Source organism: Chlamydotis macqueenii, chromosome Z (assembly GCF_036417535.1).
Source record: "Chlamydotis macqueenii isolate bChlMac1 chromosome Z, bChlMac1.mat, whole genome shotgun sequence".
Classification (NCBI taxonomy): Eukaryota; Metazoa; Chordata; class Aves; order Otidiformes; family Otididae; genus Chlamydotis; species Chlamydotis macqueenii.
In genome coordinates this window covers 23,594,560-23,710,892 of record NC_141593.1, presented here as the reverse complement: position 1 = coordinate 23,710,892, position 116,333 = coordinate 23,594,560, and the positions used below count along the sequence as shown (strand labels likewise).

Genomic DNA, 116,333 nt, shown 5'->3' with positions numbered 1-116,333 from the left:
CTGAGGCCAGGCTGGCTCAGATTTTTTAGTGTAATTTTTAACTTCTGGTGATAATGGCATGTGCTCTTAATTTTGGGTTGTGGCAGAACATGTAGAACAAGTAGGAAATGTGTTCTGAAATAAGTTAGTACTTCGATCATCACTGACTTTTCTTATGAAAGAAGAGGTCGTATTTGTAGCTGAGGTCTGTTTGTAATGCTCTCATTGCACCCTCGGCAGTGTGACGCTGGTGTGGGTGCCTTCACATGTTCTGCTCTGTGGGACAAACTTCTGTTTAAGACTACTTGCTACCATCAGCTGGTGCCTACTTTGGCATTGGCTTCAGTAGATAAGTAGCTGCTTTTTTATTACTCTTACGGGTATTTAATGCATGCATCAGAACCACAAATTAGTGAAATATATCTGTAGGCACTTGGAAGGCAGTGGTGTGCTACTCAGAATAAGGCCTGAATGTTTGTACAACACATAAAAGATGGCAGATGGGTAGAACCATCATTTATTTTTTTTTCATGTTCATTACATGTCAGATGTAAAGGAAAAGTACATTGTAAATAAATATTCACTGGGCCACAGTCCTTCTCGAACTCGTAGAAATAAAACACCACCTCTTTCTCACAGAAACCATTGGTATATGTAGGGTTTATTTCTGTTACACCACTTAATACTCTGCAGAGGGGATGGGGAGAAGGGAGAGAAGTAAAAATGGAAAGTGAGTTTGTCACATCTCTGAACTTTTCCTTTTCTCAGCAGTTTTTACTGCCACTTCCCATCATACGGAGATGCCCATTTTACAGGCTTTATCTTTCTTGCTGTAGAAGGGAGCTTACATGAATCTTGGACTTCTGCAATATCTGATTCGCCAGACCACCAGCGTGTCACCACCATCACCAAAGCCCTGAGCTTTATGCTTGTGTCACAATCACTTATCTAGGTCTAGTGCTATAGTGTTTCGTCACTGTGTTTTTACCTTTTAGGAGGGAGGGATGTAGCTAACCTAAAGATAAAATAGCCTCTGTAAACTTTATAGATACCACGTCAGGCATTTAACCATTATGAATGTCACTTTGCTGACACAAACTGCGCTACACCAGAAAACAATTCCAGAGGTTTTACCAGCATCCCCACATAAACTGCCTTGCTCACAGAACTGCTGCAAGTTTCTAACTCTTCATCCTGCAGAATTGCAGACCTGACTCGTTCGCAGTGAGGTCTTCCTGCCCTTTCCCCCTTTGCACTGAGACTCTCTTTCTCTAAACTTTATGCAAATCTTCACCAGTCACGCTGACCGTCCAGACTTTCATCAGCTCAAAGACAGCACATTTTCCTTGAAAATTTGCCTCAACAGCAAGGGCTGGTGGATAAAACCAGGCAGAGATTCTTATCTGTGCTGTTACAGCTCCTGCCTCTCTGCGTTAGTGCTGGGGTTCACTCTCTCCTCATTAATCAACCAAAACTCTGGGGGAAAAAAACCAAAAATTACATTTAAGATCACTCCCTGTATCTACTGCCTTATTTCTTTGTTCCTGCGATATTTGTGTGCGGTCTGTCAGGTGTTTGTAAGAGATGCTCGTGTGACAGACAAATCACCTGTATCACCTTCTTTTCGGTCTTTTCACCATGGAATACAGTAGACTGGAGTTCTCCGAGACGTCTCACTATGCCCCATATTGCTTATATAAGGCCAAGCATGTTCATGGTCTTTCAAACAAAATTAACTCTTTACTTCATTCTTTTATCTTAAACAACTCCTCTAATTTGCATCACACTCCCTCTATATATTACTGTTTAAAAGTAACAGAAATAAGAAAAAATGAAGAACCATGCAATTCATACGAAGCATTTATATTAACTATACTTTTTCTTCCTCAGTACTTTATTTTAATCTCACTAAATTTCAGTAGGAATGTAACTGAGCTCTTAGCATACAAAATCATCAATGCATGCTCAAACTGCCATGCATGTTAACTGCACAATTTAAACAACACAATAGATGTTTTATGAATCAACTTCATATGAAGCATCACAAAGTGATGGCCTTTTTTCCCCCCACACTCACTTGCTGTGAGTAAAATGACTGTTGAAGTGAACAGAGTCCTGCAAAAACAATTCAACAGAGAAGCTTCTGCACACTGCTCTTGGTTTCTAATGACAAGTTTAAAAAAACGGAGCCTTGAATTGGCATTAAAATTAATAATACAAAAAAAAAAAAAATCACACATCCTGTCCTTTTGTTGCTGGAGCACATATACCTGTGTCATTCCTGTAGTAGTTTCCTCAATGTTTTACTGATGGAAGGTCACAGCCTCTCCAAGTGATCCACTGCAGCGCCTACCAATTGAAGGTTTCCTCTTAATACCAAACTAAGCTGAAACATGAGGTCATTACTTCTTCTCCTGCCCACTACCACTGTATGAACAAATTATTTCCACTTGCTCTGCAACAGCATTTTATGTGTCCCATCATCCCCCATCCCACCCCACCTTGCTCTGTCACTCAGCTTTAAATTAAACCATGCTTGGTGGATTAGCCTGGCAGCCTTTGCGAAGTCTGGCCATTCATGGGCCATTCCTCCAGTGCCTGTGGCCAGCAGACGGCATCAAGAAAAGCTGCACACTAGTGAGTGACATTTGGAGCATGTCTACTCTCATTTAATCCATTCTGGGAAAAGAAGGGAAGAGTGCAGGACTCATCCTCAGTCAAAGGTAGCATTCGTTAATCGTGCTTGACTAATAGAGCACATCTCTCTGTTCAGGAGATTACGTTTGTAACTTTTTTTTTTAAAAAAAAAAAAAAAGCAAGGGGAGGCGGGTACTCAGGCTGTGTCTTCTGGGAGAACATGAGCAGCAGGTTGCCTATCAGGACATGCTTTACTTAGATTTGTATACAAAACTAACACATATCACAGCTAAACACATTTAAATACTCAAAGGCAGTTACAGCTCCAAGTCAATGCTATGTCTCATTCCACAGAAGAAAACTCCTTCAAGTCTTTAGCTTTTAATCTCAATGTCAAATAAGAAACTTTAAACAGATGCTCAGTGTTCCAACCAGCATTTGTCACGACTGGAATAAATTTGGGTTCTGCTCCCAGCCATCAGCTGCCCAACAGATCTGAAGTCTTCCTGCCTTTTGAGGCCCAGACACATGAATTTGCTGAAGTCTTTAGTGGATGCTCATTTTCAGGGATGCTTTTGAATAAGAAAGTATTTGGTACTGTCCGTACCTGCCTGCTTATGCGACTGAATGCAAAACTTACCTCCTGCTCCCTTTGGAGCTCACCCAGTGGAAGGAGCCTAGCTGTTTCCCAAGAGGACACTAAGGTGTTCTCCATTAGCCCATCAACATGTCAGTGCAATAGCAAGTCATGGGATTTCCTTAAAGAAATTTTCTGATATACTGAAGTACTGTAAATTATAATTTGTTCACTTGTATCTGTCAAGACCTTCCAATGAAGGCCTGATCCCTTGATACACCACTGTCACCAGCTAACTACTTTCCAAGCAGCTATGGCCCAGCTTTTATCCAATATAAGACACACAGCTATGCTTGTGTGGGTCATAGAGGTCAGCTTACAACTTCCTCAAGTAGTGGCTCCCTTTTCTGGTGCAGCACGTTGAAAGAGACTTAAAATGTCACAGTGAATTCCACAGCCGCGTAGTAGCTACTCCCTAGCCCTAAAACCAGCCTCAATGGTTGGTTATTCTGTTTGCATTTCTCCCATAAGCAAACCCTCCTCTCTGCCCGGGTTACAGAGATGACTGCATGTTTGGACGTACCCCGAGCTCCTGGTGTCACTGCTTGCTTAGCCACAGGGCTGACTTCTGCTGCACTCTGTGAGGCCTTAATTCCTTCTGGATTTTATTTTTAGATACATATGTCCTTGTTACAGCTTCATTTCTGCAATTTGGCCAAAGTGTCACCTTTGAACCTACAGCACATTTTGCTACCTGCCAAGTCCAGGATGTAAGTCTTGTAGCTAGATTTCCCAGTCTGACTTGGGCACATTGCAGCTGCTGCAGATTGATATGCCCTCATCTTTGTACTAGTTCTCGCAGGGAAGTTTCCAAATGTTACTTTAATTCTTTTGCAAAAGATCTGTCTCCTCTCCTAGCTGATGACAGAAATCCTCTGGCTGATGGGAATTTTTTGCTCGCTGGTATACAATCCTGTTTCAGCAGGAAAATCAGCTTAGTTTCTTCTGAAAACAGCCTGCCAATCCTGACACATTACTGTCTTTCGACTTGAGGAGTTAACATGCCTTACAGGAATTTTCTTTTCTGCAATGCAGTCATAATCAATAAAGAGTGATACAATCTCCTGTCTTCTGAAAATTCTTGCATTGCTCACAATTTAGGCAGCTTTGATTCAAAATACTTCCTTGTAGCAGGCTTCAGTAGGGCTTGTTTAGAATATCCTCGATGCTTCTTCATTGCCTCTTCTCTTGGCTTCTTTGGCTGGCCAACTCCTTTGTTGAGGCTGAGATGTTAATGCACAAAAGACAGCACCCCATACTATCCTTTTTGTGGTTTTTTTTTTTTTTTTTTTAATCTGTGTTGCTGATGTGTCTGTCCAGTGAGTAGGACACTGGATGTTTATGTATCTCATTCCATAAGCAATTTAGGACTTTCTTACATTTATTGTAAACATGTGCTTGGCTGCTCCACATTATGGAGGAGAAAAGAATATAGACAGAAAAAAAAGAAAAATACAAGAAATATAGGATAACACAATTTTGACTTGTAGGTTCAAATGAAAACAGTTGCAATCCCAAATAAAGCTTTCATAATTTCCTTTTTTTCAAAGAGGTGGGGGAAAGGTGCTTATATCAAACCAGCACATTACTTTGCCTCTTTCAGATCTGCAGAATGAAATTTCCCGTTTTCTCCCCCTGCAAAAAAAAAAAATCTTCAAATGTGCAGAATGCTCTAGAGCAAAAAGGCTCGACTGGGAGGCTACAGTCCAAAGCAGCAGCCTCTGAACAAAGGAAAACAAACCCTCTGGGGTTGCTTCTGGGACAGAGAGCAAGTGCAGGCACCTTTGGGCTACCTTACACACACAGCTGGCAGGGCGCAGCAGTGAAGCTGAGCAGTAGAGATGCTCAGACTAGTTACTACTTCCTCAGCTACACATTACTATCCTGGCTCCTCTCACTAAATGAAAGTAGAAGAGAAAGCAATGCCTTTCACTATTAGGTTTCTGGTTCCCATTGCCGCAGATTCTGAGAAACACCACTGCTGAAATTATAAAAATAACAGTATATGCAGATGCACAGAAAGCAGATTTAATTTACATTAATTTTACATTTTCATCCACAGGTAAGAGCTGTGATGTCTCTCTTGCAGTACAAGATCATTTTGCTTCCCATTTCTTTTCTTTTGTTTAGAGAAAATTCCTTTCATCACTTAAGAAAATACAGTCCAGACTCAGAGAATTTCAAAGGTCTTGTTCTCTTTCTGAAAAATCTCAAGTTTGCAAGTATCTGCATGACTGTATTTAACTCAACAGGGGGAAATCCATACACGCAGATTGTACTTAAACGTACCCTGCCAGTGTAGCTCTTGCTCTCCCCGTAGCGCCTGGATGCATGTATTGTATGTGAAGGTCCTGAGCTCTGCCTCTTTGATCCACTGGGACAAAATTATTCCAAGAACTATCACAGTCACAGAAATGCCAATTCTCTTCCAAGAAAACTTCTAGGTTGCTATTCTCAATCTAGCAAAACCAAAAGCAGCCAACACACTGCTGGATCCATGCAGTGAGATGAGAGCAGATGAAAATCCCCAGAGCAGGGATGGACAAGGTCTGAAATCACTTCAAAGTCAAGAGAAAAGAAAGAAAAAAACCCAAACCCTGCTCAGAACATTGTTACACAAACACCACAGGTGATAGGAACTGACAGCACGAAAAAACAGGGGGTGTCATCAGTCACTACTGATGACTAATACCAATACCAAACCTCAAGAGTTGTGCCAATAAAAGACCAAAAGGACACAGGGTTTGCAGACTGCCAGGACTTCAGGTGTGTTTATGAAACACACACCTAATGCAATCAGAGCAGAGTTTTGAGTTAAGCCAGGTGTGCTCAATGTCAGCATGATGTGAAAACCTAAGGAAAGCAAGATCCTTTCTAATGAACTTTCTGTCGCTGCCACGCAGTTCAGGTGATCTGACCTCTGCTATGCAAAGCATTCTCGCCTATTTGACAGCTGCCAGCCCCATGTAAGGGAATCTTATTGATAACTCTGCATTCCTTCCCCCTCTGCCCCAAATCTAAAACATCTTTGATGGTTACTCCTCCTTCTCATGCTTGTGTCTGAAAATGACACAAACTGCCAGATGTACTGTAAATGAGGGAGCAACGAGGGAGAAAGTATAAATTATGCTTGTGTTTCTTTGGTCCTAGGATGAGCTGCCAGGAGTGCAGAGGCAGTACTGGCAGCTACAGGTCCCTGAGAGGTTGCGGCAGGCAAGCTACAAGACCCCGTACGTTGTGAAAACCCACTTCTATCTATTGTTATCTAGACATATCGCAGGTATTGTGATGTAAGCAGTTGCACCTGCTTTCTGGCTACATTGCACGACCAGAACAGTGGACATGAGCTGAATTGACTCCAGGATCTAACAGAAAACTCTGTTCATTGTTCCCAAACATTTAACATAATGGGGAAAATTAATCCTACTTGTCTGAAGTAAGTGGAGTGAAACAAGGAACTAATGCTACTAAGCAAAACCAGAGATTTAAAAAAAAAACCTGTTATTTTGTGATATGTTCTCTGCTTAGCACCATTCAGAGGTAGTGCACATATGCAGCATTACTAAGAAAATGTAAACAAGACAATTTGAACCTTGCTTTACAGAGTCAGGTCCATTTCCTGAAAAAAATCAGTGTACAGCTGTGCACTTAGCTGGCATGTACAGTTACTGAGACTGAACTATGTGCGTTTGGATGGAGCTTCTTGATGGTCTTCTTTTTTACATTGTTTTTCGACACCCAGACCTAATCTCTAATCAGATTTATCTTTGGCCTCAAGATCTACAATTTCTGCAGTCAACCAAATTAAGTGCTTTTACTGACATCCCCAGTTCTGCAGAGAATTAAGGTCTGCAACAGTTTTCCACTCCCCTCTCCATGTGGTATTTCTGAAAAAGGTTTTGATTTTGACTTTTTGAATGTGGTGTTCACAGAGCGCTGTTCAGTAGCCACTTCAGTACAGAATATAAAAGATAATAGAACAAACTGAGGTTTAGCCTCTTATTGAAGGTAAACCTGAAGTTAATCCCCAACTGGTAGAAAAATGAGCAGAAATCAGGAACCTTTCACAACTGACAACTGAAAAGACATATCCCAAAATATTAATCTTTAATTGACACATTGTTCATTCTTGTAGGGTTTTCTTTAAAGGAATTATCCTGGGAATGCCACCAACAGCATTAAACAGTACTTCTTTATGTTACACCTAGTTTAGCCCTTTATTTATTTATATTTTACCTGAAAATGTATTTTCTTAGAGACCTTATAACAGCACTTCTGCTTTATCAGTTCATTTTCTTCTCCTCTTTCCTGCATATATTAGCCAGGAAAAGGAATTCCCAGTCTGCAACAGACAGATTAATTCACACGTTTTACTTTGTCCACATAGAAAAATGCAATTTCTGGATCACTGAGGCATATGGATTATGAACAAGACACTCCAAAAACTAACTATCCAGACGGGGATATACTTACAAAAATTGTTCATGTCAAAGTCAGGATTTCACAACTTAACACACTAATGCAAAATCCAGTAGCACCTGAAAGATTAAGGTAGCTGCTGCTATCACTTGCACATACTTGAAAAAGATTTAAGAAAAAATTAAAGCGTAAAAGTACATTCTTCAGAGAACAGCAAGTGTATTTCAAAATAAAAACCAGTATTTTTAATTTTTTCTCTTTTTTTTTTGTTGTTTTTGTTGTTTTGTTCGTTATTTCTGTTAGGTTTTTTTGGTAATTCTTTTTGCTTGTTTTTTTTTTTTTTCCACAAGACTGTAGTTGCCATATAGCAAGTTATACGCGATGTGACTGCTCTCCCCTCCAGTGCAAGTTCATGGCCATGTTTTCAGGCTATAGTACTCAACTCTATTTTCTGGTATACATAGTCCCATAGTTTCATCAAAGACAGATAAAAACGTCTAATACCTGCCTCTGGGGAAGTAATGTTTCAAACACGGGCAAACTTTTGTCTTACAACAGAAGTGGAGAGGCTACAGTAGGAACAGCCACCAGTATGAACTTTAGGTCACAATTTCTAAACACTCACCTACTGTACATAAACATTAAAAATGGTTTTAGCAATAGGATTTTATTTATATGTGCACGTATGTCCACCTTATCCCACATTTATGTTTGGCAACTCTTTGGGAATTCAAAGGTGCAGCCCTCAGTAATTGTGTTATTTAAAAAAAAAGAAGCATATCTACTCTATGAGAAAAGAAATTCTCAAATATCAATTTCCAATTTTAAATTTAATTTCAATAGGAAAATATTAAAAATGTGCACATCTAAATTTTTCCATGTTCTGTATATACATATGTGTGGTGTGTATGTATACATAGAAATACTCATGTACCACACATATTCACAAAATTTAAGTGGAAATATTTCTGTCCACTATTTTCCCACATGTAAATGACATCATATCTTTAAAAATGTCAATAATAATATCATTAAAAATAATATTACATTTATTCCATCATCAACTTTCTGTGTTTTTATTCTTTCTTCATCCTTATTATGTCCACTGAGCAAAAATAGGCCAAATTCTCCTTGCACTTCCACAGATGATGTGCCAACTGAATGTTGCTGACATGACATCAAGGACACATCTGGTTTATAGCAGCTCAAGTGACAGGAGAACCAGGCCCAAACATCCCCAGGTAAATTAAAAACGAGTATCTGCTCATCTGGACCTGATGAAGATATACACACCACCGTCTAAAATCCACTGAATGAAAAACATGTAGCTCACCACAAAGTTTTCAACCAGTAGCACGCTGAACCAAGCTCCCCCCACCCCTTTAATAAATAATGTAAATGAGAAAATACCTAAAATACGGAGAAAACTTAGACATTGTGTACATTACATACCGTATCATACAAGACGATTTAGCATTCGATCTAAACCATTTTCCTGACTACTCAAGGGAGACCTGACAAATCACTGGTAAAGGAAGAAAACTTATTTTAGAAATAAAGTATTTCTAACATAAATTAGAAATGTATTTCTAATATAAATTAGAACCTGTGTGTATTATATGGTATATACACACAGTACACACATGAAAACAAACTTATCTTTTCTAGTTTTGAATAGCAGTCTCTAAGTGGAGAAAATTGTGTTGTACAAATTTAATAAGCAGCTAGATTTCATGTTTAACATTCAAATTAATTTGGGGAGCAAACAAAGGTCCATGCGTCTTTCAACTCTGAAGTCTGACACTCACTCATACATTTTAAAAAAGCCCTCTTCAACATTACAAGCAATTTATGGCAAGAATGTACTTTGATGCAAGACACATGACACTTGGCTTACCTTTCAAAGAGGTGTTTTTTTTTTTTAAATAAATCTGTTATATAAAGAAATGTGTGTTTGCCAAAAGTCTGTTAAAATTACATCAAAACAACTTTAAAACCTGCTGACTGAGGATAATTGAATTCAATTTCCTGTTTTTAAACATTTAGTTAACAGTTCAGAATATTGCCTGGTGTAGTTTCAATAAAGATGTGATATGAAGACCCATAAAAGAGTAAACATGTCTCCATTTCAATTTGCTATGACAACAAAACTTCTATAAACAGCTTTCTTGGCTGGATAAGTTCAGTGTACACGTTATCCCTTGCAATAGTTCTATGCCCTTAATGCAATCTGTAATAAAACCATGCTCCCCATAAGCCATTATTCACAAAACCTGAAATTCATGTAACATTCTGAGAAAGTCTCCTGCAGAACAGGTTAACAGTTAATTGAACATACATATTTGATATATGTATCTAGGCCAGAAAACAAACGACTGGCTACTCCTTGTTATCTGTGCATGTCAATTTTTACATTTAAAATTCTCAGGGTTTTTTGCCTTTTTGTTTTCCTGGGCAACTCACCTTCCATCATTGGTTGGCTTCAAAATATAGTGAAGTGGAAGATAGTATCTCACTGTAATTACATGGAATTCATATGAAAAAGTAAACCTTACATTGGACAATATTGTAGAACACCAGAGTAAGCTCCATAAAGAAATACGGTATCTTCCAGTCTATATATATATATATATATATATAAAACAAAAAAAAAAAAAACAACCAATCAAACAAACAAAAAAACCCCAAAAGGAAAAACTTTATACAAGCAGTTATAGTAACTTTTTTTCAATTAAAGATGCAACTCTCTCTCACTCCTGGCAAGAATAAATTGGTAACGGCACTGCTTTTCCACAGTGCAAAGTATCCTGAGAAATTATTAAGAACAAAATACAGGGCTGTCATCACTCAGTTCTTGCACAAAACACAGTAATTAAATATCTTAAATAAATAAAACAGCAGATAACCTATATTGTTTGTATCACAAAAAGGGGATGTGACCTGGGACACTGCTAATTCTTCCATCACTGATAATTAGAAAAGGATTGCATTCAATTACTGTTAATATCTTTCAAGTTATCTATGGCCAATAATGTACAAGGAGGTAATTTGTAATTCAAGTTTTTTTTTGTTTGTTGTTTTTTTCTTCCAACTAGCTACAAGCTGAGTTCTAAATTTTACATTGAAATATGACTCAAATTTAAAACAAGCCCTCTCAGAGGAGCATTTTCTAATTTTGTGCAACTTTGATGCAGAGCCCAACACAGTCCTATGAAGAGAGACAGTGCATCTTTAAGCTGATTGGCACTGAAATCCCATTTTCTTTAGCTGCATTCTATTAGCTTGGCCAAGTTATCACGTAACTCTGTTAGTTCAAATATTTTTCCATCAAGAATTTCTAAAAGTGTCTTCAAGTTATTGCGAAAAGCTTCTTGCTCATTCTGACTTTTCTCCAGACGTTGCTCTAGATCAGACAGCTGGCCTTCCAGGTCTTTGTTTCGAATTTCTACTTCCTTCAGAGAAAATACATAACATGTTAATGTGACGTTTGCAAACAGAAAGCAGTCTAACCTCCTGCCGGTATTCATGCGCTATTTTTGTTGACTGGTTTTTAAAACAATTTGTGACCTTTTACAGCTTTCACTTAGGCAAAAACAGAACCCAAATTGTTATTACGATTGTGTACGTACTACCACTTTCTCCATTTTCCCAGTAATTCACCTGAAGGGCAGAAATTTTTTGAAAGGGATAAAATTTAGTCAGTGAACAACACATGTGATACACTTCTTCCGGTAAGTTATTGCTTCTATCATTCAGAAATGTGCCACCTACTGAAAACAGCTTCTCAAAGGTTTACTTAAGTTCAAGTATTCCCCGATTTAGACTACATTAATTGCTCAAGGACATAGCCCCCATTAAACGGTCTTATACAGAAACTCATCCAGAATACTACTCGGTACTACTCAGTCCCACATTATAGGCCTTTTCACCCTGAAAATTAAGACAGAAACATAAACTAGCAAGATTGATGTCAAGGTGGCATTGATTGTAACAAATTTAAACCAGCAAGTGCACCCACCTGCAAACCCCATGGTAGTGCAGCTGCAGGAGCAGGGAAAAGTGTTCGAGACATCAGTGCCGTACGGGCAAGCCGTTTCCACACAGTGGGCGGGAACAGCAAAGCGGTGGCATGTTACACACAGCTGAGGGGATATGACCCTGAGCAAGCTCAGCTGGCATTCACCAGGATGAGAAGCCCCTGGTCCCAGCCCACTGGGAGCCCTCACAGCTCTGCCTTGCACCTGGCAGGGGAGGGGGTCACGGCTACTCAGCTTTGTGCAAGCGGGGTGCCCCCTCTCCTATCAAATTACTAATACAGCAGTCACGTGGGCCTGGAACAGCACATTGTTATTTGTCCCATTCGCTGGACATCTTGTAAATTCATGCTAAATTTTGTACTTTCAGTTATGAACAGCACTTTCAAAGGCAGCACAGGGACAGTGTATTTAGTACACCACACACTCAGTGCAGGTACTCTCTGGAAAAGTGCATACTGAATTCGTATTTACATGTATTAACATTTTTTTTCAACACCACTTCCCTCTACAGCGGCTTTGTGTCACACAGCTTTAACATGCCTGCTCTGAGTTTTTACAACAACTAGTTCCACACAGCCATAAGGAGAATGATTTGGCAGCAGCTACTGCTCCCAGCACAGGCGACTCCTCTTTTTGCCCTCCCACTCTCCATTGTTTTTGTTATGATTCTTCTGTCTCCCTCAAAGCTAACAAACATACTCATGTTTACATTGGAGAGATCTCAGCTAAACATAAGAAACAGCCTGACCCATACGGAGCATGTTTTTGTGCAGTCAAGAGTAACAGGTATAAAATGGCAGCCTTGTGTCAAGGCCCAAGACACATTGCCGCAGCCCTGGCCAGAGGAGGGATGGGGTGATTTGTCCCGTGCTAAGTTGCATCTCCCAGCCTCCACAGTGGGGGAAAGCTGTGGGAACCCTGCAGCGGTGCCGGGGGAGAAGGCAGAGCCTTGGGAAACTGATCCCCTCATAACTGTGACCGCTTGTGTAGCCAAGAGTTACACCCAAGCTGAACTGGAATAACTGCCTTACTTCTTTTTTGTAAGTGGACAAATTAAAAATTACGGCGTTTCAGGCACTGGTCTTGAACAGCACAGCTGAGAGCAGGAATTACCCCTTGCTGCCAGGACCAAGACAAGAATTAGTTTGATGTGGTTAACAGTGAACAACGTAGTTGTCAAAGCACTAAAGGAAGCTAACTGAAAAGATTATTTGTAGAAACACTGTAAATGAAAATACATACACGCTTATGTAGTGATAGCTATCCCACAGCTCCTGTAAATGAACCAGCTAACTGATTATAACCCAGCCATACCCTCTCCTTCATCGGGCCTGCTCCTGTCCTCCAAACCAAGCACTGACAAGCACAACCGGGTGTAGTGACTGCAAGGGTTCAAGATCCTCTGAGGCCAAGTGACTGCAGGACAGGACAGAAAGTGAAATTCAAGGTCCTCTCAACTCTGCAGGAATGAAGCATTCCTTTCTTTAGCTCACATAAAACTGATTGCTGTTTTTTTCCACGTTTGCTCATATGTCCTGCTTCTCCTGTCACTGCTGCTCTTCTACTCACCAAACATGTGTGCTCTAGGAAATATCCTTGCCACTGCTCTTACCCCAGAGATAATGAATTTCTGTAAGTAGGCAAGCCAGGGATGAAAGGGACCACTTTGGAACAAGTCCATAAATACATATATGGGTTTATTTTGTGATATGTGGGCCTGAAGAGCATCTCATTTGCCTGGATCTAGCACTGAAGATCATCTTTCAGGCCCTTGTCAGATGCTCTTAAACTGAGGAGTTGTTCTGCTGTGAGCTGGGAGCACCACTAAAAGCTTTATCTTAGATGTAGGAACTTCCATCCATATTTAGCAAAAGGCTAAATCTCTGTTGCTAGTCCTTGCTCTATATCTCTTCAAACAAGGAGAGCTCCCTTCTTTTGTTTGAATTGCCAGCTCGCGTATTTTATTTAAATTCCATTCTTGACATCTCTTTCCTAATCCATATACCTTTAGCTTGCCAAACATTTCCTCAGATATACTTTCTCCCACTCTTCCTCCTGTTTTATTTTCCCTAACTTATACTTAACATATTTAATGATGTATGGGAAGTAGAACAACTGAAATACACTGGTACATATTGCTTTTAATTTCTGGAAGATACTTCTTCCCAAATTTTAGATTTGATCCTTACACATACTTACCCTAGATTAGTATTAAAGACTGTTGCAACATTATTGCATTTATGTTAATACAGTATTATTGCATTTATGTCCAGCCCATGTGCAGTTTCCTCTTTCAAATCAGTCTACCTCAAAACTGTTGCTTCTTGATTGGAAGAAGTGGAGAGGTGTCCATGTAATGTAATCTATTCCTTTACTTGTGTCATTTCACTTTATTTGCAGTTAATCTTGTCTAACAATAAACTGACTCTTCTGATACATTTAGGCCTTTTACAGGATGTATTTTACACTGTTTTTTCAAGCTCTTCTTACAGTGGACACAATAATTTCTTATATACTGTTTTCTTTCAGAAAAGAAATAAATTAGTAACAAATTATGTTTGTTGTTTGCAATGCAATAATATTTTGTGGAATTCAGTGCAAAGATCCAAATAAAATATTCAAACCACACACAACAGCTGTATTTAGGAATTAGCCATAGTAATAAAGATATCCTGACTTACTGTGAGAGTCACACTGATCATGACTCATTGACAAGTTTCACTACATCGCTAATGAAATTATTAAGTAACAAGGGCCCCAATACTTACCCTTCACAGCGGTAACATGCTGCTCTCCACTGGAATTTGCCTATGATGGATTTCTAACTCATTCCCTGATACGAGTATGTCAAAAATGCAATACATCTTTGAAATATTCATTTCTTTGTATAGCATTTTTCATACAGGCTATACTCCAAAATATTTTAGAGTTACATAATTCACTTGCAAGCACAGGAGGGGAAAAATAAAGCAGAAGGAAAAAGACTGAGATGAACAGATACAGACCCTGGAGACAATCAACCTGAAAACAGATGATGAGTCAACTAAGTGAACAGATGTGAGATGGTTAATCTGGAGCTACAGAAGAAAACACCATTTCACTGACGTCACAGATGTAGGATGAAGTGGCTCAGAGAAGGCTAGTGTAACGAAAGCAGGATGATTATAGCAAAGCAAAGTACTCAAGATCTTTTAGATGGGCTGCATCAGGTCAGTAATAAGCTTTAAGCTTAAGAAAGGCAACTTTTAACTCAGATCCTAAGAGAGCTTTGAAGATACTTGGACAGAACCACAAAGAACTATTTTCAGAAACTGATCACCTACAATGTGAGGTATGGACTTACATACACAATATATCCGTTTGGTTACTAAAGATATAAATATACCAAAAGGAAGCTACTGACTTTTCATAAAGTACAAATTTAAATAAAAACTTAGCATTTTCTAATCTTTCATCTCATTCGTGTCTCATAATTCTGCTTGCTAAGGATAGCTTATTCCTGGCTCATTATTACTTTTCATATGATCATACACTGAAATTATTGCATATGCTACTGCTAGAAAAATTTCCAACTTTCATTATAATCTGCCTTTTGAGTTTCTCAGATAAGCTCCTTTTCAGATGAGAACTCCCATTTTTAGCCCAAAGCCAGCAACGATTTTGGAAATAGTGGGACATGCAAGTTCAGGTATGTTCAAAACAATCTTTAAAGATTGTTCAAAGTAATAACATACTTTTTCCAAATAATTTAACTTAAGAATGGGGGAAAATGAATAAACTAATTTTGTTCTTACGTAGTTTATTCTGTAGGTTAAAATGAGATTCACCTAAGCTCCAATTCATGTAATGCATTTCAAAGAATACCTGATTAATGGTTTTTAAGCTGTGGCTAGCCTGATGGGCTTGCCTTCAGCATGAACTTGTGTGCTGAGCCACAGAAGAGTGAGGGTCACCTTTCAGCATGCTGGATTTGGAACTATTTAATGACTGAGTTTCCAGTCCTATCAAAACTCTGAAGTTTGAATTCAGAGTTTAAGCCAGCTAAGCTTTGGGTCAGCCTCATTCAGAAGGCAGGTTTCACAAGGGAGGTGGGTATGTGCTTGCTGGTCAGCCCAGCGACAGAAGGACAGGATGTAGTAAGAGAGGATATACTAAGGGCACACTGACTCTGGTAGGCTGTGATACCTGGCTTTACATGTAATAAAGAAACAACCCAGAAAACCCAATAAAAACACAATGATTCTAAAGAATTCCAAGAAAACGTCGAAGAGTGTTTTTAAAGTCTGTACTACACAAGAAGTACACACTACTTGCTAGTACACTACGCATGCTTTAACCTTTACTTTCTCAGGGCACCTTTAAAAGCTGAATACAAACTCCTCCCAACCTGAGGATACACAGCCTGACAGTTTTAGTGGCACACAAGACCTATGGGAAGACACTACAGTGAAAATGAGACCAGAACTGCTCAGGACATGTATCGATGCAGGACATCTGCTAGCCTGACAGTACTGTATGAACTTGTAAATGAAATTTGGATCTGTTCCCTAGGGTAAAACCAGCAACTTAGAGCAGGTAGAAATTCTGATACAAATTCCTAGAGATCATCCCAACCCACCACTTCACAATGCAGTCTAACTTACATATTTATGTGGCACCTTCAGTGAATAAAGCACAAGTTGCTGATGCGAACTGTGCACTTGATGATAATTTTTCCCTTCTCTCTAAATTAAGATGATGCATTGTAGCTCACCTGTAACTTCTGGGTCAGAGAATCCCTCTGTGCCTGGAGCTCTCTGGCATTGTCGATTTCTTGTTTCAATCCTTCTATTTCCTAAGGGAGAAGAAATAACCTTGCTAGCAACATGCTACCTGACTTGGCCTCAGTGCAGCTAAGCTGGCTACCGCTTCCTCTCCTGAGCAAGCCATTGGAATGATACCAAAACTGGCAGTTGGCTGCTGCCCATCACAGCACATGAAGTTAAAGCCTTGCTCTCAATACTCCTGGTCACAATCCCAAAACAGCAATTCCATTGCAAATAAACAACAATACAGATAAGCATTTTCTTTCATAAAAGTCCAAGTTTTCCTCTCCCACACAAAAGAGTCAAAGTATTTTTTTTTTTCCTGGAATATTAAGGGTCCTTGCAATTAGGAAAACAATTGTATACTTTAGATTCTGTTATAATCTATCCCTCTCCATTCTTTGAAGAGAAAAATTCAAATTTCATATGTGAGCCATTTATTATGCCACCAGCAGCAGGGCTGAGCATAAAAAAAATGCCTATTTTGACAATATATTTCTGTAAAATGAGTCTAAAATAACTAATGTCTTTAATTTAGCAAGAAGAAAGTAATAAGGTGTAAAAATAACAAATATAGATAAAATAATGAACAGAAGAGAAACATTTTCTTAGCGTACTTTCAGGAGACAAGAACAGAAAGAGTTAATGAAACTAAAAGGTATCAACCTTAAAACTATTAAGTACTTTTCTGCAGAAGGGCATATTCACCTCCCACAACTCATTTCGGAAAGAGCTCTTTACAACCAACAGCTCAGCATAATTCAGAAGTGAATGGGCACCAAATGGGAAACATCACCAAGGTGAGGCTAATCTCTTAAGAGGAAATTTGGAAAAAGCTTTGTTGCATGTTGGGAGGGTATTCTGTAACTACTGTGCCTCTCCTGCATCCTCCTTGGAAACATCTAACAAATGCCCAGCTGGAGGCAAGGCCCCGCAAGACACACTGCCCTATCAGACACGCACACCAGCGCCCACTATGTCTGTCACGGAGGGCTGAAGGGATTGGGTCTTACACGAGGTGATCTGCAAAGGGGTGATCTCGATCATTCCGTGGCACAAATCTGGTCTCCTCTAGGACCCATGCCAGTGCAGGTGTTACTCCAATTCCTTTTATGTTCTTGCTGCTGGTCCAGCCCAGGGCAGCTGGCACAATAAATATCATCAAGTTTCAGGCTGGGAGATTGGCATGTGTTTAAGGAAAGGGTTGATCTTAGGGATCATAAAAGTCAGCTATATTAACATAGCCTGAAAAACAGACTGGCTTGAAAAAGGCATTGATCTATTACGTGTTCCAGACTCTATTCTCCAGAACAAGGAAAGCTTCCCTTCTTAGTGAATTTGGACTGCATCAGTGTGATGACTGCTCTGTGGAAATCACTTATGACTTACTTTTGCAAACAGAAATGCCTGGCAAAGGCAAACAAGAAAACGTTGATACCATTTTTTGTTGTTCAGATACCCAGCTCTATATTGGACTGATGTAATTACACACAGGGAAAAAAATCAGTAATTTCAAAGAAGCTGAAAAAGATTTTACTTCATAACATCTATAGGAAATAATACAGTATTTATCAGCCCCCATGAACTTAATATTGAAAGCCTTTAGAAATGACATAACAGTAAATCCAAGAATAAATGTTAGCAAATACCTCTTCTTTTTTCTTCAGTGTTGACTCTAACTCCTGTATTGTCTGGTTTAATTCTGTTTTATGTGTGTGGACTGCATTGGCTTGACTGCTCACACACTCAAGCTCAGTCACCTGTTGAAATAAGTAGGAGCAACACAGACAGAATTAATTTCAACACACTGAAAGTACTATTACTTCTTTGCATTAATAGCTGCATTTGAAATATCCCCTTAGCTCTGGGTGACTTAAAACGGTGAAGGTGTTCTTATGAAGTTAGCATAAAGTTTCTTAACAAATCATTTAACATAAAATGGTTGCTATGACTTCTTGAAAGCCATGAATTTAATATGTTGCAGGCTGAAAAGAACATTAATTAAAAGTTATGCTTAGCAATTATTGAAAACTCTATGAAAGAAGCTGAATTACCATTTCAGGAACAGTAATGGCTAGACGATGAAGCACAGATCTGTCTGTGTAACTAACCTGTCCATCTGACACTTTTTAATGTTGCACCATCTTAATCAACTAAGCTACAATGCTCACACACCTCCTCGCAAGCCAATTAACATTTCACAGCCTCAACTTCTGACTTGGCATCAACAGCGTAATAGCAGACACTCAGCCACCAAGGTACAGTTGCCAACTTCTTACTTCCACTAGTTTTCGAATCTTATCTTTCAATCACAAAGCCAACAGCTAATGGCACAATTTGGATTTCACAGTTCCTCATTATTAGCAGACAGCAAACACTCTCCATCTGCCCTTGGATACGTTAAGAGACCTGGCAGTAGTATGCCCTTTTTATTTTATTTTTTTTAATCAAAGATATATTAATATCCTGCTATTCACAGAAGAACAGTTGTCATGAAGTAACTTCTGCACTGAAGAAATAAAATCCATACAGCTACAGTCTAAGCAGAACAGTCTTTGTTCATGTACCTCTCAAATTACAGATTAATATATTAGAGAACTGTCACACTGTATGTCTGTGTGCACTAAAACCTTTTTGTTTAATAACAAACTGTTAAAATATTAAAAATGCTATTTAAACCCTAATAACTCTTTTTTTTTTTTTTTCCAGAAGATATGTGGCTCTCAATCTTGGTATACAGTCTTCAACAGAGCTGCACCATGTACGTATAGTAACTAAAACACCTGGCCCAAAAACTCCTTTGAACAAAGTGCTGCTCAATTCTTCAATGAAATTCTTCAATGCCCTTTACCTTTCTTGGAGAAGTAGCCGTTAGACAGAGGGCAGGCATTCTCCAGGACAATTTTATTTCTTAGATAAATGAACACTCGAGGAATCGAGATTGGTGCCCTCTAGCACCAATGTAGTCTAGCTAAGTGAAGCAACTGTGATGTCAGTAATTTCAGACTCTCAACTATTTGTAGGCTCAAAAGGTAGATTTCTGCGTGCAGAGAGAAGTCAAAGGAAAGCCAAGATGACATATAAGAAAATTAAAACAAAATCCCTAACAACTTCTCCTTTCTGACTCACAGGGGATGAACTTCCTCTCAGTAACAGCCATGACGAGTCTAGTTCCTTCTACTGGAAAATTGAGATTACACATCATTTTTGCATATCATAGTTTAGCCCTGCTCAAGACCAAACTATGCAGTCTCTCGCTCACTCCCCCCACCCTCCAAGGGAACAGGGAGAGATAATACAACAGAAAAAGGCTCAAGGTTTGAGATAAGGACAGGGAGAGATCCTTAAAGTTAACGTTAAGGGCAGATTCGACTGGAGAAAAACTATTTATTTATTATTAAAACAAAAGCAGAATAATAAGAAAGAGAACAAAGTAACTTCCTCCCACCCCTCCCTCCTTCTGGGCTTAACATTATCTCTACCACCGTCCCCGCCCCGAGCAGCACAGGGAGGGAAGAGGGAATGGGGGTTTCGGTCAGTTCATCACACGTTGCTTTATACTGCTCCTTCCTCCTCGGGGGAAGAACTCCTCACATTCCTCCCCTGCTCCATCATGGGGTCCTCCCCAGGCTGCAGGGGGATCTCTGCTCCTCCGTGGGCCTCCATGGGCTGCAGGGGCACAGCCGGCCTCACCATGGGCTGCACCACGGGCTGCAGGGGAATTCTGGCCAGGAGTCGCATTACTCCTCCCCCTCCTTCTTCACTGACCTTGGCGTCTGCAGCCGTTCCTCTCACAAGAAATTCTTCACAACTGGCTCAGGCAGACGCCTCTCAGGTTCTCTTCACATCTCATCTCCTCCCCACTTCTTGCAGCCGGGCTGGGCCGAGTCAGGCCCAGCCGGCCCCCCAGCAGGAGGCCAGAGGGTGATGCCTGCTTCAGCTTTGTCACATCTTCCCTTTTCTCTTTTTTTTTTTTCTGTTTTTCCCCTTCTCAAATACATTATCACAGAGGCATTATCAGGGAACATCCTGCCACCAACTGGCTCAGCCCTGGCCAGCAGCGGGTCCACCCTAGGCCTGGCCGAGTCCACTGGACAAAGAGGAAACAACTTCTACCAGTTTCCTACAGAAGCTGCCACCATAGCCCCCCCTCACTAAATAAAACCAACACAGCACATCAGGTTTATAAATGGAGAGAACTGAGATTACAGCAAATTCTTGAGAGGGGTAAGGGGAATAAAGGATAAGGATATAGCTTCCTAACGCGACACACCCCACACACCACCCCAAAGAATGACCTTATTTGCTGGAATTGTCCCAGAAGAAATATCAGTGCTCATGGCAAAAGGTAATAGCAGTTTGCTCAGTGTTATATGCCATTGAGCATTACAACTGAAGTATTAAATAATTTTCTCAATTTGCTTCAATTACACAAAAATATATCTATTTAGATTCCTTGTGACTGCTACCAATTGCACATGTTAAAGTATTTACCACTACAGTTACACAAACAGAAAAAGGCAGAATTGGAACACATCAACTAAGATAAACCTATGCCTAGAAAATGTCTGTACTGACATCTAGATACAGCAAGAATCACAGAGGCACAGGCTGGGAGGGGACCCTGGTGGTCATCTGGTCGAGGCCCTCAGCTCAAAACATGGCCAATTTTGAAGTCACATTTGGTTGCTCAGGGTCTTGCCCAGTCAACAACCCTTCACTATCTAGCAGAGCTGCCACAGTTTCATGCAGGTTCCTGTATTTCTGACATTGAGCGTGTACGCAGAGCTCTAGCTGGTTCCTAATTTTTGCTGGAACTGTCAAACTCACTCACCTTGTCCACCTTCATCCCTTCTGATATTTAACTTCTTAAACATTTCCAAGCTTTTCTGCTGAACTGAGTCTTGAATTGGAGGTGGAAGCCCCTGTGAACCAAGGGCTAAGGTTGTTAGGGGAACCAAGGGTCAGGCCCTCTCCCACCCATTGTGCTGCAACTTTGTATGGGAACCTCCAAGAAGGTAAATCTCTTTTAAAGCTGTCATGCTGAGCAACACCCACTGGCTCTTACCAAGCACTGGCACAGTGAATACTCATTTACACAAAGAGCCTGAACTGGAGAGAGAGAAGAAAACTTGGTCCTCAAACCGCCTCTGTCCTGGCACCTAGTGCCTTGGAAGGAGGTGTGCAGAGATGTCTCATTCTGTGACTATGGAAGCACTTGGACCCCCATTGTTCTCTACATGGTTTCCTCTGGGCTGGTAGACACAGCGAGGATGCTTGTGTTGGTGCAGGCCTGGAATCCAAGGAGGCTGGTGGATTGAACTGCGGTGGATAAAATGTTACTGCTCTTGGCTGTATGTGTTGCAGCTGGACAAAAACACCTCCTGCAACAGCCCACCAGCCACAGGGCTCATGTAAACGCTCCCCAGTATGCTCTGGTCCATACTAACTCAAGACACGTATTGAAATTGCTTAAGCAAGCACAGCTACTTTTCCTTGAGCAAAGCAAGCAGAGCTCTCACAAACCTTCTTGCCAACAGAGGCAAGTGCCGTCAGCAGGGCAATTAATTACCAACACTAAAGGGGCTGTGATGTCTCACTCTGGTCCAGCTTTACTCTAGGCAAACATCCAATTCTTACTACTTATGCAAGAAAAGAATGCCTTGTTCAACTGTTTTGTTTACTGTTTGTTGAAAAATCAGTAAGTTGGAAAAAAAGAACAAATTACATTTTAAAAAAGGGTTTACTTTAACCACAGTCTTATTTAAATGCCCATTCCTACGGAGATCTGAAAAGACATCAAATATCTTCATGAAATTATCCTTTTGAATGTACCTATAAAAAAAAAATCATATTGTGACTCTTTAAAAAAAAAATCTGTAGAGTAAGACGGGCTGGAAAATGACGCATTACACAGAATATGCAATTGCAAACAGAAGTAACAAAAGATAAAGCTGCAGGCAAAAATCTGAACACCATTTAGTTGCTCTATTTCCTTGTTTCAAATTGAATTCATTTTTCTCATGACCAGTGGTCCAAAAATCATTAAAAATAATTGTTTATGCATTATGCACAGAATGGGGACATAAAAGGAAACTAAAATGCTGCAGTCCAGCCCTCCCATGTGCTATTTTCAGGGACATCTCCTTCAGTGTTTCATGTTTAAGAGCAAGGCTCAATCAATCATTCAAGCCTTTGCACAACATTGAGCAATGTACCTGTGATTAAGCCTTGTTTCCAGTAGAGGATTCAGACTGAAAGAACAGTCTTGGAACAATAACTGATTAAACAAGATTATTCCACTGTGCTATCGTAAGACTGCACCGACTGCATATCTGAAAAAAGTAAATACTGTGGCTTCGTATTTAAGACTAAAAAAGAAAAAAAAAAGTATAGTTTTTAGCCTCTGCTTCTTTATTTTGCATTTATCATCCAGGTAAGGATAGCACACAGCGAAAAAAAATTCTGAAAGGGCTTTTTAGTGGCTATTTAATAAGCTAACTCTTGGCTGTCATTATACTTAACTGCATACTTCCATGAGAAATAGATCAGCTGAAATAAGACAACAAGGCAATTTGTTCTAGTAGAGCCTAGACCTTCTCAGCAAAGGCCATTCTAGAGCTTTCTGGAAATTCTGATCTAGAGTCAACAGCCTATAAATAGAGGAGGATGCCAGGCAGAAGTTTTCATTATAGCAGACAGCACACGCTAGGACAACTGGAGGAGTGAGGCTTTGGGCCCCATAACACAAAAAGGATGTGAGCTTAAGGCAGTGACTGCCTAAAGCTTTGGAAGACTGAAGAATCTCTCAAAGAAAGCAAACCAAATCAAACCACAAAAAAAAAAAAAACCAAAAAACAAAAAACAAGGGAGGAGACTGCATCAAATCCCAACACAGACAACTACTTTACAAGTAAAGACTTCAGTTATACGGAGGCAAAGTAGTGGGAATGACAGAAATATTTTGAGTGGTCACCCTCCCCAGGCAATTATTGATTGAATGAATCTGTGCTACACTTGCTGCAGGTTGATTCAATTTTTCAAACCACTTTCTTCAGATAAATTTGTACACTTCTGATCTCAGACAACAACAGTTTTTATTCAGCATCTTAAATTCAGTATCAATAGATCATTAAATTCCTTCTAAACTTCACACAGAAATTACTTCAGCTGCTACAGAAATGCGAAGAAAAGACAGATTAGAATATATTTTCGGTGTAGCTGTACTCTATTTGAAATACCTAGCACTATTAACTTGTTGTTTCCTAAAGGTATTTTTATCCCTTCTATTTATTGTGGAATGCAATATCCAAGGTCTACTAGCCCAGCCACAGTGCAGAAAAGGTAGGGTGCTCACCTGCAAGAGTGAATTTAAGTATTAATTACATATTTTTAGCTGCTTACACCCCTAAATGGATCGTAACTGACTGTGATAATATTATTCCATCAATTATTCAATATGAGCCTCCTACAAGGAAGAAAGAGCCCTTTGCTTTCCAGAAGAAAAAGAGAAATTATGTTGCCCGGCTCAGAAAAACTAGGAATAACTGCACAAAGTTTCACATATTTTATGCACAATAAGTTTCGCAGTTCTTCATGGTGTACAGTAAGATGCAAGAGCATGCAAACAAGCCAATCATAAAAATAGTTCCAGTATAGCTTTCAAGAATAAAAAACTCTAGAAAGATCTTTGGTGCTAAGAAATGTGAAAACGCAGAAAACAAGGAAAATTGCTTTTCAAGGCTGCTGCTGAAAGAACAAAAAGCACACCGTAGTATGATTCATATACATCACTTCTGACAGGAAATTAATTATTGTAGTTTTCCAAGATTTACCCATAGACGAAATGATAACCTGGGGGCAAGGGGAAGTTTTGTGCATTACCAACAATCTATTATTTTTTTCAGAAGAGAAAACAATTAAAGATTTTGCTGAAAAGGACACATTTTTCTCTGTAGGCACTGATGCCTCAAGCCATGGAAATATCAAAATGTTTTCCACAGTTACTCATTTCTACACAGATGAAAGAGGGACAATCGATCATCTGCTTGATTTTTGTGAAGAAAGTAATGAAACTGCAGTAGGAATATTTGAAAATATAAGAAGTTTACTAAAATTGATGCTCTGAGCTTCAGACATGCGTTATTATTTGCAACTGATAATGTTAATACTAACTTCAGGGGATGTTCCTTTCTCTGTAGTCTAATTAGCAAATACTTTTCCCAGCTATCTGGCCAGCTCGTGAAATACATGCAACAGCAAACACAGTACAGATATGTCATCCTTTAATCCTCATTCTCCCATGGAGTTTTGGAATTGTAGGATATATATCATTCTACGAAGCTTTGACTACATAAAGATTTTGTGGCATGCCTCCCCGAAGTATGCTTTTTGTAAGTTGCAGATAAACAGATCTTAATGGTTTTCTTAGGTTTTTTAGAAAGACAAGGATGGGATGACGGATCAACCCTTCAGTGAAAACTTTTTTTTTCCTTCCCCAGAGTGACAGTAGTTTGGTTGGTTGTGTTTTTTGTTGGGTTTTTTTAAAATTATAATCTTACATATGACACATGCAGTGAAAGTGAATTCCCAGGGAAAAAAAAAAACAAACAAACAACCCATAATTAAATAGTCTTGGGTCCTAAATGCAAATCTGCTCTAAGAACAAATAAAGGCAAACAGAAAAAGACTGTGCCTTCAGTTCACCGTACATTAAAAAAAAAAAAAAAAACCTCACGTTTGATTTCAGGAAACAAAACTACTGTAACCTGATTCACCTGCTCTGTCTGAAAAGAGACGATCTTTTTAGTAAATTGTATTTATTAATCAAGAGTTGAATCTTGCTAAAAGCTAGATGTGGATCACGTGCATTAGGAATCACACACAGAAAGGCAGCTGAGAGTACATGCTGGATTTCAGAAATACTGCCCTGGGAAATGCTTTGGTAGTCTAATATCAAGACTGACAAAACATACAACTTAAAAAATAACATGGAACTTTTGATAGCTGAAATGGATATTGGAGGAGCAAAGATGAACATCTGAGAAAAAATTACATATCCCTTGAAATAAAATGCTTATCTTTTTATTTTAGTATCCCCTAATGCCATGCAAAGGAGGTGGTCAGTATCTGCAATGGTTTCTCAAGGACTTTCAAAATACTACCCTGGATTTCTTTTTATTAGAAACTAGTTCCTGCAAGAAGGATAATCGATCTTATGCAGATAATTATAGCCTGCTTAGAAACCTAAACTCTTTTTTAAGGCAAGACGGCAATTTCAAAAATAAAACCAAGCTGCTATATTCCCATATGTCTTCCAGACCTTACTGTGTCATAGAAAACCCTAATACTCCCAAGAACATATCTCTTGAACACTTGGTCAATATTTATCATTATGACCTCACTTGGGCAAGAGATGCCCCTTTTTTTTTTTTTGCCTTTTCAGGAGTTTCTAGTGCAACAAGAGCTTGCTTGTGATTCCAGATGAAAGGACTGCATATGTGAATACAGGGACCTGTCCATTTTTTGTGCACTCAGAATTCATCCACATGCACACACACTTCTTCCAGATAAATGCACAAAAACTAAAAAAATTATAATCCCTCTGCTTTGATGAAATTGCCAAGCTACCCATATCTACCCTGCAAAATGATCATCTATTTTCATTATAAACAAATGATACCAAGCTGCTATCTAGCCACATGCTAATTATACTATCTTAAAAAGGAAGTTATACTTGGATAATTTTTTTCTTCAATCAGTTAAACCACATTTAAATATAATGTAAGTTTTGATTGTTCATTGGGGGTAGGAGGGACATAGTTTTAAAGGGAAGATGACAAGAGATAGGCATCACATAAAAAAAGTGCATTGCCAATAAATTTTTGGATCAAAATTCCATTCATAAATTTCTTGTTACCACACTTCCTGTCACCTTCTTTCATATTTCCACTTTTAGATAATATCCTTCCTCGGCCACATAAAACCAAGCAGTTATTCATGGTAGTCCCATAGTGTTGCTAGAAAGAGTTCTCAGCAAGTATGAAGCCCACAATATGGGCTCTGATTCAGCAAGCAACTTTCACATTTGCATGCTCAAAACTGAGTTTTAGTTATTCAATTATTAATATGGGTGGTGGAAACATGGAGGTGACTGCTAAGGGGCCTGCAAAGATTTTCTATAGATAATCTGAGCAGATGGCTTACATAGCATTCTGTCCTACATACATACATATACATTACATAGTATACATACACACATACTTCTTGTGGACTTTAATATCTGCTTTTATAGATTCTGCTTTCTTTAAGTAGTACAGAGATAGCCAATAAAATGGTTTTATTTCTGTATTCTCACAGGTTTTTTTAATGTCCACTTTAAATTTTATTTTAACAGTAGTGAAGTCAGGGTCCATTATTTGGCAGGTAGGTTTGATGATTACATAAGATGCCCTCATACTTATTTCATTCATTGAATGAAAGAACTACAACAGAATAGGCTAATTTTATCCTATTTCCTAGGAAATCCTGGTGAAATAATAAGCTAGAATTCAAGAGTTTACCTCTCTATTCTTTTAGGAATACCCAAGAGCTTGATCATTTCCCTTGATCTCTTTTTATCTAGGTTTCTTTTTCGGCAGATGAATGATCTTCAAGAATGGCAGCTCTTATTATTATGCACTGGTGTTATTACTCTGTGCTATTGCCCAGTCATAGGATGATTTACTTTAGCAGTTAGCATGCTAGAAAAAAAAATCATCATTTTCATTTTTTCACATGACAAAGGCAGAACTTTGGGTTACTTTCCATAATTCATATGACCATTCAATCCTTTCCTTTTTTTGGTATCAGGATTAATGTTAGTACCAATGCTATTGTATTTGTCTGAAGTAGCTCACTTCAGGGTTTTTCTTTCTGTTAGTGAGCTGTTCTAAACTCATGAATCCCTTTTGACTTCAAAAAGCTATGCAAGGTGTGTAGGACTGCTCCCCAGTCCCGTTGGAGGGAAATCCTTGTTGTTAAGTTGCTTCTGAGCAGATTAGAGAAGGCTGAGAGCTCCAAGTTAAGCTTTTGACTGGCATCACATCTTCCCAGAATTATTATCTCTGTATTTCAGAGGGAAAAATCCATACACTCATTTAGCAAACTTCTGAAAAATATAATGTCTGATAAAATATCACACAATATTTCTGACTTAAGCTCATAATATATCATAAGAGAGCACAAAATTTTAATTTATTGAGAACTTTGCACTCAGCCACACTGAATCTGTGTTCTCTTTTGTCTCAGCTCTAGGCATTATTAATACACAGAACAAATGGAAGTAGGAAGATAAAGGCCTCAGAGAAAGAAGATAAATGTAGGTTAATATGAAAAACAGAACTGATAGAGGAGTAAATCTTATACTTAATCAGAAATGGCAAAAAATATATGGAATTAATTTTTAAAAATGCAATCAAAATGAAAGAAAGGGGGATTTTAGCTTCTTTTCTGCATTTCAAAAAGTGTAAACGATGTGATACACAGAAAAACTATTTCAGTCAAATTTGAAAACAATTATAGAATAAAATCCCTAATTGCATATAATGATCTTGAATCTATGTTCAGTTTTCTTTAGGTGTAAGGATGAGAGGAAGCTGTTTGTCTTTGTTGTATATGGAAAATACAACTGAGTTTCTTTGACTTAGAAATTTGATGTCAAGTTTCTGTGGACTTAAATGGAAGAGGGACTAAAGTGTAATGCTATGGAGAAGCTCCTGAAACAGATGTGATGCAGCTGGTATGAAATAAAGAGTGAAAGCTGGCAAACATGTCCCAAGTGTCACAGGTTAGGTAATTCTTCCTGCAACAAAACCCTTTGCAGGCAAGGAACTTCTACAAAGGAAATAATTTCCCAACAGAGGAACCCAGTGTGCTTTAAAGTAATCACTAATTTCTGTCTCACAGACTAACCTAAAGCCCCAACAATAAACTTTTTTTTTTTTTCCCTTGGAAATGAGCTAATACAGTCACCAGCACTTCCACCTCAAGGATCCTGGCTGTTTGCCTTGACTTACCCTCTTATGAAGACGTTCTGCTTCCTCCTGATACGCAGCAAGTTGTTGTTTCCATTGTTTTACATTGGCAGTGGATTCCAGTAGGGCTGCTGTGAGCTTAGCGTTATTACCCTTGAGCGTGGCCAGTTCTGCCTCCCAATGCTTACTGATTGTCGAACTGCACAGACAGAAGAAGAATAGTCAGAGCCCCAAAATATCTTCCTTTTTTTTTTTTCTTAAAATGTCTTACTTTTTTTTTTCAAAATATCCAGGAAAAAAAGGTATTATGCAAAAATCCTACGACTGAATGTCCAAATCAGAATCCAAATGCCCAAATCATCAAAACTATAAATTCAGAAAATATCATTATTGATATGCAGAGATATCATTATTTGAAAACAACCTCTACCCTCCCAGTTCAACAGGGAGTTCAAAGGGTCTTTTTTAATAAAATGTTAAGGATGATGAAATCCACACCAGCTTCTCAAAACCAACAGCATGTAATTCTAGAATATGTATATGATTAGTCACTATTTTAATATATATGTATGGAGTGCAACTGCTTTTTTAATCTACTACTTTATGAAATACATTGTAGAAAAATATTTGCCAACTTGATTATGGACAGCTAATGTACTGTTTTGGAACTACAGCTTAGTTGTCTTAATGCAAGCCTTCTATCCCTGAAACATACTTTCTTTATTAAACATCGTATTTAATTTGAACTTGCAAAGTCAAAGATTTTTAATTTCTACACCACATTACTATTAATATGCCCTTCCTCAGTAACATCAGCAAAGAAACTAATTATCAAAGAGCACAGAGATATTGCTTTATTCAAAAGAGGATCCCAATGTTGGGGTTTACTGAAGTAGTCTGTGGAGGAATAATCCTTGCCTACAATTTAGTTATTCTCTGAGCAAACACAGGACTTTAATTTTCACAGGTAATTAGTTTGCCATCATCCACAGACCCTATCTTTGCACTCAGTATGCAAGGGAAAAACATCTCAGACACACAGGTAAATGTACAAGTATGCAGACAGCTCATTAACATTTACTTGTATAATGCTAACCGCCTATGAGGTGCATGTCTACATGGAAAAGACATACAGAAAATAACTAATTTTGTCTAATTAGTTTACTGTTAAAAGCATAATTGAAAACCAAAGATCTGTAACTCTAGACAAAATGATTTTGTATACAGGATTGTGATGTTTTATGAGGAATTATTATAATACATTTATTATAATAAACATATTTTAGTATGCCTAATTTAATTATAAATTATTACTATTTTGCATGTAAGTTCGTAAGTTTTTTTGAACTTTGTATATATGAACCATGAAACAGTCGGCCACCATTTTGTCTATCGAGTTTCTTTTTTCTATGATATCATGCATATGCACAGCCCATGTCACCAAAACGTATTTCAAAAACATAATCACTCCTACAAATGCTCCTTAGGCATTCAAAATCAACCAGCCACCAAGGAACAGTCATTACCAATTCAGATCACACCTACTGTTTCACTAAAACATGATGTCTGATTCTTCCAGCGTTTCCTTACAAATATGGTGCTTTGTCCCCTTGAATAGGAATACAAGTTCCTTCGGAACAGGAATACAGGTTCTTCCAAGTTGCACTAGCATTTCATGATCTGTTCAACTAAATAGAAGTTCACCACTGGAAATTTTAAATCTTAAATGACTAAACTAAAACAATGATAATCCCATTTCATCAGGGAACACTGACTCACATATTAAAGAAGATGAGAACAGATTTCTGTAACAATGTCTACTCTTCTGTTTCTCTAATCAGATTTACTTTTCACTTATAGAGGCACAGCAGATCCACAACTTCTGTAAAAAACATTATAAAAAATGTAGTTTATTATCATACCCATAACTCCTCTGTGGTGTTCTGACCCAGCAAACAAATATCCATTCCAGCCATTTCATGCAAGTGAGTAGTTCCACTTAGTAGTCCTGCTATGGCAGGACCAGTAGCAAATTGTGTGTGTGTGACGCTTATACGTGTTTACAAAATGTGCCTTACTACTCATCTTTGCCCACAGAAGAGATAAACACACAGGATTTTATATTGATGTAACACAGCAGATCAAAAGTTTGTATCTGGGACAGTAACAAGATGAGAACTGTTTGATCACTTAGTACCCTAATTTATTAAGCAAACAGGCAAGTGAATGGATTTTTTTCAGTGTAATAATGTGTATACCCACAATGACACAAGGTAAACTTCTAAGCCATGAAGATCCCAGAAGACAGACTCTGAGGCAGTACTGAGTAGTAATTCAAGGGGGATTCATGGTGTGTTTCACCTTCACATTTGCCTAGTGCCCTTACTACTCTGCCAAGAAAACTGTCAGGAACTCTTAAGTTATTGCTTGTATACTGGAATGCCAGCATTAAATATAAAGCATATATTTTCTATTACTACAATGGCTATGCTGGTTGAAAAGCTAGAAGGTTTCTCTGGAGTTGGTTCTTTTGAATTGCTTGTTTTCAATAGGAATGCACCAATATTATTTCTCAGTCGTACTTTTATCCCTAAGAGAAGAGATCTATGTAGGGGCATGAATATGTCTATCGTAATGTAGATACTATTTGTTTGTAGCATGTACTCTTCTTTTCTACATATAATTTCTACTGTATCTTCTACAGATTGTATTACGGCTCCAAAAAATGGAAACACATTACTTAAATTAGCCTAGTTTTGTGTCTTGTAATACATAATGGATTCTAACTATTTAGGCTAATTCTGTTTCTTCTTAGAAAACTATGACTTAAATACAACCACGTTATGCATATCATACCAGGAAACACAGAAACAAAGATGTGACTTTTTTGTTTCATAAAATAGTAATTTGATTAAAAGAGCCCATAACCAATCCTGGCAGTGCTGACTTACTTTTCTCAAATACTTTCTGACAAACTAAAAATAAATAAATAATGCCTTGTGGGTTATTTTGGGTAAACCTGGATTTATTTGGATTTAGATTAATGATTTTAGCAGCAGATAAAAGCACACCTAGCGCAGGCTGTTCTTAACCCAGACTAAGAGTATCTGCATTGATGCCTTTAACTGCAGAGCTACATTAGTTCCAATTTATCAGCACCGTCAGAGGAAACGCTGAGAAACATATCGTTCAGACACAATGAGAATTCTCCCTCAGAAGAGAAGAGAGGGAACACGCAGATGCAGAAGCTGGACACGTGTGGAAAATACAAAGGGGCTCCCAGTAACTGCTAGAGCCCATGGCCAGGATGCTGATGATGGACCAGCTGCACTACAGTCCCTCAGGATAGGTACAGGAAGGTTGCACATACTCTTTCTCTCTAAAATCTTTTACTTAATTCCCGTTTGATAGACTTTTTGCTAAAAGGAATTGATTTTGCCCTCAATGCATTAGATTCTGTTATAGGAAATACACACACAGCTGTGTCAGGTTGCCTTAACAGTTGTAAATATCTAAATCAAACCCAAACCATTCCTCATGTATTCTGAGGTTATTTGCTCTAGGAAGCACATGAACTACAAATACTTACTCAGTGATCAAAGTGATCCAAACTGCAGTGCAACTTCTACCAGAACACCTTTCAGTTTCGCGCTGTGGTGTAACAAGAAAAACTGTATGTGTACACTGGGGGACACAGCCATACTCATTTGCAGTCCTGTAGTGCAGGAATCAAATTTGCATACATGTTTTTTTTTTTTTCTGAAAGCCATCCATCCCTTTGCTGGCAGCGTCACAATTTTAATAGTCATTTCTTCGGACCTGTCAGAATTAACATCACTGACTGCCCGGCACACTCAACATTTCAAGATGGTCCTTCAAGAAAAGAGACATCCTTAACACTCCTGCTTGCTGCCTGTTTCTCAATGTGAAAAGCTCCACCAAGCTTTAAAAAATAACATAACAAAGAATAAAGCCTGTCATTTCCCTTGTGAAACTTCTGAACATCTGAAAATAAAAGAGCAAGCTGTTTTGCATACATCACTACATTAGTTCTAAATACCAGAGGAAGGATGGGCCTCTAATGGATAATAGCAAAATACGAGTTTTATTGGCTCAACTGGTTATGCTATAGAAAAAAGTGCTTTCACAACAGAGGTTTAGATCTGATGGCACAGAAAATTATCTTTACCATTATAACTGTTTTCAAGATCATAAGCACTTGTTAGCGAGCAAAAGGTGAAAACTCTCCCAGATCTCTGATCCTTGGTGCCAGCCATGGTACTTGGTACATGTGTAACATCAGACACGTCCACAGTCAGAACATCGCATGGTACTCCACCATCAAGGCAAAGGATTCAGATATTTAAAGGAGTCAGATATTTAACATCTATGGGATCCAGTAATTCCATCACTATGACAAAACACTCCTAAAGCAACTGCTGATCGGTATCATATGGCCTAACTGTGACACCCATTGAAAATTAAAGTAGGAGTCAATGATCTTCCATACTTTTAGGCATTCTGACCAATTAATATCAGGTCGATCTCCTTTCTCATTGGGGATTAGTTACAACCCCAGTAAGTCACTGAGGAACAGCTTGCTATCTGTCCATCTGTGACCTGAATAGAGTGCCAGAGGCTATAAATGCATGATTATCTTTCTCTGCAAAGTAGGTCACTTAAGGAAAATTAATCCGAAAAGCTCCAGTCACCACATTTAGCCAGTTGGAGAAGGCTTAGGAAGCCAGGAGGGGGGGAGCACACGTTAATGAGCTGCATTCAAAATGAAGTTATTTTGAGAGATGCCTTCACGAAACAAAGAAACAAAAGCAGTTCAAATCAAGAGGTTTTCTGCTTTTTGAATCAGTATTGCTTATTCATTGTTTGCTGAGTTGTATGCAGTACCAACACTATGAAAAATGGTTTAATTTTGCTTCAGATTTATAGTAATAAAATGTGTGCAGAATTCTGCTTTGTTAATATTTTATGGGTTTTAATATTGGATTCATTGCATAAAATGAATTAATTTAAAATTTTGATTTCTTACTATAGCGTAGTCATGGTTTCAAAGAACTACAGTTACTCAAGAGCATGTGAATTCTTTTCTTCAGGTGTCACTGTGATATGCACTGCAGCTGTACGGTGAACAGTGCTGTCTTGGGACAGCAGAAATGAGGAGGAATTCAGCTGCATAGGGAACTGAGTACTTTCACTACAAAAGTTGTCATCTTGTATAGCAACTAAATCCATAAGACTTGACAAATATGAACAGAGCAGAGTCCCTGTAGCTGCTGCACAGATTATAAATAGTGCCATGCACTGGAAACAGCCTGAGATTCTGGTGGAGTGAGCACAGTCGATCAGTGGAAAAGTTATGTCAACCAGCTGGTAACAACACATTAGCTGTGCTGGCAGCAAGGGGTGATCCTTTCTGACAGCCTTGCTGGTGAGCCTTATGGAGCAGCTCTTCATGCTTAAGGGAAGCCAAGGGGGATTGTGAATGATTTGGTTCAGCTACAGTAGTATCTGAGAGCTCTAGTGAGCTCAAATATTGTAGCTTCTTCTCTTTGGAAGTGTAAGACAAGTGCTTGGGTTTCTGTAAAACTCCCTGGTGCATTTGGGAAGGAATTCTGCGCAGTTATTTCATAAAGACCATATGAAATAAGCTTCAGATAATGCTGAGGTCCCAGGCTGGCAAGATGAGATGTCTGCAACGGACTACACTTGCTATCGCCTACATTGGAATGATGTGACTGTGCTATTAGATAGAGATGATGACTCTGCTGCCACAGAGGATGAGTGCAGCACCCCTCAAGGTATTCCTGAAAGCTCACAAGAATCCTCCTCTCATGCATGCAGAGAATGAGAGTTAAGCTCCTCACTTCATGTCCTGATTTAGAAGAAATTTTAAATAGGCATTTTGGGAATTTCACCCCTTTTCAGAGATTTCAAAGGGCGTCTTCTGTGGCCATCTATTAAATGGGTAAAACTACTTCACGACAGAAAGGATTTATACACAATGATTTTAGAGTTTGTCCTGCTACAAGTCCAAAGTACCATAACCCCTAGGTAATGAAACAAATTTCTCCCTCTCTCTTGAACATTTAAAGCAAAAACAGAAACAGAAAGGAGTTTCACCATTTATTCAATTTTATCTAATCAGGAATCCTATAATGAGTGGGAAGCTGAAGAAAGAGCAGTTGATCAGGTCACCATTCCAGGAAGAGGCAAGAAAGAAAAGTTTTGAGTTGTTCCGCCATTTTAATCTTCATACAAAGCTGTTTGCTTTTTCCAGGCCCAGCAGATTTAGCCACTCAAAAGACTCCAAACTTATGTGCATGAGGGGCACAGTCATCTATAGTATAGTTAAATACTTAAAGACAACCAAATGAGGGAAAGCTACAAGAAGAATGATGGCTTTTGTAAGAAGAAAATTTAAGAAATGAAGGAAAATTGCCTCTTTACAGCTACTGCTTATTGTCTTATCTGTAGTTGTGATAAACTGAAGACATGCAAAAGGAAGTACCATTTGACAAACTGGAATTTATTAAAAAAGGGTAAATCTTGTCAAAGTTACAATCAAGAGATAATTACCAGGAAATTGCTTTCAGTTAAATATTTTGAGTGAGGCCAATGAAAACCTAATTAATATTCAAAGAGATCCTTATCCTTAATTAGAGTATTCAAAAGAATTTTTAGCAAAGGAGGATAGCTCCCCTGGGGAGAGAAGTACGAACATTAACAGAGCATGAAAGATCTGTTCTTCCCTTTGGGATAAGGAATATCTACATGATCTCAATGGAGTTACATCAGCACAAAACCAGGAAAACACAGTTGTGAATCAGCTCTTCAGATTAGTGTAATGCGCACATCTTAAATGACAAATTCAATCATAGCAAAAAGGATGGAGGCTCTTTAAGGACATCATACTTAAAGGGACGTGACTAATAACAAAGCCACACACACCTACTGGAATGGGAGAGAGGCAGCTCAATGGCTGAAATCAGCAGGTGAGAGCATGACTTATTCTGAGTCTATCGTTCTCTACAATCATTGAAGTTTTATCCCACTTCAGGATATACTGATTTGTTTTGTACACCACTTTGCTCAACTCAGAGCTACAAAATGCTCGAACTCTCAATTTCTATGTTGGTATAGAAGACAGAAATGTAGAAGTTTTTTTCCGGCAAATCTGCACAGAGGTGTGCTTATGAAGCTATTACAGATTTCTCTTTCAATATGTTTCATATATGATCTTTCACTTACAACTAGACTTTCAGTTTGACCATGCTCTCAGATTCTGAATCATCCAAAGTTCCCATGCAGCCCATGGAGAGAGGAGGAGTTGCCTTTCCAGTTCTGTTACAGGCAATCCTGTTCTTAGGCATCCCTTGTGCTTTGCTTTATTAGCTCACTGGGCAAGGGTCAAAATCTTTGCAGACCTGATGGGTGACGATGACCAAAGAGGTTAAGCAATAGTACAGACTCTTTCCACTATATAACAGACCATAGGATATAGCCAATGCAATGCAAAATGGTGGCTATATCCTATCTAGATCCACCACCTAAAATAATATTTTGTATTTTGTAATACAGTCTTTATTCATCACAGGGCCCATAGAAACCATCACAACACCAATCACTTTTCAGTATGGAAGTTTATCACTGAGGAATAGACTGGCTACTAAATTTTTTTTTAAGGAAGCAAAATTCCACAGAAATATTCTGTAAGGTAACCCAGTATGGTATTCCTGCAAAGGCAAGAAAGCCAGAGAAAAAAATGCCCAAGTATGGTGGTGTTCACTGCTTACTGAAACACTAAGAGTCAACAACTACAGAAGAGCTCTTGAAAGGCACTGCATGGGATGCAGAAGATTGGGTATTAAGACAAAATTAATGCTTCAGCTATGATCCTAACCAGTCAGGGACTTAGATCCCCATTTCAAGTTAAAGCTGGGGACAAAGAGAAGAGTCACTCTTCTCCACAAGAAAACAAAGAAGTTCCCAGGATTCTTGTGTTGTCTGCTAGTGTTCGCTGGATGTGTTTACATAGGTGACATTCAAACATTGTTTCTCATTAAAATGACACTGTTAAGAACAGCTTTATGCATCTCTTGTACACTGTGTCACAATACAAAAGATCTGTATTTGACATCACAGTAGCACTAAGAAAATCCCTGATTTCTCTGAGGAGGCTCAACTTTAACTTTATGATTTTAAAAAGATCTCATATTTGTCTTAGTCATTTAATTTTATACAGTAAAGAGACACCAGGTTATCTCTTCATGAAGGCCATAGAGCATTATCCAAAATTAGTAACTGTCTTATAACTTTTAGCCCGTTGCAAAAGCAAGCATAGTTAATTAATTTCTAGCTTTTTTTGCACTAAATATTACAACCTTGTAAACCTAACATTTATCACAAACTCTGAAAAATTAAAAAAGATTTGCCCTTGCTCCCTTACTGAAATTGCTTATCAGTATCACTGCAAGTATTTTATTTTCACGCCTGTGAGACCTTGCAGACCTAAAATTTTATCACATACCCTGAAAAAGTAAAAAAAGATCTGCCCTTGTTCCTTTACTGAAATTGCTCATTGGTATCACTGGAAGTGGTTTATTCTCATGCCTGTAATGTGTCTTGTATTGTTGACAACTGATACCCAGAAAGTTTTTTTAGTGCATTAAACTCTATGCATAATTCCTTGCTGTTGCTATGGTGCTGACTACTTAAAATATTCCAACAAAACTACATTTTCAAAAGCAACCTAAGTTATTTAGGAACTTACATCCCATTTTCTAAAATGACTAGGCATTTAGATGCAAAGAAAGTCAAATTAACTTGGGCTCCTATGGAGCTTAATCATTTTATGAAAGGAGTTAGATGATGTGGTTATTGGCAAGTCAGCTACCAGGACACGGTGACCCTGACACTAAAATGATCTGAATTACAACCACTTTCACTCTGGAACTCATTTCTACACACAGTAATTTAAAGCAGTTTAACTGTAAATTCACACTTTGAATTAGTATGGATTAATCTTTCTGAGGCCCCTGGCTAGACAAAACCCTATGTTTTTTTCAAAAAATCCTACCCATAATAACAATTTCTGTGTGCATTGAACCAACGTGCACTCTGTCAGCAAGGTAACAGAAGAGAGTATTTGACTGCCCTACACTTCTCTCACCTGGGTTCTCATTTATTGAGTGCTTTTTAAGAGTTTTACTGACCTGTGCTCTCAATTACACTTTGGTGAGTTTGAGAAACTTCCCTAGCATCACCACAAAATTCTGCGGTAGCAGGGGCAAGGAACAACTCTTTTCACAGACCTCCGCCACTAAGTAAGACAAGGCCAAAAAGCCCCGAGCTTCTGAAAGCCGTATGGACTGAGGAGTTTGCACTCTCTGCAAACTGCCTTGGTCCGTGTCAGCTGGCCAGACAAATCCCAGGCACACTTTGCACGTAGTCAGGTACAGCGCCCTTCTATCTTTACAGTCTTCCAAGGCTTTACGTGATGTGCAACCCTTTCACGCCCACCTGAAACACTTCTGGGCATGCAATGCACATCCATGCTTTTGTGCAAGGAGAATACGACTCCGGTGGCTGGCAAAGCAGCCCTCAAATCATTGCAGATATTTGGAACTGGAAAAAAGACTCCAGATAAAAGAGTAACTGTGTCTTACAGCCGCAAGGACACTGCATGGCTGCAGAAGAGATCCAGTGTCATTGCTGTAATACGTGGAAATGGCTCAGCCCATAGCCCCCAGCACCCAGACCCATTTTATTCAGCCATATACAAGCGGCCCATGAGGCTGTTGCAGCTACAGGGTGATTCTACGGAGCTCGGCAGAGATTCTCAGCTTTGCAACAACAGAGTGAAGGCAGTAAGAGCAACTGCAGGCACAGCAGTGAGGTGGCTAAAGGGACCTCTCCCAACCCTGTAAATCTGACATACACCACACGCAAGGAGTGGGGATCCTCAGCACAAGCCTCTACCTGCATTTTTAGATACTGAGGTACTGTCACAGCTTTAACTAGACTGTGTTGTGCCTCTGCTGAAGTCAGCAGTGGTTATGAGTGGCTGAATATGAAAGATTTGCAAGTGCCTATTTTTGATCTTAGTTGAATCTTGCATGATACCACAGAATAGCTCAGCCTCCAAGACCCCTTCATGCTGGTTCCAGTCATACTTTCATAGCAAACACTGAACTCAACAGAACAACCATTACAGCTGCAGGACTTCACAACTCTACTACCAGTTACAGAAAGAAATTCTACAGAATGACCTACAGAAATATTTCTATGTGGTTAGGGAGTTGCATAAAGATTCTGAATTACAACTATTTGGCCTCCATCCAGCTACTGCATTAAGTTATTTTATAATATAAAATAATAACTACTGGTGCAATTAATTTTTGCATTACAATTGCCAGCTTGCTTATCCCAGCAAGTACAACGACATACATTAATTGCACAGTTAGTGTAAGAGACGAACTGTCAGTTTACATCCTGACAACAAAATAATTTTATCCCACTAACGGAGGAGAAGCTATGTGAGAGTATGGCAAATTTAATTGTTTGATTTATCTCCTGTGATAGCCATACAATTACTTAAAGGTAATGTAACTACTTAAGGGTCTATGTATAAAGCCCAACCTAAACCATTTATGGAGCTATCAGAAGTACTCTGAAGAATAAGGAGTATGTCACATGAACGATATGATCACAGTAAAACATTTATTGACAGTATAGGTTTGAACAAAACAATTTGCAAGTGAGTTGCAACCCTTAATAGTGCATACTGCAACTCATGGTTTTTTCCCACTCCAATTTTGTAAGAGAACGGAAGTACTAAATTTGCCCTGTTTAAGAGAAACCTGAATACAATAAAAGACTAAATTTCTTGCACTATGTTGATCCTAGAGTCAAATTTACTAAAAAGAGATGAAATGGATGAAAAAAAAAAGATTAAATATAATATATGGGAAGTCACTGATACTGGCACTTTTTCTGTGAACTACAGGTTAACACTCAGAAGAAGCAGTCCCTATGTAAGTTTCTCTCTCTCTTCTATTGCAAAAAAATCTCAGTTTTTAAGGAAAAAACCTAACATGGCTCTTTCCTTATTTCACTGGTAGCTGCTAGTCCTTATTTACTCAGTCTAGACCTGTGGGATTTAAGTGATCTTAGGTTTTCTTCAGCTTCTCTTCAGAATAACGTGTAAGTCAGATAATTTGGCTCAAAACTCAGCTGGAAGCTAAAAAAAAATAATAATTCATAGACCCATTCTTCCCAATTCAACATTTAATTGATTCACAGTTTCCAAGAAGAATAAAATACTTGGCTCCGCACTTCTCTCCCTGCCCTATCTTACTTAAACACAACAGGGATGCCAAGACTATGAAGTTGCTCATGACTTTTGCTAGTTGTGAAGACAGTTAGTTCACAGATAGCAGAAGAGATGTGAGCTCCCATCCTTTCACAACGCTATGTGCCAATGTGCCATGGCACTGTTTTCAGCACATTTGTTTTCTAATACTGTGAGATCTATTTCACTTTCCCTGATAAGGCACCTAGCCAAGGAAAAGGGTAGGGCAAACAGAATGACATGAAGATGTTTAAAAGCCAGCTTTTCCTCCCACTGTACTGAACATAAGCCCAGCACAAATAATTCCTAAAGTGCTAAAGTAGAATTAACTAAGAATACTAAAATCTCTAGAGAGTGTAGAAAGAAGATGCTACACAATCAGTGTTGTCCTGTAATCACATTAGTTTTAAATTTCAGAGTATTTCCTAAACAAAGTGAAGAGGTAAATCACAGTCATACACAGTGATCAGTTAGATCACTTCGGGCATGTAGGAAACTATTGTAGCTATGCTCTTAGAAATCCGGCCAACTTAATCTGAATGTATTCCCTACATGAAAAAGCATTTGGGTTCAAACAATGAACCCATGTCTTATTCTCTATCTATTTTCACTATAGTGAGGGGGGAAAAAAAAAAGCTTTTTTCTTCCTTTGGCAAACAACAGAGTTGGATTAACTTTCTACAATTCAGTCAATTCAGTTTTAGGGTTTTGGTTTGCTTTGTTTTTTTTTTTTTTTTGTCTGAGCCATGTTGTTTAAATAAAATGATTTTTAAATTTCCTGCATGGTTGCAGTCTCCCAGAAGAATAGTTTCCACTATTCTAACCTTAATTTTGAAACCAAGCCCTTTGTATTTCATGACAGGAAGACAGAACGTCATTACACCACAGTGCTGCAGAGTAAAATCTGCCAAGGCAACAACCCTACAATTGAAGGTCATCACAACAAATGGACCACACGTAATGTTTTATTATTAGGTACTTGAGAAAAGAGAGTCCTAGACATCCTGGACATTTTATTTCAGCACTTTCACCCAGCTCCACCTCCCTTCATTGGCCAAATGGCTTAAGAGCCGACCCAAAAAAGTCCTCTTATATTCTAGTTCATTGCTGATTTATGCCAATCCAATTCATTATAGACAAAACTTGATGGCTGTTGGGTGTCACTGTGGAATACTTTGCTGATGCTTATGAATTGCCAGTTGTCCACATCTTGCCAAAGTGCTATTCAGTAACTTAAATTCATCTCAGCAGAGCCCCCTGTTATATGATCAAAACACCGATCAACAGAAACCACTTTCTGCCTGTACTACAAAATGTCACTGGCATCTAAAACGATATTAAAGGGACTCAAAAGATGTAATTCTTTAGGTATAGAAAGCTTTCCTAAAGCACAAAGCTGACAGAAAATGACAGGAAATGTTGATCTCTATTTAGCTGTATTCCCCATTTTATTTTTCAAGATAACTTACCTTAAAAAGAGAATATATTGAGTACTTCATATTTTTGACACACAAAACATTCCACTTCTGTGTTTATGTGTGCCAGTCCCTAACCTCTACCTGTGCCTGCAGGAAGCAGGTCGATGCTATCGAAGCTCCACTACAAGGGGTCTGCCTACTACAATGTGATAGGAAGTAATCAACATGATGTTGAACCATCATGTTCAATATTAAAACTTGTTCAAGTGGAGCCTGAATACCGTTTGCACATTCAGATACTTTGGAAATTGCTTACTGCAAAGCAACTTTTACTTGACCTATGAGCTTTTTTTAGAGGACTTACGCTATCTAGACAAGAACTGTGACCTGGAGAGTAAGGAGAGTGAATGAAACAGCCCATCAGGAAGCCATAGCAGGGTGACAGCAATGCCAGGGAACATGACACTGTTTTGTGTCCATGGAAAACAAGAAGCACAACTCTGCATCATAATGTCAGCAGGAGGTACAAATTAAGGCTGGACATAGTAAAGAGGGCTTAGTGGATGAAACCCATCTTCCCCAGGGTTAGATGTTTAAAAGTGAAGAACTTTAACTACTAACTAACTACTAACTACTTAACTTCTCTTAAGTATGCTGAGATGGCACTTCATCTGACTGCTCTTAGGTGCCTATATAGGAGGAAATGCATCAGGTGCTACGGAAGACCCTCAGGGATAATTTTTTGACCTCAGTGTCACATAAATGTGTCGGAACTTGCTGGTTCTCCCCCAGGGGACCCAGGCCACAGTACTCTCCAAAGGAATTACTACCTTAACTAGATTTACCTGTAAAGCCTGCCTCTAAATAAATGAGAAATCTTTAGTAATCTTGATTCATCTGACAAAACAGACACACTCCAAAGACTATCATATTAGTAAAACAGCACTGATCTTTTGGACTAGTCTTGAAACCAAGCTTTTTACTTCACGTGAAAACTAAAAGCTCCTGGTTCTTGGTCCTGCATGTCTTGCAGGGATGCAAAATGACCCCTCAAACAATAGACAGCTACATAGCTTATGAATTTCAGTCAGCTCTATTCCAGATAAACTCTAGAAAAAAAGTAAACTTGATGAAAGCTATTTTTTATATCAGGGATTCATTTAAACATGAAAGAATTAAGCTAGTACTCATGCTATGTATTTTTAATATAGAAAGTTTTCTAAACTGCTTTTCTCTGCCTTCTCAAACTTTAGTTTTTAAATATGCATTCAATCAAGAAGTGAGCAGAGGTAATCCATTTGGCTGAATCATATCAATAAATACTTAAGACCAGCAAGTGACTTCAAGTTCACCATTATTTCTTCACACCATGCAGACAACTGCACGTTAGCTCTGAACTGAAGAAGTCAACAGACACAGCACGGTTAGTTCCTAAGGCACATGTACTTGAGAGTGAAAAATATTCCAGGAGACAGAAGCGTTCACATACCTCTATCTAATCTTCCTTTCTGTGTGACTGCTGGAGGAGCCTGTACCAGCTGCTCGAGGTACAGCTTTTAATTACAGTTGCTAATTCTGAAGCTTTAACTATGGCATCAGAGAGGCAGTGAAGCAGTAGGAGCTACAGCTACCTCCTAAACTCAGGCTCCATCTCTGCTTCCTTTGAACTTTTAACTCAAGCAGAATTTGGCACAGCAGCACATCCATCTCACATCATCAAGAGGAAACAAATCCATAACTTAAAACATTTGTTGCCAGGTATCATTGGCTCTGACATTTATGGTCAGTCACCTAGGAGAAAGTTATCTATTGATTGAAAATAAGCCAATTTTTAAGTCTATATGGGTTTCATTAACACCATCTAAGCACTTTATAAATGGCAAAACCCATGGATCCAAGGATCCATGTAGTCCATTTTAGGTGAATCCACAATCAGTAATTCACCAAGATTGAAAGTGGAAACACTCTGTGACAGATATAATGTAAATTCCCCTACCCCATATCTAATAGTATCCTTATAAATGACAAGATGAATAAAATGAATGACAAGATCTTAAGTTCAAACATCTGCAGAAGATGGTGCTAGCCAGACTGACTTCTGTTTCCAGACTGCACCTCTTCTCCAAGGAGAAGGGGCAGTTAAAAAGGGAGTAATACAGAAAAGACTAAAAGGAATATAAAAATCCATAAAGTAATTTGATCATTAACGTGAGGTGTTAAAGGATGATGGTACCTTTATTTATATTCAGCTTAGAAGTTCAACACTGTTTCAAGAATAGTAATTTTTTAGTCATTAACATGTCATTATAGTTGTATGTTTATCATCAGGCCTTCCAGATGGCAGTGAAACCATCACCAGATAACATATATAAGATTTCAGAAGTAGGTATCTATCTATAGATATGGGCAGCTTCTCATATCAGACGTCCCTGTATCTCATGATCCCCCACTACACCTGAACTAACACAGAAGGCAGAGTAACTTGGTATCAGTAAGAGAAGGACTAAACTGGTATCAATGAGATGCATTCAATTGAGCTTCACCTTCACTGAAATGTACTCAGTTGAAGACTTTTCTTTCTCCCCTTTTAAAAAATACTTCCCTCAAGTATTCCACTGGGTTTGGCCCTGCTGCCCAAGAAACTTGATGTATATCACTTCTCTTACAATAAAGCAGACAGATGAAGTACAGCAACACAAATCTTTCAGAAAAGCAGAGGAGTAGGCAAAATAGACATTCTGCCTGGTGCAGGGTAGAGGGGCCAAGGTACTTGGAGACATAAAGAGCCTACTTTTGAGAAGAGCCATGAACTGAAAGGTTTGCACGTTTTGTGGTTGGTTTTTTTTTCTGGAGTTTTTGTTTGGTTTTTTTTTTTTTTTTTTGTTTGTTTGTTTCATTTTGTTTTGTTTCAGGTGGCCTAATATTAGCTCCTGTATTTTCAGCTGAGCAGGAAAATAATTCCTGATACAGAATCATAGAATGGTTTGGGTTGGAAGGAACCTTTAAAGATCATCTAGTCCAACCTGTCTGCCATGGGCAGGGACATCTTTCACTCAAGAGGCTGCTCAAAGCCCCATTGAATCTGATCTTGAACACTTCCAATAATGGTGCATCCACAGCTTCTTTAGGCAACATGTTCTGGTGTCTCATCACTCTCATAATAAAAAATTTGGGTGAAGATATTCAAGTACTGGAGCAACTAAACAACTGGAGATTTTCTTCATTAAAAATACACACTTCACACATATTAAAAAAAGTATGGCTTTAGGAGGCATGTTTATGTGGGCTTTATAAAAGAGTAAGGCTGTGTTTTGAGAACATATTGTTGCTATGAGTTATAACATATTTTAATATACGAAAACTGACAAAAACCTAAGTTTTCTCTTGCTTTCTGAGTTCTTTTAAAGCTGTTTTAAAGCTGCCTATGGACTTCGAACCCAAAACTGTTCAGCAACACTTTAATTTACTTCTAAGGAATATGACAGAGGCATTCTACCATGACTACAATGACAGTAAGTTACATGAGTTCATTCATGTTCTGTATATTGATTTTACAAAATAATCCAAAGTTCACAATAAGTGAAAATACACAACAATAAGTAAAATACACAACAATTAAAATAAAAGAGCGATGCAGATTGTTCTGCAGCATATTTAAAAGTGATCTGAAGGCCACAAATCTTCAATTATCTTTAATTTCCTTCCTCTAAAACTCCGTACCCTTTTTAGTAATTTCTATGTGGATGGGAATATGTACCCCAAAATTCAAGTCTAGACTATTCTGCAGTTTTATAGAACCAGTTTATAACTACGGAATCCATTTAGAGACAGAAAAGAGTAAACAAACAAGTATGGAAAAGTTTCTCTAGCATTTGTCTACCCTTATGGATGACTGCATAAGCGTTGTATTTTGTGTTGGTAAAGGTAAGTGGGCTAAGTCTTGCACTTGAAATGAAGCAGCTACACACCAGCTACAAGGAGCCTTTATCTTCTAATATATATTTTTGAGTGGCTGATGGGGCATAATTTGAAGAGGTCTCTTTGGATAGACAAAGCATGTGTGTGTGCAGATGCGTGCAAACTTGTGACTCTTACCTGCAGAACAGTCTGCCATAGGAAAGTCTTACTACAAATAGTCAAAACTCCAGGCTCTGAAGAAAGCCTCCCACCTCATCAAGAATTAATCCCAGGCTGAAGGAATGGACATGAATGCTTCATGTTATCTTGGTCATTAAATACTTTCATGCATCAACTTTCCTAACCAACAAGGAGGAGATAGTGAAGTCTGAATGATCAGGCTTTGTGAAAAATATATTTGTTCTGCAAAACATCCTCTCTGCCTTTGTTTTCACTAAAGGCTTCTCTTTTCATGAGAGAAGGGTCATGACTGCTAGGAAATTAATTTGAGACTCAGGATCAATAGCTATGTGGGATTTTTTTCCCTGGTAACTTCAGGTGTTACCGGCTTTCTGTTTCTTTAATGGGTGGCTGAAAAATGGTAAGTATGCACTGAGGATCCCTATCCAAACAAGGCATGACGTTTGTAGTTTCAAAGCATTAAGTCTTTCCATAGATTACTTTAAATAATAAGCAATTCCACAAAGTGGCTGCTTCCTCTCAAAATTTTTCATTGTGGTTTTTTTTTCTGATGGATTGTTCATTGAGACCTGCAGCATTTCTTTGGTGTCTGTTCTCTTTGATACTAATGACACTTCTCAGTTTTGAAAAGAACTGTTTGAAAAGAGACTGGTTATAGTTGGAAATGTTGACCTAATTTCAGCAAAATTTACCCAGAGAGATCTCTTGTTTATTAAAGACAACACCTTGGATTCCTTCATGGCATCCAGGGAAAGTTCAGTTTGCAGCTTATCCCTACTTACCAGTAGAAAGGTTTCCTATGATGACACTAAACAGTATCAAAAACACTGATGGAAGTAGGAGTAAAGAAAATGTGAGGTATCTTCTGTAACTATAATTTTAATTCCTCTTCTTGAAAAGATGATTGTATGTTTAGGCTTACAACTCACAAACCAGCAGATTCTAAATAATATATGTACAAACCATACCGAAAAACAAACCTCACAGACACTGCTTACAAATTGAAACAAGCATACACGCTGGTATCAAAATGTCCAATAGAAAAAGTCCATTATTCAAGTAAATTTCTAAGAAAATCTAGTCACTCCACCAGTGCCAAAAAATGACAAAAAAGTCACTGCGTGCTAAGAGTAGACTCCTAAAATGAATAACATATTTCAGAAAACTGTATTCTTGAAAATACCTAACAAAAGTAATGATTGTGAATTAGTGGACACAACCAAAAAAACCCAAAACCACTCACCCTACAGAATCTGATTTAGTGTTAAGTATCATCTATTCCAATTCACAAAGCTAACATTTACAGTTGCTGAAGTATTAACAAACGATCTTTTAATGTCGTCCATACTTTGGATAGGTTGAACACAATGGATCTATTTTATAAAAAGCAAGTTCATTCCTTAAGCAAGATAGTCGTTTTAAAAAAATTTTTACTGGGCTTTTTTTTCTTATGCACGTGAGTAAAGGGGGAAAAATTACATAGTACAATTAGTATGTTTTTGGTTTGGGGGGGGGGTTAATATAAATTGCAAAAGGATTATATTCCTCTTCTAAGAATATATGTGACAGATAAGTTTCAAGAGTGTTCAGTTGTCCCTGAGGATGGTATTTATATCATCTAATTTCAAACACCCAACTCACATAATCTGAATCACCCCTTGGAGCTCCACTAAATAAACGGCAGGAAGTAGGTAATTCACACGCTCCAAACTAGAACGTGCTTAGGTGCACAAGGGAGATGGTGAAATTACTCTCTTAAGTGTTATTTTTAGTTTTGGCTCTCATCCATTCCCCCAGCCATTAAAATTCGCTGTGTTAGTTGCAGAGCTTTTTCATTTTGAAGAACTAAGCAACACTTACACCATGACAATTCTTCCAATAGCAGATACAAGTCCTCTCCACCTCTCCTTCCATTACTAGAGATATCTTATGAAAATGTCACAGGATGAGCTGTATTGCACTGTGTTTGACATGTTACTGGTGTAAAACCATGTAATGGTTTACTATGTATTCCAAAGATACCTTAAAGAATTTTCAGAAGTTGTCACAATCGGGAAGTCAGAGGCATGGAAAAAAAATTACACGAGCACAAGGTAAGATTTTCCTTTCAAATTAATAATTTCCTAGCAAGAACTTTTATTTTGAAGGATAGCCTGCTTGAGCTAGATCCCAGCAGCTTAGGCAGAAGTGCAGGATTGCGGGAAGCACCAGGAATCGGGTCAGGGAGGGAAGGGAGAGCAATCCCTCCCTGTCTGCTTCTTCCAGAGACCACCAGGCTCTTGCCTGTGAAGCACAAGAGGCCAAAGAGCAGTACAGGTATGCCCTTCACAGCATCAAACAAATGTTGGCTGAGGTGAAGTCAAGACCTACGTCTAAGTTGCTATATTAACCAGCTCTTTGCTGACACTGACAGCAGGAACATATCACCTTTGGGTTTCTTCTCTGTATGTGCCTCAAGAAATAATAATCTTTTCTCAACAGAGTAATTGAATTTACAAGAGTTCCTTCAGTGTGCCCTAAAATGTCACAGTTCATTATAGTACTGTGCAATGTGAAGACAGTTACTGCCTTTTATGTTATAGAGAAATCTTTTTAAAAAGCCTGGCTTTATCTGTCTCCATTCTAGAAGGTTTTCAAAACCCAGCTGAACAAAGCTTAGAGCAGCCTGGCCTGATCTCATAGCTGACCTTCTTCGAGCAGGAGCTTTGATTAGAGAGCTCCTTAGCTTCCTTACAACAAGAAATTATCCTATGATCAGGTCAAACAACATTCAAATCCAGGAATTTAAAAAAAAAATAATAAAAGTAATACACACCCCCAAAATTACTTGGTAAGGAAGCTACACATAACCCTATAAAGACCATCCAAATATTAGGATTTGAGTATAAATTCAAATTACAAAACACCACAAAAATTATTAACTCAAAACCTTTCCTTAAATCCAACTTAACAGTTCAGCATGATCCACAAAGTACTTCTGTAATATTATTAAAATATTTAAGCTTGTAGAAGTGAGTAGCTTTAATACACAAAGTGAAAAATCTACTAAACAGATTTCTGCATACAACTTTTAATGAAAACTCAGTGAATGAACATCAGCTAGCAGCAAGTTTTTCATTTTTTTCTTTGTTGTACAGCATTAGCTTTACACGCAGTATTATTAAATGGTAAGCTATCTAGACAGTAACATCATTTGGAAGAAGTCCATTTCCACTAAGGCAATGAGTCAAAATTCCCTATTAAAAATGTGTTTGAATACAAAAATAGGAATTTTCAACAAACAAGCAACAATCACACACATATATATTGTCTGATCAAAACATTATGTAACAGAAATTCCAAGTTTACGTATTACAGGATAAAATGAGGTAACAGGTTGAAGTCACGGTTGACAGAAAATTGAAGACTTTCAAGATTTGTTCCAGAAGAATCCTCTTACATTTTGTTTCTGAAAGTGTGTTTTATCAGCTTCATAAGGTGCCAAAAATGGAATAAAGATTGTTATAAACAAATGTATTCTCTTCAAGGGTGCAAGAGTAAGTTCATTAAACAGTTACCAAAATGCCCCAAGCAGCAGTTGCAGAGTTCACCAGATAGATGATTCAGTTATAAGACCTGAATTATATTCTAAAGCTGAATAAGCTTAGTAGAGTATTTATTTGGGCTCATTCAGACAACCAAGAATTGCATACTATGCATCATGATGATTAAAACTTTTATTTAAAAGCCAGTCACATCAGAAGTAGTTAAAATTTTTAACAACTTTTTTCTCTCCAAACTCCATTTTATGATCAACAGTTTTCAGCTGAAAAAAAAAAAAAATCACAACTTAAAGAATGGGGAAGATATTTTTAAACAAGGAAGCTGTCTGAGGAAACTAAGATTTACTTAAGAATATAAATGCAATTTTTAAAAATCTTAATTATTTTAAATATTAGATTTAATATTAGATACAAGCTTCTCTTTGAAGAAAGCCTTCCTGGATTAGGTGTCATTCAGGAAAGTACTGATCAGTGTCATAGCCAAGATTTTTAAAAATTCTAATGCCAGGCTTAGGTTACATTTTACTTTAATTTGTTTCTGGCAATATTTACTCACGAGAGCAGTGCTCAGGCTATAGGACATTATAGAATGCGGGAGTTCCCAGGTAATATTACTTCATAATTCAACATCAACCATAATGGTTTAAAAAAAGGCAAGATGTTTAATTGGAAGAGTTTATCTTCTGTGCAAGGCTTATAACTGTTTAATATCCTTATCTCTCAAGTAGGTGACAAGTTACACTACTGGTGAACAACATTAGTACTTAGATAAATTGAAGCAACTAGACTTCTGCTCTGTGATGCTCATGGGATATGAATGGGATTGTAGACATTCTGGAGAATGTTCATTTCAAAACTTACAATTATTTACTAAAATAATAAGAAATTTGAGTTCTAATAACAAAACTCTAATGACATAAGTAATGCTAGTTTTCAGCTTTCGGGTATAAGTGGTCAGAAAGTAACTATAAATACCAATGTAGTCTACGCTTAAGCTGCTGAAGTAACAGGCCCCAGCTACTCACACTAAGATATACAAACCGCAGAGAAGGCGGCTTGCAGAAGAGAACATTATCTGTTATAATAAAATCAAACTGAACATTTTTCAGGTGTGTAGATTAAAAATGACAGGTAGTAAGATGTAGACTAAAGCATGACCTCCACACCTCTGATTTTTGACTTTGTTAACTGCTGTCAGACCCTTCCAGGTCATACAAAGACATGAAAACCCCTTACCTATATCATTGTTCTGACAACAGCACCCTTCAAATCTTTATCCCCGTCCTCTGCCGCAGAGACACCTGCACTCAGCTGAGCTGCGCAACCCTCTCGGCCTCACCAGCCACCCTGGCTGTGCAGTGACATGGCCCCACACCCTGCCCACAAAGCTCCAACACTTGCCCCATGGCTGCCTGGGTGCCTGCCATGCAGCCCGACGTGTGCTTTCGTTGTGCTCCAGCCTACACAGAGGAGCACTCCTTTTGGTTCTTCACAGGATACGGATGTACTGTCAATGCCAGAGCAGAATATAGCTTTCCCATATACTGAAGAAATGAACTTGCTATGCTAGTGCTATTTCAGTGAAGCACAGCCAGCCTCATCTCATGTCCCCTACAGCTGAACTCACTGGAGAGAAGACTACAATGCCTTTTCTTTTGAAAAGCACCTGGTGATTGATCAATACCTCCTTGAGTAAAGGCAAATATGTAAATAGCATTGCCACACACAAGACAACACTCAAATGCCCTTCCAACATCACCCTCCTCACCCAGAAGTGCTTGCTGAATTTTACCTTTGCAGAAAAGCAGAGTGCAGGAGGAAGAGGCTCAGTGATCAGCAGGAGTTACAAGGGCACACAAGGAAAGAGCTCAGTTCAGCAACTCCTCTCCGTCTCACATGGAGTGCCACCAACACACAGCATCATCAGAAGGGTAAGGAACAGGGAGGAGCACAATCCCATTCTGTACTCGACACATAAAAAGCTCAGGGAATCTCCAGTAATCTGGGTGTAGGGTTTTAAGATTTTTTTTTTGTTCTTTTAAATCAGGGCAAGCAGACTGCCCTCAGAGAGTGCCCTTTCAGCCAGCACAAGCAGCTAGGTATGTCTACCTACTTGCCCATTTACTATTTTGAAATGCCTCTATAAAAACATGCCCATTTAATCAGGACTAACACAGTCCCGGAGGCTTCACTTTCCAACTCTTTCATACATATGTTTCATTAATCTTTTTTTTCTTTATAATAAATAAATAATATTTATTTATAATAAAATCCTTATCTAGTCCAAAATACTATTTATTTCAAAGGGTTTTAAAAATTTGCATTTTCTTCAGCTAACAGCTCACTAACAAACTTGAAGCTACCATTAGCAAGATAAAACTCTGGTCTTTTGAGAATCATCATGAGAAGTGACTCTGAAAATGCAGAGTTATTGTTGGAAGACCAGTTCCAGCTAGCGGTATTTAAGAGAACAAAAAGCTAAGACCAGGCACTCACATTGCATACATGAAGTAGATAGAAAAATGCAAAGCACATAGGAGTTTTGTAATCTCTATTCTACACCATAAAAAATTACAACTGGGTAGTTTCAAAACATGTCTTGAGTCATGCTCAATGCAGAACAAAGCGTACCTACTACACTGGCATACCAGAAAACATATTTACATATGCAGAACAACAGGGGAGATCTTGCAGCTATAATTTTTTTTAAAAAACAAAAAACACTACTTGTGTGGACTTTATCACAGCTCCTTTTCACAAAAATATTGATAAAGAATTCTAACACACAAACAGTTTAAATGAACTTGTTACAGAACATTGATAGGTATGCAACATTTGTAATACTCCTTCAACATGCACAGAGCACTCTTACAAAGCACCATTTCTTCTAAAATATATAACAGATGCACTGGTGACAGTGAAAGTATAAAAATAAACACAATCATTCTGTTAAAAAAGTAGTGCAAAAGTATAATTTTCTTCTCATTTGAAAATGTGTTGGTTTTTTTTTTCAGATACGTTTAATAGTATTCTCTTACAAAAAACCAAGAAGTCCTGCACAATTCCAATTCCATCTCTGCTCATTCTGAATTGCATGATGTATCTGATGTCTTAGTGTTCCCTAACCTTTTATCAAGAGCTCTTAAACTCTATTTAAATCAAAATAGACAATGTTTAAAAAAATAAATCTAGTATTTATAGCTCTGTTCTAAATTTATTAAATGTTTGAGTTACTCTCCATCATCTCAGTACATTATATGTTGATTATGAGTGATCCATTTACAATCATTTCTAATATGCAAGATATACCAATTTTAACTCATTGTTTGTATCATTAAATAAGAAGTCCTAGCTTTCTTAAAGAACAAAGAACAGCATTCCTAGTGCAACGAATTCTAATTCTGTCTGAAGCAGAACTACTCTTCTCTTACATTTGAAAAAAGTTGAAACATATTTTCAACACTCAGAGAACTGTTCAATTAAAGGCTGGTTTAAACTTCATAATCCAGAAGAGCTGTAAGAGTCCCTTTTCTTCCAACAGCTCATCAATGAAAGGCTGACATCCAGTCCTATCAGTTGTTTACAGAATGTGTGCAAAAATAATTTAACTGGACTATTCTATGAAGCACTTCATTTTACGAAGATCTTAGACATTGAAATAATGCTTCCTGTTAAAGGGACACCTGAACTAAGCAGTGTTCAAGGGTTCACATTAAGCTGATTAAACTATTAAGTAACATTCCCCCAAGTCTTATTCTAAGATATTTTCTCATACTTTTTTTTTTTCTAAAATAAAAGATTACATTGCAAATCTGAAAGCCAGTCCAGTTTCAGGGGGAGTTTGGGTTTGGGTTCTTTTTTTTCCACACAATATGGGAGAAGGTCCCTTTAACAAGGAAGGAGACAGGTATCACTTAATCAGGATGTGGGAATGGAATCTGTACCTATGAGTAAATGGCAATGCGTTCTGGGTTGGTTCAGCCCTTGGTTCTGAGTTCTGTGTCACTTCCGGCGTCGCTCTCTCGTCATCTGTCCCGTTAATACTTTCTGGTGTTAAAGGAGACTGAATATCCCCTCCAGCTGATTCCTTAAGTAAAACAAACAACATATCAAAATTACAAACTGACCTGCTCAGGAAGGCTATGTGTGTATAAGCACTAACTTTAATTCCTAAAGCATACACAAATTTTAGGTAGTGTTCATGTTAGGCTCAGACTTACAGCAACCCTCATGGTCACATTTCATCATGTGAACTTAAATTAGAAGTATATGACCATAAGATTCATATTATCTTGTGCAAAACACAACTGACCTATTAATTACTTGCAAGTATCCAGCCTCCTGCTTATTACAGACCTGTCTCTCTTACCTGGTATTACATTCAGGCCTCAGCCAACTACACAATGGGCAACTATTGAAATCTAAGATACTTGTCTCTTACTTTATATTTTAATAAGGTGAAACAAACAATTCTGGTATTTGTTTCAAAACATAGTTTTTGTAGTGTTTATTAACCAAGGTGAACAGTGGAAGGGCATTCAGAGTTTCAGGGAAGTGGTGCATTCACAGTTTCTTTCACCTATGAGCCATCTGTAAAGAAGACTTGTTCAGCAGGGTCCTTGCAAAATGTTCGCAGGCACGTTAGCGTGGCCTAGCTCTTGCTGGTCATGGTATTATCTGGGAAGGAGAACACTCCAGCTACATCCAGGCAGGTTCAGCCACTGCTATGTAACTGGACACCTGAAAAACTTAATGGCTGCCTTTCAGCAGAAGGCCCTGGTGTGGTTTTCATCCCTGTTGATCACACCAATATGTACATTTGTCTTTTGTCCAACAAACACTACTTGCTAATTTCTAGTCACTGAAAAGTACTTCCTTTTTACACAAACAAAGTACACCCTTGTAGCCCACATCCTAAGTTAGAACATTACAGGCTTTTCAGTCCCTGTATGCGATTTAATTTTTGTATTTTCTTTCCTCTTTTTCAAGTAATGATTTTTACAGGAGATAAGCAAGTCATATAAGCCAAGTAGCTCATCTTGAGTTTAAAATGTCTTAGTAACCAAGTGTTAACATTCAACCCTAAGAAAGAAGAGTCTCAAGAATAGAGTTCAATAGATGTCATGGAGGGATGTCCACACAACAGAGGACTGGTTGAATTACAGTATTTCTGAAAAGATAAGCATCTCTTATGGCTGCACAGCCTTCCACCATCTGCATGAGGAACAGATAAAACTGCTATTTAATGTTCTTAAACTGAAGCACAAGCACAGTCTCTGGAAGGCCAGCAGCTCCTCTTCCCAGCTCTCCGACACTCTGCATAGGAAGCAGAAGAACAGCAATCTCAGGAACTGCAAAGTATCTGAAGATCATAGAAACATAGAATGGTTAGGGTTGGAAGGGACCTTCAAAGGTCATCTAGTCCAACCCCCCCTGCAAGGACCAGGGACATTCCCCACTAGATCAGGTTGCTCAGAGCCTCATGATCTTACAAGATCAAGGTTTAATTTTCAGCCTCCACTTCTAGCCTTCAACTAGTTTACAAGGATAGGCTTTTGAAAGCCCATACTGAATCTGATCCTCCATCTACTGGAAATGTTGTCCTTGACTTCGAGACTTAACTAGATGGAAAAATTCAGTTCTTTTAAAGAAAGTAAGATCTGGCTGTCATCCTCACCTTCTACACCTTCCTGGTGTCCTTTAACCAAAAATGTTGTTGTTCAATGTTTTCACTTCATTTTAAATTACATTAAGCGTTTGCAGAACAATTGTCAAAATTTTTCTTTTATTCTGCCATATTTCTGACATAGTGAGAGGTATATATCCCACTCTACAACTTGAATTAGTGGGTGATTCAAACTGTTATTTATAATATAAAGGTTTTTTTTTATTACATGAATGCAAATTGTTACCTACTTTCAGGAAGAATCTTACTATTTTATACTCAAAATTACTAAGTGTTAATACTTTAAAAGTCAAAATTAAATCTGGATTTTTACAGAACAATTTTACTGAACTGAAACTGAATTAAGTGTGAAAGGAGAGTCAAGTTAGCAAGATAATCAAGCAAATTAATTATTTTGTATAAATTATATAGTTTTGTCTATTAACCTCTTATTTGATACATATTTCCACTAACATTTCAGGAAAGCCTTTATGGACCCAAGAGTTTATTTTACTTCCTCCTCTTCCCAAACTACATTAGATAGTCTAAAAAATACATACCACATCCTACAAAATCTGGAAGGCTTGTATCTTCAAGGTAAAAATCCTACAACACTATTATTACATGCACAGAATCATAGAATCATAGAATTGTTAGGGTTAGAAGGGACCTTTAAAGGTCATCTAGTCCAACTACCCTGCAAGGAGCAGGGACATCTCCAACCAGATCAGGTTGCTCAGAGCCTCATCCAACCTGGCCCTGGATGTTTCCAGGTGGTTCTAAAATCATGAACAAACCAAACCAATTCCAGCTTGTTTTCTTACTATTATACTGTTTTCTCATTAAGTACTCCATACTCTCTCAAGCATTGCTGCATAAACTGCTCTATTTGGTTCTGTACCTGAACCTATGAAGGTTAGTTTAAAAACGAGAAAAAAAAAAAAAAAAAAGGGAGGGGATGACACAGTTTTCAGGCTTTTGCTGAACTCCAGATCAAAATGTTACTCTTTCAGTGCACAGGAAACCTTGCAACTGAAAATAGACCATAGGTGGCTTGTCACTGTAAGATCTATGAGTTTACAGCACAAGCAAAATAATTTCCTGTAGTAAAAGATGAGTCTGGAAAATAGGAGATGGCACAGCAGTGGAGTCAGTGTTTCAGTTTTATATAAACAAGATAAAAACACTGCAAAGTTTTATTACCTAAGGCTGAGTTAAAGGGACACCAGATGGCGTACCTATATGCACAGGTGGTCTCAGAAGTACCAAAACAGACACATTCTTTCTAGACCAAAGCCTCCAGATATACAAGATATAGATAAAGTGTGTATTATTACATTAATCCATCTTACGGACATGGGCCGAAAGTACAAGTTCTCTGACACAGAAACAATGCTTTCCTCTTCCTTTCAAGAAAGCACTGTGCACTTGATTGGACTTAGACATAAAAAAGCAACATCTCTCTTGTCATTTGTTGGTCCAGGTAATTTTCTCTAGATAAGTCAAAAAAATTAAAGCAAGGCCTGCTGCTAAATAGGAAGAGAATAGGTAGTACTAAAGAAACAGTAAGAATGCAGAGTTTAAAATTAGCAGCAGTATAGCTTAGGGGAAAAGGAACTCCTGCTATTAAGTAATTGCAAACTGGGCTATGTATTGTTTTCTTTCTACTGGGAGTGCTGGATGAGCAACCTGATCTAGTCGGGGATGTCCCTGCTTCTTGCAGGGGGGTTGGACTAGATGACCTTTGAAAGTCCCTTCCAACTCTAACCATTCTATGATTCTGTGATTCTACTGCGTGTTTCACACACACAAAAAGCCAGACAATATAAGCCATCCAATTAAACAGTATATCCAAAAAATACTCAACACTGAACTGCTGCTTCCTGGCCACGGAGACACTTTTCTGGTGGAAATACCAAGCCAAATAGAATCATAGAATCATAGAATGGTTAGGGTTGGAAGGGACCTTCAAAGGTCATCTAGTCCAACCCCCCTGCAAGGAGCAGGGACATCCCCGACTAGATCAGGTTCCTCAGAGCCTCATTCAACCTGGCCTTGAATGTTTCCAGGGATGGGGCATCCACCACCTCTCTGGGCAACATGTTCCAGTGTTCTACAACTCACATTGTAAAAAATGTTTTCCTAATATCTAATCTAAATCTACCCCCCTCTATTTTGAAACCATTACTCCTCGTCCTATCACAACAGGCCCTACTGAACAGCCTCTCCCCATCTTTCTTGTAGGCCCCCTTCAGGTACTGGAAGACCACTATAAGGTCTCCCTGGAGCCTCTTCTTCTCCAGGCTGAACAGCCCCAACTCTCTCAGCCTGTCTTCATAGGAAAGGTGCTCCAGCCCTCTGATCATCTTCGTGGCCCTCCTCTGGACCCTCTCCAACTGGTCCATGTCCTTCTTATAGTACCAATACTTTGCCTTGCAGCCACTTTTTGGCAGATGATCAAAAGGACAGCAAGTGCTCCTTTAAATGCTTGTAGGGTCCAGCCTTCCCTCCTCACTACCAAGCACCCATCTTCCGCCCAATCATGAATTTATTCGAATGAGCCACAGCGCCATGGAAGTGCTGCAGTTTGCCATGAAGCCATTGCTTCTCATCTGCTCCAAACTCCAAAGTTCCCGATTCAACTCCCTTCTCTCTGGGGAACTAATGAATAGCATTAAGCATGTGAAGACTATTATGTTGATGTGTCAGCACTTGCACTAACTGTATCTTTCAGAATAATATGCTAACTTATCAACACAGCAAAAAGCCAAGAGATGAAAAGCAAGGCCTGAATATTAAATTATTCCTAAGTATGCAGGAATTAAATTGCAGTTCTCAACATGCATTATGGAATCGCTCAAGGTAACACTTCTGTAACTGCCTACAGTACAAAATGTTAGGTTCCAAGTATAAAAGGAAATCTGTAAAGGAAAATTAACAATATTAATAGCTCATACAGTTTAAGAGAACACTTTAACCATGGGCAGCTGCTAGACAAAAGAATCTTGTCTCCGAGTGAGTAGTTCAAATTTATGTCTAAACTGAATAAGAAGTCACTCCATTCAACAGTGTCAGATTTAACTTCTGAGTCCAGACTATTAATCAACATGTCAAGAGAAGTAAAGTAATTGTTTTACCTATAATATTGAGTAACTAGAGGCCTGGCTGAAGCACTTCACTGTTTCTAAAGCCAAGTGTATATTACGTTGTAATACTGAAATACCTACTTCCATTATCTCAGTGTTTATTTATGGAATTTATCATAAATTCAGAGACAGCCAAGAAAACTAATAAAAAAAGACTGCCTTATTTTTCTCCTGTTCCAGTAGAGCAAGCAGTTTCCCATTAATAGCAAAAGCCAACCTAGCACTTGGGCAAAATGCCTACTGGGAAAACAACATGAGGTTGGTTCATTGTGTATAATCTTGTGGTTTCCACTGACTTTTCTTGGAAGGACACCAGATGTAGCTTTCTGGTGGTAATAAAACCATTCGTACAGCATGTTGCAAACTGCCTGCCACCCTCAATCCATCAATGATCAGGAGCATATTACAATGCAAAGCAGCCAAGAGATGCACTGATTCAATGAATGAAGACTCAGAAAAAAAAAGACTCAGTCGCATTAATTTTACTCAACCCAGGAACCCCTCCATAGTTTTAAAGCTGCTCCATCCTCCAAGAGAAGGAATTACCTTTGTCTTCACTATTGCTTAAGACAAAGCAAATAGCTACATACAGAGCCAGAAACACTGGGTGGGGTGGGGAGCAGTGGGCATAGAGGGGCATAAAAGCCTCATGCAACTTATTTTTTCAAAGCAAATTCAAAGTACTCATTTTCAAGTAAACTCTTCAATTAATTTTAGGCATGACTAATGCAAATGTGACTATATTAATTTATCCTCCTGTTAGGCCTATATTAACCCAGTCTGTGTTTTGAGATACCTTTTATAAACCCTGCTTTTACACCATGGCTAACTGTAATAAAACTCCAGAACCAGCATATGAATCTGTCATCTTCCTTCAAGACATTTCACAGGTGAATATTACACAGTAGGAAACAAGTGAAAATAATCTGCCTTTTTAACTTTGATTTTTGTTGTAATGATTCTTCTATAGAAGTCCTTTACAATGCACCACCTGAAGTTTCATAGATACAGTAAGAAAAAACACAAAAGCAAAAACACAAAAAACCTCTATATTTCTATACAGAGTTATAGACTTCTTTACACAGATCTATTTACTATAAATTTATTGATATCACTGCTTACTATGCTTACTCATAATCTGCAGAAATCTCAAAGAAAGGAATGGGAATAAAGAAAAGGCTAATTTTATTTTAAACCACGTCCCTTTCACACTTCTCTACTGTATTTTAAATCTATTCTTAGACTTCTTGACACTTCTAGCTGACTGTTGAGAGGATTCAGGGTAACTGGCAAGTACCTCTTTCATTTTTACTACAACATGTGTGTGTAAGATACAATACAGTAAGTAGCACAAATATGAAGTACTAGGCTTGAATCAGGCAATAAGACTCACTTGAGAAGGTGTACTTGTTAGTTCCATCTTTTCTTGGGATTTTTCCTTTGCCAGTCGTGCAGCTTCTTTGAATTCCTGAAATTTTTCAGCAAACTGAAAGTGCATATGTTTAAGAAGAAAGGAAAAAGAGAAAGAGTAGGCGTGAAGTAGTACATCACATGTAGAACAGAATGCTGTACTGAACATTTTACAAAGTCAAATTCTGTTAGTAGAATTTTTTAATTTTCCTCCTTATTAGATACCCATTTAAGTGAGTTACACAGTGATATACCTTTCAGTACTTTTCAAATATGATGTACACTGTTTATATATCTGGAAAATGATGATGCAACAAATTTTATCTGTTGCCAATAGTGTTAAAAAACCTCACTTCAGAGATGGCTAATAATAGTGACAAGCTGCCTTACACACCTGCTTTCAGATTCAGGTTTTACTCTCCTCTGACAACAGATTATCTGGTTCTGAAGCCTACTGTGGACACTATTAGCCTAGAGCTTTCAATGGGCTTCATTCTTTCATGATTGAAACAATACTGATTTCTTCCCAAATAACAGCATTTATAAGTTCAATAGCTAATCAGGAAAGCAGCAGTGGAAAGTTAATTTCATGATTGTTCACTGACATCAATCAAGTTAAAGAACAAATTCACTGAACACTTGCATATACTGAACATTAAATTCAAGAACTGCACACTGAACTGCCATATGAAGCGTGATTTCTATGCTACATGTACCTCTTCCAGAAAATAGCTAAAGCAGCAATTTAGAAATACATGCACCTTTAAACTTGAGAGATTAAATCAATTTATTAAGAGAAGGGCCTAGTTTCTTTGGCTAGAGATAACTTTGGCTTCATATATCTGAGCTTGACATTACACTAATTGCTGTAGTAGCCAAGCATTTGTTTTTGTTTCCTGCTGCTTTTATACAGAACATTTATCTTATTATAATCAGCTGAAGACTGAAATGATTCTGCAAAAACACTGCAAGCTTCACCAACAGCTTCTAAATCTCCCCAGCAGTAGCATACAAAGAAATCGGTTTACACTGCATTTATTTAGAAGGGATGAAGGCTACCTTTTGTATGATGGGATCTCCTCAACTATTTTCAATCAGAACTTCACTTGCTATGCAAGACCTAAAAAACCTTATTGTCTTTAAACTTGTTCTCCTGGAAAGCTATTAGTATTTGACAAAATATCATTTCTCTCTACTTGTATCCTATATTTCACCTGTCAGGTTGTTTAAAGGCGGATGTTTCCTGAATATAGATGAAGACAAAAGAAACTACCCTGAAAGTCTAATGTAGCATCAAAAAACATTTCAGAACAGATGGTAAAACTGGCAACCAGTCACCAGAACTAGATTACACTTATTTAAGATTTGTACATAGACTTCAAAATCTGATGAGTAAGCTGTTATTTCAATCAGCTTTAAGACCAGAGGACTGGTAAAGGGAAAGCCTGATGTTGAGGTTTAGAGTAAATGGCTGAAGACATATAAGGCAGTAAATACCATCTTCTGTATCACACCACAAACTGTAAAAATATATATAATAGACAGATAAATAGATAACATCCTAAGAAAGAGCCAACAAGTCTAGTGAAAATTTTTCACAAGTTTACTAGAATTCACTGAGATAGTCAGGTAATGGACAATAGCAATCTCTTGATAAAATTCCAGAATAACAAAGATGAGATCTCATGGTATAAAAGAAAGAGTTCTCTGGAGGATCAATATTTTAATGAAAAGATGAAAAATTGTGAAAAGAAAATACAAGAGGCTCTTACAAGTACCTGTGGTGGCACTTTTGCCATTTAGCATACTCCTGAGTTATATGGTATAAATCACGTCAACTAATTCCAAGGGGTAAGACAGCCATCAAACCTGAATAGGAATATTTCTTCTGTGAGGTCCTGCACATGCGTCAGAGCAATCGCAGCCACAAATAGAGGCTGGGTGGAGAATGGATTGAGAGCAGCCCTGAGGAGAAGGACTTGAAGGTATTAGTTGATGAGAAACTCCACATGAACTGGCAATGTGCGCTTGCAGCCCAAGAAGCCAGCCACATCCTGGGCTGCATCAAAAGAAACGTGGCCAGCAGGTGGAGGGAGGTCATTCTGCCCCTCTAATCTGCTCTCATAAAACCCCACCTGGAGTACGGCATCCAGCTCTGGAGCTCCCAACATAAGAAGGACATGGACCTGTTGGAGTGAGTCCAGAGAAGGGCCACGAAGATAATTAGAGGGCTGGAGCACCTCTCCTGTGAGGAAAGGCTGAGAGAGTTGGGGCTGTTTGGCCTGAAGAAGAGGAGGCTCCAGGGAGACCTTATAGGGGCCTTCCAGTACCTAAAGGGGACTCAGAAGAATGACAGGCAGAAAATTTTAGCAGGGGCCTGTTATGATAGGACAACAGGTAATGGTTTTAAAATAGAAGGAGGTAGATTCAGACTGTATATAAGGAAGAAGTTTTTTACAATAAGGGTGGTAGAATACTGGAACAAGTTGCTCAGAGAGGTAGTGGATACCCCATCCCTGGAACTCTAGGTTGGACAGGGCTCTGAGCAACCTGATCTGGTTGGAGATGTCCCTGCTCCTTGCAGGGGGGACTGGACTAGAAGACCTTTAAAGGTCCCCTCCAACCCAAACTATTCTATGATTCTAAGATTCTCATATATCAGGATACTATCAAAAGCACTGACTCATATTCTGAACAAGAAAGTAGTCTCAAATTTTTCTGAAAATCATGGGACATTCTGTTCCTCCTACTGCAGCAGCAAGAGGGACTCTGCTAGCAAATCCTGATACTGTGAAATGAATATTCTTTAACGTAGAAATCATCTTTCAGGTGTCACTAACTTCTGATGGAACAATCTTGAGGTGAATTTGTGGTCTAACATATTGAGAAAAGGTCTAATGAAGATAAACAAATGTTTAATTAATTTTCTTCTGTACTGCTTTTGTATGTGAAGTTGATTAGAGTGCCATTATTTTTTTATCAGATATCCTCACTCTGCTAATTCTCAGTCACAATAACTGTACAGAAAGAGGTTACTGCTGTTGACTTTACCCTAGTAATTAGTTTAGGAAGTCAAGGGCACATGAACCAAAATCAAACAGTCTAAAAGCCAAAATTCACTATAAGCTAAGCAGACAATGATCTGAGAATAAACAGTTTATTCTATCTACTCTGATTATTTGCTTCATTAATCTGCTGAAATCAGCCACAGACTAGACTAAGGTTTTTGTGGTTGCAGGCTGTCTTTTGCTCCCTGGAACCTGAGATATTTCATTGGGGTGCGGAGACACTACTTCAAAATAGGTTACATACAACAGGGCTGTTCACTTAAGGACTTTAATAAATCAAATACAGAAAAGACGTTCCAGAATCAATGTTAAAGGCAACTTCTAGAAGCAATCTGTTTCTGAACAAACCTATTAATACAGTTTATTTATTAGTTCTATTACTAATATTGAGTGGTATCTTGAGCCCTAAATTAGATTTCATGTCCTACAGTGCTAGGAGTACCAAAGAGTACTCTGGTAAACCTGACTATAATGCCAGTGCACAGAAGTGGGAGTTAGTAATCTGAGCAGAGAGACAAGACAAGACAAGAAAGAGCTACACAGCAGATGCAGGATTTCTAATTCAGCTTTTCTGATTCCAAGACCAACATATCTACCAACTATCCAGCAACTGAATAGACTGTAATCTGAAGAAAAGTTTCCTTTCCCCCGTCAAATATGGTTATTAATTTTAAAATAACAGAAAAAGTGTTACCTTTATGAATTTTAGTAGCAATGATGAACAATTTCAGCTCACATGAACATCAGTTTGATAATTAAGATATAATACAACAGGAACAGTTTGCTGAAAAGGTCCTGAAGATTCACCACCATCAGCTTCAGAAAATGTCTATGACTTCATATTGTTCTCAATAGATTTGTGCTCTCTTCATAAAGACAGCAATCTGAGTAACTGCTAATCAAACACGTACTTAAGAGAAAATATCTACTGTAGCTTTTCATACTATTTTTTCTATAGTAATATAAAGTCTTAAGCCTTAAGTCTTAAAACTCTTAAGACATCCATTTGAGGGCACTGAAAGAATGGAATTGAAACAATTGTAATTAAGAAAGCATTAAGTACCACATGGGGAAAGCAAGAAAAAAGTCAAGGATAGGAAGACAAAAACCTCAAAAAATTTTCACTGGAAAGGATAACCTGGTGTTTAATGTCAGCAAGCACATAGTGTGCGTGACTTTGCCTCCAAAGAAGCATTCCGTGATTAAGGAAAACAAGGTAGTCTATGAGAGAGGTAAACTAAATTAGCATTTATACTAAATCTATTGAAATACTAACAAAAGCTATTATCACATTTGTAAGCAAGTGCCTCTAGCACAGACACACCAATTTAAGTGATAAAAGTTTCCAAGTTAATTGAAGCAATGATAGGTGCACAAATGCACATGCAATATCAGTATCATTCAGAATTTCCTGTGTTTTTGTTGCTTCGTGGAAATGAAAGCTATCTGACTATGAAAAGAAGAAATCTTACAAGTATAACACTTGTCCAAATAAAGTAGATGTACTGGTTCTCATTTTAATGGTTTTCTAACAGGCCCATGCTTATCCTTGGATAGTGACAATTACTTTCTCAAAAGGGCTGGTATGATTATTCTTTTTACATAACAAGCCAACCATTATTCCTTACTTAAACATGTACTGCACATTCCTTTTATTGCTCTTGGGTTTACAGATCTCTTGTATACTTCAAAGATGAAAACTCTCTGTTTAATGTAGAGACATGTTCTTAAACTGAACTGAAATTCTGCATCTGGAGGAAAATGACACTGGCTTATACAGGTTCCTGGACTCATCCACTGGAGTAGTATGCAACAGCTATTGTAGAATGGGTACTCAGAGGAACTATAACAACACTTCAAGAAACAGGACTCTGCTTTCCTTGGAATAAAGTGTACTTCCCTCCTGCACAAGTAGACCAGAAAAAAAACCTCAAGTCTGACACAGGATTTCTTTAGTAAACATTAGTAAACATTTCAACTTTTGTATTCTAACAAGAAAATGTAGGTTTCTTTTACACTGAATATATTTCCCACTACCTTTACTTTAAGCCTGCAGATATTGAAATATCTGTAGTTTTATGTGCTACATAGTAGAGACGTGAAAGTGAATCTAGCTTAAAAGACAAAAATGCATTTGAATACTACCAACAATTTTTTTTCTAGGAGCTCTAAATACAGAAGAAACACTAAATTGTCTACTCCATTAAATTCTATAATGAAAAATGGTAACAGAAGAACAAATTTAAGAAAAGAGAAAACTAACAAATGAATAATCAGAAAGTGTTAACAACATACATTATAACAGCTTACATCTCCCTCCTTTTCACCACCAGTTAAGAGAGCATTTCAAGGTATCACACTTTATCTTGTTTTTCTTACATTACAAGGATTGATACAGAGTATTTTTTTGTAAATTATTTTTAAATAACAACAGTAGTGAGCACTGAGTCAAGATACAACAAGCAGTAATCAAGTATTCTTAAGCCACTTGACTACCTGAACAGTTGCCATTGGTCATACTTACTTTTGAAAGGTGATGTTCAGATGAAAATCCCAAGCCATAGACTGTATTCGCCCTGCTGTCTGCCCACTGGCCAAACTTCTGGGATGTTTTAGTAAATGTCATGTTGGGGGTGATAGTGCTATTTATTATTGCCTGAAAAAAATTAATAGTTGTAAAAAAGAGCGTTTGTGATTTTGATTTTTTTTTGTTTAGAGACTACTCATAACTGAAAATGTCAATATTGCAGTTAAGTATCTATGTACACTGAATGAGATGCACAGTGGGAACTAGGGAACAGTTTTCTAATTCAATCACAGTTGAAATTACAAGAGTGTGTTTTCACAAACACTCAGTTGCAAGCAGTCATTTAATAGTTAGCAAGTCTAAAAAAAAGTCCTTTAAAGCAGCTGCATAGGCTAATGAGATCAGAATAGAAGAACTAGCTAAGTCCTTTTTTGTCTCACAAGTGTATTTCTTTGTCCCCTAAGGCAATGCATCTCAAGCTCCACTATAAGCTTTACTGTTGCATTTCCCCCACCCCTGTTGCATATGTGATTCTCACTGGAAAGCAGTCAATAAAACAAGAAGCACAATTACTTCTTAAGTTTCTGTATTACAAGAATCTGTTTTTCCTTTATACACACATAGGCATGCCTAACAGTGACAAGGTCATACACCAACTATAGAAGAAGAGCTACCTTTAGAATAATTTTTCTTCTCTAGTTCTTGTTATATGCAGGACAAAAGAAGCATATCCTCCAGCATACAACTTAATGTAAACAAAAAAATGCAACTATTAAGATGATATGCTGGTTCCACTAAAAGCAACTGAAGTTTTATAACAGGTTTCAACAGTACTTCCACCACATTAAATTTTGTCTAACATATTCTAAATCTGTGATGTGGAACTGTCCAGCTGATTTAAAGTATGTCAGGATAAAGTGTCACAGTGACACCAGTGGGTTCAATTTAACTAACACCCAGAGGGTTAGTAGAGTTTATAACCAGCCAACACAAATAAGACTAGCCATAAACCCAAAGATATGTGTATTTGAAGAGAAATGCAGGCACACTTTATAATCTGTCTGGTGCTACTAAGAGTTTCAGCCACATTTGCTAAATAATTCAGAGCTCTTTTATGAATCACTAGTGCTTTGTTACACCCACGTGAAAGAGAACGTCCTTAATACCTCCCAGAAAATAGCACACACTGTTAGCAGAACAATTCAGCAAGAATCTTTCTTACATACCAGTTACTGTGCTCCAAAGGTTACTGTCAGTATGTGCCCTACTGCAATTATCTTAAAATACCGAGTTGGGAATCTTTTGAATATCAGTGCGCACGTTTCCTGCTTCTATGAAACCATAACTTCTGCCTTACGCTTGACAGGTTAAAGCCAGTGATTGCTGAAGAATCCTAGAGCAGCAACAAAATCCACAGGGTCCAAACGACCTTCTCTGTCGTAAGCAACACAAACTTTCTTTTATTCTTTGAACAGCAGGAACCATACAGACATGTAGAGAATACAGTATTTTCTCAGGATGGTGACAGTGAGAAACTTCAACACCAGAGAGACCAAGCAGTGCTCTCCGAGTCCGATATCTTCTAGAAGTAAAAATGAGTCTATACTAATTGTGTGACATAGCATACTGGGTGGATATTAAAATGAGTAGCACTTTAACAGTAGCATCCCCTGCACCCTCTGCTTTCGCTAAGATTTGAGTAGCACTGGAGCACAGCTACCATCAACATAAAGTTTTCTCTGAATTCGCCAGGGCAAGCCTGGAAAATTTACAGCTGAGAGGGCAATGAAGCCCACAGGCAGCTCCCATGCGTATGGTGATTCTCAGATGAAGTGGTGGAGGATCCCAGGAAAGTTCAGGAGAACACATTGTATCACAACATGTAGAAAGACAAGCAAAGATACTGAAGCACAGATGAGTTTAACAAAACTGGCATCTGCAGTGGCTATGGTAGCTCCACTATACTTGCATTAAATTAGAAGAGCAAATCTGGATGTAGCTAAGGATATCAAACAGGCAGTTCTCTTTGATAACCTTTGCCTCAAAATGCAAGTTTTGGCTACCATTGCAAACAACTCCTGGAAAATTCTGGAATGCCTAAAAGCTTACATTTGAACCAACAAGTCTCATCAGGTCAAGGACAGGATTTGCTGTGTGATCTCAGACACTGGAGAGCCATCTCCAGCATTAATTATCCACAAAATATCTCCTCAGATTTACATACAGGAGAAGCTGGCCAGTGAAGTCATTGTAATTCAAATATCATTCTCCTTTCTTCAGGCATAAGGTTTGGAGCCAAATAAAGCCAGCAGGCTCACACTTGCACTATGGCCTCCAAGTGACCTCACAGAAAACGGCTGCCTAAGCCACATAGCACAGAAGAGAATGTGAGACAGGGAGGTGGACTCCTTGGAGGAGAGGTGTTCTGGAGCTCTTTTTTTCTTGTATGCTTCTTATCCTCTTGAGCACTGTTAGCACATGGAAGCCCAGTTTTGAAATAAGCTGGTGAAAGCCCAGAACAGAGCTGTGCAAGTTCACTTAATGCTCAATCTCTCTTGCTGTAGAAGCTGTCAACAGTAATATGCTTGAAACTAAATATCCTGGGGACAGTGTAGAAACAAGTCTTCCTCCCAACTCAGCTCTAGCTCTGCTGTCTAGCTTTCTTAAGCCCTAGTTCCATCCATTGCTTGATTAATTTGAACTTACATCACAGATTTGAGAGTTACATACTATGTCATGGATGTAACTTCCTCAATGCAGAAGATGTCTCTAAGAAAAGAGTCTTATGACTTCCAAACAACAAGCAGGTTGAAAAGATTGGTATTTGCTACAGTAACAGTGGCATATCTGGTTGCAAATTAACCCATTAAAAAATCTTAAAGAAACCAACCAATTTTTAGCTGCGACTGCCCACTGACCATGTGGCTGGCTGCACAGGACAGAACCCAGAACAGGCTGGCTGGACCAGAATAGGGTACCTGTTTTGGCAGCAGTCTGCATTTAGGCTGGGTTACAGTGGCTGCCAAATTGCTTCCTTGCAAACAAAAAAGTAGGAAGAAAACTTTTTAAAAGATAATTGTATTGAGAATGAGTTGCTGTGATTCCCTCCTGTATTTTCCAGTAGAGAAAAATAAGGAGGCTCCATTCCCATGGCCAGTCTTAGCTGTCCAAAGATAGCAAGTTTCTCACTGGGAAGACTACATTCAGATCACAGTGATACCAAAAATAGTCCTTTCATTATATTTACCAGTTTTACAAGGAAATCTAGGCTTTCAATTATCTCTGAATTAAAAGCATTAGTGTGCTAGATCTCTCATGTGCCAAATTAATTATGCTTTTAAGAAGTCCAATGCTAGAGTATACCACAGATACAGTCAGTGTTAGCTACTTCTGGAAAATACTTGATATGAGTCCTTAATATCTTCAGCTTAAAAAAAAAAAAGAAATATTTATTTTTTAAATTAGAATCAAGCCTGTCTTGTCTATTCAAACAGGTATTGCTTTAACTGCTCTCCTCTATGCCAGATTTTACTGTAGAGTTACCAGTATAACAAGTGTCAAGTATTTCATCAGTTTTTAAGCATGTTGTTAGTATAAATGTACAAGAATATCTTAAAAACAGAACAGAGACAATCTGACAGGCAGACATTTAGCTCTTGAAGAAAACTGATTTTGTTATCTTTAGATTTTGCTGGAATAATAAAATAGCTTTCATTTTTTCCTTTCACATTAGTTCAGCTCTGAGAAAATAGGGCATATGTCTTAGCTGTTTGTTTTACTGACTGCAAACCCAAGAGCTGCAGGATATACAGCGAATATGATTTTACCTTGTGCTAAGACTGATGGCAATAATAATTAAGACACACAGTATTTTTTAACGTCTTTAAAGGAAGATCATTGAAGATCTGTGCTTAAAGGTCTTACTTAAAACCAGTATTTAGCATTAAATAGGTTATCAGTATGTGTGACTAGTTTACTTTACAACAGTCATTAAAATGTAAAGATGATTTACTGCAGTGACAATGATGGGAGGCTCGACTCAGAAATAATATATACAAGGCTCATAGAACCTAGAGACTGGAAAACCACTCTTTCCCAGAGTCTTCTCTTCTTTTAGCTGAGCAGAGATTATTAGGAGGTTTTTCCTATCTTGCACCTGTGAAAAAATTACCAGATAGTTAACTAGTACTGCAGGAACCACCTTATTTGATCTCCTTTCTTTTCTCACTGATTGCCAAAGATTGAACAGAAAAGACAGAGGGATTTTGGGAATAATCCTAGTGTCTGTCTGCAGTGTTACTGGAGAAATAATGCAGGCCTCTTTCCATCACCTAGGAGAGAGAAACACTAAACCACATTTTTCCAAGGAGCTATGAAATGACTATATAATTAATGAGAAGTGAAAGCCTTAGCAACAACTGCTTAATGTTGTCATGTCATATTGCATAAGAAATTTTATTTTTCAGGCTTTCTCTTGATTCCTAGAACCGTAGGAGAAAAAGGTTGCATAAAAGGTATTTACTCAAGAGGTCATAGAAAGTAGCCTTGAGTTCTATCAGGTTATTTGCATCAGGATCTCCCTGCCATGGGAACATGGATCCAGACGCTGCACATGACTGTAAAATATGTCCTGTACACTGAAGACCTTATGGTCCTAGAACATTTTCTGGAGTCAAGTTAGAGGGAGATGCATCATTTCTTGTGCAAAGTATTTTAAGAGGAGACTGTAGCTTCAGAAAACAACATCACATAGAATGTACTAAAAATGAGCAGAACTTGCTTCTACAGGACCTCTCTTGGCTGAATCTGGCTCACAGACCCATTGATACGGAACAAGGAAGAAAAGCCTCTCTCTCAAAATACATCAAAGACTCCATAAGCAAATTCAAGTGGGAATCTGCAATGTACAACAGCGTTCCTCAGAGGTGAATGAAGATTGTTTCTTAAAAATGTCCTTTTGTTTTCAAGAATAAAGATGTAATGATTTTCAGACAATCAATACAAAACTAAATTTTATCCAGGAATCCCACTGAAATCCACTGCCCTAAAGAAAGGGAAGGGTGTAAGACAGAAACAAGATTATCACTCAAATATAAAGTTATCTCTCCCAAACTTCCCCTACTGCAGTCTAAGTGAACATACATGTGAGTTGCCATCACTTACTGCTCAGCACCTGAGCTGCTGTAACCGAGCGGCCACATGCACGTCATTCTCTCCACCGTACAAACCACAGTGTGCAGTAAACCCCACCAGCACCAAGGTATACAATAAAACCTGGTTGGATCTATTTCCTCTGAGGGAGGGGCATGACAGCTTCAAAAACAGTATGATTTGAAGAGCAGTTTTAGCCAGTGGCAACATGTGTATTTGAGGTATTTTCAATGTAAATTTGTTTTTAACAAAAACTCCATTAAATAATCTTTATTCAGTTTCATTTCAAAACTTAAAATGGAAGAATTAAATTCCATAGTTTTTTCTCCTTTGCAAATTTATCACTTCTGTCTGACCAATCAGCGATACACGGCATTGCAAGCTCAGATATCAGTAGTGTTACTGACACTCAGCTGTATGCCGTATAGCAGAGACACTATCTGGATGCACTTCAAACTTAAGAATGCTTTACATTTATGTTTAGCCCTCTGTAGATACTATATTGTATATGTGCAGACATGTTAAAAAAGATGGGGCATTAATTAAAAGTAAAAAGAGTCTGTGGGAATTATGCTGAAAACATCCTTAAAATTCTTCCATGGGTCCCCCTGCTACTCACCTGTGCATGTTTCAGAGCAGTGCTCTGATACCTGAAACAATGGGTCTTTCTTAATCGTGACTGAGATCCTAGATCTCATTCAGACATCTTACACTTGGACGAAAACATTATTAGGATTGCAGCAACCACAGAAAAAGTAAATAAAAGTGATAGATTGCGTTATCAATATACTTTGCCAATAGTCCTATAAATGGAAAGGAAATGCTGCAGTAGACAAAAGAACAAACGAATAGATGAGCAACTGCTTGACAATTTAACTGAGCACCCACTTTGCAGAAGACGCAGCTTTGGGCAAAGGCAGAGCAACCTCAGTAGATACCAGAGCAAGGACTTTGTAAACTGTGCAGATCAGCTAAGGTGCTACCGATTACAACTGGTAGTCTTGATTTCATATAGTGTCTAGTTCCAATCCCAAGGTCTGTTTTTATAAACAGTCACACAAAAGGTATTTTAATTATTTGATGGAACTAAAAGCATTTGATAGAAGGCTGGGAAGGGAAGAAACAAAGCAAGACTTAAACTTGGGAAAATTCTGTTAGGCTTTGATATCAGTCTCAATCACTTATAGTAGTATCATACTACTTCATGATAGAAATTCTCCTTTCTCATTTAAAATAGCAATATTCTGGATATTTTTAAAAGTGTAGGGTAATATTTTTCAACTTTCATCTTTAATGTCCTCATTGCAGAGTCTTCTGATGTGCTATTTGTAGTTACTGTTTCTATACCTACTTGGGGTAGAATCTAAGGAATAGTAAAGTATTTTCTCCACATCAAATTAATTTCTTAGACAAAGTTTCTTACAATAACAGCTCAACACATTATCTTTCCTAATTTAAAAAAGAAAATAAAAAAATAAAAAAAGGAAAACACTCCCAAGGAAACCCAGACCCAAAACAACTGGGTTTTGATAAAAGCTTACAATGAAGAGCTTTATTAGGAGGGAATCCTCACATACTCTACAGCAAAAATTGGAAGATTACATAACAACGGATTTACTAAGTGATTATGGGCACTGAACAGATGTCCTTCATAATGCTGAAGCCAATGATACTGAAAGATCATTGAGTATGGAGGAGAAAACAGGTTATTGTAACCCTATTTGTATTTTTTAGTGTATCTCGTAGGAAATATCTTTCTAGCCTGCTCATAATATTAAGTAAGTAACAGGTCATCACTTAAATTCAGCAATAGATTTATCAAAGTAAATATGAATATATGGAAAATAGTATTTTCAAATAAACACTTAAAATACATAATGAAGCATTTGAAACATCTAATGAAGCAACGTTACCATTCTAACATGTCAGTAATCTGTTATTCAAAAAAGCATCTGAGAAGATACATGAAGGACATCAGACTAGAAAACAAATACAAAAATTGACGAAGTGAGTAAGTTTTATGAAAGAAAACTTACCTTTGAGCCATCCAAACTGATTATCCTGTAGACATTTCTTGTGCTGTCATAGAAGTAGGACACAGTAACAGCATGCTTGCTGGTGGGAACCCAGTTCTTCTTAGTGTTTGGGTCAATCTGGAAGACGTGAGCTCGGGTGCTGAAGATGGGTTGTTCCCTGAGTGACAGAAAGTAAAAGTCATGAATCTGATTTGTACCTAATATTGTCGCACACAAGTTATCTACCAGTTCTGCCCACAGGGATGTATACATTTCACTTAGCATGATAAATTTTTCCTAAGAACTTCTGCATGCGGTGCTGCATAGAGCAGATAAGTGCATTAATATACATATCCAAGCAAAATGCAAGCCTTCTAAGGAAAAAAATCAGCATCCAGTGGTAGAGTCAGATAAAGACAGGCATCTCCAATACAGATTCAGCCCTCTCCCATCACCTTCCCAGCCCACACCCTCCATCTATCCTTTAATCTAACCGGCATTAATGTATGTGTAACTTCATCTCATTCATTACACTACAGAACATGTATGACTTTAAACTCCCATATTCTCAAAAAACCTTTTAATACTCTGATTATTCTAATCCATTTTAGGTCATAATCTGAAACTGAACTGGCTGATCCAATGCAATTACTCTAAATCTAACATTAATTAGGGCCAGGAACATAGGTTGCAAAATCCTCACTCTTTGGAGCTTTACATCTAAGCATTTTCATAGCAACATTAAATACGTATAACATACATGGTTCAAAGTTACCTGCTTACCAAATAAAATTATAAAAGGTAAAAAAACCTAATGTACTTCAGAATTTACACCTCATTTTCCATATGATCATTACCAGGACAGGTAGCATTGCACAAAAATCTAAAAATATTTTAGTATTACTAAGACACTGGTTGTCAGTTTAAATTTAGTTACATCTTAGTGACAAATAGATTGCTGTTTTCTTCAGGGAATATTGTCACCAAATCCCAAAGATACTGGGTACCAGAACTTGAAGTTGGATTTAACTTTTTAGGTTTTTTGACTCTTTTGTTTTCTCCCATTTCCAGGAGGTGAAGGAACATATCCTTTGTCCCTGCCCTCACTTCCCTGTAAGAGGTAAGTTTTTAATACTTTTTTTTTTCCCAAAATAAAAGCAGAAGAAAAAATTATTATTTTGAGTACTCATAACCAAAGGGGCTTAATCTGGCCTCATTACAAAGGGGTACATGTGAACTCTCTGAAATATCTCTGCTGCTTGGCAGCAAGAGCAGCTGAGACCAGCTTTCAGCAGCAGAATAGTATTACTCAGCTGGGAGTTAAGCTCCTTGAAGCTCATCTGCTAGAAGATGTGGTTCTCTCCTGTGTTGAGTGTTGGAAGAAGTGACAGAAAGGATACAGAACAGGCCAAAGACAGTGAAACAGAGAGTTCCAGTAAAAGCTAAAGGAGAAGGAAGATGGGGCAGGGGGATCAATGGACATGCTAGTCCTTCATACAAATGTCACTGTACCTTCAGCACCAACTCATCTTCTTTTTCTAAATCACCAAGCTATAGGAGGTTTGGTAGCTGTTTTCCTGAACCAAATCCCTTGCGCATAAGCAAAGGTTTTGCAAAGGTGACTTTTATAGCCCTTTTGTTTAACAGAATCTTTACATTAATTCTTATCACACTTTCAAATATCTACAATTATGTCTTCCATCATACTTAAACTTTAGTTCTTGTCTTCAATATTGGATATATTTTGCATTTACCTCCCAATTAAGCATATCTGAATGTAAAGTGACACATATTACCATAACGCAACCAGTTCTTTAACTCTGGAAAGTTAAAGAGCCCATCAAAATGAAAGTCTTAGAAGCTTGCCAATTTTTCAGATTAAGATTGACACTGAAAAGAGAAGACAAACGCTCTGGCCAGATTAACTATAAAGGCGAAAGAAGAGCTGAATCCAAATTGTAGATGTGTGGTTAATGAACACACATTTGACCAGCACTGATACTCAATTCTGTCACAGTAGAGTACATGACACAACTAGGACTTTCCACATACCACAGGTTAGGATTTTAATATGTAAAAGGGAGATGAAAACTATACAAAAAGCAAGTGGGAGAGTCAGTAAAGTTCGATTGTTCAGCCCTGAGTTGCTGCTCAGCACAAAAATCTTCCATAGTCCCAGCTAAATATTCACAATTTGTTTGATGTGGTGGCCTGCGTATTCCTGCTGATTGCTCAGCTGTGTTGTTCAAAGACAAATCAGACCAATTTGCAGGGCATAGGTGTGGGTCTGGCATAGACACTACAGTTAGATCTGGAACAGCATAAATTAAGTTACTAACACTTTTTTAATAGCTTCTGATAAAACCAGAGTCTTTTCTTTCCATGTTTTAACTAAAACTACAGCTCTGCTGAATGACAAGCTGTGTCCACTCTGTGCAAAAAGCATAGCTCCCTTTGTTAAAACAGTTGGATAAACCATGATTTTGCCAGATTACTGAGGTAATTAGGATTTTTCTGACAAAGATGCTAAACTTCAGATGCCTCTAGAATTAGAACAATGTTTTGACACTTGATTATGAACATTTATAATGATTATGTATTCAAACAAACAGAAGTTATGCACCTTATGTCTACAGGACTAAATATGTTATAGAATCAGTCATTGATGTGCCACTGAAGTCCTTTGAAGTTGCTGTTCAATTAGGTCATTTTTACTGTTCCGTAGCAACATACTACAGAGCTACTTAAATTCTAGATTTGCTAAAACATTCAGAAACAAACAAAAGGGAATACATAAAACATATACAAGATTTGTACATATGCAAAACATATATAAGATTTGTAACTTCAGCTAATCAATCTTAACTCAAACTTTTTGTTCTTCCATTATCCACGCAGGACATGATGCTCTCCCAATCTGGAAATTTCAATTAATTCAGTTGAAATAATATTAGTTATAGGAGTATTAGTATTAGCTAAATAGGAAAATAGTTTCCTTTTTCCCTTGCTAAGTGTTCAGAAAATTAATATATACAAACCAAACATTTTATAATAAATTTCCATATATAAAATTTTTAAAATTTACTTTTCCCTATATAAAGTTAAGCTAGGAAGAAGAGAACAGCTTCAAATAAGAAAAAAAAAAAAAACCTTTTAAAAACCCCAGTTCCTTCTCTTCTCCTCTTCTTTCAGCTTTCTCTTGTTGCTCTTTCATTACCAGAAAGTATTTAGTATTCATTAAAGACACTAATAGGAACTAAGACAAGAAATCATCACTAATTACAAAGAGAAGTCATTCATTTTTCCAGAAATATCCTGATGCTGAACAAAAAGAAAAGAAACTAACAAGAATGCCATAGTAACACAGTTTGACTATTAGAAATGTCCACTCAGGCATGGCAGAAACATTAAGGCTAATATCATGCTGTTCTTACTTGGTTTAGACTGCAACATGACAACAGTCAAACACAGACTAAAAAGAAGTAAGTGCTAAGTCCTCCTGGACTTGAGTGGCAATGTGAAGACTAAAGAAGCATGAGAAGTACCACTTAAGCATACAGAGTCACATCAGTTTTTTTCAACGTTGATACAGAAATCCATTCATTGATATGTGATCAGCCCTAGGCTAGCCATAGAAGAAAAGTCTGTGTCCTAACAGTTGAATGAATGGTGTTTCCAACCACTCTTTACAGTTTGACATCTTAATACATCCTTTTCAAAAAAATGCAGACTACCGAATATAAGAACCGAAGGTTTCATTTTTCCATATGTTAGAGCAATTAAAGCTTTCACAAAAGAAGCTTCAATTAGTACAGAACATTAGAAAGAACTATCCTTGCTAATCTATAATTAATATTTACTTTTTTTAAAAAAAAAAAAAAAAGTATCTATTCTTTGATGAGTCTGGTACTTCCAGATCGTGCCAGCACTAGGTCTGAAGACCTCTCTCCTCTTATTTTTTTCCCCATACTATTGTTTACCATGACTCCAAAGCTATTTTCATTACCATAAAATCTACAGCTTCTCAAGGCTGGGATTCTGATGTCTTAGTTACTGTAAAAACAATAAGGCCACTGAAAAGAAGGTATGAACTTCTACAACATTAGTTGATGTCCTACTTGCCTCTCTTTACGGTGTGTTTAAAAAAAAAAATTTAAAATTACACACCACTCTCCCTTCCCATTGCATACTGGGCTAAATTGACAGGGTTTTGGCAGGGAGGATGCTGCACCGTGTGGGACAAGGTCAGGGACTGCTCTGTGCAGACATAAGAACAGATGAGGATTTGGGCTGGAGAAAAAGAGATACAGGAGATGACACCCGAGCAGGGGCTGGAGCAAAGAGCTGCCCAAGCAGGAGCAGGGGCAGGTGTAACACTGTGGAGGAATTTAGTTTAAAAAAAAAAAGCACCACCACAAGCACTGACTGCCATCTATGGTGAGGGGATGGGATGCCAAGGACTTAGAGAGGTGCCAGCAGGGAAGATGAGGTGTGCTTTCTGTGTTTATTTAACTGCTTGTCTTCATCTTCATTGGCAATAAACTAAACTGAATTAAATTTCCTGAATCAAAATAGTTTGGTTGCGCACAACATTCCCTCCCTGTCACCACAAACACAAAAATCAGACCTAAAACAACAGCCTTTTTGATTCCCAAAGTGTTCAAATACACTAGAAGTTTTAAATCTCTAAGCAGAGCTATTTTGCACAACCAGCAGGACAAAAGGGGATGAATAAGCAGGTCCAGTGCTATGAGATCCTCCTACTCAGCTCAGCTTTGACAGCTCTGAAGAATCTACCAAGTAATGAAAGGTCCATCAGAATGAACATTTACGTCAACAATTTCAGTAATTTCTATTTCCCCAATATGGATCTTAAAAACTCCAAAGTGCATTACCCAGACTTAACTGTTTTTCATGCGCATGGAATCCACATAAAAGGCTGTTTTCAAGACAAACTCAACAAAATGTGCCTTGGATGTCCTTTTCATCACACTTACAAGTTGCAAACAGAGCAAGATCCAATCCTTCAGATTTCAGTTTCAGAGGAAGATTATGCCCTGTGCATCCAAGAACAGGACAACATCTCTGTGCTCAGAACTGGAGTACAGCCACACTCCAAGTTCCCTGTCCACAGTGGAGACTGGACAAAAGGTGCGCTGCCCTCAGCCCTCCACAGCCTCAGACCCTGCCATGTGGCAGCCTCCATGCTCAGCACGCACGCTCTGTCAGTCCTAAGGACTGCAAACTCTCTCAGTAGGCATCACATGTATGTTTTTGCAGGTGGTAATTTTGTACACAGTGAATTCTGAGCCTCTGTACTATCTGTCATCCAAGGTAACTTCTCATATCAGACAACATGAATCCCCTGCATGATCTCTCAGGCATTGGCCGATTATCCTCAGATTTAGGATAGGACAAAGACCTTCTTGCTTTTTCAAAATGTCAGCATACCAAGACTACAGCTTTCTCCCAATGCCCTGCTACAGTCTTAAAAAATACTCTCCCTAGCTTGTTTTTAAAGCTGTAGCAAGCTTTTGTTACTCTAAGCACTTTGAATATATGTCCTTGAAAAGAAATGAGAAGAGTGATTAGAAGAGCAGTGATAGTCAAAACTAATTTGTCAATTATGCCATCCAAACATGGACAATGGTTTCTGAGGAGTCTGAGTCAACAAGCTCCGCAAACACAATTCAAAGCAGCAGCAAAACACAGAATTTTCCTTAGTTCTAAAAATGCTCTGAAGTCTGATAAATACTGTATATGGTAGCTTGTGGAACAGTATTGAATAACATTGGATTCTTGTTGCATGGAAACTGTTCTGAAATAAAATCTTTTTCTGGACAGAAAGTGATTGACAACTGCCATCTTGAAATAAAAATTCAAATTATAAAGTCCTTGAACAAAACATACTCAGCATACTTGTGAAATGAGTATATCTTAAGATTTTGCTTTCTATATTACATACATACAATAACAACTTTAATGTCTCAAAACAAGCTTTGAGATAGTAAAAATAGTGGAAGTTACGAGTGAGCAACCAGATTAAAATCTCTCCCATATGATCAGCAGTTTATCTAGTTTTATACTGACATTCCTAGACCCGCTTTTGCTGTTATGTTTTGAGTCTGAGTCATGTTTACTCAGTGTCAGCAAAAGCTCAGGAAGTTGTTCTGGAAAAACTTGGTAAGTTTTCTGTATTCAGTTAGAATTTAACACATACATGCACCTATTTACCTATAAAGTTCAATGGCTTACTTTATCGAATATATTCTATAGCTACATAATACTGCACACAGCAGTGCCTTCAAGCTTTTTTATAAACTGTTTTGTTCCCATTTAACAATCAGGTTTTAGTATTAGATCTTTAACCACTTCTGAGTCAGCATAGCATCAAAAATAACACCAGCAATTTTTCAGGATTTGAAGAGAGAAAAATGATCTAGAACCTTTCACTAATCCTCTAAGGTTAAGTAAAAAAACCACTTTTATCTTCGCCAGAAACATTACATACTGCACGTTGGATTTTCAAGGATCTGAAGTTCTGACCAACTGAAATGTTTCAGCTTGAAATCAGATAAAATCATAGAATTGTTAGGGTTGGAAGGGACCTTTAAAGGTCACCTGGTCCAGCCCCCCTGCAAGGAGCAGGGACATCTTCAACCAGATCAGGTTCCTCAGAGCCCTGTGCAACCTGGCCTTGAACGTTTCCAGGGATGGGGCATCCACAAGCTCTCTGGGCAACCTGTTCCAGTGTTCTACCACTCTCATTGTAAAAATTTTTTTCCTAATATCTAACCTGAATCTACCTCAGTTTTACACTGTACTCAATGGACAGAAGACACAGCTAGTGAGAAGAAAATAATTTAGTGATCTGCTCATATTTACATTGTTATGAAATTAATGTTTTGTCATGGGTGATCAGGAGACAAAGCCTTGCCCATCTGCCACAAGAAAATCACCAGGCCTGCTGGATTAACCAGCTTGGTCAGCTCCAACACTTTGATTTTCCAAGGGTAAGTTGTAGCCTATGTTTTTATTTTTATAAACGTACAATAGATATTTTGATGCCAAGTATTGCTTATTTTTCAGAAGGAAAGGTTCAAACTCCAGCCTGTAAACTCTGCCCCTTCTCCTCCACCTTTGTCCACACTACAGCATCTATGCTCCTTCATCCATAATCTGTGCTCATTAGCTGTAGTCTTACACGCGAACAAAGAAGTTTCAAAGATGGCAGAAATACAGAACATGATTTGAAGTAATTCCAATCCTATGAAATTACAGATCAGACTTTGAAAATACTGAAGAATTATTCAAACATTAGATTTTAAAAGGTTCTTAGATGTCAAATAACTTTAGAAGATAATAGCAACTCCCCCACTGAATTGATAAAACAGCTTCTAACATTAAAGAGTACATAAACAAGGGAAAGCATTGCTGGCCTCTGCTCTTAAACTGCACTGCACAATGTCAACAGACTGAGTCATAGCTGGTTTTAGTATTCATATTGTCTTAGTAGCTTTAGTCCAGTGAACGGGAAATCACAGCATGTTGTAAGATACTGTCCAAGTTGTAAAAGCTGTTTACTACTGGAAATGATTCTGTGATGGGTTTACACAAAAGTCCCTGGAAAACAGCCTACAGGAACAGACTCCAGAGCACTGGTATTACTTATAGTGAAGGTAGACAATTAGATGTCACAGAAATACCATGGTATCCATCCCAGTGGAAATGTGACAGAGAACGTCATATTAATCCAATTTTACACCTGCATCATTTTGTATCATCCTAAAGAGACAGTGTATCACAGAGTCTCACACTCTGTTCATTCAATAAGGAGCTGTTGGTGATGATGGCATTCCCTTTTCCTCTTCTTTACCAAGTTACGGGTTTTTTTTTCCTAAAGTATTGGTACATATAGTGGAATTAATAAAAACTGGTCTAAACAAAAATTCTATTTCACAGTTGGATCTCCAGCGTCTAACGAAAGGAAACTTCCACCTGAAAACATTTTAGGGTAGAACATTCCTCTGCAACAACCAGGAGTTAAGCTCTTGCTCTCTCAAAAAGCACTCTTTTCAACTCGGCTTTTTCTTTTCATAAAGTTGTCAGAAATCTATTTCCTTTGAAACGGCAATGTTCCTATAAAGACTAGTTGAAATTTGAGAGCTATTCAAGCAGAAGGGGCAACAGTTGCACTCTATTTGCATACCTTAAAACCCTGGGCTTTAAAAAAGAAAAGAAGAATTCGTAACATTTTACTACAGGCTAAGAAATACATGCAAAACATGTATGTATACAGCTAGATGTAAAGAATATAGTTTTATACAAGCTAGGCTAAATTGGACACCTATGAGCAGACAGAATCCATTAAATCAGTAATAATGGATTTTCACTATTAGAAAAACTGACTACTTACGATTATCTATATCAATGAAAAACAGTTTCTGTATGACACAAGAGGCAAGTCAGAAAAGCAGATAACTTAACGTAGGGCAGAAAACATTTCTGAAATCAATTCCTTCTGATAACACTTTGGCATATCCGCTGATGTGGTTGGCATCTTTATGAGCATGTAAACCTATAAAATAGTCCATTCAGGGAAAAAAAATCACTCTGTATGTGCAATCTCAACTAAATGTTCAGGAAGCCCATATATGAGACCTTCCAGAGGAGCAAGGGAGAGAAGAAAGGTAGAGGAGTACCCTACAAGCAGGCACTGTAAGACAACTGCAGACAGCACTTAACATTTATAGTCGTCGTGTAAAATTGCAACAGCTAGGATTACCATACGGTGGGAAACGAGGCTCTTGTTATAAACAAAACCCCAAACCCAAAAAATGTAACTATGAAGAGCAATGAGAAAATTAATTTAAACTCATTTGTTTCTGTCTGAGCTTCCCATTCAGAAGAGACTAGTCAAGGACAGTAGTTACTGGTAAACTTCAGAATAGTAAAGAGCTTCTTCCTTAACACAGATTTAAAACTATCTGTAGCACAGCACAGAGGTTACAGTCTCACAGAATTACTAACATCAACAGCATGGAAGCTGGCAGAGTTGCACAGCACAGGACATACCAGTGCCCAGGTTCCCAGCCTCCACAGAGAACAAGAAAAGCCAGGCACAATGACTTTATTGTGAGGACAGTGGTGGTAGCAGGACAGGACACTGGCAAAACCAGGCACAGGAGAATGGATTGAGTCTTAGAGCAGGACTCAAGTGACCCGGCTTTGATGCGTCTCTCAGATTGACCTTCTTGCCTCATTACAAGTCATTCATTTGACCTGACCAACTCTTCCTTGGCACCTTCTCTCTTAGAAATACACTTTTCCAAACTATTTCACTGGCACTTCTGTTCAGGCATCTTGTTGAATGTGAAACCCTACAAAACACCAGGAACAAGGGTCCCTTAAACAGATGTCCCCTAAATATTTGTCTCCAATACTCTTCTTTGTCCGGCTTGTCTTCATGGCCTTAACGTCACATTGATTTTGACATGCTCGGATCAGTGTTTTTACATACACGCACACATATATATCCACCTCAAAGGCATTACGAAGTGTGTTAATAACAAAGTTGGTCACTAATTCAGTTAGCATATTTTGAGCACACCAAGCAAACAGATCCTGCCCTCAATATCTTGCATTAGGAACAATGCCCTTGTAGCCCTCCTCAGGCCTCACCATATCACAAGGCACAGAAGATGCAAAAGCACTCAGAAGCCAACATCAGATGAGAAATAATGCCTAACATCAGGTGAGAAAGGCTTTAACATATCAACTTAAAATTCATGAGACTGATGCAATCCATTATTTCAAGTTAGTGTTAACTTCACTGCATGACAGATCTTTTCTTTTCTTTTCTTAATTTCCAGAGAAAATTTGAGATATCAGTAGAAAAGACCTAAGTGAATTCTCTAGTTGCATTACTATTTCTCAGAACACAGTGAAAATCTGAATTACAGTGTCTGCTTATTTTTTGTTCAAACAAGCAATGGATCATATCCATTCAGGTTACAGTGAAATCAAATGGGTCTTACTAGATATGCTCAATGTCCACATCAACAGCAAAACCTTATGTTTTGCTTTCTTACAAATTGAAGAAAGCAAAAACTGAAAACATACGTGCATTCTTCAGAGAAAGAACAGAACATAGCGCACAGCATTCTGCAGCAGAATTTGGCTTACTTAGACGTGAGTCACAATTACATCTGTAGCTCAGGCATTTCATCCTCCTGTCTAGGTTGTCTCTCACTAGTTGCTTGCCCTCTCCACACTGAGCCTCTGCTAGAAGTCTGCCTCCTGACTGCACAGAACAGCTTGCAGTCTAGCACTGCTGTTTTCTGGGGCTTCCAAGATGGCAAGGGCATTCCTGCTGAGCTCTAACAAGCAGAGTAAACATGCCCTCAAAGTCCTGATCAAAACAGAACATATCAAATTACATTTGCCAGGTAAGATGTAAACTCCGGTATTCGGAACAAAAGAGATGCTACCTAAAATTAAGGCTTATATTCTAGGGAAGGAAAAAAAAAACGAACAAAACTTAAATTTTTGGTGTACTGTCAGTGAACATGGAGGTGCTTGTGTTAGAGAGTAAAATAGGTACCTGAAGGATATGTAAAATGTAATGTTAATCTTTAAAAAAGGAACAGAAATAGATACACACTGGATTTGCTTTCACTTCTATAATTCTGTGGGCTTTTAAGAAATGCCTGTTTTCCAGTGCCCCGAGCTACCACATGCTGCTCAAGTTCTGCAGATAGGCAACCAGCCAAAGTGTTACAGGAAACATCCATACCAAGAATTTATCACTCACTATGAAAGTTCCTCCAATAGCTGCATGAAGGTCCAAAGCTCTATAAGGTTTTCCTTTCTTGTCCTTCCACCCAGCCTTCAAAAGCTCATTTTCATATTATGAATCAACTGAGAGCTTTGGGAGTCAGATGAGATAACAAAAACATTACTGATGACAAGTACTCAGTTTTATCTTCACGATTTTCACTTCAGTTTATTATGTTAGCCCAGGGATATAGGGATCTTCAGAATTTTTCTAGGTACCTAAGTGATTATTCCTCTAAATCATCCAAGTAAGTGGACAAAGGTATCTCTGAATTAACTTTTATCTTAAATTTGTTTTAAATTACAAGATTGGAGAAAACCAATAATCAGCTTTTAATGACTTAAGAGCAGCTATACTATGTTAGGTTGAATTTTAGGATAGATATTTATCTATAGTGAAAATACTAAGTAATCATGATAGCAAAAACTGATTCAAAGTAGTATTTTATTCCTGGATTTCGCTCTGTCCAAAAATTCTTGTCAAGGAAGTCTAGAGAAGAGGAGCTCCATCTTTATGACTAGACTATTAAGTTTAAGATGTATAGCTATTTTCCACATCTAGTTACCAAAAGTGAAACAGAAAAACAACCTAAACCTTTCTTCTTTGCTATGAAGAAAGAACCCTGGAATGACAGGCTAACAAGACACTTCTGAAAGTAGTCTAGATGTCAACACTCCTGTAACAGCCCTTACATATAATAAACTAAGCTAAGCTGCATCTGGAATAGGAAACACGCAGGCAATGGTCTAAAAATACTAATTTCCCTCCATTCTACAGCATGGAAAAGCAACTTTGCCACACCTGCAACACAAGCAGATACGAGAGGAATGAAGCGTACACAGCACAATGTAGCAAAGGAAGAACTGAGGTCACTCATACCTGTTAGGAAAAAAAGTTTAGAAAGGTCCAAAAGCAATTGATAACTGGGTTTTCCTTTAACTCCCCTAGTTCCTTGATAATCTCAGTAGAGAGGCAATTTTCCTTTGCAATCTACATCTAAAATCTCCCATGCAAACGAGTGGTGTGTCAGTCACAATACTCTTACAGAATTCCAGCAAATATTTTAAGGGAGAATATAAAGCAGCTTAAGTGTTCAGCTTGAACTTCTACCGTTACTTGGCACAGCACTTGAAACAAGTAAATTAGTTTCCTGCCCTCTGCACCATCTGTTTTCTCAAGTTTAAATAAATCAACATTTTCTAGACATGGTCCTCAGGGACAGTATCTATAGTCTTCAGAACCACTAGAAGACCTACAATTTTAAGTTAAAAAAAGGATGATAAAAGAAAGACAGAAAACCCCTATACCATCATAACAAACACAGCTCTCCAAATATAGAAGCAGAGAAGGCAAGAGCACAAAGTTGCTTTGACACCCAGAGACACTGCTTGTGAGCCAGGACTCTGTGTCCTGCTTTACAAGCAGGTCCAGCAGTGTTGTTCTTTGCAGGGGCATGGAAGATGAGGAGGAGGAGGAGGAGGAGGAGGAGGAAGACTCCAAATGTGACATGATTTTCAATCTACTGCAATCTCCAGAATGCAAGCTTATTCCCATCCAGTATGTTTTCCTTGTCATATTTCAGAGACACCCTCAAATCAGTTAATGGACTCTTTGAGATCTAAAGTTCAGTAGTTTCCTTTGCAAAACAATTTTCAGTTTGTGAGAAGGGTTGTAACAAATAACTAATTAGATCGATTGATGCTGACTAAACAAGGTGAGAATTAAGTCAAATCAGATGGGGCCACTTAGGTGCTGCTGCTGAGACACAGATGGGGAAAAACAGCATCCTGCAAGTGCATGAAGACTCTTTGATGTCAATCAAATTGTTTGGTGGGATAAGTGTCATAACACAGCAGTGGTAGAAGTACCACCCAGAGTAGCACATTCAAACAATTGACAGACTGGCACTCCTTGCTTTGTTCCGACATGAAAGCATGAGACTGTCCAAAAATCAACACCATCTGTTCTAACTTTTGGTTAGATCAATTTAGTTGCTATAATGAAATCCTTCAGCAGTACTGACAAGTGTCACTGCGCACAGCTAGTGCAGCAAGAAGGAACCAGGAACAGAGGGCTGGCACTAGGACATGCAGTCATGCAGAGCACTGAAATAGCAGAGTAGCAATCCTACATTAGCCTAAGTTTCATAAAACACAACAGAGTTCAATAAACAACGTAAATGCAGTATTTTCTAATTTGACATTCAGTGCGATTTTGTGCACTCCATCAAGTCTCATCATTGCCTATGACAAGAATTTCTGTTCTGATGGCTGAATTTCACAGATAGGAGCATCAGAGACAAAGCTGGGGCATTTCACAACAAAGACAAATGAGAACTTTGGAACCTAAAAAGGAATAGAAGGAAGACAAAATCACAGAATCAATTCATTGTGTTTCCACTGAGATGATCATCAATTATATGGTAAACAGTGACAGTTTTTAAAAACTGGTATCTTTAGCCGATGTTAACTGCTGTTTTTCCAACAATCTTTGACTCTGAGAAACAACACTCAACTAATACTAGTCATAATTTTGCTATCCTAAAGAACAGATCTCTCAGCAATTCGTTCACAACAGAAAAAACAAGGAACGCGTATCTTCCCTGTTTATTGTGAGACACACGGAATTTGTCTCCAACATATTTCTGTACCAAAATAAGGTTTTCTCACTTGGCACCACCAACTTTAGCAACCCCTCCTTGCAATGCTTCTAACCAGTTTTCTTTCACTGCCCTCCTTACTGGCTTTGAACTTCCATTTTGCTTCCTTGTAGGTCTTCATACAGAAATGATCACATCTCTTTACCACTTCTCATCCCATCAAACAAGTCCACCTCACCGTCTTCCTCATCTCCAAATCACTAATTTTGACGTGCCTTCTACATGTGAAAATGCTTTTTATTTTTGTGGGCCTAGCACTTATCATTCCTTTCATTACCAGCTTAAAACCCACAAACCCCTTATTCAACATTAAGAACTTGACAGGTAACAGTCAGTTTTGAGAGCTTTCACATTTAACCCTCAGAAATAAACACTCTGAAATAAATCAGTAGCACAACTTCTGCACATTGACCACAAATACCTCAGAGCAGAAGCCATGGTTCCACCAGCATCAGTGGAAGTATAAGAACTTATATATGGAGTGAGCAGAATGAACCGCGCTGAATAAACATGCATTTCATCACTATCACCATCAACTGATGTTCAAACAATCTGCAATTCCATCCAGACTGCCACAGGTGCATGCTAAGTTTCAAAAAGAATCACTGGTCCACATCACAAGATGAGAATTGGATTATTTCATTTGTATCAAGGAAATGAATTAGACTCCTAGAAAGGTAAACAAATTAATTTTATATTCATAAGTAACAAATCAATTTGAATCATCCCACTGAGCACTGCAGGAACTATAAAGCCTCTTTAATTCACTTCGAGCATGCCATTACCATGCCAGCAAGTCCCTCCCTTCTGATAACTTACAGCCTAGTAAACACTATTGAATTTCGGAAGCAGTGGTTCCATCTATACTGAGCTGTAACTGGAAGTGACAGATCTCCGTTTCTCTGATTGTTCACACCACAGATATGCCAAAAATGTTCTGAGGCTTCTCCTAAGGCAGGACACCCAAATACTATTCCTGAAAGGCCTCCAGAGCACTTTGCTCATCAGATCACTGAAGGCATTCCTCGGACAGCTCTAAATACTGTTTCCCTCACAACATGCCTTGCAGTGTCAGGCAATTTCTCACTGTAATGGCGAGATTCACAACAAGTACACAGGGTACAACTCGTTTTTAAAGGTACCAGTATGACAACACACTGTGTATGGAGCAAACAGTAGGCCCTGCTCAGCCTACTACAGAGGCCAGCATGGGAATAGGTACATAGGTCTGCTCAGTAAATGTCAGCCAAGGGACTGTGCCAAGTGCTATGCTGTGAGGATGGGCCCCCGCGGCTGGAGAGGAACAGCTGCACCTGGACTAGGCTGTCTCAATGAAGAGCAGCTCATAGGGAAGACAACTGTGCTGGAAACACAATGGCTGCATCAGTACTACCCTTGGGTATTGCTATTCAAATAATGTAAAGAAACATTTTTTCATTGACGCCTCATGCACTTGCTTTAACTGTACTGGTGGCGGCTGGTAAAGACAAAGTATGGTGTGTTAGTTGTACTGGAACTAAATTATGAACCACTTTGCAAAGCATACTTCAAAATATAGCTTATACTTCAGAAAGGCACCTGCAATGACTGTAGTTCTAACCCCAGAACAGCAGGTAGGAATCAGGGCTCTACCCAGATGGAAGTTATTTTACTTGTTGGGAGTGTAATTACAAGAAAAAAATCAGATCTCAGGAAACTGCTCAGCATTTTGATAAACTGAGCAACACAATGCACACCATACAGTTTGTGCAGAAGTGCTGGCTCAGATGCCTACGTGACAGAAAAGACTGGAATTTTCTTACCTATTTCACATGGAACTGGAATTGCCTACATTAGAGGCCTATACTTAATAGTTCAATAAAAATATTCAAGAAATAATTGGGTGCTACTACAGTTAGGAAGTGTCTAATCAAAGAAGAGGAACCAGTGCTTATTAAGAACTAGTTAGTTATTTCGGTATGACCCTTCTTTACGAACAGAAACTATTTTCCTTAAATGATTCCTGAATCAATTGGCAGGGTTCAATGCATTCAAAACCTGTACACTAACCAAGAACTAGGAAAGCCTCCCTCACCCTCTCTTTTGCATAAATATCAAATAGATATTAAATGTAAGAAGCCAAGCCCAAGTGTTTCTGTATCCATGAAATGAACAGCAGCAAGAAACAAGCAGGTTTATTAGCTACTTACAGAACGCCTGCATTGCAAAGTCAGTTTTAAAGGAAGTTGTACTTAAAAACATTTCACTCATGTATGCCAGATGTGGTATAGTCTTCCCAAACAGGAGCACTTAGGCACTCACATGTTTAGTTCCAAAAGAGGCTTAACTGCAGCATCAAATACAAGTCCGTGTAGCAGACTGCCATTTCCCACTCTTTAACAGATTTTGTGCTTAGAAACAGAATACATACTATGATACACAACTGCTTAACCTAGTAAATGAATGCCAGGAGTAGGTATTACTAATAGCATACTAAACTGCAAAAAATCTCAGTGTTTACAAGCAAATGAAGAGGAACAGTTCCTCAGGAAGAGGAATAGCACACATATAAAGACATGATAATTTAGTGCAAAATTTTGTACCTGTTCGTTGAAGTTTAAAATACCAGTTTTAATCATTACTTAATTGGCTCTGTGTGAAGTTTGATTATGACCACTAATTTCCCAAACCTCTGGCACACAAGCATATTAAGCATAATGGTATCTGAAACCAGAATCCTTCTTTTTTTTAATGGCCTTCATTAAAGTGTCAGGTGACATAAGCAGATCACCATGACTGTCAAGTTTCAATGAAGGAGGTCAACTGCTATTGTGCCACTCTGGTTAGAGATATTTCTATGGAATACAAGCTTCTCATAGAAAAATACTAGCTGCATTTTTCAAATGTGAAAGTCTAAAATTTCACTTTGTGATGATAACTAGCAGTGCTAACCATAAACTGTGTGTTATCATCAAGTTCTTAATAGCAGCACACATTCATGCCCTTCACTGCAAAACTGCTATTCATATGAGGCAGCGTTCAATGATCTGCTTTTCCAAAAATTAGTTAACCTACTCACAGTTTGAAATCATCATTCCATTCCTCCCAACATTTCCCCTCTACAAAGAGGAAGCTAGCAGGACTTGTACAGGGTGAAGACAAAAATCTGCATCTTAGTAACCAGGTAAATTCCACCCATACTCTTCCTGAGGGACTTCTGAAAATTATTGTCATATGCAAGCTGCAGGATCATCAAGCGAGCAATTTTTAGGGTCTAAATACACTCATTAAGATTTGTCCAGAGCCATGCAGGACATCAAATCAAACCTTTGTTCCAGGTTCCCACTAAATAAATAGCATTTTCCAAGGCTGTAGAACAGTTTTGATGGTTGGATTTTGTAAAACCACTTTGAACTTGAACATGGTGTTGACAGTTGATATTCTTCCTTGACAGAATCTTCCTGACAGGTTGTTCAACTATTCTTTTCCAAATGATTCCAGGAACACATGCAACATCCTACACATGTTGCTCTAAGTGACAACAAAGTCATCTAAATCAGCAAAGTCTTGAGCTTTACAAAAGCAATAGCCAGTGGCAGAAGTAGCAAGACAACAAGACAAGCAAGAATGTGGAACAGAAGGTAACCTTTGCAAAATCTAGACTTGAGTCCTATCTGAAAGGCTGAATTAGTGCAAGTGATTTGAGGATTACCATGTCCATCTCGAGTGCTCAAGAACAACAGTATTCTTTAAATCTAGGACTTAAGGTTGCTACTAAGGGGCAGAAGAGAGGGACTCTAAGTATATTTTCATGCTAAGTAAAATTGTTCTTTGTAAGAACAACCGGGGAAGTAGCAGATTGTCATTCTGGAGCTAAGTTCTTAGACAAAGGAAAACATTCTCAAATCCTGCTAACAGTAAAAGTAAATTGCAGACATTATAGAAAACACCCCTATAATGACTTTAATCCATCCCAGTACCTGAACTATTCTAGCTTTTGTTCCAACCTGATTTTTTAAAAAATATTATTAATGTGGACAAAAAGGAAGGATTTTTTTTTTAAAAAATATGTATCTTGTAAGAGACATATAGCTAGTGCAAAAGGACAGGTGTTCCAGTTTCAAAGTCAGTTGGCCAAATAGCTGCTTCAGACCTCAGTCACTACACGCAACGATTTGACAGCAGAGCTACACAGCATACACTATTCCATATGCTTATTTCTGTTGGCATGGAAAACCCTTCATACTCTGACACGGCCGTGCACTCCACAGTAAGTCACGTGTTGGAGAAAACGCTAATTTCTCCAGTATCACACAATACATTATTTTAGATTTTTGTACAGACAAGCCAGGGCTAGCAGACTATTGGAAATGAACAAGCACAAGAATTAGGAATTGTGAGAATACATGCCGAAGATTATTTATTTCACCAACACTTCACTGTAAAGTGTTGACCAGTTAAAGCTCATTCTTCATTTTTCAAAGCTCAAGGAAGATCTCATTATATGTCCTGTTACAAGAAAAGCTTCAAGATTAACTACGGATTCAAGACTATAGCATACTATTTACAGAATAAGCCATTAAAAAACATTTAAAAAAACTAAATTCTAAGCCCCAGTAATATTACCTATTATATTTTTTGCTATGAAAAACACTACTGAAAGGGTAAAAATGTCATTTCTCAATACACTGAGACTCACTCTAGTGTACAGTCTCAAAATACCTTTCCAGACTTGAGCTTCAAAACTGAGGAGCAAACTCAGATGGGTATAGCTCTGAGTCTAGATCTTTTTAAATGTTTCCTGCCAGACACTGCTGTAGCAAAGGCAGGTCTATCCCACCTGTAATGACACTTCCCTTGTGCCAACCCGTGTATTTGTACAGCCACGTAGTCAGCTAGGTTACAGTACTGATGTGACTCAGCGTACAAATGCAGATGACAGGAAAAAGCAGCCCCTGACTTCTGTTGTTACCCCTTTTTTGGTGGTAAGCTCAGTGAAAAGTTAATGATCAAGATACAACCACAAAGTCGAACAAAACAGAGCCTGTCATTAGCAGGTATATGGAGGAAGAAGAAAAACCTGAGAGGAACTACATATTTCAAGTTGTTCCCTCTTAATTCAAGTAAAAGCCACTAGTCAAAATGAGTGATGTGATGCTTAAGTTAGCTAACTTGGTATCTGCAGCTAAGAGGAAAAAATAAAACCAAACCAAAAAAAGACTACTAGATACTGGAAATGTCAATATAGGCTTGTATCTGGCAATCCAACATCATCTATTGCATGTTTAAATGGTGTCTCCCTAGACTAATTTTTTTCAATGATGACTGGCATTCACCACTTCTTGCCACCCGAGAAGCAGGTCTGAATGCAGTGTGTTGCCAGAAGCATATCTGTGATGCGGAAAATCAATACAGTATTCAAACACTGTTCCATTACTTTGCAGAATGGAGCAGACAACATTATCACCACTACCAGGGCTCTGTGTAGATACAACAGAGCCCAACACTGCATGGTGGAAGGCCCAGGTGGAACAAAACCACAGCTCCCTCTAGCCGCCTCTCCCCTCCAATCTCCCTGTTCTGAACACAATATTAATCTTGGTGGATCTTACACAGCCCAGCCTTGGAAAAAATAAAAAATAAAATACTTGCAACAGAACGGGGAAAATAAATCCATTATAAAAATTAGATATGAAAGTGGATTTTTCAAAGTGCAATGCTTCCACACCCATTGCACCTCACCTTTAAGACAGAATGTATCTGAAAAAGCTTTGCAAGTAGAACAGCACAAAATCCTGAACTAGAAAGTATGCTCTTGCAATTTTTTTTACTGAAGGCATTCACCTACATGGGGCTTTTAAGTACACATTTCAATTCAACATACTATCTTAAAAAAAAAAAAAGATGGACTGAGTACTCCCATTTTTGTTTTTACTTGACGTAACACAGAATACTTTATCCCTTTGTTCATTGTTACAGTTTCTTCTTACTAAGACTGTAACCACACACATGGGGAAGCCTGAGATTTTTCTCAAGCGCAGGAATGTCTCAGATAGAAAGGGCACATTGTTAAAACACAAGCACACTTAATTTCTGTGTGCATATTTATACACATATAATGATGTGAGTTCCATTCCAGACCTGGTCTCTGCCTCATTGGCTGACACCACACTTGCTCCATTGCTAAGGGCGTCTTAAACTATAACTTCTGGATGAGAAGAGACATCAGCTCTTGGTCATTACTTTAGGCCTCAACAGCCTCAGAATTAAAGATATCTAAAGGAGCAGAAGAACTAAGTTTCCAGTCTGTATGCAGTGTTTGCATTGTTTAGATGGTCACTGATCTGGAATACACTGGAAAACCATAGGCTCAGCTAAAATGATGTCCCAGACATCTGTATTAACGAGAAGTTGCTAGTAAATTAGCGTTACATCATGAGACATTGCTCCTCTCTTTGTACTACACTAACACATAGATTTGGAAAGCTGTGATTTAAACAGTAATCAGCTAACAGCTTTAAATCAAACTACAGTCTTAAGAGACAATCACAAAGAACAAATGTTTTCCAACAAAATTCCTGTAAAAGTTATATCTGAATTCTACTTATGACATTTACCAACTAGCAGGCAGAAACACTAATGTCAATTAGGTGCCATTGCCTTCTCCGATTAGAAGTGCTGGTCTGTTACAGTATTTCAAGCTACTACAATCTCTATGGCTTTAAGATTGCAAACGTCCTCAAGTATTGGCTTGACATCTGGTTATGAGTCCTGCAAAGATAATGGGGATTGTGGTACAGCAAGCACTGCTTGGGAGAGAGAAATCACAAGCACACACACACAAAGCATCTGATGTTTGGCTTGAGACACTGAGAGTAAAAATAACCTCAACACGATGAAAAGGAAGGACTGAAATATTTATTTTCACTAGGACTCTACCCAAACAGCTGGTCTACATAGCTACATAGTCTTTATAATGCATGGAAATACTGAAATAGATCCATTGCAAACTTAAAGGAATTACAAATACCTTCACTAGATCAGCACAGAAATCACGCCCTATGGCATTCAGGACACTTATTTGTGTGTTCTCAGGCCAGAAAAACTGGTTTAGATTTCTCATTCTTGTTTCATGGTCACAAAACTACTGTGACTGAAGATAATTGAAGCATGGTAGAGGTCTCCACACATTGCTGCCTGACAAAGTAGTTCATTAACCATTTCAAGCTGATTTACATATAGTCCATCTGTCTAAGTATTTATACCTTACTATTATTTTCAGATAATCAAGTTTTGTGGGGGTTATCTATGGTAAGTGATGTCGATTCGTTTTTGTTACACTCTCCATGCTGCTACAGAAGACAGCACAAACTACTCTGCTGCCATTGCTTTCACACAATAAGCATCTCGTTTTACCTCTGAGACAGCAAGATGGCCAGGAATTGCAGGAACACTGAACTACCAACAAAAAGCTGTACCTTCTGCTCTATTACATGCAACATTTCTGTGTCAGAGGAGCACAGCTGACGGAACTGTTGCTAAGATGAAGCTTTGGGAAAGCTATCATTAAGCCTTCTGAGAGGGAGAAAGAGAGGTTAAAGAACTTGAGTCAGGTCAAATTTAACCATCAACAATGCTTCTGGCTCCTAAGAGCTTTACAGTGTTCACGTCTTGTTACTCAGCTAGAAAAAGGAGTGAAAAGTTTAAGCATAAGACTGTGGTTTGGAAACACCTAAGAAACAATTCAACTGGCTGCAAACCAAAACAAATTTCCACAGCAAGATTTGTCTATTCCATATCTTCAAACAGTATAGACTTTTACATACTTGTATATTTTAAAGCTTCAAATGCGCTTTGTAGACATTATTACATCCTACAGTTTAGAATTTGCATGATTTGTCAATTCCCCTACAATTATAGTATCCTCTCTTCAAAATGGGACCCTGCATCCTGAGTGCTTTAAAGAAATGCATTTGACTAACGTCAAAATCCTAAAAAAAAGTGTAAGAGCTAGAAGTGGATCAACCAGCAACAGACATTTTCCTGACTGCCAAAAATTAAAATCCAATACTTATTTCTAGGCAACTACAATGCTAATAAGTACATCCCAAAATACTCATCTTCCACAATATTCTCCAGCCAACTCAAGAACCCTAGTATTCTAATTCTGCCATCTCAAACTGACACATATCATAACCACCTTTATGAAGATAACATACTAAATATAGTCCAACAAAAGCAAAGAGAAGCTGAAGTCTTTATAAAGACACCTTGATTAACATGACATGACAGAGACAAGCACATCTTACAGAAGGTTTTACTGTCCAATTCCTTGTCATTCAGCAAGAGTGAAGTGAAAAGCCAGTAAGATAAATTTGGATACCTGTCCACAGCACAAAAGGGCATAAAGGAAAGTAGTTATGGAGAGACTACCCGTTAATAAACGAGGAATTAATCCAAGAGATTAAGTTTAACAGGACACCAATTCCTCACTCCTACCAGAATTCACGGATGTGCAGCTTCCATACTGTGTCTAGGATGAAATGTATTCATTTCAGCCTAAGCAATGACTGCATCTCAGTCCACAAATATAAAACATCTAACTCCCCTGTCCCCAGGTAAAAGTAAAAGCACTACCAATGACACGAAAAATATGGTGACAGTTTGCAGGTTTAACACAGAATTTGCCTGGACCATGTATACGATAATCTAGGCTACCAATACACATCCTGAGTCTGTTTACCTAAGATCTACTTCTTGAGGATTTTTAATGTAATCAAACCTCTGCTCAAAGATAACTGGTTGCACAATACTGACAAATTCTGTATTTCTCAATACTGGGAATACAAGAGACACACGTTATGAACTAAGGCAGAACATACTGAGGTCATCTTATTTACACAAAACTCCATGTTTTCCTATTAAAGAATGCTATATTCTGTTTGGTCAACCCAATAGAAGGACCTGCATACATAGATGGTTATATCACCCAGCGGTGACTATTGACAAGAATTTGTCTTTATGCAAGACGGATGAGGAACTAGGAGAGAAGAGACAGACTGGCAGATAGAGAAGCAAGAGTGGACATCCTATGTGCCTGGCCTGTACAATCTCCAGAGCTTGATTCATTTACCTTCTCCTGTAAGATGAGGGACACTCAGAGACGCATGGGATAAAACACTAAGAAGAGTGTCTCCTGAACTACTGCACCCTACAGACCATTCTCTAGTTTCAAGTTTCTGAAAACAAATATTTAATAACAGCACTGGTCCAGAGACCAGTCACCCACAGCTTGGTATCCACCACACACAGAGCACACGATTCAATGCATCGAGCAGGCTGAACCACACTGGCAGAACAGTGAATTCTTCAGTATAATAACTAAGACTAAGAAAGCTCCTGCTGCTTTGGCAAGCCAATTCGTCTCCCTCTTCTCAAGTTTTCTGTATTCTGACCATTGGAATTGGTAAACTCTCCACCAGACAGGTATTACAAGCTCACTGTACAAACTTACACAGGACAGCAGTACCCATTAAATACTGGCTATAGTACACAGACCCTCGTGTAGCCAGGTGCATGGATTATCAACCACTTTGCCACTTCCTTCTAGAGTACTCAATTTTAAGACCTTAGTAGAGTATCAGAAGACCGTTTTTAGAGCCGCAGTGTTGTACACCGGAGACTAGAAAACCTTGGTCTAGAAATACTCTGAAATCCACAGCATTTAGATGCTAATACAAAATAGCTACTGAATCAAGACCTCTGCTCTGAGCACTAGGAAATGTCTGATACTGAACCATAGATCCAGAGAGCTGGTGCTGGCCCTGGCTTGGATGTGCTCGCTCAGGTTGAGAGAGTAGGGAACTTATCAGTAACACATAACCTGCATTTCTGTTTTTGTCCATCTTGTTAGAAGATGGTCTGCAAAAGAACTCTATATTGCAACACCTCAATATGTCCTACCTAAAGAGTCTTCAAAATCTTTTCCAGCAAGTGTTGTCTTCTTGATCTCAATGAACTAAAATACTATTCAAGTCCCCACACCAACAACTTCAACATTTAGGATTACTTCCTCGACAGATCTGGATTTGTACTGGTCATTAAGAAGCTACGACTCTAGTAGCTTCAGCAATACTGGAGTTGATGAAATGAGGGAATCTTCTTTTTTTTTTTTTTGTTTAAGTCAGGTTTTTGTTTTTGGAAAAGCTCAATACAATTCTGGAGAAAGAATGTTTACTTCTCTTCAATGGTTCTCTGTATTTGTAATGTGACACACATAAATGACATATCTACAAACACAATACAGGTTTTAAATAAATGAGAAGCCTTAACAGTTTTAAGAATATATCCCCAAAACATTGTAGTATCATTTAGCCTTTTGGCAGGTTTTTGAAACACATGAGTCTCTTCTCGAATATGTAGATAGCTGCAAGCTCAGGTTTATTCTGTTTGGGAGGGGTTTTTTTTGTTTTGTTTTGTTTGTTTGTTTTTTCTCTCCAATGGAAGCAAAGACAACAGGAAAATAAAAGCTAGCCTAAGAAGTCATTCCTTCCTACATCTGGTGCAGTGAACCTCAGTCACTAGAACAAGGATGTAGCTGTTATCATCCCACATGAAAGGAAGTTAATAAATAGGAGAATTCCAAGTATCCTTAATTGCTTCAGGAAAGAGACACTTTAACTTCCATATTACTCTAGGAGCTTAACATTTGAATCCGTGAATGATCAAAATGCGAAGGACATGCTTTGTAACTTTTATACTCTGAACTGTGTCCTGAAATCTCAGAAAACCAGCATTGTGTTAATGCATGAAAAGTCTGCGCTCCCCCCGCCCCCCTTCATACCAGGTTTCTGTCGCTTTTTAACATGGACGAGTTTCCATTCCATTCAGGGGCTATCAGAGAAACCCAGTAGCAAGGTTTACTTCTTCACCTCACTACACAAATGATGAAGGATACAAATGTGGCAAGTTTTCACAGATATCTATGTTGCTTTTTTATCTACTAATTTAGAAGTGATTGCATGCATTTTAGACATTTTATTCCTTCTTGTGTCCTTAAAAGCTCGAGTGGATGCCTCAATTTACTAAGGGGACCTGCTGTAAAGCAGATTTCTTTACAGCCTTCTTGACTTTACTGGGAAATTCACACGTTGTTTGATATCCTTTGAAGACTCCAGCAGAGTTAAAACGAGCCTTCGCTGCTCTGAAGTTTCACCTCGCCACACTGGGCTCAAAGCGGTCTTTTTCAGGACTGACCATCCCTTAACGACCCAGGGAGGGTCCTGACGGAGGGGATCTGTCAGCCAAGGCGGCTCTCCCAGCCACCCGATGCGGCCACGGCGGAGGCAAACGCCCCGCACGGCGCACACCGCCTCGCCTCTCCCGGACTGATGCACAGCACCCATCGCCCGGCAGCAGCATTCCTGCTCCCCGCGCACCCCCGACAGCAAAGCCACTCGCCTGCGGGCGCATTCGGCAGCGCCCGCCCCAACGAGCGGCCACAGCTCGCCAGGGTGGCCGCTCCCGCCTCTCGTCCCCCCTCACGCCCCCCTACCCGCCCCGGCACCACCCGGCCGCCCCCGCAAGATCCTTACCCCATGGCGGCCGGCGGCGCCGGGCGCCGGCGGTGCCGCGCAGGCCGCGTCCCCGGGGCGCTCCTCGCCGCGCCGGCAGCTCTGCAGCCCCGTGGCGGCGGGCCGCTGCGCTGGGCTGGCCGCGCCGCGCAGGCCCGGGGGGGGCCGCGCCGCCGGCTGGCAGCTGCCGGGCCGAGCGGGGCCGTCCGCGCCCTAGGGAGCGCCCCCCGCGGGCCGCGCTCCCATGGCCGCCGGCCCCGCCAGGCGCCCGCAGGCAGTGGCTCCGGCCCCGGGGGGAGGGAACGGCTCCGGGAGCAGATGCGTCCCCTCTTACGGGTGGGCTGGCGGGTAGGCGCTCGCCTTCTCCGCGAGGCGGCTGGCGGCGGTTGCGGCGCTTCTCGCCGGGACGTGAGCGGCCGCCGAGGGCTCTGCGCGCCTCAGAGGCGGAGCGGGATGGGGCAGGCGATGCGCGCAGGGCTCCACGCCGCCGCTCCCCCTAACACCCCCGCCGGCAGCGCGGCGGGCACCGACGCATTTTCCCAAGAAGGCAGAGCAAGCCGCGGCACCGGCGCTGGCATCGGGCTCCCGGCGTGCGGAGGCTAGCGGCGGGCTGCAGCCGCGCGTCCCCTGATCCTCCCGGCCGCCCACCCCCGGCTGCGGCGATACGGGGCGCCGCTCCTCCTTCCCGCGGTGGCGGGTCCGCTCCTCGCCGTCACGCCTTCTTCTGCGGCGAGCGGGCGCGGCGGATCGGCTACTGCCGGCGGGAGGGGCGGCTGCTGCTGCTGCTGCTGCTGCTGCCGCCGCCGCCGAGCCCGCGCTCCTCTGCGGTGGAGCCGCGGGCTCAGCCCCGCCGGTGGGACGGAGGGAGGGAGGGAGAGAGCGAGCACGGCGACAGGCGGCGCCCGGCTGCTCCGGCGCCCCCGAGCCGCTGCCTCCGCCCGCTCGTATCCCCCGCCTCACACCTCCGACACCGCCCGCCCGTCCCCTCGCGGTGGGCAGGCGCAGCCGCCGCGCGCAGCCCGCGCAGCCGTCCCCGCTCTTCCTCGGGGAAGGGAAGGGCCGGGCCGGGCCGGGCCGAGCCGAGCCCAGCCGAGCGGGGCCGGGCCCTACAGTCCCGCACACCCACCGCCACACGCGGCCAGCCTGCGCCAGCTACCACAGGCACCTGCCCGCTCTCCCTCCATCCTCCGCCCGGGGAGCTTTAAATAGTAGACGTCACCGCGCTCCCCTACGCACCGACGTCACGCACCGCTCCCGGCGCTGACGTCACCGGGGTGCGGGGGATGATGTCAGAATGGTCCACGCCGCCGGAAGCTCTTCTATAATAGGGAACGGCGGCGGGGGCGGGGGGGAGGGGGAGAAGTGAGCAGGACGCGGGGGGGATGGGTCTGGGCCCGGGCCCGCCGCGGAGCTGCCGCCTCCCTCCGCTTCCCCGGGGTGCTGGCGGCGGCCGGCCCGCCTCCTCCCGCCCCCGCCCGCTGAGGCGCCGTCTCCACGAGGGCGCCGCGGCCGCCCTGGGTGGTGCCCCCCCGCGGTGGGGCGGCGGCCTGAGCTCTGCTGCGCCCCGGAACGGCGGCGGGGGGGCGGCTGCGGCAGGTGTCTCGCCCCCTGTCCGGGCGGGGGCGGGGGCGGGGGCGGGGGGAAGGGCAGAGCTCCAAAGGCAGCGGGTCCCCTGACCGAAACACTGGCCTGCACCCCGCTGCTTTGCAAGCGCTTCGAACCCGTCAGCGGTGGTGACTACACGGGCAGGAAAAGGGGGAGCCGGTCTAAAACTGCCTCCCAAAATGCGGGTTCCAGCACGTCCATCCTAGTAGTACGGCAGAGAAACAGCCAGCACGGTGAGCTTGACAGATCCTGCTACTTTTGCCTGAGTCCTTCGAGGGTGCCACGCAAACCGACAGCGTGTGCTGCTGCTTCTAGTTCAACAGAGGAGTCCAAGCTCCAGCACCACCGCTGGGCACCCACCGCAGCTTGGGTTTAGCGAATACTTCCATTAGCTCTGCAGGTTTTCCTGAATTTATACATGTCAGGTATAACTGCTCCTAGGCAATGCCAGTGGCGCTGGGGTCGCCTGAGTGGAACACACATCCCAGCACCTTGCTACTTCCAGGACCACTTTCAATATTTTCATGGTATTTTCCTGGTAATGGAACAGTGCAGCCACCAGAGGCGCATTACAATAATGAGCGTAAGAGGGAGATATCAATAAGACGCTAGGTGTCAATCGCCACATGAAAACGGAAGAAGACCCAAATTTTACCAATGGGTGTTACGGCATTGTAAAACATGGCAAAACCAACAATGTTTCACAGCTGTTGCTTTAACAAAAGGTTGGCTGTCCTCTCGTAAGATCTCTGCTACCTGGGACCAAGCATATCCCAGGAAGAGGCTGGAATGAAGGACAGCAAAAGGATTTACCTAACAATCTGGTCTCCCAAGAGTAAGGATAGACATTTTCAAAAGTTATTTTAATTCAGGCATGCATGTGTTTTACAGACCCTTGCTTCCACATTTGGACCTATAAAAGTAATCAGCTATGGGAAGAGTGAAGATGACAAATTAAATATCAAGGCAAACCTTCTCCAAACAAAAATAAGCATAAGAAACTTAGCATGAATCATTCCTAGCAGTAGAAGTGAGGCAGACTGCCGTACTGGGGTAAAACAACACCTTTCTCAATTTCCCATTTCTCATGCACTACCTCATAACGTAAAATCAAGGCACTAAGCAACAAAAAAAAACTTTAGACTGGGTGTCAACAGCCTAAGGTTTGTTGTGGGCAATGCTGAAGACATGCACAGTTATGATGAGGCTGTGTTACTTTTCTGGACTGCCGTTGTCATTTTTTTGGTTGGGTTTCACATGCTAACTTTGAAACATACAAAGCTCTATGTGTTTTCCACTAAAAATCAAGTTTGATGTACAGGCTTCTGTCACTAAAGGCAGTCCCTGGTATTGGTGAGGGAAAGATGAAGATCCACAGTAGTTCTTTCTGCCATATGATAAGAGTGGTGAGAGTGAAAGAGACTATGATCAACAATAATTCAGACTAGGCAAGTGTAAACAACACACAGCTTACAAACACATTCTTGATGTCAAGTAGCCAGGAGCCTAGATTCATTAGATTCAAAAAGTCCCACCTGACATTTTGCGTGCGGTAACAGCAGGTCAAGAGCAAAGAAACTAAGTCTCTAAATCCACATGAGTAACTGTGTTGCATCATTTTTGTTCTTTCAGCTGAAGCTCATACACTAATGCAAAGGCTTTAGTATTCATTATGTCCAAAGTATTTTGTTTAGATATCACAGAGATGGCTCCATCTGTCTCTGCCTTTCAACTTGTTCACATATTTGGCTTGCACAAAGTATGTTTTCCCAGCATTATGGGTGTACAAAACAAGAAATCCCTGAGACTGAAGATAAAGGAAAAAATACAAAAGAAACCAAACACACACTGAGCTGTGGGGGAAAGAGTTGCATGTTCACTTGAGAGTGAGAGGTGTGGACAGATTCAGGGGCAAAGAAACACTGCTATCTCCAGAACAACCCTGAATGGGATACAAAGAGCGTCTTTACTGGCTTGTGATATGCCCTATGCATTTAATGCTCCTCTGTAATAAAATATGAGTACTGGGACAGATAAGATCTTGGGTGGAGGAAGAGAGCTGCAGGGACAAAGAAAGCATCGCTCCAAGTAAATCTCATGGTTCATCTTTATTTCCTCTTAATTCTTCATTTAAATGATCTTAATTGATTATTACAGTTAAGTGTAGAAGCTCCACGTAATTGATTACTTCCCTTCCTCCAGGTCTGACTGAGCTTTCTCTAAGTCTTAAGTTTTGTCTCAATGTCATAGTTTAGCCTCAGTTGCGGCCAGACTACACAGTCTCTCTCTCACTCCCCCCACCCTCTGAGAGAATAGAGGGAGATAATATAGGAAAAAAAAGCTCCAGGTTTGAGATAAGGACAGGGGGAAATCCTTAAAGTTTTGCCCCATCACGGGCAAAACAGACTTGGCTTGGGGAAAACTATTCATTTGTTTTCTAAAACCAAAGCAGGATAATGAGACAGACAGCAAGATAACCTCCCCCCACCGCTCCCTCTTCCCAGGCTTAACATTATCTCTACTACCTTCCCCCCGCTCCGAGTGGCACAGGGCAGGAAGAAGGAATGGGAGTTCTGGTCAGTCTATCACACGTTCACACCGCTTCTTCATTGTCAGGGGAAGAGCTCCTCGCATTCCTCCCCTGCTCCAGCGTGGGGTCCCACCCACGGGCCACAGTCCTTCATGAATGGCTCCAGCGTGGGTCATCTCTTCCACGGGGTGCAGTCCCTCCAGACCGGCTGCTCCAGCACTGTCCCTCCACAGGCCACAGCCTCCTTCAGGCACCTGCCTGCCCCAGCATGGGGTCCTCCACAGGCTGCATGTGGATCTCTGCTCCTCCACGGGCCTCCATGGGCTGCAGGGGGAACAGCCTGCTCCACCATGGTCATCATCACGGGCTGCAGGGGAATTCTGGCCAAGGGCAGCATTACTCCTCCCCCTCCTTCTTCACTGACCTTGGCATCTGCAGCTGTTCCTCTCACAAGAAAAATTCTTCACAACAGGCAGGCAGACGCCTCTCAGGATCTTTTCACATCTGATTCACATCTCATCTCCTCTCCACTTCTTGCAGCCAGGCTGGGCTGAGTCAGGCCCAGTAGGCCGCCCAGTGGGAGGCCAGAGGGTGAGGGCTGCAAGGCCCACAGGGCTCGCGCCTCCCGCTTTCTGCCCCCACTCAGCTTCTTCACATCTTCTCCCTTTTTTTTTTTTCTGTTTTCCCCTTCTCAAATATGTTATCGCAGAGGCGTTATCATGGGACATTCTGCTACCAACTGGCTCGGCCAGCAGTGGGTCCGCCCTAGGCCCAGCCAAGTCTGCTGAACAAACGGGAGCAACTTCTAGCAGTTTCTTGCAGAAGCTGCCACCTTAGTCCCCCTTCACTAAACAAAACTAGAACACTCAATTACATCCCTTCACAATTTTTGTAAGTTTCCAGGTCAATTTGGTTGAATTAACATTATTTGTCTTGTGGAAAAAGCCTTTGTTGACACTTGCAAAGCTCACTGAAATCACTTTGCTGTCTTGCCATTCCCCAAATTAATATGTGATACAAAAACATGGTGACATCCATCAGCTAGGGCTGAACTGTACATGCAGATACAAAGAAAGCAAGCTAGGTGATTAAATCTTAGACATTAACAGGAGAAACAATACACAATCACCTCATCTTGAAGACCAAAGTAATATAACATGGAGAAATTTAACAGTGATGACAAGAGGCTCAGCTCCAAGATGGCTGTTTTGGGTTTTTTCCCCTACTATTTTAGAACATTTCGTTCTCTACAGCACTCTGATGGAGGCAGTCTTGACCTGTAGAGCACGCTGCCTGATGGAAACTCTCAGCAGGTCAGTGGCTGTTACTCCGCGAAGATACCAAGCAATGCCACAATCAAATAAGAGGTGGATGGCTTCAGGCAGGGCAAAGCACAGGGTGCAGCAGGAGACAGACTGTTTTGCTTGCTGCTCTGAAATAGCATATTCCTGGTTGTATATTCATAGCCAAAAATCGAGCCACCAAACCCTATTCTGTACACCCTTGCCTTGAACAGCCAACCAGCTGGGGTGACACCTGTAAACTTCGCAGCAGTATTGATACCTTTGAAAGGAGTGTGGGACTGAACCTCCCAGTGGGTTACTTGTAGATGAAAAAAAACCCAGAAGGCTGTGCTATCTGAATCTCAAGCCTGCTGAGTATCAACGTGGCCACTGGCCTGGCCAAAGTTCTGGAAGAGCAGCCGAACAAAGCTGGAAAAGCAAGAAGCACGGCAAGGGTCCACATTTTGCCTAACCTTCCATGGTACCTCTCTTTTCTCCATGCAAAACCAGATCTGTACTGGTTGATCACATGTTGATTAGGAGGTACCATTCCCATGGAAAAGGCAAATGTGCTTGTAAGAGACAGGGAAATCCCATTTCACTGCGTAAAGCACTGAAAATATTTGAACTGCAATTCCTTGTTCAGCTCTAGTCAGCACATTAAAAAAAAAAAAAGGAATTCTAATTGCACCAAAACCACAGAGAAACTCTAAGGATGTTTAGAGAATCTCAGCCATTGAGAGTAGAAAAATAAAAATTGGCTTGTTTGGTTTATCAAACTAAAGTCCAATATAACATACTATTATGCTCTCCAAATATTTTGGATAAGGTTAACACAAGTGAGGGAACAAAAAGAGCTATTAATGGGTGAAAGAATAAGTGAGTATAAACTAGCTAGAAATATTTTTTCCTGGCACTCCAAAGGTTGTTGTTCTTGAAGGAGCTGTGAGCTTCAAGAGCAGCCTTCCAAAATAAGGACTGAGTGCAAACGAAAAAAATCACTGAAAAGCAATCACAGGTAGCAGCCATCGCTGCCTCCATGGGAGGAGGTGAAGGTAGCTGGAAGGATAGAGACATCCTTTCTCTGTTGGTTTGCAGCCTGCAGACACTACTTCCTCCAGGGCTCTGGGCTGGGGTTCTACTGGTGCTCCCTCACATCAGCTGCCTTTTGATTTAACACCAGATGAGTGTAAATTCCAGAATCCCTAAGGAAACCAAGGGTGTTTATTCCTTTTGAAGGTGAGGGAGCCAGCACCTCACACTTCCCTCACTTCTCATGCATTGCTGCTATTTTATGTCTCCTCCTTCCTCCTACTCCTTCATGCCTTTTCCTTGCCCTCCTTTCTCCTGTCTAATCACAAATCTCCCTCCCCACACACATCCTTCTTTCAGTGAGTGGGATAACTTCTCCATCATTTTCCCTTGCAGGATCTGCATTTAATTTATAAATGCAGTAGAGAAAAGAGGGGAAGAGAGTAAATGGCATGCTCTTATCTGAGCCCAAGGTTTCTGTCTGCATTTTCATCAGCCTAGAAAAATCTTTATTGTCATATCAGGTGGGCCTGGAGAGATTCTAGGGGAATTCACATTCTCCATTTTTTCTCCTGGAGCAGATGAAGAAACCTAAGTGTTGCCTTATATTCAAGTAAATGCGATACTCTCAAACTAAGACTAGATTTGGGGTTGAAAGCAACTGTATGACATAATTCCCTGAGATGCCTTGTGGTCCAGTATTTCTATGTCTGTCCTGTTGCCAGTAGATGCTAGTTTTCCAGCACCCACTTCCAGCATTTCATTGTCTCACCACCAGCAATAGATCACCCATCTCCTACACAGCTCTGTGGCACTCCGCCCCTACAGGAATTTTTTAAAGACACTGAGGCCTGAGTAATGCTTTCATTTCTCAGTCAGGTTTATCAGTGGCTGTTATTTCTTCCAGTGTTTTTTTTTCTGACCATACAGAAAGCACAGTTTATGCCAGTAGACCGGTTATGTCAGCTTGTAATTTCTGTCTAATTTCTCTGAGTTTATCTAGATACATCACTCAGCTTTACTTCCAAAAATCCTTGCAGACATTTTTGAAGTTTCAGCTGAAGATGCTGAAAATATTGTAAAAAAAAAAACGGTGTATTTTTTAATTACGAGTTTTGAAATGTAGCAATAAGGGCATTGCGAATCTGAAGCCTCTCCAAGAACACTCCTTTCTTGACAAAAATATACTTGCACACAATGAGTCTTCTTTTCTACCATGTTGTCTGTGGATCACATCTGAGAAATCACATACTGATAAAAAAAAGTTTTTTAATTGATATTTACATTATAGACAATATTATCTGTTTTCTTCAAAAGAGTAAGTCATAGCAATCGTGGCATTTTTGGTTTTGATCACTGCTGTCAAACCAGACCAAACTGATTTCTAGTAGAACTAACAAATTCCAAACATCACCCATGATTTCTGTATCCATTCTTCTTATCTTTGAAGTAATAAGTTAATATTTTAACTTCTCAGGGTCTGAAATTTTGTAGTGTACAAAGTACTCATTTACTAGTGAACATGAGACTGCCTTAGAATAATTAGCTACTGCTTTTAGCAGATCTTCTTTACTACTTATTTTTTTTTAAGTTCTTGTAGACATTCTAACAATAGCATCTGTGAATATTTGAAGAAACTGCTTAATTTTCTGCCTGAATTTTCCTTCCTATGCGCAAGTATTTCTGAGATTTTTAAAATCTGTATGCTGTATTTCTATGTCTGCTGTATTTCAGTAAATCTTTCCATGAAGAACATCTGGCATTTCCAACTATTTCTACAGAGTTTCCACACACGTGGATTGCAGTTCCTGCTGAGAATGAAGTCCTAGCATATACAACCTCTTGTCTATTAAAAGTATATTTTCATTATTTTTTCATTCACTTTGTTGTTTAAAACCTCTTATTGTAGCTTTCATTTCCCTTTGTGTAAGCAAAACAAACCAGCTTCTTTCACGCCCACACCCCCAAATATAAGAGTAATTTCTCATAAAACCAGCATTTGCAGATATGTTGCAGCATTAGGAAGAAAGAATACTGGCATTAGCTTTGGCCTCTCTATGGGAACTGACAGCGAAGCCCCCTTGGCTCCCCGCAGGGACGCTGCCCCCAGCCCAAGACCCTGCACCTGCTCTGCTCCCCCGCAGGGAACGAGCACGACTCGAGCTAGCACAGGGTACCTGAAGAAGGCAGTTGGGCGAGGCAGAGAAACTGGCTGGGACTCTTCAGTGGTGGCCACAGCCACCACGCCTGCAGGCCTTCCTGAAGTTTTTCTCTAGGCTGAGCAGCCCTGCCTGGTTTTCCTTCTGATCTACTATGAGAGTCCAACTCTCCAATGAGAGTCCAACTTCAGGCAGTATTTGTAACCCAGGACAAGTGCCTCTTTGCCAGTGATCCTGCAGCTGGAGCGTACTGTCAATGGACTACGACAGACATCTCTGGACAAGCCCATTACTCAATGGAAAATAACCATTACTCCCAGTCTGGCTCAGCAATTGCTCCTTTCCTTCATCCGTCTCTCTGCAAGGTCAGTTCTAGAGCTCTGGAAGAAGATCATTAGACACTGCACCTTATGGAGTAGGTCTCTTGTGGTAATTTTACAGGTGAGGGGACAGATCCCTGCTACACCAAGCAAGTACTGAGCCTCAGCTGGCCCCAGCTCCCCACTCGGTGTATGGCCAGTGTTTCTCAAGGCTGGGCTAATGGTACCTGGACTGAGGAAATTATTCGAATAAACTTCATTGAAGTGTATAAAAGAGGACAGACTTACATAACAGGTTCTGCCAGCAGGACTCCTGTTGCAGACCTATAAGCAATAATGTTATTGAGGAAAGAAGTGAGCCATCTTCATATCCCCAGAGCACCGGGTAAGTCTGCAAGGCAGCAGCTGGCTCTGTGTGGTTCTTGGTTCAAATAGTGACACAGATGTGAGGAACAGATCACAAAAATCACAGAATAATTAGGATTGGAAGGGACCTTTAAAGGTCATCTAGCCCAACCTCCCTGCAAGGAGCAGGGACATCTCCAACCAGATCAGGTTCCTCAGAGCCCTGTCCAACCTGGCCTTGAATGTTTCCAGGGATGGGGCATCCACCACCTCTCTGGGCAACCTGTTCCAGTGTTCCACCACCTTAACTGCAAAAAAAAAAAATTCCTTATATCAAGTCTGAATCTACCTCCTTCTATTTTAAAACCATTACCCCTTGTCCTATCACAACAGGCCCTGCTAAAGGGTTTCTCCCCATCTTTCTTATAAGCCCTCTTTAGGTACTGGAAGACTGCTCTAAGCCATTGGTATCTTCTTGGAGATGAATATGCTGAGAGCCACTCACTTTACAGTTTCAGCTCTCCTCCTTCCTGGATTGAAGTCACAGCAACCAGGCTGCAAAAGATTGGCTTTCTCCTGAAGAAGCTCTTAGTTGCTAAGCAGTAACTATGTGGGCATTAGACCTCCACAAAATCTTAGGGATTTGCCTCATCAGAATGCCATAGTGAAGCTCAAACATCCCACTGAAATGTGATTAGATGCAAACTTTCCATTATATAGTGCTAACTTTACTGAAGGAGCTTAAAATAATTTTTTTTTGAAGAAGTTAGAGAGGAGACTTGTGGAGAGCTGAGGCAAGTGGATTCAGCATGGTGATCAATGGTATGAAGTATAGTTGGAAGCCGGTAATTAGCAGTGTACAGAAGAGAGCAATACTGGGTCAAATATTGTTCAACATCTTTATTAATGAATTGTATGAGTATATGAGCATTTGTAGAGTATATCCTCAGCAAGTTTGCTAATGACAAAAAAAAACAGAAGTGGCTGATGTGCAAGAAGCCAGGCTGGAGAAATGGGGTGAAAGAAATATCATCAAGTTCATAAGGAGAATTGAAATGTTCTTCTTCTGGGGAGGAACAAGCACCAGTACATGGTAGGGACTGACTGAAAAGCAGCTATACAGAAAAGGACCCAGGAGTCCTCAAGGTCAATCAGAACTGTAGGCTTCAACCTAGAGTACTGTCTTTGTACAAAGCATTCAGTGGCAGGGGTGCTGTAACTCTGGCCACAGCTGAAGACTCTCGGCCATTTCCTCCACATTATCAGACTACATTCTTAGGTACCCTGTCCTAGGTTGAATGATGCTGGGCAGAGGGGGTGATGGGGCTCTCCTCACCACTGGCGAAGCCACACCTGCACTCCCATCTCCAGTTCGGGCCTCTCCTGAACAAGAGAGGCATGGCCATGCTGGAGAGAGGCCAGCAAAGGGCCCCAAAGGTGAGGAAGGTTCTGCAGCCCCTCCCCTACGGGTTCCCGTAGGAGCAAAGGCTGAGAGAGACGGGGCTGCTCAGCCTGGAGAAAAGAAGGCTAACGAAGGATCTCATCAAGCTGGACCAATGTCTGGAGGGAGAGCGTAAAGAAGACGGAGCCAGGCTCTTTCCACTGGTCCCGAGTGATGAGAGGCAATGGGCACAAAGGGAAACACAGGAGCTTCCTCCCGTGTATCAGGAAACACCTCTTTACTGAGGGGCTGCTGAAGCAGTGGCACAGGTTGCCCAGAGAGCTGCTGGATCCTCCATCCCTGGAGATCTTCAAAAGCCACCTGTACACCATCCTGGGCAGTTTGCTGTAGGAGGCACTGCTTGAGCAGGGGCATTGGACAAGGTGACCTGGTCGCCTCCAAGCTCTGGGGCTTTCCCATGGTGGACAAGGGGCCAGTCCTTTTTTCCTGACAGCCCTTGGAAGAGCCCAGACAGGGCCTCCATGTGCACCGAGGAGGTCACCGGGTTTCCCCGCCTGCATCACTGCCCAGTGCCAGGTAGGGGGGCAGCCCCAGAGACCCTTGTGATGTTACTGAGGGGGCATCTGCGACAGCCCCAGCCTCACTGCTCTTCAGCAGCCGCAGGCTCTCTCCCGGCACTTTTGGTCCAGGACTCCCGGCGAGTGCACACGCACAGCATGCAAGCTCCCAGGACTGTGGACCTCCACCTGGAGTGCTGCCTTTGTGCAGAGCCCCTTGGCTCTTGGGGGTGCTCCAGGTCACGCACGGTGGCTGTGGCCCCCACTGGAGACTCCCAGCCAGTTCTTCCGCCTCGCCCAACTGCCTTCTTCAGGTACCCTGTGCTAGCTCGAGTCATGCTGGTTGCCTGCGGGGGAGCAGAGAGGCGTGGGGTCTTGGGCTGGGGGCAGTGTCCCGGCGGGGAGCCGAGGGGCTCAGGCAGGTGGGGAGGGCAACCCTTGGGGCTGCCTGTCCCACGGGACTGCTTCTGCTGCCACTTTTCAGGCTGCAAGGAGACCCCTTAGGAGACCTTTGCCTCCCGTCTCCCACCGCTTTCTGGGTCTTGCTTTGCTTTTCTGTTCCTAGCGCCAGGAAAGCCCAGGCACTTTGAACATCTCTCTTGGCAGGACATGGCGTTGCGTGCTGAGGAGGCTTCACAGCAGAGCAGCTGTGCCGTCTCGGCCGCCACCAGCCAGGCGCAGCGGGCAGGGCAGCGGGAGGCAGCGGCAGAGGGCCTGTGCCCCATCTGCCTGGACACCATGGACAACAAGGCCTTTGTGGGTGCCTGCTTCCACGCCTTCTGCTTTGTGTGCATCCGCCAGTGGGCTGCCCTGACAGCTACGTGCCCGCTCTGCAAGGAGCCTTTCGAGCACATCCTGCACATGGTGGAGGCTGACGATGACTACACAAAGTACGTGGTCGGCTCGTCTGGACACCAGCAGAGGAATGAGGTCAGGCAGAGGGTGCGCAGCAGATCCCCACAGCGGCGCTACAACCTGCGCACAAGGCCCACCAACAATGAGCTCGCTGCTGGCAGAAGGCGACCTGCGAGAAGGCAGCGACAGGCACGGCACAACGCAACTCCAGGCCACTCCAGCACCTCTGCCCCATAGGCTGCAGGGGGAGCGCCCGGCCAGCCGGACAGATGGACCCATCATCCGCTACCACCTGCTAGCTCTCAGAGCACGGCTGATGGCCTTCACCAAAATCAAATAAAGATCCAGAAGCTTTTTGGGGCATCTTTCTTTCAAAAGCCAAATCACAAGCCACTGCAGGACATGCTTTCCAGTGTGCTGGTAACCATGGCCAGAAGCAAAAGGTGAGAATTTCTCAGAGGGTGCTGTGAACTTCCTCAATGGCAGTGCTGCAGCAGAGCCCCTTTCACTCACACTCTCCACGCCTTCCCCTTCAAAGCATGCGGGACAGGCTCTCCAAGTCCCCATGGCCAGCAGCCAGGATGCCTGTCCTGCAGACCTGCAAAGCAGGGTGCCGTGGGCAGAGGCCATGCTGACAGCTGTGGGCAGAGGCCATGCTGACAGCCCCGGACCTGCTGGGTCCTCCTGCCGCCTCCTGCACACCCAAACGGCCCCGTCAGCCTCCCGTCACAGCCCTCTGAGCCTTTCTCTGACGCTTTTCTACCGCAGCAGCCCAACTCCTCCAGCCCCAAGCCCCGTGGCCGTGCCTGGGAGGCAGGACATATCAGAATACATTTTTTTCACCTTTACAATAATGGAGCAATGGCACAGGTTGCTCAGAGAACTGGTGGAGTCTCTATGCTTGGAGATATTCAGTAGCCACCTGGACATTTTACTGAACAATCAGGTATCCCTGCTTGAGCAGGTGCATTGGACAAGATGACCTCCAGAGGTTCTTTCATTCTGTGATTCAGTTGATGGAGCTTTTAGACTGGGAAATCTTTGGTATTCAAGAGGAAATGGCACTGCTTTCCAAAGAGCACATGTAATGAAATATTTATACCCATCTCATTTGAGTTACTGAGTAACTCAGAATTATATGGCTCAGAAACTTTCCCTGTATTCTGTTTTTCTTTTTGAAAGTTCCATAAGCCTGTTTTTCAGAAAATGAAATACTCTTCCACTCTCCTCAATCTCAGTTAGAAGAACTGCTGGCATAAAACTGCCCAAGTACTCATCAGAGGCACTGAGGTTGTTCCAGGAGAGCGATCAGAGAAATCATTGTTTTAAAAATTTGTCAGTCCTTCTTGTGAAGCCATACTGGCATGATGTTCTCCCACGCATGCATACTTTGACTCTATAGACTAAAGTAGGAGAAAGTGAGAGTGCTTCTCACACTGCTGCAGTCACTGAATTCGACACTTGCAAAACCAGAGATCAGTGCTCTCACTGCAGGCTGCAGGAGAAATGAGAGACAAAATGTGGTACTTGCCATGGCTGCTAGTTTGCTTACTTGTAGATATTACTGGTTGTAGATGTTACTTTTGGTGTGTGTAAGAACACTGCAAACAGAATATAAACATTTTAAAAGTAAAAAGCAATCATGCCCTGGCTAATCTATGAAAAATAAGTAGGATTGAACAAGCCATTGGATGACTATTAGTATGCTTCTACACTGGTGAGCTGACCAAACAGTTTTTGCTAGCCAAGCAGGCATCATTCAAGAGGGATGAGATACTGTAGACTCTGGTGCCGTACCAAAGCTGGCCTGGATTCATGGTACAAGCTCCTTCCCTGCCTTGGAGAGAATGGGGAAGATCACAGAAGGGATTACAGAGTGCTAGCTGCACACTGCAAGCCAAGAATTTATTTATGTATCAGTTTTTCATTTAAAAAAAAGCCTATATTTCAAAGCTGTACCGTGCAAATTTCAGTGAGACTTGCAGAACAATAATTGCACTCCTGCAATTGCACACTTTGAATTACAGTAAGGTACACATAGCTGTGAAACTGCTGTTAGTCGAGGGCATGTCACACTTAGCTACCATTTTTGGCTGTGGTTAAGAGTGGACATCAGCTGTTTCACATACCAGCACATTCTATGTGCTTTCCGCCACCTAATTTGAAACTTGGCATTCTGTCATTCCTGTTTTGTTGTTCCCCTAAGGGTAGAAGCCAGAGGCTGAGAGGGGTGATTTAACAGTTTTGCATCTCTGCAGGGCTAAAAAAATGCAACTGCATCATGGCCCTTTTTGGTGGCCCCTTTGTTGGTAGTCCTGAGGAAGCCATCCCTGCTGGCACCATCTGTCTTTCCTCTCACTGTGCGCCTCATTTCTGCAGTTTCATTGTCCTTTTTCCACAAACCAGACTGAAAGCCTCAGCTGAAGCAGCTGGCGAATTGAGGACGGCTGTTCCACAGCTCTCAGAACTGGACTACATCAAGCTACAGTGTGGGAGCTGTCACTCTGGATTAATTTCAGTGCCACGAGTCTGAAATAATGTTTGCTTTTCCAACATACACGTATGCAATCCATTGGCTTCATACACAGTATAAGTAACTGCACATTAAAAAGAGGAGTTAGACGTGCTGTTACACGTCTGTTATAGGTTGACAAAAATAAGCCACTGGTTCTAACATCCAGCATATGTCTCTTGCCTATTCTCTCCTTTCTTTGTGCTGTAAAAGTCAGCCTTCACATCTTTCTTGGTTTACGACTCTATAATGTCTCCAAGCTTTTGCTTCCCTGTGCTAACATCCTGCTCTACACATGGGTGGTGCCAGTCATGGATTTGCTGTTTTGTTAGCATCCTCTTCAGGGTTACAGCCACAATGCCTTTCCCTTTAACCCATTACTTCATGATCTTTAATGTACTCCACAACCACTGCACGACAGATAATAGAGCTGCCTTTCAGTTTCAAGACGATATATGAGAAAAGCATGTGTCCCATCTTAAAACACAGATATTTACCTATAAAAGGCAGATAACTATCTTAAGCTTGGAAAGTTAAACCCAACCTGCTTAGCTCAAGATCAAAACTGTATCAATTAAGGGAAAAGTTTCACTAATGTGACTATCTTAAATTATTTCTAGTCTTGCTTGAAAAACAACAATGTGAAAGTGATGACAAAGACAGAGCTCTGTATAACTGCTTGGGATTTCATAGAATCATAGAATGGTTAGAGTTGGAAGGGACCTTCAAAGGTCATCTAGTCCAACCCCCCTGCAAGAAGCAGGGACATCCCCGACTAGATCAGGTTGCTCAGACCCTCATCCAGCCTGGCCTTGAACGTTTCCAGGGATGGGGCATCCACCACCTCTCTGGGCAACCTGTTCCAGTGTTCTACAACTCACACTGTAAATTTTTTTTTTCCTAATATCCAGTCAATTTCTTGTAACTCATTTTGCTGTTAGCAGAGATCCTGCTTTTTTTAAAGATAAAGAATATACTACAAAGTATCTGGAAAGCAAGCTTTCAGTAGTAGAACAACAAATGCTTCCTTACAGTGGACTAGGAAGAGGACATTTTTTTTTCCCCCCTGGTAAACTGAATGTGACCTACCCACCTTTATCTGATTGACTGAAGCAGAAGATGTAGCTCATGCATGATTAAGACCCAAAATAGGCCCTTCCAGCATGAACATTTCTTGCAGCAGAAGTACTGTTCAGATGAGCTATAACTGCCATGCTCCTTCTGTGGGGATTTCCAGGGTCCAGCAGCTGTGGAAAATAACTGGAAGAAAAACTGATGGCATTTTTCCACCATGGATATGCAGGTGTCCTGGGAATCCCACACTTCAGGGAATTGTCTGATTTATTGCTCTTTAATTGCCCAAATGAGTCACATATGATCAGCAAGCTCAACCTACTCAGGCTCCACTGAACTTACTGAACATGTGGAACAATAACTGCAGTGCCATGCAGCAAAGCTGAGTCTTGCTCCATTGCAGTCACAGAAGGTAGCATCAATTTCTGATGGAGAAGCATATAATAGAAGTATATGGTCATGAGCAAAAAATTGTCATTTTTAATGTGGGCTTAATGACACAATGGGCGCTTTTTTAAAAAAATGCCCTGGTTTAACTTCCAAAATCTGCTTTTATAGTCTAGAGAGTAATGCCTTTTCTGTACTTGGACAGGCTATTAGTATGTGCTCCTGTGTAACTCTACTGCCACTGAACCACAGAAAACTCTACCTTACCTCAACATACACTCTTTGCTTTGAAAGAAAAGCCCTCACTTTGTACTTTGAATATAGATACAGATTACTTCCTAAGCACTAGTAGTCATTTAATAGTTATTTACACTGTTAGTTGCACATCTTGCACATTATATTTTTATTAATATTTGTTTCACACAAAAAAAAACCCCTTCATGCATAATGATACTAGGAGCCAGTATGGGACACCAACACCAATGGATATGTTGGAGTAGCATGTAAAGCTCCCTCCCTTGTTACAAAGTATTCAGGTTTTGTTTGTATTTGCTGTGGTTTTTTTTTCTAACGGCTGTGCTTTGTTCTACAAGTATAATTTTTCAGTAGTTTTCTTTTCTTTTTAAAAGATAGTAGGAAGCAGACAGACATATATCTAAAACACAATTACAGCATTAAGTAAAATAATCTCTGTTAATTTTACTTGAAAATTTAGTTTTCTTTGTGGAGAATATGAAAATAAGAGTTGTGGAACTACATATGCACTGTGCCTTTTGAGCTAGGCTCATGAAGTAATGAGAGATAGACTTTTACAACCACAGAAGGCTGAGCTCTATAAAGGGATGCTCAGATAAAGGTGTCCTTTTGCTAGCTCCAGCATTAAAAGCCACACTGGCTTCTTGCCTGCTCAGCAGAAGCCAGTTCTCTTCTGCATCTGTTGAGGCTGGAGTCCAGCTCTCCATTCCTCTCTCCTCAGTAGCATGCTAACAGTCTGATGGGTTGAAATTCAGCTGACTACTGCATTAATGGTGTATGTATTACAAGCTATGGGTGGCTTCCATCTCTGCTTGCAGCACTATTTCTTCAGGGTTGAGAGGAGTATGATTTAGAAATATAGTGTCTCTGTAATACAAGCCCTGAAAAAGAAGGTGCCATTTCTGCACAGATATTTTCCAGAGTGGAACTGCACTTGAAATGCTGCATTTTCTAATTGTTGACAAAGTCATTGTGGGTCTGGGGTGGACATCTGCTCCATTTCCTTCCCGGTTATGTTCCTGTAGGAACTGCACTGCAGAGTGGTCTCTGGTCCGCAAATGCTGCTTTCCATTATGGTAGAAAACTGGACAAACTTAACATGAAAAATGTAGGTACTTTTCTAGTTCAATCTCCCTTCTGTAGCATGTGGCTGGAAGTGGAGGAGATGGTCGCACTTCCTTGCTGGTTGTGTAACTATCTGAGCATTCTGAGCTTTTTAATAGCTAGTAAATCCATCAGCAAAATGACAGTAATGTAATTGTAATTCCACCACAGAATGTGATTTTTCAAATGCAATCTAAACCAATATAGCAGAGGTCCTATTTATTATCCTAAAATGAGGATGATTCAAAAAGACCATAATTTCATATTATTCCTAAATCTATCTTTATGTGCGTTTTGAAAACCTTGCAGTGCTAATAGGAATCATATCTCACATGTCTGTCACAGACAATATCACAGTACAGTGCATTTAGCAACAGTTTATTGGTACTGTGCTGTGCTGGGTCTATGCCTTACAACAGGCATAGTGATAATACATAATTAAGTTCCCACAATAGCAGTGGGGAAAGGGAGGTTTTTAATGTACCTATTTCTAAAATAAGGTGTCACAAGACTATTTTCAGTATAAACAGTTACATTTCAATGTGTCGTAATTTAGCTTCACTCAGGACTAAGCTACACAGTCTCTCGCTCACTGCCCCAACCCTCTGAGGGAACAGGGAGAGACAGTATAACAAAAAGCTTGAGGTTTGAGATAAGGACAGGGAGAGATCCTTAAAGTTACCGTTACAGGCAAAACAGACTCAACTTGGGAAAAAAATATTTATTTATTATTAGAACCAAAGCAGGATAACGAGGATGAAAAGAAAAACAATTTCCCCCCTCTCTTCCTTCTTCCTGGGCTTAACTTCATTTTAATTATCTCTATCTCCTTCCCCCTCCAAGCAGCACAGGGGGAATAGGGAATGGGGGTTATGGTCACTTCATCACGCGTCGCTTTCTGCTGCTCCTTCGTCCTTGGGGGAAGAACTCCTCACATTCCTCCCCTGCTCCAGCGTGGGGTCCCTCCCACAGGCTACAGTCCTTGGTGAACTGCTCAGGCATGGGTCATTTTTCCACGGGGTGCAGGCCCTCAGGAATGGCTGCCCCAGTATGGGCCCTCCACAGGCCACAGCCTCCTTCAGGCCTCCACCTGCCCCCGTGTGGGGTCCTCCCTGGGCTGCAGGGGGATCTCTGCTCCTCCGTGGGCCTCCATGGGCTGCAGGGGCACAGCCGGCCTCACCATGGGCTGCACCACGGGCTGCAGGGGAATTCTGGCCAGGAGCAGCATTACTCCTCCCCCTCCTTCTCTGACCTTGGCGTCTGCAGCCGTTCCTCTCACAAGAAATTCTTCACAACTGGCTCAGGCAGACGCCTCTCAGGTTCTTTTCACATCTCATCTCCTCTCCACTTCTTGCAGCCGGGCTGGGCTGAGTCAGACCCCGACAGCCGCCTGGCGGGAGGCCAGAGGGTGAAGACTGCAAGGTCCACAAGGCTGGTGCTTCCCCCTCTCTGCCCCCACTTCAGCTTCACATCTTCTTTTTTAATTTATTTTTCCCCTTTAATACATTATCATAGACCCGTTATCAGGGAACACTCCATCACCAATTGGCTCAGCCCTGGCCAGTGGCAGGTCCACCCTAAGCTCAGCCAAGCCCACTGGACAAAGGGGAAACTTCTAGCAGCTTCTTACAGAAGCTGTCACTGTGCCCCCCACCCCCCAAACAAAACCAACACACAATGACATTTCTCTTTTTAAGAAGAGCTAGGGCAAAAGCAAAGTTGTGCCTGCATGCATGCACTGCAGTTTGCAAATGCATTGCCAAATCCCTCTGCCTGACATTGCATGGAAGCATTAAACTCTCTCCGAAGCAGAAACCAGAAACACCTAAGCAAGGTTTGTGGATCAATACTACGGAAACCAGCAATATTCCAGTTCAGCACTATTTTGACAGTAGAAATTAATGTTTCTCTTTCTACAGTCAGGCCTAT

General features: G+C 40.1%; 1 protein-coding gene across 1 annotated transcript; it reads right to left on the bottom strand.

Moving 5' to 3' along the window:
- Window positions 1-8,483: 8,483 nt before the first annotated feature.
- HOMER1 (homer scaffold protein 1) lies at window positions 8,484-97,073 on the bottom strand. The gene is made up of 9 exons (XM_086770271.1): window positions 97,006-97,073; window positions 71,958-72,114; window positions 64,768-64,899; window positions 59,159-59,251; window positions 52,899-53,041; window positions 28,571-28,727; window positions 18,164-18,274; window positions 16,463-16,543; window positions 8,484-11,124 (listed from the first exon to the last, which is right to left on the bottom strand). Exons 1-9 carry the CDS (start codon window positions 97,008-97,010, stop codon window positions 10,936-10,938), a joined length of 1,068 nt encoding a protein of 355 aa, XP_086626397.1. The 5' UTR covers window positions 97,011-97,073; the 3' UTR covers window positions 8,484-10,935.
- Between the last annotated feature and the right edge of the window lie 19,260 nt (window positions 97,074-116,333).

Excerpts from the sequence above, each read along its gene's own strand:
- HOMER1 (XM_086770271.1), bottom strand. Across the intron at positions 64,900-71,957 it reads TCAGTTTGGATGGCTCAAAG|GCAATAATAAATAGCACTAT; the intron begins GTAAGTTTTCTT and ends AATTTTTTTCAG. Across the intron at positions 18,275-28,570 it reads CAGAACGTCTTCATAAGAGG|GTGACTGAGCTTGAGTGTGT; the intron begins GTAAGTCAAGGC and ends TTATTTCAACAG.